The sequence below is a fragment of the Sarcophilus harrisii genome, chromosome 3, assembly GCF_902635505.1.
Source record: "Sarcophilus harrisii chromosome 3, mSarHar1.11, whole genome shotgun sequence".
In the NCBI taxonomy this organism is placed as follows: domain Eukaryota; kingdom Metazoa; phylum Chordata; class Mammalia; order Dasyuromorphia; family Dasyuridae; genus Sarcophilus; species Sarcophilus harrisii.
This window is the reverse complement of record NC_045428.1, coordinates 550,912,270-551,056,448: the sequence shown is the minus strand read 5'-3', so window position 1 is coordinate 551,056,448 and position 144,179 is coordinate 550,912,270. Positions and strand designations below refer to the sequence as shown.

Below are 144,179 nucleotides of genomic sequence, written 5' to 3'. Positions count from 1 at the left end.
TTTTTTCCTATCTTTTCTTTAAGTGTTTCATTTGATGCTCTTTTCTTTATTTTTTGTATCTCTGTCATTACCTTTTAACTCACACTCACATTCTCCCTACAATAGAAACCCTCCGTTGAAACAAATTTGTTGCTATTTAGTCACGTCCAAGCTCTTTGTGACTCCATTTGGGGTTTTCTTGACAAAGATATTAAAGTGGTTTGCCATTCCTTTCTCCAGCTCATTTTATAAATGAGAAACTGTGACAAATAAAATTAAGTGATTCTCCCAGACTCACAGAGCTATTAAGTGTCTGAGGTTGGATTTGAACTCAGGTTCTCCTGATTTGAAGCCCACTACTCTATTCACTGTGCTACCTGGCTACCCTGTAACAAATAGAACCAAGCAAAATAAATCAATATATTCATCTCTCTTATTTTACAGATGAGAAAACTGAGTGATAAATCGACTTGCCTAACTAAGGTTAAGATTACTCGCCATTCTTGTGATCTTGAACAAGTCCTTGGAACAAGTCTCTAAATATGAATAGCCCATAAACACAGAAAATACCAGTAATAAAGACCATCAGAGATACCTAGAGAAAGTGCTCTGACATGACAGGAAGACCATCTCCTTTCAGGAAGCAAGTCTAATCTGAATCAGAGATACCCAGGAGACCACCGGTGACCTAGTGACCCGACCTGTGTTTGTCATAAGCGTTCCCAAGCCCTAAATAATAGAGTTCTTCTTCTGTCTACCTCCATTCCTATCCACAGCCCTCTCTTAGGCAGTACAAAAGAGTGGGCCAGGTGCCAACATTCCTGCCTTGCCCTCTGCTCTGGAGGCTCCCATGTGGGCAGGAAAGGCCACACTGGCAGGGAAGGTATCTTGGAGAATGGGGACGCACGAGTGATACTTCCTGGGATGAACTCCCGGTGGATGTGAGCGTGACATTCCCAGTGAATCCCTCTCTCAGGTGAGGAACTCGTGATGCAGAAGGAAACGTACATCTCTGGCTGTGGCCAGTGTGAGAATTCATTTCGCTTGGATATGAACCCAAGACTTTTGCTTTTCTTTCCTTCTTTTAAACTGGGAGTTGGAGTAGAGTAGGAGGGAAAGAAAATAAATACTCATTAATTGGAAAAAAAGAAAAAAATGATTTTATTGCACTCATTCACAAATGTAACACCTCTATATAAATCTATGACACTAATAATATATACAATCACAAATATATGTATATGGCATTCAGATATAAACATATATACAATGCAACATACATATCAGACATGCACATGCTCACATATATAATATATAAGATCACAGATTTGGAGCCAGCGGACACTCAGAGGCCACCATATGTAATCCATTCATTTTACAGATGAGGAAACTGAGGCTCAGAGATTCATTGACCTGCCCAGGCTGGCACAAGTAGCAGGATATGAATCCTGGTTTTCTGAATTCAGATATATAGTGGGGAGGAGATGGCTCTTTCTTCTGGATAACATCTCTCTCCATACTTTTGGCAAAAAGTGCCCCATGCCCTTTCTAAAACACCCATAATACCCACAATGCCAACATTTACCAGCTTTTCTCTAGTTGGACCTTTGATTTCATTGGTGTAGAGAGCTTCTAATGAGCAATCTTCCTGTTCTTTAAAAGCCTGACCAGAACACTAAGAGCTCAGGATGTGTCAATCAAGGTCAATCTGACTTCACAGCTCTCTGCTACCATGGAAAGAGCTATGGATTTGAAGACAGAAGCACTGGGTTCAAGTCTCAATACTTCAATGGTCTCCATTTCCACTGATGTCTGTATCTCTTTCCCTCCATCCACATGTGCAAATGACAATTTCTTTTCCTAAAGTTACAAAAGCCTTAAACAATACATAGAACATAGACTTGGGATCTGAGCATGGGCCATGTTTTTGCCTTGCTTTTGCTCAGCATAGTGTCTGGCACACAGTACATACTTAATAAATGCTCATTGACTGACTAATTGATTAGGAAACCTGGATTTGAATTATACTTCCCACATATGCTAGAATGGCTTTCTGTGTGATCATCTTGCACAAATCACTTTATCTCTCTGAAGCTCAATTTCCTCATCTGTAAAGTAGAGTTAATAGCTTCAGCACCTCTCCTCTCTTCCTTCACCTGAGGCTCCAAGTTTAATTCTATAAAAGGGCTTTAGGAATCTTAATGTTCTAGTGTGAGCTATTATCAGTCATTGATGGTTCTTGAGCTGTGGCCAAAAAGTTCCATTACTAAGCCAGACTCTGGCTAGAGGCCTTTCCAGTTTCACCTGGCCTGTCAGAGTTTGTCTTCCACTGCCCCGGCCTTGGAGAGCTCAAGGGACCCACCATGTCCAAGGAGGGCTTTAGCAGGGGACATTCACACATAATACATATGTACACTTGTGTGGATATACAAATGTCCACACACATTTCTATTTTCTATCATGATCTTTGAAATCGCAACTGAGTTATTGCTCACAGGGAACGAGTGAAGGCAATTTTGTGGCTTTGGGCAGAAAGAATCAAAGTTAGGAAAAGTTTGATTCTCAAGGGATGAGAGTTTTTTGGCCTGCAAATCCAGGCTGGGGGCAGGTCTGGAAAGTGGAGGAGGGGAACAGAACGGTAGAACTCCAGAGTGATCACACCAGCAATCTCTGGGGCCTCAAGGTACCCAAGGGCTGTTATGGATGCTCAGAGGTCAGTAGGTGCTTAATTTGTGTTGAGTTAGATTGATTCTAAAGGTCCCTAGAGAAAGGAGATTACAGTGGGGAAGGAGGTATGAAAGAGTACCAGATTAGCTGAAAACTTTTAAGAGTCTTTTAGTCTAATCCTGATTTGGGGGAGGAGGGGTAAAGTATTATACCCTAGGGGAGACCCTCTATATGACCTATGGTCAGCTATGGCTCTGTAAGCATCCTTCCCTCCATCATCATCATCTTTGTGGATCACAGATTTGGCTTGGGCATTGCTCAGTACACCTGGATGGCAGCCTTTTCCTGGTACTTCCCATCCATCCCAGCTGTGTCTCTCAGTGTTCTTTCTCCCTTAAAGAACCAAGGTAGGGGTGGGGGAGACAGAGGCTGGCCCAAAGCCAGCTGGGGAATGCTTTACTCCCCGTAGGGCCAAGGAGCCAGGAAAGCATTAATTACCACATATGCATATTCATAAAATGCCCTGGGGAGGAGCCTGGCCCAGGGACTGTAAAGGGACCAGAATAGGAAGGGAGACCAAAGAGAAGAAAGGAGGGAGAGGAGAGTAGACCAGAAGGTAACAGCCAAAGGACATCCACACCATGGATGAAAGGATGGTAAGCAGGGGAGGAGGGTTGAACCATAGGAAGAACAGCTGCAGCTGGGATGGGGAGGCAAAAAAAGTCCTATCTATGCTGCTGTGACCAGAGGAAATCTTTCATGCTCACAGCTGCCCCACAGTGAAGGAGCATAAAAAGAACATTGAATTTGCACGTTGGTGAACCCTGGCTCAGTGTCTGCCTCTAGAAAAAGGTCCCTGGGGAAAGGGGGAAGGAAGTATGAGAGGATGCCAGATTAGTTGAAAACTTCTACGGGTCAGCTAGACATTGTGCTTCAGGGATTGCGTGAGATCAGTTAGTCAATAAGCATTTCTTAGGGTCCACTCTGCATCAGGCACTGGGCTAAGTACTTTACATAAATGACTCGTTTATGTGAAATATTTTATAAATGATAAAGTTCTAGATAAATGTTGATTATTTATATTTATGAGGTGAGTAGGGCTTGGATTACAATCAATAATCAACAATCTTGGGGTTATACGTGCGTGTATGTGTGTGTGTGTACGTTTACCTTTTCCTTAAAGACAAGGATTGCTTTATTTTTCATTTTCCCAAGCCTAGAAGAGTAGGGTTATAATAAATGCTTGTTAGTTGATTAATACAAAAGATAAAAAAAAATAAAAAGATTAAAAAAAGAACTTCCTTCTAGGAGTTTACATTCCACTGGGGAAGACAAGATGGACATATTTTTCCTCTCTCTCTCTCTGTCTCTGTCTCTCTCTGTTTCTGTCTCTGTCTCTCTCTGTGTGTTTTTCTCTCTCTGTCTCTCTGTCTCTCTCTCCCCCTCCCACTATCTCTCTCTGTTTCTTTCTCTCCTCCTCCTCCCTTCTTCCTTCCCCTCCTTTTCCTTCTCTTCTTCTTCCTCCTTCTTCTTTTTCTTCTTCTATGTCCTTTGTCTTTTCTCTTCTTTTCTCTGTCTTTTCTTTCCTTCTCTCTCTTCTTCCTCTCTCTATCTTTTCTCTTTCTTTCTCTCTTACATCTTTTTCTCTGTGTCTCTGTCTCTGTCTCTGTCTCTCTCTCTCTCTCACACACACACAATAAATAAATATATGTCTGTATAATGGTGGGGGAATCAGGAAAAATCTCATATTAGACCTGATACTTGACCTGTGCTCAAAATGTGACTGTAAAGAAACCCTCAACAAGAAAGGCATGGTCTATTTACTAGATTGTAAACTCTTGGAAGCAGAATTTCAGTCCCCAGCATCTGTGCTCTGCACACAGTAGATATTTAATAAGTATTAGTTGATAAGAATTATTGCTGTTTTTTTCCTCCAACAGAAAGAGACCCTGCTCTAAGTCAGGTGAGGATAAGTAGACAGACACCTTTCATCTCTTAGGTCCCAGCTGGATCAGAACTGACCTTTTTACATCTGGAGAGATGGATTTTTAACTAAGGGCACCAAGGCAAGCAAATCATAGAATCAACCACTTGGAGCTGTGGTCTCCATGTCTCTAGTCCTGCTACTGCTACATCTATCCTCTTTGGGCTGGGTTCCAGGATCAGAGAGGAAGATGCTCAGAACTGGACATTGTGCCTTAGTTAGGAGAGGGGCACTGGCTTTGAATACTGGGACAGGCTGAGGAAGGATTGGAGGGGAGGCACTAGGCTGAGACTTTGCACTCACAGGACGGGTGCACATTGAGGGTATGTGTACAACACCATGCAGATCTGGTAGTGGGGGGAGCTCAGAACTGCCAGCTGGGGACCAACGTAACTGTCTGCCCCTCTAACCTTTTAGGGAATATGTAAAACTTTTTATCCACTCTTTCCTATTCACTATTTCATTTCATTTTCTCAAGAGCTCAGGAAGGTAGGTGAGATATATATTATCCCATGAAGAAGCAGGAAAAAAAACCCAGTTAAAGTCATTTGCCCAGAATCAATGGCAGAGCAAGGACAGAATCCCAGATCTCCAGCTTTCTATTGCAGAATTTCTTTCCTTTAGGACTAACTAATACCTGAATTTTTTTTTTATTTTTATTTTCCAGAGGTACATGTTAAAAAAAAAAACTTTTTTTTGGTTGTACATATATGTTATTATTATTATTATTTTACATATTTTTATGAATCATGTTGGGAGAGAAAAATCAGAATGAAAGGAAAAAACTACAAGGGAAAAAAAAAGAGAAGGAAAAAAAAGTCAACATAGCATATGTTGATTTACATTCACTCTCCATAGTTCTCCCTTTAGATGCGGATGGTGTTTGCCATCCAAAGTTTATTGGGATTGCCTTGGATTGCTGAACCACTGGAGAAGAGATAAGGCTGTCATATTCGATCATTGTACAATGTTGCTGTTATAGTGTACAACGTATTCCTGGTTCTGCTTGTTTCGCTCAGTACGAGTTCATGTAAATCTTTCCTGGCCTTTCTAAAATCAGCTTGTTCCTTATTTTTTATAGAACAATAATATTCCATTACTTTCATATATCATAATTTATTCAGCCATTCCCCAATTGATGGATGTCTGCTCTAATACCTGAATCTTTACCCTTAGAACTTCATTCTTTTGGTTTACTTTTTTCTTGCCTAGATACAAATTTCTCTCAAAGGACTGAGGAATTAAGCCTGATTCATAGTAAACTAACTACTTGACAGAATTTTATTGTGGATATTAAGTGAGATAATGAATTTAAAGTCCTTTGTAGGTTTTAAAACACTTGTAAGAAATGTAAATTGTTATTTTCATAGTCTTCTTTCTCCTCTTTCTCACAAGTTGGGGGAATGGAATGATCCTTCTAATAAGGGATAGGTGGATTTAGAATGGAGCTATCTTTCTGAAACCAGAAAAGGCAGAAGGGAGCTCTGTTCCTACCCCAGGGAAGTGATGAATTTTCTAGGCTGTGTCCAGACTACATCTTTTCAATTCTGGATGCTGCATTTTAGGAAGAATGTTGACAAACTGGAAAAAAAAATATGATGAATTGGTAAAGTGAATGAGAAACGTGTCACATAGAGACTAGCTGAAGGGACTGGGGTTCATTCATGGAGAAAAGCTTTGTCTTTCCTACCTCACTTCTGATAAATTGGTTCATATTAAGCTATAAATTATTGTTAAGCTTTTATTTTTAAGTCCCTTTTAGAGATATTTTCATTGAGTAGCAGATAGTCTTGAACCAAAGGAAAGAAGCTCCAATGGTATACTTTCTAGCATTAGCCAACTCCTTCAGGAGCCATAGTGATTCAGCGAGAGCTGTGACAATTCTGGGGCCTAATATGGTAAGGTCCCCTGTTAGTCACAGCAGAATTGTCCCTCTCTTTCTTCTCTCCCACCCACCTGACTCCCAATCCTGGGCACTGATTCAATCATCTCTGACCCCCAAAGGTCTTTTTCTTTGTTCTCCATGACATGGTACCTGGCTTTCTAGTTTATCCTCAATCTTTGGGGTTCCTGCTTGGGGCTCTGCAATGCCTGGTGATTAGGGAAGTCCTCAAGTGTGAATAACTGTAATTACAAGGCAAAAGTGTGTGTGTGTGTGTGTATGTGTGTGTAAATATGTGTCTGCTGGGGATGTGGAGGTGACTACTGAGTTTGTTTTCCACATGAAAGTCTGTGCTCAGGAAAGAGGGAAAGGGACCACGGTTGTAGATCATTGGGGTCTTTTATTTTCTGTGACTATGGGTTATTGGAAGCTGGTAATTAGAATTGTAGCAGAGGTTTTCCAAATGGGATGTAGTCGAGTCATAGAGACCAGAGATAGAGATCACCAGTTTGATATGAGTCAGTTGATTAACAAACAGTTAGTAAGCACTTACCATGTGCCAAGCACTGTGCTAAGCTCTATAAATACAAAGAAAAGCAAAAACAGTTCCTGATCTCAAGGAACTTATAGTCTAAGGAATATATTAGAGATATAATAGATACACGCAAAGCAAATGAAAGATAATCTCAAAGGGGAAGACACTAACTAGCAGCTGGGAGTAATAGGAAAAAGGTATCATTTGAGTTATATGTTGAAGGAAGCTAAGGAATACTAAGAGGCAGAGAGCAGGAGGAACATAACAACAACAATAATAAATTTTATATAGCACTTACTATGTTCCAGGAACTCTTCTAAGTGCTTTATAAATATTGTGCTATTTGATTCTCACAGCAACTCTGAGAAGCAGGGGAAATTATTATCACCATTTACAGATGAGGAAACAGGTTAAGTGTCTTAGGGTCACACAACTTTTAAATGAGTGAACTCAGGTCTGCCTTTATCCAGGTCCAATGGTCTGTATACTCTGGTTCCATTTAGGGGCTAGAGCATTTCAGGTATGGAGTAAAGCTAGTACAGAAGAAATGGGATATAGACTATGGTATTTCAGTTTGGCGTGCAAAGCAATACACTAGCTAAGTTAAGGAAAAAGTACATTTATGGTTTTTAAAACTTTTTTTTTTTTTTTTTTTTTTTTTTTTTTTTGAGGCAATTGGGGTTAAGTGACTTGCCCGGGGTCACACAACTAGGCAGTGTTAGGTGTCTGAGGCCAGATTTGACTTCAGGGCTGGTGCTCCATCCATTGCCCCACCTAGCTGCTCTACTTTATGGCTTTTAAATCGATTTTCATTCAATAGCCCTGAGACATGTAGTTCAAGTGTGGCTACCCCAATGTGACATAAAATAGGAGTCCTTGCTGAATCAATTTAGGAGTCAGTCACAGAAGGATACCTCTGCCTTCGATAAAGAGATAATAGGATTCTGATATCTCGCTAATACATTAAAACTCCATCACCCGTGATGACTTGGGAGAAAAATGAGGTCAGAAAAGTGAAATGGTTTGCTCATAGTCACCCAAATGATTAAGTTGTGAGGCTGGGAATTGAACCCCTGGCCCTGATGACCTAAACCACTCTCCTCAGTTGGCATTTTAAGAGAGAAAAAAATTTAAGAAAAAAAAAAGTGATGGACCATAAGTTTGGAATGGGAAGAGATTTTAGAGTTCATTGATAAACATTTATTAAGTACCTACTATATACCAGACACCATGCTAAGTGCTAGGGATACAAAAAGAAGCAAAAAGCAGTAGCTCTACCCTCAAGAAGCTTACAGTCCAATGGGGGGGCTATACCCCTTTATTTTATAGAGGGGAAAATTGGGACCTAGGAAAGGAAAGTGATCTGAATAGCAAGGTCAATCAGGTAAGTGAAAAAACAATGTGTAACCCTTCTCCCCCCTTCTCTCTCCATTACACTAGATGGCCAGTAGGTTCTTAGGACTTTTCCATTTTCCTTCTTCCATGGAAAGCTGAGTGTCCGCAGACTTGCTAGGAACACTAAGAAATCATGCCCTTGTTTCTATGCCCCACCCCTAACCTATTTCCTGGCAACACTATCTTGGTCCCAAGCACCTATGAATAGTCCTCTTCCTCTCATCTGAAACACCTTGAGTTAGCCTCCTTTTGATCTCTTTTTAGGTGGCACTCAAGAGTCTAGTGTTTCCTTATGGGCATCTTTCAAAATTATAATTATTAATATTAGTAACAATAATGACAGGATGATAACTGGCATTTATATACACTGAACATATATTATCTCCTCACTAAAATCCTGAGTGAAGCATTCAGTTTTATTATTCCCTTTTACTTAGGAAGAAACAGACTCAGGGAGATTAAGTGATTCCCCAATGAACCACAGCTTTTAAGAAAAACTGGCATTTGAATTCAGATCTCTTCTAATTTCATCATTGCCTTTCTTTTACCACACAATTATCCTGATCTATATATGGTCACTGGACCCAGATGGCTCTGGAGGAGAAAGTGAGGCAGGTGACTTTGCACAGTTCTCCCTCACTTAAATCCAATTCACTTATAAGTCATAGCATCACCTGCTTGATGGTTCTCTTTGAAAAAGGACAGATATGGGGCAGCTAGGTGGCAAAGTGGACAGAGCACCAACCCTGAAGTCAGGAGGACCTGAGTTCAAATTTGATCTCAGACACTTAACATTTTCTAGCTGGGTGACTTGGGCAAGTCACTTAACCCCAATTGCTTCAGCAAAAAAAATAAAAGGACAGCCACCATCCCCACTACCACTTCCCAACGAACACCTCTTGAATTGATATCCGTGTTCATTTAGGGAACTCATGGAATAGCTCTAGATACAAGGTAGGGGTGGGTCACTGGAGAACCCTACCCTTTCTCCTTTCACTCATTTTCTTTTTTCTCTCAATTGATAACTTAGAAATTAAAATAATTCCCCAACATCCCTACAATTCTATTTATTGGCTCTTGTAACAATGTAAAACCTAAGTAAAAATGAGTCAGATATATATATATATATATATATATATATATATATATATATATATATATCTTGTTCCCACTTGTAGTACTCTATCCCATATATTTGTTAGTTGTGTCTGACTTCTCTGTGACTCCATTTTAGGTTTTCTTGTCAAAGATACTGGAATGGTTTGCTATTTACTTCTTCAGATCATTTTATAGATGAGGAAATTTTGAAGCAAGCAGGATGAAGTGACTTGCCCAGGATCATATATTAACTAAGTATCTGAGGCCAGATTTGAACTCAGGAAAATGAGTCTTCCTGACTCCAGTACCCTCACTGTAGTCCTTTATCTCTCTAATTAGAGGAGTAAAGTATATTTCCACCTCTTTTCTCTCCAACCAAGATGGGTTATTTGCAATAATCTGAGTTTGGCAGCATTTTTGTATTGTTTTTATTTATATTGTTGTATATAGTATATTATGTCCTCAATTCTGAGTTATTTCAAAACCTTCTATTTTTCTCTGAATTCTCTGAATACCTCATTTCTTAATGTCACATTAATATTCCATTATATTTATCTGCCACTGTTTGTTCAGCCATTCCCAATCAATTAGTACGCTCTGTTGCCAGTTTTTTTTTTTTTTGGCTACCATGAAGAGTACTGCTATGAATATTATATTACATATAAAATCCTTCTTTTTGTCAGCGATCTCTTTGATATAGCTGATCAGTAATGAGATGTCTGCATCAAAGGGGATGAATAATTAAGTGACTCACCCCCTCCAAAAAAAAAAAAATTTCAAATTATTATCTTAAATGGCTGGACAGCTTTGCCAATAATGCCTTAATGTGCTTGGCTTCTCACAGCCCCTCCAACATTGACTGTTTTCTATTTCTTATCAATCTTTGCCAGTTTAAGCTGGTATTTAAGAAAACTTTGAAGGGTCAAGCTTTATAAACTAATTCAATGCAAAGAAAGAAGAAAGGAAGGAATGAGGGAGGGAAGGAAGGAAGAAGGAAAGAAAAAAATTGAGATAGAATGACAATTATTTCCAAAAAAAATTATAAAAATATTTTGCATTAATTGATAACTGGTACTTACCTTTATTAGCCATTCTACAGACCAAATGAGATAATATGTATAAAGCGCTTTGAAAATCTTTGCAAAAATATAGGAATATTAATAGAAATCGTTTAATAGTTATAACTACTATTAGTATTATTATTCAAATAATGAAGCAGTTGATACTTTAATCCACACAGTTGATAAATATTTATCATGAACCTACTCTGTGCCGGATTGCTGAAGGGAGAAAGAGATGGATATGACCCAGTTCCTACTCTCAAGAAGTTCATAGTCTAGCACATTCCTGTCTTTACTGGGAAACTCTCAATACATTTATTTATAAGACACTAAATGGGAAATCACCTCCAGGAAAAAAGCTAAGAAGACCTGGAGTTTAGTCTTGCCTCTGATACTTTTCCCCCTCCGAGGAACATCACTTCCCCTCTCTGCTTCTGTTTTCTCTTCTACAAAATGAAAGGGTTAGATTGAAGGATCTCTGAAGTCCTTCCAGTTCTGGCGTTCTCGGAGTGATAATGACATCTTACCTTAATATAGCACTAGATGTTTAGCTGTACATTCATTATCTCATTTAATCCTTATAATAGCTCTGGAAGGCAAAGAGGAGTACATATTATTATCGCCATTTTACAGGGGAGGAAACCTGTAAACCTCAGAAAGGGGAAGTGACTTGCTTGTCCACGGTGGCTCATCTACTTAGGGACAGGTGGGAGATTGGAGCCAGGTTCCCCTGTTTATCTGGCAGGTGCCGCTTCCCACTTCCCTCCCCCCAGTTCTACCGGCTTCCTTTTCTGCCCGAAGCTGCTAAGTTAGACAATAGAAAGCATTTTTCTCCCTTTCGATCTGGGAGGCAAAGAGACATTCCCGCTCTTCCTCCGCTTTCTGATCCTGGAGGACCTCCAGGATCTGGGGCATATGGGGCTCAAATGTGCAAGTTTCCCTCCCCCACTCTTGCCCCTTTTCTCTGTCTCCGTCTCTCCCTCCTTCCCTCTCTTTCTGCCCCTTGTCTCTGTGTTTCTTTCTTTCTTTCTTTCTTTCTTCACCCCGCACCGGCACAAATATCAGAGTTGGATCAGACCCTAGATGTCAGTTTAATCCCAGCTCTGTCTCTCATTTTCCCGAAAGGAAAGCTAGGGCCCGAGAAAGGACAGAAATTTTGCTCAGGAGAACCTAGTTCGCCAGCGGCGGAGTCTGGACTCTCCGTCATTTAAAACGCACGTTCCTTAAACGCTCAGAGAGATTGGCCCCGATGACTCCATAGACCAAACAAAGGACTTGATGCGGGTCCTCAGGGAGCTCGCTTTCCTTTGCCGCCGCCTCGGCTCCCGGGGAGCAGAGGGGACCGAAATATAGATACAGGTAACTGCCTAAGTCCTGGGTAGGGAGTGATGGCTCAGAGGAGGTGAGCGCCCGGCTAAGGGCTCCCGGAATATTAGGGAGAGGATACCCGGGGGGGCGAGACTAGCTCCCGGACAGACGGAGCGCGGGCTCGGGCTGCCCACCTCCGCCCGGCCCCTCCCAAGGGGCTGGGCCCACCTGGCTCCAGGTGAGCTGCGGAGCGCACTGCTCTCGAGCGCCCCCGAGGCTTTGGCGGAAAGGACCGAGCGGGGGAGGGAGTCGGGGGCCGGACCTCGGGACCAGCCGAGGAGGAGCGGGGAGGCTCCGCAGGTAGGGCGGCCGGGAAGGGCGGGGTTCTGGCCGGAGGAGCCTTGCGCGCCCGGCGGGCGCAGAGAGAGCGCACGGCCCAGCGTCCGGCCGGGAAGCCGAGTTAGAAGCCGCCACCATGGGCGCCTGCCTGGGGGTCTGTTCCCTGCTCAGCTGCGTAAGTGACCTTCTTCTCTTCCTCCCCGGCCCTGGAAGCCCTTCTTCTCTGCTCAGCTCTTAATCTCCCAGCCTCTGGTCTGTCCGCGACCGTGGGTCCCTGCCCTTCCCCCGGTCCCCAGTCCCTCCTCGGAGCCCCCCAACACTGCTAGCCAGCGTCGGGCTCCCTCGCTCGGGCTGGGCTCCTTGTTTATCCCGAGCGAGCCGATGCCCCGAGCAGCTGGCAGCGGGTTCTCGGGTTACAGGGCGAGGACGGGGCGCTCTCCGCCCTGAGCCGGGGAGAGGCCCCGAATGACTCGGGGGGAGGGAGTCTTTCCCGCGCCCGACCCCCGCTGTATCCTGGAGTTTGGGCTGGGGGACGAGGGGCTGCCCAGGCCTGGGGGAGGGCTGGCTGGGAAGCTGATTCTCGGATTACCCAGGAGAGCGGCCGCCGCGGCGGTGGGGTTTGGCTGGAGGGGCTGCTCTGCTGGGGGTTCGGGAGGAGGAGGGTCCCGGAGTGGTCTGGGGGGAGAGGAAGGGGGGATCCGGGAGTGAGACTCAGGGTGGTCTGGGGGGAAGGGGGGGGTCCAAGGAGTAAGACTGGCGGTGGTCTGGGAGGAGGGTCGGTGAGCGGGAGGCGAGATTAATTTGTTATTCTTAGAAAGTCAGCGCTTTCAGAAAGTCTGGGAATACCGAGTCTGGAGGCCGTGCCTCCCTCCCTTATTTTACAGGGGGAGGGATTTCTAAGAGTGGTGTGTGTGTGGGGTTATCCTAGAAAAAGAGGGTTGGGACTAGAACGAGACTTTTAAATTCCCCATAGAATGTCGGAGCTGGGAGTACTTTAACGATCTCAAGAAGCAGGAAAAAGGGGTCTTTATTTCGTGGCCCAGGAGCTGGGTTCAAATTCACACTGACTGTTTGGGTTAAGCATGTCGACCTCTTCCCCGCCTCAGTTTTTACCTCTTTCAAATGAAGAGGTTGGATTGTGTGCTCTCCTAGTCCCTCCCGGCTCTGGCTCTTGGACGTGTTGGAGAATTATGGGAGTGGGGCTTTGGTGTGGGGAGGAGTGCAGACTGGAGCTCCCCCAGAAACAAGCCTCCAAATCTAATTAACTTCCATTCCCTATCATCCATGGGCCGCTCTTCCCCCATGGAGCCTTCCTCTCAAACTCTGGAGACCCTGAGCTAAGCGGAACCTGGACCCTGAGCTGTTCGTGGAGCATAAGAGCCAATCAGTCGGGTTAATGACAGTTTGACGGCCCCTTGGATTGAGCCTAGGTGCTCGGGACCAGGGTTGGGCTTGTAAGAACATGTGGCTTTTGTATTGGGGTCAGAACTTTCTGTAGGTGGGGGAGGGGAATGCTAGAACAACCTTGAGGCCCAATTTATTTTTTAAAGAAAGTCCCTCATCCCTAGAAATGGGGGTCTCCATTTGTGGAAGGGCAAGGAGACCGTTCATTCCCATCTAGCCGGGGTAGACTTTGGCTCCCAGCCAACCGTCTTGGAAAATGTGTCTGGGAAAAAACCAGCCCCTGCATCGGGCTTTTAGTTGAGTGAAATAAATCCCCTTCTTGTTAGCCCCAGGCCCAGAGGGCAAAGCTGTTCCTGAGTTTCTTCCCCTTCCCAGCCGGGTCTCATTAAGTCTTTCTGGAGATTATTCTTTCCAAGTCCAGCCCACCCTTTCCTCTCCACAAAGAAGAGGGCTCAGGGTGTTCTTCCTGTTGAATGGAAATGGAGGGGAGGGTTTTTCCCTCTTTCTTTCCCTGCTTTGCCTCATCCTCTCTGTCCCACAGTTGTGGGGGGAGGAGTCAGGCTTCCCAGCTACTTGGCTATTTTCTAGGGGTTGTGGGAAGCAGAGAATAGGCTGATCCCTGACTGGCCAGGGCTGTGAGACCTTTGTTTCCTGGGGTGGGAGAGACTACCAGGAAATAATGCACTCAGGGTGGTGGTGGTGGTAGTTGGGGGGTGGGGGGGTGGGAAGGGATTGTGTGCAAGTATGAGTGTCTGTGAAGAAATCTGGTGAATCACGGAGGGTTGGCCGGGAGAAGGTGGCCAGTGCCAGTTTGCACAGGAAAGTGGAAATGTTTGCTGTAGGAATGAGTCCTGTCAAATTGTGAGGCAATATTTTACCCTCTTTTTCACCTCTCCTTTTGGTGCCTCCCTTTTACCATCTGTCCAGCATCCTCATTCCGAAGATACAAATCTCTGATGGTGGAATCTCACATAACTCCCATCTCCCATGATACCTTTGTACAGGTGCCCCTCAAGCTTAGAATGCATTTCCTCTGTTAAAGTGAAAAATCTTCCTGATCCTTCCTCCCCATTTTCCTCTTTTTCCCCCTTTCCCTTCCCCCTTTCTCTCCCACCCTTTCTTTCCTTTCCTCATTCTCCCCTTCCCCCTCCCTCTTTCTCTCTCCCTTTCTTCCCCTTCCTCCCTTTTCCCCTTCTCTCTCCCTTTCTTCTTTTCCCTTTCCCCTTTTCTCCCTCTTTTTCTTTTCTTTTACCCTTCTCTCTCCCTTCTTTTCCTCCTCCCTAAATATATTCTTATTTATAGAGATTATCAGCTCTTTGAGGACAGGAACTGACACTTTTTTATTTATATCCCCCCAGAACCTAGCACAATACTTAGTATGTGTGAGGTATTTTATAAATGTGTTGTGGCTCATGTGTCTGACAAAAAGCTGGAAATTATAAGTTCGTTCTTCTTTAGCTAATGCACTCTTTGAGATCCTGCATAAGTTCGTTCTTTAGCTAATGCACTCTTTGAGATCCTGCTATTAGATCCATCACGAGGCAATCCTGACTGATCTGATCGGTTTCTTTGGGAGTCCAGCACCAATCTGGAGTCATACTTGGGACCCTGCCTTGGGACTCGGGGCTTTCAGTTTCCAAACTTTTCCTGCTCACTGATTCTATCTCTACCCTTCTGACCTTGTTCCAGAGCCTGCTTAGTTCCCAAAGCTCAGAAATCTGCCATGCCCCTTTTCTAATTACTCTGTCACCTACTTATAAATAAGCTAGATGTCCTATTTTTGAATGTTTCCTTTTTGTCCCACGGGCACATCCTCCAGATTGCTAGGTTGAATTTCCAAGTGTTTATTTTCAAAGCAAGACATAATATACAAATTCAAAAGGAGTACACCAGGGAAAGGTAATATGTGAATGAAGGAAAAATACCTAATCAATCACAAATATTTAATCATCGGGATGGCTCTGTAGACTGAGGCCTGGATTCAGAGTCAGTAAGACCTTAATTCAAATCCTCAGATGCTTGCTTTGGGACCTCAACTGACTTAACTACTGTTTTCCTCAGTTTCCTAATCTATAAAATGAAATAATAATAGTTCCTATATTGATTAGATAATATCTGCTAAGTAATTTCTTAGCCTTGGAGCATTATGTAAATGTTGCCGCTGCTGTTGTTTACTCTTTTCCTGGAATTGCTTTGAAATACTTAGGAATACAAAGACAAAAGTGAAAACCTCTGCCCTCTAGGGCTTACATTTTAAATTTGGAAGACTTGTTATTCCTTCCTGTCTGACTTTCCTTGACTCCTTTTGAGGTATTCTTGGTTTATGATCCTGGTTTTCCATTTCCTACTACTCATTTGACAGATGAGGAAACTGAGGCAGGCAGGGTGAAGTGATTTGTCTAGGGTCATAGAGCAAATAAGTGTCTGAGGCCAGATTTGAATTCAGGTAAATGAATTCCTAGTACCTTTGATTGCAGTCCTCTACTTCTCTAGTTAGAAGAGGGAGATGTTTCTTCTTTTTTTCTCCGACTCATTATCAGCAATCTGAGTTTGACAGTCTTTTTGTGTTGTTTGTATTATTGTAGTGTATAAAATAGTATTCACTGGGTCTGTGTCATTTCAAAATACCTTTCTTTGTTTTGCTGAATTCTACCTACACCTAATTTCTTTCTTTCTTTCTTTCTTTTTTTTTTATAACTTTTTATTGACAGAACCCATGCCAGGGTAATTTTTTATAACATTATCCCTTGCACTCACTTCTGTTCCGATTTTTCCCCTCTCTCCCTCTACCCCTTCCCCCAGATGGCAAGCAGTCCTATATATGTTAAATATGTCGCAGTATATCCTAGATACAATCTATGTGTGCAGAACCAAACAGTTCTCTTGTTGCACAGGGAGAATTGGATTCAGAAGTACACCTAATTTCTTTCTTTTTTTTTTTTTTTTTTTAATAGCCTTTTATTTACAGGATATATACATGGGTAACTTTACAGCATTAACAATTGCCAAACCTCTTGTTCCAATTTTTCACCTCTTACCCCCCTCCTAAATGGCAGGATGACCAGTAGATGTTAAATATATTAAAATATAACTTAGATACACAATAAGTATACATGACCAAAACATTATTTTGCTGTACAAAAAGAATCAGACTCTGAATTATTGTACAATTAGCTTGTGAAGGAAATCAAAAATGCATGTGTGCATAAATATAGGGATTAGAATTCAATGTAATGGTTTTAGTCATCTCCCAGAGTTCTTTTTCTGGGTATAGCTAGTTCAGTTCATTACTGCTCCATTAGAAATGATTTGGTTGATCTCGTTGCTGAGGATGGCCTGATCCATCAGAACTGGTCATCATCTAGTATTGTTGTTGAAGTATATAATGATCTCCTGGTCCTGCTCATTTCACTCAGCATCAGTTCGTGTAAGTCTCTCCAGGCCTTTCTGAAATCATCCTGTTGGTCATTTCTTACAGAACAGTAATATTCCATAACATTCATATACCACAATTTATTCAGCCATTCTCCAACTGATGGACATCCATTCAGTTTCCAGTTTCTAGCCACTACAAAAAGGGCTGCCACAAACATTCGTGCACATACAGGTCCCTTTCCCTTCTTTATAATCTCTTTGGGATATAATTCCAGTAGTAACACTGCTGGATCAAAGGGTATGCACAGTTTGATAACTTTTTGAGCATAGTTCTAAACTACTCTCCAAAATGGTTGGATTCGTTCACAACTCCACCAACAATGAATCAATGTCCCAGTTTTCCCACATCCCCTCCAACAATCATCATTATTTTTCCTGTCATCTTAGCCAATCTGACAGGTGTGTAGTGGTATCTTAGAGTTGTCTTAATTTGCATTTCTCTGATTAATAATGACTTGGAGCATCTTTTCATATGACTAGAAATAGTTTCAATTTCTTCATCTGAGAATTGTCTGTTCATATCCTTTGACCATTTTCAAATGGAGAATGGCTTGATTTTTATAAATTAGAGTTAATTCTCTATATATTTTGGAAATGAGGCCTTTATCAGAACCTTTGACTGTAAAAATATTTTCCCAGTTTATTGCTTCCCTTCTAATCTTGTCTGCATTAGTTTTGTTTGAGTACACCTAATTTCTTAATGGTACACAAATATTCCTGGTACTAGATACTAATGATACCTAGGTACTGGTACTATGTGGTACCAGGAAAGCCTTCCTATAGGAGATGGGGGCATTGCATTAGGTCAGGAGGGGGGAAGCTGGAGACAGGAGAACTGATGACCTGTGAAAAGTGTAGATGACGTCTAGATCTTCAAACTTCAACTCTCAGGACTGTGTCATAGCCTTTTGCCCTCCTGACTCGGGAGGGCAGGGTCTTCCTGGATTACTAGAGACAATGGTGACTTTGAAAGGGCTGTGGCTCTGGGAGAAAGTTTAAACCTCCTTGTTATCTTTTCTCCTTCACTTTCTTAAATCTAGGCAAACAACAAAATAATCCCTGATTTGCAGCATTTGCTGATTTCTGAGCTATAATTGTTGATAGTGAACATTGAATAGTTTGCTCACCAGTTGGGGTTGGTCTCAAACACAGCCTTGCTTCAGACACCCCCGAATACCTCACCCCAATTTGAAGGCTGAGAGTATAAAGTCAGACTCTTGGGTCTGTGCATTTTGAAACCAGTGCTTTCTTATAACTATTTCTAAAGACTTCTGATTAAATAGTGTCCTTAAGTGTTCTTTCCATAGTCCTGTGGAGATTCCTAATTACTCCTACCAAGGTAAAGCCAGGACAAAGTCATACAGACCAATGAACACACACAGCCTTCCTATAACTTCAAGCATAGAAAAATATGACATTACTCAGGAAAGACCAAAAGACAAACCTAGAATGAAGGATGTAGCTAATAATCTAATAAGACAAAATTTAATAGTGACAAATAAAAAGTCCTATGTTTAGCTTCAACAAAATTCCCCTTTACAAATACAAGATTGGGGGATTGGCTCTTTCCACTGCACGGCCTGGGCTTCAGCTGACTGACGGCTCTCTATGAGATCCCATATTTAGATCTGGGAGGAACCATAAAGGTCCGTTAGCCTAACACTACAAAGGAGAAAATTGAGACCTGGAGAGATTAAGCAAGGTTGCCCAGTTACTATAATGAGGAGAGCCTCATTAGTGATTTTATTGAACTTGAAGACGACTTTTAATAACCTAAAGTTGTTGAAATCTAGGAGACCAAGGCCACTTGGGCTGAAATTTGGGTCTCATCTTAGACTTGAATTGGAGTCTGATATTTTAAACAATAGTTTGGCTCTATTCAATGGACATTTAACACATAGTCTATACAAAGCCTTATTCTAGGAGCAGAGGATGCAAAGTTCAAAATGATGCAGTCCCTGCCTTCCCGGAGCTTACATTCCCCTTTGGGATACAAGATGTGCTATAAAACCTCAGAGTTGAAGAGGTCAGGTATGCTAACCTGTACTTTGCTGAGATTTCATCTTCTCAGTGGAAATATGTCTCGCATGACTTCATGTGGATAATGTGTAATATTTCTTGCTTTCCTAGTGGGAGGGGGTGGGGTGGAAGAAAGGGAGAGAATTTAGAACTGAAAATTAAAAAAATAAAATTTCCTAAAAGAGAACCCATCTTCTCTCTGATATATGCAAATGGTCATCTAGAGTTTTCTTGAGGAACTCTTGTGAAGGTCCTTCCTTAAGGTCCAACTTCTTGCGGCAGCCTGGGCCTCTTTGGGATCTTTCTGATGGAATGGGAAGTTTTTCCCATCATCAAGGCTAAATTTCAGTCTTCTAATTCATCCCTCTGGGGCCAAGCTGAACATGTCTAACACTTTTTCTATAAATGTAAAGACAGGTGTTAGACCCCCCTTCTGCTCTCTAGGCTAAATATATTCAATTATTCGAACTCAGTCTCACTATCTGAAAGGTCCAGTAGCTGAGGAGTAGCTGAAATCAGATAACATAAATATGCAGTAGTCCCAGCCTATTTGGCCGTGTTGCCTTCAGGAATGCTCTTTGGTCTCACTGTAATCTCAGTCTCTAGGCCCTCCTCCCTTTCTGGCTTTCCTTCACCCCAGTTTTGACTTTATAAATTAGCTAGTTCAGTGCCATACGGTTCCCTACTGTTCACTCACATGCGTGACTTTCCAGGTCTCTGTCCTGGGTTACCCCCACTTGCCTTCTCTACTCCTACTCCTGAGCTGTTGGATAGCATTGGAAGAAGTCTCCCAATGCATCAGCTGGGCCCACTGCATATTTATTGTCTAATCTCAGATGATGAATAGCTAGGTAGCCCGGCCTGGAATCCGGAGATCTCATCTTCCCGAGTTCAAATCCAGCCTCAGACACTTACTAGCTGCGTGACTTTGAGCAAGTCATTCCACCTTTTGCCTCAGTTTCCTCATCTGTAAAATGAGCTGGAGCAGGAAATGACAAAACTCTAGCATCTGTGCCAAGAAAAGCCCAAATGGGTTCATGAAAACGTGAACACAACTAAACAATAACAGTGGAACACATAATCTGTCTTTTGTTTATCCCTACATCTTATTCTCTGTTTTCTTTCTTGGCAGAGGATCTTACCTCCCATTTTATTTGGAATATTGAGTTTATCCATCACCAGTTCCCCCTTGTTTAAGCTCTTACTCTTCTACTAAAACCCTTCTGTGTGACTGGTCACCGTATCCTAAGTTCCAGCTGATGAAGAGTTGACCCTTCCCCTTTTCAAGGCCAGGCAAGCTACTTGAACCCTGCCTGGTCTCATTCACTCCTATCTGCCTGGTCAGAGAAGTAAACTGAAGGCCTGAGGAGGGGAAGAACACTGATGCTGGAGAGATTAGGGAAGGCTTTCATCTCAGGCATGGAGGATAGTTAATACAAATGAGTGGAAGTAGAATACAGAATGCCAGGTTGTAGGAACAACAGTTCGTGATCTTCCTTGGATGGAATTTAGGGAAAATAAAAAGTAATATCATGAGATAAGGCTAGAAAGGCACATTGGATCTAGATTGTAGAAGGTCTTAAATACCAGGCTGGAGAACTTATGTTTTATCTTAGAAGCAATGTTTTTGCTTGTTCTAGTCCCAACTTGCCTCCTAATTTGCTTTGCTCCATTCCCTGGGCCTCAGTTTCCCTATTTGTAAAATAAGTGTAAAAAGGCTTCCAGAGGACAAGGATCTGTTATCTTTCTCGATATCAAATACAGAGTCTCTGTTACAGTATTGGTTATTGTCCTTTATTTTACCAAAATGACAATACTGTGTCACTTTTGACCTCAGGTTAAGGTATAATGTGTCCAACTGTGGCTGATCAGACCGATATGAGCTCAGAATGTTCTGTCACAGATCAAGCATAAATAGTCCACATGAGCATTTGGGATGGAAATCTTTCTAGATTTGTGCATCTCATGTTTCTTTTAAGCTAGTGCAATTCTGCTTTGCCCATAGAGCCTTCTTTGCTGTGGGCACTCCATAATGGGTGGTCCTGTGCCGGGATTTCCCATGTCACACCACTGATTCCAACTATAGTGTGAATGAATGAGTGCAAGAATGAAGGAATAAATGAGTTAGAAAGTGAAAGAAACAGGATCTCCAAGGTCTCTTCCAGCTCTGACATTTTAGGAGATGACTCCTTCAGGATGAATAGGCACATTAATAAGTTTGTAATAGAACTTGTGAAAGAGAGTGTAAAGAACAGCCAGTCTTAGAGTCAGAAAAATCTAGGATCAAATCTTGCCTCTGATACAGTCACTAAGTGATCCTGGGCAAATCACTCTCTGCCAAGTCTTACTGTCTTAAGGCCAATTTGCCAGTGTCTGCAGTCTGTCTTGGTGGAGGGATTTTCTTCAAGGGGACTTTCCTACACCAGTGACATCAGAGCTCAGATAAAAATGGAAGCCATTAAACCATCAGAGCTGCTGGCTGTATATTGGCCTAGAAAACCACAAGTTCACATTGTCTATGTTCGATTGTATTTTTATTTATTTTGCTAAATATTTTATGATTATGTTGTAATTTGAAGGACGAGCCACTCTGAGCCAGCTGTTCCCTCTGCTCTATATTGATGACATCACAGGTCTAGTTTGAAAAATAAACACATTAAAGTTCAACCAAAACCTGACAAGCAGACACATGAAGAGAAGGGAAAGGGAAAGCGGATCCTTCTCAGGAGGAGAAAAAGTCATTGGCCTTTGTCCCACTTGTGCCTGGTCAGAGCCGACCTGCCAATCTCATGGAGAAGGCATTTCTGGGCCAGAGCTAACTAGGACTGGCTGGGGCTTCTTCCCAGACTCGCTGCCTAAGCCAGGCCCTTTCCTTTCTGGAGAGCCTTGTCTTGGTCTGCCGAGGAGCTGGTTTAATGCCTTTGGCTACATGTTGGGATGAAAGAAATACTGCATTCAGGAGACAGGAGACTGGATCTCTCTCTAGCTTCCCAGGTGACTGGTCATAGAATCTCAGTTGGAAGGAAACTCAGAGTTCCACCCTTTTCGTGATTTATTGAAGCCTCCTATTTTTAGATTATTAGTCATTTCTGGAAATAGTTTTTTGATCCTAAAGGAAGCTAAGTAGCACAGGGCATAGAATGGTAGACTTAGAATCAAGAAGAACTGAGTTAAAAATCTAGATTCAGATACTAAAACTTTTCCCACTCTGTTTCCTAATCTGAAAAATAGGTATAATCATAGTATCTGCTGTGAGGTTCAAGTACTTTGCTAATCTTAAAGTACTCTTTAAGTGCTCACTATCATCACTATTATCAATGATGATAATCCTTCCATTCTTTTTTCTTTTTTTTGGTGAGGCAGTTGAGGTTAAATGATTTGCCCAGAGTCACACAGCTAGGAAGTGTTAAATGTCTGAGACCACATTTGAACTCGGGTCCTCCTGACTTCATGGCTGATGCTCTATCCACTGCACCACCTAGCTGTTCCCCCTCCTTCGCTCCTTCCCCTGCTTCTTTTTAATCAAGAAAAACATCTAATATTGTGACTACCTCTGACAATGGATGCGTTGTCCTGCTTCATTAGTTCCCCTCTTTGCCAAGACAAGAAAGAGATATTTTATTCTGTTCTCTGGGATCACCCTTGTTTTTTCAGCTGCTCGGAGTTTTGCTTCATTTTCTCAAACTTTCCATTTATGGTATTATAGTCCTTGTATCTGTTTATACTATTCTGTACCAGTCATTTTCTACACCTGCACCAGTCATTTCTTACAACTCTTCCTTAAACATTTCTCTTTTCTTGGCTCCCAGTATATTACTTTCTACTGACTTTCCAGTCCGTCTTCCTGCTGCCCCTTGGGTCCTGCTGACTCTTTTCCCTCCTGTCCCCCTGGAACAGAGTAGCTCCTACTCACTCACACTCTGTCCTTGGTCCTGCTTTTCTTTTCTCTCCAGAGACAGCTGATCACCCAGTGGATATAGGACTGGGCATGAAGTCAGCTTGAGCTTATTATTTTCCCCATTTTATAGAGAAGGAAAACCGAGGTTCAAAGGAGCTAAGTAGCTTGACCAATTCACACAGATTGTAAGCATCTGAGATAGAATCTGTTTTCTTGATTCCACATCCAGTGCTCTTTTCATTGATCAAAAATTCTACAAGGAAAGTCAGCTCAAGGGAGAGTGAGTTTCAAGAATACAATTTTATTGTCCCAAAGACAAATGAAGAGCTTTATAGAGTCTCATGTGGAGGTACAGGAATCTCATGGACCAATTCAGATGTTAACGGTAGAAGAACTGGGCATGTCAGTTAACACAAAGATTATACTTTTACTTTGAAATAAAAACTTTCATCTTACTATCTCTATTTGTTTTGTGGATTTAAAAATACACTGTTTCAGTTGTCAGATCTTGATCATTTGAAATGTTCTTTAAATTTCAGTCTTTCTGGTGTGAAAAAGGCACGTGTATGAGATGGAAATAAGAACAAGTAATTATGGATGAATGTACAAGATTGTAAAGGACCCATTAGAATGGTCAGAGGATCTAAAGTCCAGAAAGCACTAAGGCTGCCAAGGAAGGCTAAGGACAATGCATCAGTCAGTAAACAAGCATTTATTGATTATCTACTACGTGCCAAGCACTGTGCTAAAGCGCAGGATACAAAGAAAGGCAAACAAAATTAAACAAACCCAACTCAACCCAACCCTGCCTCTCCAGGAGCTCACAGTGAAAGAGACTTGGCTGTGTTCAGGATAAGAACCCAAAACACTGTTTGGATCATTGGATGAGAATAATGGAAGACAGAAAGCAGAAATGCACAACTTTATTTTGCTGCTTTCTCTACTAAGGAAAGCCCTTCCCCATTCATTTCTTTTCCATAAAAAAGGAGGGGGGAAGGAGAATTCCAGTCTTCCTTGAGAAGATTTCCAAGAATCACTTGTACATTGGGAGGAGGCATGCAAGAGCTGGTGAACATGTGTCATAGAACAACAGATAAAATATCTGTTCCTCTCCTCAGTAGGAAGATGGGGAGGGATACAATGGATAAAATATGGTATTTGCAGCTGGGTAAAGTCAGAATATTGGTGTGTTGCTCTTGTTTCTCCTTGTTCCCGAGGAGGATTCAGTTGGGAGGTGATATACGGAGAAATAGCTGTAGTAGGAAAGCAAAAGCTATAAGCAAAGTTAAAATAAATGAACAATGAGTAACTGGGGTGTCCGTCTCCTTTCAGGCATCCTGTCTCTGTGGCTCAGCCCCCTGCATCTTGTGTGGCTGCTGCCCCTCCAGCCGCAATTCCACCATCAGCCGCCTTGCCTTCACCTTCTTATTGTTTCTTGGGGTCCTGGTGGCTGTCATTATGCTCAGTCCTGGAGTGGAGAGCCACCTATATAAGGTCAGTGGGGCAGTGGATGGAATGGGCCGGTTGGGAGGATGGTAGAGCCGGAGTGATCTTGGGCAGGTCAGCCAGGGAACTGGGAAGCTTCCCTTTGCAGTCCCCCTTTTGGAGCAAAAATAAGGAACCCTTATTTTTTCCCTTTTTGTGGTCCCTCACTAAAGGAGGAGTCTAAGGGATGGGGAGGGAGGAGAGGGTCAAGAGAAAGTGAAATCTGAGAGTGCTGGGTTCTGCTGAAATAGCATGGGACTGAGCTGAAGTTTGAGAGAGGGAGGAGGGGGGTTTGAAGGAATGTGTCAGGAAGGGTGCAGCTGTGAGCCCTGATCATGCAGTAATCTGTTTAGTGAAGGGGGGTGGGGAGACCACAGCTGTTCTGGGGCCATGAGGGGCTTGGGTGGGTACAAAAGGGTCAGACCTCTCCCAAGGATTTATGGATGGAAGGAGACCAGCTGGGAGAAGGATGATTGAGTTGGAGGGATCTTGAATAGGTCAGTCAGGGAGCTTGGGAGCCTCCCTTTGAAGTCCCCCTTTTGGAGCAAAATTAAGGATTCCTGTTTTTTACCTATTTTACCTGTTTGGAGACAATGAAGATGGGAAGCAAGTGGTAACCAACCCCCACCCTCACTCCTATCCCCACCAAGTCGAGGAAATAGGGCTGAGTTGGGTGAGAGGGGAGTCATCATTGCCTTGTCCCCACAGCTGCCCTGGGTGTGTGAGGGGACTCCCTCCACTTTGGGTATCGAAGGCCATGTGGACTGTGGATCCCTGCTAGGCCATCGAGCTGTCTACCGTGTGTGCTTTGCCCTGGCTGCTTTCTTCTTCCTCTTCACCCTGCTGATGATCTGCGTGAAGAACAGCAAGGACCCTCGGGCTGCCATCCAGAATGGGTGAGAGAGCAGCCTCCCCTTTGCCCACTCAATCAATAATAAATAACCAGTAGATACCTGCTCTGTGCTGGCCCTTGTGCTAAGCACAGGAAATGCAGAGACAGATAATGAAGGGAGCTTCTATCATGGAGAGACAGAATTATCTAAACAGAGATAACATTAACCCATGGTTGTTTCAGTGGGAGACATAGTAGCCAGAAGGGGAGGGCATTTGGAAAAGCCTGAACAGGAAGGTGGCCCTCGAGCTAAGCTTCAGAGGAAGCTAGAACTTTTAAGAGGCTAAGGGGAGGATGGAGAGTCCACCCAAAAGATGGGATGTCCCGTGCAAGAAATAACTAGAAGGGGGAGGCTAGGGAGACTCAGGAGAACCCAAGTTCAAATCCATCTCAAACTAGCTGTGTGACTCTAGGCAAGTCACTTAACCCCAATTTCCTCCAAAAAGAGAAAAAAGAACTGGAAGGGTGGGTAGTGTTATTAGGCTACAGAGTGTGTGAAGAGGAGTAATATGTATAATAAAGCCAGAAAGGAAGGTGGAGAGCTACTGAAGTTTGAGTAAACCTGTATTTTAGGAAAATCTCTTTGCCAATTGTGTGGAGGAAGGATTGGTGATGAGAGGCTGGAGCAGGGAGAGGAAATCAAAGCAGTGTGGTACAATTGGGGGGTGTATATAGAAGAAAGAACACCGACTCCAAAGTCACAGGACCAGGGTTCCAATCCCACCTCTGTGAGGGCCTTGGGCCTCCGTTTCTTTACCTGTGCAATTAATGGGGTGGAAGGTCCCTTTTATAGTTCAAGATTTATGATCCCATGCTGAGGCCCTGAGCTAAGACGGTCGCTGTGTGAGTGGAGGGGAGTTTTTCCTTCAAATCCTGAGCTTGGGAGTGATCGTAAGGACAAGATGTCCATGGCCATCAACCACCTCACCATTTCCCCTCTCCATTCTGATCATTAGTTTAGTTGGCAAATATTATCTGATCGCACATATATAACTGTATCAAACTGCTTACCATCTTAGGGAAGGAGGAGGAAAGGGAGGGAGGGAGAAAATTTGGAACTCAAAGTTCAAGAGAACTTAAAAAAAAATAAAATGTAGTGAGATGAAAAAAAATATTATTTGTGGCTCACTATGTACAAGGTTATGTGGTAGGGAGGCATTTTACCCACTTTGAGCTCACAGCTTAAACAATAAAAGAAAAGATAAGAGGCACATAATTGCAACAAAGATAAATGGCAAGTATCATATGATGGGGACCTTATTACCACATCCTGAGGCAGAAAATTCTCATTATTAGGAAGTTTTTCTTCATGGAGCCAAAATTAATTTCTACCATCTTCCAAAAGCAAACCCTTTACCTCATAGAATTGAAGCCTAAGATTGCACTCACTTTTTTGGTGAGCACATGACCACGTTGACACTGACTTCACCAGCCACATCCATTAAAACCTCTAGATCTTTTTCTCACTCTCCCTTCTTCTTTCTCTATTTATTCCTTACTCTCCTTTCATTTATTTCTTCCTTCTTTCCTCCTTTCATTCCTTCCTCTACTCTATCCCTTTCTTCTTTCTTTTCTTGTTCCCTTATTTCCTCCCTCCTTCCATTCCTTCCTCTCTTCCTTCTTTCCTCACCCCCCTTCACTCTATAGTATTGAATATTTTAAGTTTTGGAATAAAAATTGATTCAAATTGATATAAAAATAGGTTCCCCCCTCTACTTCCAAGCCCAGAATTCTGTGTTGTGAAAAAGCAGCACAGTGAAAAAGATGGAGTGATTCTCAAACTCAGGATGATGATCAGCAGAGGGCTTGCCTAGGATGCTGGTAGAGGAAGAGAAAAGAGGTGTACGGAAGGGAAGAAGCATTTATTAAGCACTTACTGAGTTCTTTACAAAGATCTTGTTCAATCAATGAAATCTCATTCAAAAGGAGACTACAGGGAAGAGGTAAAACTACATTAAACTTTGAGGCATCAGCCAGCCCTTCCTTTTCAAAGAAGGTGGCTGAGACACCAATAACCCCCATGATCGGCCTCCTCCAGGTCTTTTCCATTTATCCTGCTACCATGCCTACCAACCCACCCCTACCCACAGCTAATTTTTTTTTTATGTTTTTTTTTTTTTTAAATTTAATAGCCTTTTATTTACAGGATATATGCATGGGTAACTTTACAGCATTAACAATTGCTAAACCTCTTGTTCCAATTTTTCACCTCTCACCCCCCCCCCACCCCCTCCCCTAGATGGCAGGATGACCAGTAGATGTTAAATACATTAAAATATAAATTAGATACACAATAAGTATACCCGACCAAAACGTTGTTTTGCTGTACAAAAAGAATCAGACTCTGAAATATTGTACAATTAGCTTGTGAAGGAAATCAAAAATGCAGGTGTGCATAAATATAGGGATTGGGAATTCAATGTAATGGTTTTTAGTCATCTCCCAGAGTTCTTTCTCTGGGCGTAGCTGGTTCAGTTCATTACTGCTCCATTGGAAATGATTTGGTTGATCTCGTTGCTGAGGATGGCCTGGTCCATCAGAACTGGTCATCATATAGTATTGTTGAAGCATATAATGATCTCCTGGTCCTGCTCATTTCACTCAGCATCAGTTCGGGTAAGTCTCCCCAGGCCTTTCTGAAATCATCCTGTTGGTCATTTCTTACAGAACAATAATATTCCATAATATTCATATACCACAATTTATTCAGCCATTCTCCAACTGATGGACATCCATTCAGTTTCCAGTTTTTAGCCACTACAAAAAGGCCCACAGCTAATTTTTTAAAAATCCAAGCTGATTAGGAGACTTGCTTTTATTCTTATTCAGTTTCATCTTGGTACATTTGGCTCATTGCTTTAGCTTGTTGGTAGTTTGGGATCTTGATTCCTCTCCCGTGCTAGTCAATCATCTTTCTTTTTTTTTGTTGTTGTTTTTTGTTGTTTGTTTTATTTTGCTGAGACAATTGGGGTAAAGTGACTTGCCCAGAGTCACACAGCCAGGAAGTGTTAAGTGTCTGAGGGTAGATTTGAACTCAGGTCCTCCTGACTTCAGGGCTGGTGCTCTAACCACTGCACCACCCAGCTGCCCCTTGATTCTCTGTCTTAGTCTTGTTTTTGATAATTATTCCATTTTTGCCTTCACGTGATTTCTTAAAAAAAATCAAAGAGAAGGGGGCTGAGTACAGATCCTTTGGATCCTACACTAGAGACCTTTCCAGAACTCACCTTTGTCCATAAATTATCATCCCTTTGATCTAGACATTCAAACAATTCTGAATCCACTTAGTAGGATCATTCAACCCCTGTCTTTCTGTTTATGCATAAGGTTATCATGGGAGGCTGGATACTGGGTTTCTAACCACGGGTGAGACCCATTAAGATGACATCTTCTTTCTCTTCCCCAGGTTTTGGTTTTTTAAGTTCCTGGTTCTTCTAGGAATCATTGTGGGTGCCTTCTATATCCCAGATGGCTCCTTCACCAATGGTAGGTGGCAGGGGTTAGTAAGTCTAGTTCCGCTACTTGTGGTCACCTTCAGGCCATGTTTATTTATCTCCCCACTGCGCGGATGGTGAGCACCAAAGACGGGGCACCCCCTGAATGCCAGTTTGGGGACAGCGCTTCTGACCCTCCCTCACTGAGCCTGATCTGACCCAGGGCACTGATCTCTGAATACCCATATCTATGGCCCTCTCAGCTGCTGCTCTCTGGGCTAATGGTGATACTCAAGGCTCAAGGGTGTCCTGATTGTGGCACTAACTCTGAAATAATGAACCAGCCAACTCGGTTGGGGTGGAGACGCATTCATACCCACACATAGCATGCTGGGACTGTCTGAGACGTGTGTGTGTGTGTGTGCGTGTGTGTGTGAGAGAGAGAGAGGGAGGGAGGGGGAGAGAAGAGTGAGGGGGAAGAAGGAGAAAGAAAGAAAGAGGGAAGGAAAGAGAGAAGTGGGAGGGAGGGAGAGAGAGAGAGAGGGAGCTAGAGAAGCAAGGAGAGAGAGATGAATGTGTAAAGGAAGGTCAGCCTCCCTTGAGCTAAGGCTCTCCAACTTTCTTGAGGCACTAATGAGAACTCGTTGTCTCCTGGGGGTGGGGCTGGGTCAGGGCTTTGGCACAGGGTTGGGGGAGAGTTTGAGCCAGGAACACGGGCCCTCACTCTTCCTTCTCCCTTCCCCGACTTCTAGTCTGGTTCTACTTTGGTGTGGTTGGCTCCTTTCTCTTCATCCTAATCCAGCTCATCCTGCTGATCGACTTCGCACATTCTTGGAACCAGAGCTGGCTGTGGAAGGCCGAAGAGCGCGACTCCCGGTGCTGGTATGCAGGTCGGTGGTCCTCCCTGCCTCTCTCTCCATTTCCATTGGGACTCACAGACACAAAGGGTGCTCTCCATGCATGTGCAGTACACACATACTCACAATTGTCCCTTATGTAGGCAGGGCTGGTAGAACTTGATTCCACATCTCTTAATTTCAAGTCCATTAAGGGATTTTCAGAAGAATAGGAATAGTTTTTTGTGTCTCCTTCCTAATTCTCCTCTCCAAAGAATGAGAAGGAAGAAACCCTAGGAATCAGTGTTGGGGGATTGAGGGGAGAGGCAAATTGGGGTTAAATGACTTGCCTGAGTCACATAGCATTTCTTTAAGGTAAATGGTATTTTTCCCAATTACATGTGAAGATAGATTTCAACATTTATTTTTATCAGATTGTTGAGTTCCAAATTTTGCTCTCCCCAAGACAGCAAGCCATCTTATATAGATTATACGTGTGAAATCATGTTAAACCTATTTCCTTCCACATTAGTCATATTGTGAAAAGAAATGGAACAAAAGGAAAAAGTTATGAGAAAATGAAAATAGTTTGCTTTGATCTACTTTCAGACTTCATAGTTCTTTTTCTGGGTGTGGATAGCATTTTCTCCCTTTTTGGAATTGAGAGGGATCATTGAGAGAGCTAAGTCTCTCATAGTAGATCATTGTACAAAATTTTCATTACTGTATACATTGTTATCCTGGTTCTGATTACTTCACTCAGCATCATGTAAGTCTCCCAGGTTTTCCTAAAATCCACTTGTTCCTCATAGTACAATAGTATTCCATTGCTTTCATGTTCCTTAAATTATTCAGCCTTTCTCCAACTGAGGGGCATCCATTCAGTTTCTGGCCACTATAAAGAGGGCTGCCACAAACATTTTTGCCCATATCCCTTTCCCTCCTTTAAGATCTCCTTGGGTTACAAGCCCAGTAGAAACATTACTGGACCAAAGGGGATGTATGGTTTGATAGCCCTTTGGGCCTGGTTCCAAATTGTTCTCTAGAATGGTCACATATGGTTCACAATGGTCACAGATCAGAGATAAAATTTGAATTCATCTCTTCTATTCTTTCAGTCAATCATGTCCCATGCTGCCTCAATCAAAATTATAAATATGTTTTATTATATTTTTATTTTATTAAATATTACCCATTTGGGGGGGCGGGGGGGGAGATAACCAGTGTTAAAACACAGCTAGTAACTGACTGAGGTCAAATTTGAACTCAGGTTCTCCTAACTCCAGAGCTAGTCCTCTGTCCACTGCCCTACCCAGCTCCATCCTTTTTCATTTAAACTGATCAGTTCGCAGTTTGCCCCAATTAGCTGCCACCCCTTAACGTCTCACCACCTCCACCTGTAAAATGGAGATCGCAATAGTGTCTACCTCTATTGGGAGGATCAAATGAGATGGGGTTTGCAAAGTGCTTTGAAACCCTTAAAAATGTTAACTATTATTATTACAAATTAAAACAATGAATTAGAGAAACAGTTCTAGAATAGGAAAGTGAGATGCAGGTTTGGGCATTATCTCTCTCCCTCAAATAAAATAGAACTAGGAAATTTTAAAATAGCAGAGAGGAAATTAAGTCTGTGTTCATGCCAAGAGCTAGAAGCATTTTTCATGCATTTCTAATTTTGCATCTGATATTTCAGAGTAGAAAATGTCACAAATATTGAAATCCTCCCACAGAGGAAACTCCTCTTGGCATTTTGCAAAGCTGTACATAGGAAGGGTTCAGTGGCTTCCACACCCTGTTACAGATGAGGAAACTGAGACCCAGAAAGGGGAAGGGCTTTGATGAGACAGGGACAGAGCAGGGCCTTGGGCCTCGACTCCCAGCCCAAACTCCCTTTTGCTTTCCCCCTCTCCAGGCCTCTTCTTCTTTACCTTCCTCTTCTATGGAATCGCCCTTACTGCCATAGCACTCATGTACATCTACTATACCCATTCGGGGGCCTGCTATGAAGGCAAGGTCTTCATCAGCCTCAACCTGGTCTTCTGCATTTGTGTCTCCATTGTGGCTGTTCTACCCAAGGTCCAGGTGAGCCTGCTCGACCCCTCCTGTGGGCCTTAGAACAAAGCTGGGAGGGCCCTTAGAACTCGGGAGGTCAGAGCTGGGAGGGCCCTTAGAACCCAGGAAGTCAGAGCCGGGAGAGCCCTTAGAACTCGGGAGGTCAGAGCAGGGAGGGCCCTTAGAACCCAGGAAGTCAGAGCCGGGAGGGCCCTTAGAACCCAGGGTGTCAGAGCCGGGAGAGCCCTTAGAACCCAGGGTGTCAGAGCCGGGAGAGCCCTTAGAACCCAGGGTGTCAGAGCCGGGAGAGCCCTTAGAACCCAGGGTGTCAGAGCTGGGAGGGGCCCTTAGAACCCAGGGTGTCAGAGCCGGGAGAGCCCTTAGAACCCAGGGTGTCAGAGCCGGGAGAGCCCTTAGAACCCAGGGTGTCAGAGCCGGAGGGGCCCTTAGAACCCAGGGGTGTCAGAGCCGGGAGAGCCCTTAGAACCCAGGGTGTCAGAGCCGGGAGAGCCCTTAGAACCCGGGAGGTCAGAGCCGGGAGAGCCCTTAGAACCCGGGAGGTCAGAGCTGGGAGGGCCCTTAGAACCCGGGAGGTCAGAGCCGGGAGAGCCCTTAGAACCCGGGAGGTCAGAGCCGGGAGAGCCCTTAGAACCCAGGGTGTCAGAGCTGGGAGGGCCCCTTAGAACCCAGGATGTCAGAGCTGGGAGGGTAGGATATGCACTGGGAAAGCTAGATACGGGGCACAGTCGAGATCATCTGGGTATTAGGATTTGGGAAGTCTTCATGATGACTGAGAGTGGAGAGTCACCAGTGTGGTTATCAATTAACAGGAAGCCCAGCCAAACTCGGGCCTGCTACAAGCCTCCGTCATCACTGTCTACACCATGTTTATCACCTGGTTGGCTCTGACCAACATCCCTGGTGAGTGAAGAACCTCTCCCCTGCTTCCTTCCCCTCCTCCCCCATTCAGCCAGAGGCCACGGTGAGGTGGGATCCACTGGGTGAAAGCTCAGTCTAAGCTTCGTTGCCGCTGCTCCCTCCCAGTAACCAGACCTTCTTCTGTCCTCAGACCAGAAATGCAACCCCAACCTCCCAACAGTGGCCAACACAACCAGCACGGATCCTTCCAAGGGCTACACTACGCAGTGGTGGGATGCGCCCAGCATCGTGGGCTTGATCATCTTCATCCTCTGCACCATCTTCATCAGGTAGGGCTCAGGTCACTGCCCTCCCACACGGCGGGTCTGCACTGACGTGCTCCCTGCCCCTCGGAGCTCTCAGGCTGAGCATTGAGCTTTGCTGTCAGCCCCTTTCTGGGGGAACTTCTTTTGCCTTTTCTAATCCAGATTCTTCCAGCTGTTTTTGCAGCTCACTCTCTCATTCGGACATCAATGACAAACATTCCTGTCTTATGCCTCCCATTTCACACTGGATCCATTTCCTATGGATCAAATCCCTGCTTCTTTTTAAACATTTAGTATTTTTTAAAATGTATTTTTTTTTTGTTTTTTTTTTAACTTTTTAATAGCTTTTTAATTACAAGTTATATGCATGGGTAATTTTTCAGCATTGACAATTGCCAAACCTTTTGTTCCAATTTTTCCCTCCTTCCCCCCATCCCCTCCCCCAGATGGCAGGTTGACCAAATACGTGTTAAGTATGTTAAAGTATAAATTAAATTTATTCTTAATAGTATTTAATTTTTTCCAAATTCACATAAAATTAATTTTCATCATTCATTTCTGTAAGACTTTGTTTATTGAATTTTTTTTCCTTCCTTCCCTTATCTTCACACTTCCCCAAGACAGTAAGCAATTTGATGTGGATCAAATATATACAATCCTTTTAACCTATTTCTATACTTATCATGTTATAAAAGAAAAATTAGACCAAAAAAGACCACAAGAAAGTAAAAAACAAACAAAAAAGGTAAGAATACTGTGCTTGGATCCACATTCAGTCTCTATAGTTCTCTATTTAATATTATATTTTAACAAATAATTTCTATGTTGATCTAGAGTTAGAGGAAGCTACATTCAGGATAATTAGAAAATAATGAAAATAGGGAAAGCGTTGAAGTTAAGAGAAATTAGGGCAGGCTTTCTGTAGAAGGTGGGATTTTAGCTGGGACTTAAAGGAAGCCATTGTCAGGACATTGGAGGCCTGGGAAACAGCAGGGGAAGCTCCTGAGCTGAGAGATTGAGGGGCTTGTTTGTGGAAGACAAATTGAGTAAATGGCTGGAGGCCAGAGGCACTGGATGTGTACGGTGGGAAAAGATTGTAACGTTAGCAGTTTTGGTTGTGAAGGGCTTTGAGCACCAGGCTGAGGGTGTTGTGTTTCTCCTGGAGGTGATAGGAAACCATCATGGGAGTCTGTTGAGTTGGGGGAAGGGAAGAGGGAAAAGAGAAAGAGAGAGAGACAGATGGACAGACAGACATGACCAAACCTGTTCCTTAAGAAAATCACTTGGGGCAGCTAGATAGTGCAGTGAGTAGAGCACTGGCCTTGGAGGCAGGAGGACTTGAATTCAAATTCAGCCTTAGACACTTACCAGTCAGTAATTGTGTGATCCTAGGCAAGGCACTTAATCCCAATTGCTTTACAAAGGAAGGAAGGGAGGAAAGGAATAAAGAAAGACAAAAATCACTTAAGTGGCTGAATAGAGAATAGATTGTGATTTATTGTCTGGACAGTGGAAATTCTTTATCCACTTGGATTTTTCTATGAACATTTTAATGCAGCCTAAGCCTTATTAAGCTTGTTAATAAGTATGATTAATTAAACCATTAATTTTTTTAAACTGTAATAAGCTTAGCCCACACTAAGACGTTTGAGATGTTTTAACACTGATACATCATAATATTCATGTTGTTGTTGAGTAGTTTCAGCCCTGTTCGACTCTTCTTGACCCTATTTGGGGTTTTCTTGACAAAAATACCAAACTGGCATTTTTATATTTTTTCCAGCCCATTTTACAGATGAGGAAACTGAGGCAGGGTTAAACGAGTTGCTCAGGGTCACACAGCTAGTAATTGTCTAAAGCAAGACTTGAACTTGGGAATGTGAGCCAAGTGCTTATATGGTAGGGGAGTTAATATGAATGTCCTATGTGTAAGTATGTCTTGTAGCATAAATGTTATGTAATAAGCTTTTTTGCAAAAAAAAAAAAATTAATACTGAGATAGTATATAAATTGAATTTTGGAACAAAAAAAAAAAAAAGAATTTTTCAACGGTGCAGGAAGTAGTTTAAATTCTTTTCTTATTATATTCTGTATTCATCCCATGGGAAACCAAGTAGATGAAGTACAGCAGTACAAACTGTACCTGTGATTTTATTGGCCTGAGGAGCTCTCGGGGAAGAGACACCTTTTTCGGCACCTGTCTGCACCTTCTCCTCCCCTTTCAGGGCACTGAGAGGTTGCGTGTCCCAGGTTACCAGCCAGTACAGGGAAGATGTGGAGCTTGAAGCCAGGTGACCCAGCTCTTAAGAGCTGTGGGAATGCTATACAAGCATTTTTAAACAATTTTAACAATTCTCTAGCGGCTTCCAAAACATCCCTGACACTTTACAACCGAGGGACGTTTCACTTGTCTTTTTAGCTGTTCTCTTTGTAATTTGCAATAGCTGTTCTATTCCAGAGGAACACAATGAGCTCCTCCCCTTTTCAGTTATATCCTGAGAAGTCATTTCTCAGGATGTATTTATTAGAACCCCAAAGGGTATGATTGACTTTATGAAACTCTAACCGTATGCTTGTGAGACAGAACGTGCTTGTAAATTGTAGCCATTTACTTAACAAATACTTGTTTAGTGGAATTCACTTTGTAGAGAAGTGATTCCATTTGTCAGTACTACCAATAATGTATAAGTGGAACCTTTTCCCTCAAATTTTATCACTAATTTTTGAAACCAACTTGATGGGTGCAATGTGTGATACCTCAAGTGGTTTTAAATTTACATTTGTTTGATATTAGTGTAATTTCTTTTTTTTAAATGTATATTTACATCTTGCACCTTTGCTTCTGTGAATTGTCTGACCCCCTTTCTTTGACCACCCATAGTTACTATAATAAGTGCATCACAGTCCTTGGTTACCTTTGTTCTTGTCTTCCCCCTGCTCAGAAGTGCTCCCAAGATGGGAGGACCCTCAAGAGGAATTGGAAATTAGGGCCTGGCCTAGATTTCTCAGCCTCCTGATTACTGCCCAATTCAGGGTCCCATATCTCAACCCATTCCCCTCTGCCTCCTCTGCAGCATCCGCTCTTCTGACAACAAGCAGGTGAACAGCCTGATGCAGACGGAGGAGACCCCCCCAATGCTGGAGGACCAGCAGCAGGTGGTGGAGGGCCGGGCCTATGACAACGAGCAGGACACGGTCTCCTACAACTACTCCTTCTTCCACTTCTGCCTCTGCCTCGCCTCTCTGTACATCATGATGACACTCACCAACTGGTACAGGTGAGTGCTGGGGCCGTCCCAGCTCGGGATCCCCTCTGAGGTTGTAGAGAAGAAGAAGTTCGGGCCTTTGTCCGGCTCGGGGGCATCCTAGCCTGGACACGTGTTCGGGACCCTTGGGGTGAGGGTGTGGGATATGAGGGGTAGGGAGTTCAGATTTGTGCCTTTTTTCCAGGCCAGACGATGTCACCAGGAAGATGGTCAGCACCTGGACTGCAGTCTGGGTGAAGATCTGCGCCAGCTGGGCAGGGCTGTTCCTCTATCTCTGGACCCTGGTTGCCCCCCTCCTTCTGCCCAACCGAGACTTCAGCTGAGACTGGTCCAATCCCCAGTGCCATTCTTGCCTGACCAAAGATGCCTTGTTGCCAAGGGTCAGATGACTTCGGTCCCTCTTGTAGTCTGGCTCCCACAATCCCCCCTTGTCTCCCCTTCTCCAGACCTTCTGCCATAGAAGTACCCATCCTCCCTTTCTCTCCCCTCTTCCCTAAATCCAGTGTGGAAGGAGGGAGGTGGGGAAAGCGTCCTGAACCTTGGGGCCATTGAACAAGATGGCTTCTATGAACCCTTTCAACTGTAACCTTCCGTGAGTGAGCCTGTGAATAGCCCTGGATGTGGCTGAGTTGGAACTCGGCTTCTTTCTTCTTGGTGCCTTGGGGGGCTTGGATGGGACCTGGCAGGGCCGGGTGAGGGTTATGGGGGCACCCATTCTCCTCTTGTCCTGCTGTCCCCTTCTCCCCCTGCCCCCAATGCCTTGTTACATAACTTTCAGCTCTCCTCCAGAATGGGTGTCCTCCCTCAGAATGGGCAGGAAAGCTCGAGCCTTCCTCTCGGTTTCCTGGCCAGCAGGGAGGCCACTGGGCTGGGAGGAAAGATTCCCCAGGTTGGGGTGAGTTTGTTCTCCATCCCACATCCCCCCTTCTTCTCCTCCATTCCTGGGCTCTGTGTCTTTTAGGAACCTTTCCACTTTTTAATATTTAAAAACTCAATAATAAACATCCAGTGGGTTTGCCTTACTGAGCTGCCTGCCTCTGCCCATTTTCTTGGACTCTTGGGCTTGTGCCTTTTAGGCCCAGTGGGCCGGGTCTTGCGGGTCCCTCAGCTCTCTGCCGGCCTAAAGCCTCGGTTCTGGAACTGTCCTGCTTACAGTCCTAACAGACTCTTTTCCCCATAAAGGGAAGGCAGAAGCCCTCGGCTTCCTGAGCTACGGCTGAGCTGAGGATCCGCCCCGACCGGCACAGATTCCCGGGCCGGATCAGTCCTTTCCCACCAGCTTTGGCACCCAGGCAGCCTGCCCGACCTCGGGGGGCTAGTCTTGGAAAGGGGCACACTGCCCCCAAACTTCTCTGCTCGTCTTTCTAGGGCTATTAGGGTGGGCCGCGGAGGGATCCGACCAACCCTAGCTCCTGGTTCCCATTCTGGGTTAGACACTGTCCTTCTGCTACAGAAGAGACAATGAGAAAATAGCTGTCTGCCGGATGTAGAGTCAAGTGCTTCTAGGAAGATGGAGAAAGGAACACCCCCCATAGGAAGCCCTGGGAGTGATGGGGAAAGCAGGACCTGTTTAAAACAACTCGGAGGAGAATTCTTGGCTTCCCTGCTAACCCTACTAGTGTATCACCTCCACTGGTTCCTCAGTTTCATCTTTTGTAAGATGGACCAGCCAGCATCTACTCTTCTGGCCCAAGGAGAGATGTATCCAGAAATTTTATAATTGGCTCTGTCCAATTCCATTGTTACAATGGCCTTAAAAAAAGTTACTAAATTTCCATGTGACCCTGGGTAAGTATTTCTCCCTGGGCCTCAGTTCATTCCCCTATAAAATGGGGATGATAATAATAATAAATGTGTAGATGTAGACGTATATTTTTTTTTTGCTGAGGCATTTGGGGTTAAGTGACTTGCCCAGGGTCACACAGCTAGAAAGTGTTAAGTGTCTGAGGTTAAATTTGAACTCAGGTCCTCCTGACGGCAGGGCTGGTGCTCTATCATTGCATCACCTAGCTGCCCTGAGATATTTCACAGAACTGTTGTGATCCTCAAGTCTGATATAATGTATATGACGGTCCTCTGTAAACTAAAGTTCTGTATAAACAGGAATCATATATATATATAGAAATAATTCTTAACATAATGACTAAAGGCACCTCCCTTAGGCCAAAATGGTGTCCAAAATCGGCCCCTACGTGTTTTAAAGTCAAAGCTTACTGTATACTGTGTGTCCAACTAAACTTTTACTAATTACCTGTTAAGAAGCTTACATTCTGCTGGAGGAAAAATGTACAGTCTGTGTACAAAAAAGCCGATGTGTTTAATTTCATTTGAGATTGGGTTCTGACCACTGGGGAGACATGAAGCATCAGAAAGATCCTGGTGAAGGAGAAGCTCCTTCTGAGCCGAGCTTGGGAACATCCCGAGGAGCCTGGGGGGGAATGGAGGGAGGCGGACTCGTATTGGCAAGCACATAGATTCTGTAAACAGGTTTGAGCCTCGGCCCTCTACTTCCTGTGAGATCATACCGAGTCTCTCTTTGGACTTATTGACTCTCCATTGGTTCCTGTTGGCCCCTCTTTTGCCAGGGTTTTCAGAACCCTGCTTTCTCCTGGTCCTCACTGAGTTCCTTCAACACTAGGGGTTCCTCACCTGTAAAACGGGAGAGTTGTGGTCAATAGATGGCCATAAGAAGCAGGTAATTTTTCATTCATTCATTCATTCATTCATCCATAGATCCATTGAGGCTCTAAAAGCTATGATTCTATAAATCATCTCTACCCAATTAGCTGGTGCTTTCAGTATTCTATACCGTATCATCATCAGTAACCTTCCCCCCAGGGGTGGATTCAGTCCCCTTCTTTCTCTACTTTTCATCCACGAGTTCTAGGACAGGTCCTATCACTTGGCGTTTCCATCCTCCTTTCAGCTGCCAAAGTGATATCCCTAAAGCACTTGTAATTGTGACTATATCATTCCTCTGCTCAAGAACCCTCAAGTTCTCTTTCAGCCAGAACACAAACTTTTCTGTCCTTTTAAGCCCTCGGGGCTTCCAGGCTTAATACAGTCTACCTATCATACATCTGCTCCAGTCAAAACTGGTCTATTAGCTTTTCCTTAACCAGGAAGTTGCATTTACCATCTCTGTGCCTTTATAAAGGTCATCCTCCACAGCTGGAATCAATACCCTCCTCCTCTCTCCCTGTAGGACCCCGTGCTCCCTTCAGAGCTCACAAGAAGGCCTCCTCCTTCACAAGGGAGGCCTGCCCTCATCCTGACAATTACTTTAATTCCTCCAACTCCACCATTATTTTTTAATTTACTTCGTATTTTTTTGTATTTATGTATCTATTCATATTTTTCTTCCATAAGATTGTAAGCTCATCGAGGCAGGTACTGGTGGACTAATTTTTTTTTTTTTAACTTCAGAGCTTAGCACAGTACCTGGAATTAAATAAACACCAATAAATTCTTGTTGAATAAATAAATGCAAATTAATGAACTCCTCTGGCCCTCAGTTTCATCATGTGTAAAACTAGAGTGTTGAATTAGAGCTCTAAGATGCCTTTTATTTCTAAATCTTAGGAACTTGAGCCAGGCCTTGAAGAATGGCTGCAAGGTAGATAAGTAGAGGTGAGACTATATCTGTGCTCTGGAAAACAGATTTGTCCGAGGGAAGAGAAGTTCATGGAAGCAGAAAAACTGAAAAAATAGTTTGGAGTGAGATCATAAAGTGCCTTTATTGTCAGCCAGGAAGTTTGGACTAGTTCCTGGCCATAGAGTGAGTCTGGCGGAATGGGAATCATTGGAGTTTTCTCAGCAAAGAACTGACATATGGATCCAATTACTAAAAACTTTCTGATAGAAATTTGTATGGGTATGTGTTGGGGGGGAGGGAATAAAAATTGTTCTTTTAATAGAACAATAATAGTATATAACTTTTTTAGGTTGCAAAAACACTATATACTTTTAAAAATCTCATCCTTACACAACCTTGTGAGGCAGATGCTATTTTCTGTATTTTACAGGGGGAAAACTGAGGCTTAGAGAAAGCAAAAGACTTGCCCAGTGTCACATAACTAGGAAGTTTCAGGGATGGATTTTGAATCCAGGTCTTCCCTGTTCTGAGTTTACAGCTCTATCCATTACAAATGACTTTTATGTCTCCAGATTTATGTGGGGGCTTCCCTCAATCATCTGCTCTCTTAAGGCGAAGAACTGGGGAAAATAGGGGGAAAGTGGAGTTTTGGGGAAGATGCCCTAAGTTTGAGGCAGGGGGATTAGAGTGGGGTGTGGAGGATTCTGACACTTAGTTCACTAAGGCTGTTTCCTCATCTGAAAAAAAAAAAAGATTTGTATTAATAAGTTTAATAGACTTTTGAAGAAAAGCAATTTTTAAAAATTTCAAAGCACTCTATAAACCAATTTAAATCAAAATTAATCCAGCAAATGTTTATTAAGAGTCCTACTATATACTATGTATGCTTTTTACTACGCACTAGATTTGCAAAGAAAAAGGGACAGCTTCTACTCCAAGAGCTTGCAATCTGCTAAGTGAGCTGCAATATGTCTACAGAAAAGTATGATCAGGATGAAGATTATTGGGGTAAGAAAGAAATCTAGACAAAGAATATTTAAGGAAGCAGTTTCCTTTCAGCTGGGTAAATCAGGGAAGGAGGAGGGGGCAGACACCTGAACTCAGTCTTGAAGAAAAAGGTTTCTTGAAGGTGGAGATTAAGGAATGCATTCTAAGAAGATGGAACAGTTGCAAATACGTGGAGACGGGAGATCCATGGCGAGTCTACTTTAATTAGAACATAGAGTGAATCGTACTTAACTCTGACCCTAAGTATGAGTTTCTCTGTCTGTGTCTGTCTCTCTCTTTCCCTCTGTCTTTCTCTCCTCTCCTCTCCCTTTTTCTCTCCCTCCCTCCTCTCTGTCTCTTGACTTTGACCTTCTATCTCTCCAGTTTCACTGTTTCTCTCCCTCTCCTTCCTCTTCTTTCCCATTCTTTCTTATATCCCCCTTTTCTCTGTTTCTTTGGCTTCCTCTCTATGAGAATATAAATCTACGGAGCCATTTCTGCTTAGGGGACTGGCTCTGGATGGCATGGGAAGGTAGAATGCATCAAGTTGCTGCCACTTTGACCCAAATGTATTAGCTGGAGGAGCTTTAGGGACCCCTTAGAACCCGGAACATCAGTCAGAAGGAACACAGAATGTCTGACTTGGGAAGAGATTCCAACATAGAACTGGGAGGGATTTTAGAATAGTCAAGCTGGAGGGAATCTTGGAGACAGACCATTAAAATTTATAAAGGGGGAAACTGAGGCTCACAAAAAGACTTGCCCAATGTCACATAGCTAGGAAGTTTCAGGAATGGATTTTGAATCCAGGTCTTCCCTGTTCTGAGTCTACAGCTCTATCCATTACTAATGACTTGTATCTCAAGATTTATGTGGGGGCTTCCCTCAATCCTCTGCTCTCTTAAGGGCAGACAAGGCTAAAGCTTCTGGAAAGCTGGGGCCATAGAGGGTCCTCCCATAAGATCCTAGGGCTCCTCCTAGGAAGAGAGGCCCCCACATAGGTGGGGAGGCACAGGGCTCACAGAAGAGATGGGAAGGAGGGGGGAAAGGGCAGAAAGACCAGAACACAAAGGGGCAGCTAGATGGTATAGTGATAGAGCCCCAGCCCTGAAGTCTGAAGGATCTCAGACACTTAATTACATCCTACCCTGGGCAAGTCACTTAACCCTAATCGCCTCAGGAAAAACAAACAATGTGAGGAAAGAACATTTAGAAAGCCCTGATACAGAGGGCCCAGTTCTCTTAGGGAGGACTTCTAAGGGAGCTAAGATAATATTCAGAGGAACCTGAGGAACAGGGCCAGAATATAAAGGGGTGAAAAGGCTTCTCTCAGAGAAGCTGCAGGCTGGAAAGGTGAGAGAGGCCCTCAGGGCCAAGCTGTGGAGGGACTGAGCCTGCAGAGGAACACTCAAGTGAGGAGAAAGAGCACTCAGAGGTTCATAGATTTACAGCTAGAAGAGACATTAGTGGTCAGCCTTCTCTTTTTACAGTTGAGGAAACTGGCCCAGATAGGTTAGAGCGATTTGCCCAGAGCCACATAATTAAGTGCCCGAGGGGGAATTTGAACCAGGTCTGACGCCAAATCCAGCTCCTTATCGATCACCCACTTTGTAATCTGTCACTGGGGAGAGAGCAGAGCTCTCCTAAAGATCCTTGTCGTCAGGGAGGCTCCAAGGTCAAGGACAGAGATCTCAGGGGGCTTCTGGGGAGGAGGGAAGGATGGGGACTCAGGAAGTGATAACCGAGGTGGAGATGAAAAAAATCATGCATTTCAGGCATGGTTGCAGTGCAAAGGCATGGAGATGGCACCCAGAATAGCATGTGTAAGGAGCAAAAAAGGGAAGTTATATACGATGCAGCTAGAAAGAGAGGGGAGGTCATGTTATCAAGGGCTTTAAAAACCAAACAGAAAAGTATATATCTGATCCTGGAGCAATAGGGAGTCCCTGGAGTTTACTGGATAGGAGAGTGACGTGGTCAGCCCTGAGCTTTGGGAAAGTCATTCTGGCATCTGTGTAAGGGATAGACTGGTGAGGACGTTCAAGACTAAGCCATAGGATGATCATTCGGGAAAACTGGGGATATTTGGGCTGAGGACTGGATGGGGAACAGAGTGAAGGAAGAAATAATGGCTGTTTTCAAATATTGGAAGAGCTATCCCATACACTTAGCATGTCAGATAGGGATAAAGACTAGCTAAGGGACTTTTTGGATGGCATGGAGGAAACAACAGTCACATCTCTGCAACTGGTCTGATAAGAAAATGACTCTCTTTATTTTCCATAGCACTGATGCAGGGTTAGGTCTGAGGCATGCCGTGGCTTTCTCATTGTTGGCACAATAAAACAAACTCTACAATGAAAAAACAAATCTTCCTGTGCTTGGTTCCAGAGGGCAAAAGTAGGAGCCAGAGAGGAAACACTGAGAGACTCATTTTGGCTTGATGTAGAGGAAAGCTTCCTAACGTTTAGAGCTGTACTAAAGGAATACCATTATTTCCTTTTTAAAAATATTTTTTATTATTATATTTTTTATTTACAAAACATAAGCATGGGTAATTTTTCAGCATTGACTTTGCAAAACCTTCTGTTCCAACTTTTCCCCTCCTTCCCTCGATCCCATCCCCCAGATGGCAAGTAATCCCATACATGTTAAATATGTTAAATCCAATATATGTATACATATTTATACAGTTATCTTGCTGCACAAGAAACAATGGATCTAGAAAGAAAAAAAAAAACCTGAGAAGGAAAACAAAAATGCAAGCAAACAATAACAGAAAGAGTGAAAATGCTATGTTGGGAACACCATTATTTCAAGAATCACAATTGCAGGTGAGCAAAAGAGAAATGGACAGAGCAGGAATATACAGGCTATATTGCAAATTATTACTAATGATCTACACATATATCATGAGACTTGGTGGAATGAATTTCCTCTTAAGGATACAGTGTATTCAAGAAGAAGAGAATTGCCTGGGGAAAGGAGAAGGATAAAGTGCTATTATCCATTAAGAAAATAAACTTATATGAAGGAAGCCAGTAATGGGGGAGTTGGGGTAGCATGGTGGAGATATGTAGGTGAAAATCAATGGAGGGAAGATCAAGAGAAGCAGTATTATCATTTGAGTATATGACAGATCATCTCAACAGAAACAAGAAATAAAGAGTTTTGGAAAAATCATAATACTGGCTTAAAGGGATTATATAGTAGTGATGGGGGACTTTAAAAGTACCTGCTAAAGTTTTCCTTCTTACTGAAGCACATAATATTTATTAACTTGCTTAAGAATGATTCAGTCTTCAAAAAAATGAGGAACTAGACAAGGAAACGACTATTCTGGGGCTGATTGAGAGCTGTAAGGAACAGGTTCTAGTGCAGAAAAAATGAGAATCTTTGATGAGGGTTAGGATGACCAATCCATCCTAGAATTCCTAAGAGAAAAGAAGAAAGTTACAAATAGTCTGCCAAGCATAGAGGATTTACAAAGAATGGATTTCAAAGGGTTCCAAGAAAGATAAAATAGAATGTTGCCTAAAATTTTCTAGGGGAAGTTAGATTAAAAGAGAAAGGAAAGATTTAAGAATGAAATTGCAAAGGTGCAAAGGGACTTGTCTAAGGAGAAAGAATGCATGCATAAGGCATTCAGTAACCAACTCAGATTTAAAACAAGTATAAAAATGTATCTTCAGATTTTTTCCAATGTATTGATCAGTTGTACTGATTTTTTTGTCTTTGAAATATTACTTGTTATATGAGATGGCTTTCTAGAATGGAAGGAATACTGGGAGAAATTATGGTAATGTAACAAAAAAGGATAACTTTTTTTTTTTTTTTTCCTGAGGCAACTGGGGCTAAGGGACTTGTCCAGAGTCACACAGCCAGTGAGTATTAAATGTCTGAGGTCAGATTTGAACTCAGGTCTTTCTGACTTCAGGGCTGGTGCTCTAATCACTGCACCACCTGGTTCTCTTGAAAAAAAAAATAACATTTTAAAAATAAATATGTCCAAAAGAAGCAACGTGGCATGGAAGATAGAGAACCAGCTTTGAAGCTGGGAAGATCTAGGTTCAAATTTCACCCCTGATATTTTTTTGGCTGTGTTATCCTGGCAAGTCATTTGGAGCCCGTAATGAAAGCCAAATATGCAACTGGTGGGTTACATGTCCACAGTCCTCTGTAGTGTAACCTGAATCAGATTAAAATTGGGAAATATTTAACAAAATAAATAAAAATACAATAAACCATAGCCAATGCATACTTTTTAAGTCAATATGCAGTCCAGAAAAATCCTTATTTATTGTTGATAACTTCCATCTGAGTTGATCTCACTTATCTGGAAAACACTCCAAACCTCTCTATTACAGAAGAGAAGCCAAGGTGCATTGATAGAAGTAGTTTCTTTGTCAAGGAGTTCCCTATACCAATGATATCAAGAGGTCCGGTTCTCAGATCTACATATAGAGGATGGAATCAAAGAATAGATACCAAACGGTGGTAGACTTCTGTTTAAAAAAAAATTAACAATCACTAAACCTCAATATGAGCTCAATCTACTGATGAATATCAGGCCAATAAACAAAGGAGAAAGAGAAACATGGATTGCTGCTGGAGTTGATGGATTTATAATGCAATGATAAATGTGAACCAAGGGGGCTTTTATTTGCTTTTGGTTTTCTCTGCCAAAGGAGACTGGAAATAATAGAACACAATTATAAGAAATTTAAATCTAAGAAGAATGAGTGGATGGCAAGAAGGCACCCAATTTTTCTGAACGAGCTGTTGTTGTTGTTGATTCATGTCCTACTCTCCATGATTCCGTTTGGAGTTTTGTTTTTTTTTTTTTTTTGGCAGAGATATTGGAGTGGGTTCGCGTTTCCTTCTCCAGCCCATTTTACAGATGAGGAAACTGAGGCAAACAGAGATAAGTGATTTGCCCAGGATCACACAGCTATTAAGCATCTGAGGTCACATTTGAACTCAGGTCTACCTGACTCCGGGCCCAGCACTCTATTTACTATGGTGCCATCTAGCTGCTCAGTGCTGTCATTAGGTCCCCTGGGGAAACTACATCCCAAGATGCTAAAAATCCTAGAAAACCATTTCATATAACAAGACTTTCTATTTCAAAGACAAAAAAGAGGAAAAAATCAGTACATTGGGGAAAAGTCCGAAAATACATTTATACACTTGTTTTAAATCTGAGCTGGTTACTGAACTCCTTATGTTTGCATTCTTTCTCTTTAGACGGGTCCCACCTTTCCTTACCCTGGGAATTATTTCTCTGCACTTTTGCATTTTCATTCTTAAATCTTTTATTTCTCTTTTGATCTAACTTTTCCTAGAAAATTTTAGGCAATATTCTATTTTATCCTTTCTTGAAACCCTTTGAAATCCATTCTTCGTAAATCCATGACGTATGGGAGATAGAGCTGCTATCAGTGATCTTTGGAAAAAATCATAGAGAAGGAGACTGGAGATGGCGAAATGTCCCAATGCTCTCTAAAAGGAGAAAAATAAATCAATTTATGCAAACTCTAGTTTGGGGAGCTTGACTTTTATTCCTGCCAATATTGTACTCTCTGTTGGTGAGACAGGGCGTACGATGGAGTACTGGGTCTAGAATTTGGAAGATTCAAATTCAGATCTGGTCTCAGACCCTTCCTAAGCTGTGGGATCCTGGAAAAGTCTTTAATCTCTTTTTACCTCAGGTTTTCTTATCTGTCACATGGAAGGAAACAAGCACTTAAGTGCCAGGTACTGGGCGGAGTGCTTTTACAAATATTATATCATTTCTTCCTCATGATAATCCTGAGATAAGATATTATTATAATCCCCATCTTATATTCCCATTTTACATATGGGGATATTATTATCCATTATATGCTATTATTAGCACCTACTTCCCAAGATTGTTGTATGAGGATCAAATGAAATAATATTTATAAAAATGCTTAACCCAGTGTCTGACACATAGTAGATAGTTAAGAGCTTGTTTCCTTTCTTCTCACAGCACAGTCTAGACCTCTGGGATATTCAATACCCTCTCAAGAGGTCAATGAGGTCAGTATTATCTTCTTAATATCAAAATGTTATTTGCCTATCAAAGTACTCCTCCCTCTTCCAACTACATATCTATGAAAGCCAGATTTTCCTCATAGACCTCAACCAAAACATTGTATTGCAACAAGTTGAAATGAAGAAGCAGTAGGAGAATCCAGGTTTTTTTTTTTTTTTTCTATTAAATATGACATTAAAGAAATAGACAAAATTATTAAAACAAATCATTTTCACACTAAATTTTTATTTTGGAAAATATAGTTTCTTCCATGAAAATTTTATTTATGTTAATGTACAATAGGCATTATTTTTAAATGAAGTGATATTTTTAAAATTTACCAACTTTAATTTCTGATAAGTATCCATAGATATAATCCAGATAACCAAAAGTTCTTTGGGATTCTCAATAATTTTTTTAAGTGTGAAGAGGCCCCTGAAACTAAAAAGTTTGAGAAGTACAGTTTTAGAATGTATTATAAAAAGGATAGATTATGAGTATTTAGAAAGGAAAGCAGTGATCATAAAGAGCCAGCAAGGCTGGGCTTTATTAACTGCATCAATTAAGGCTGGAGAATGTGTTCATGTGATCATGTGAAAAAGATCTTGGGATTGTAGTTGATAGCAAGTTCTAAATAGGACCCAGTATCCATGATTTAGACATAAAGGGTGATACCATAAGCAAATTATGAAAGCAAGGAATAGAAGAACAGAAGAAATTATGACCAAATGAGATAGACAACATTATAAAATGCAAAATGGATAATTTTTATTACATTAAATAAAAATATTTTGCACAAAGTCAATGCAATCTAGATTAGAAGAAAAGCAGAAAGTTAGGAAACAATTTTTACAACCAGTATTTCTGACAAAGACCTCATTTCTAAAATATAGAGATAATTGAATCAAATTTATAAGAATGTAAGTCATTTCCCAATTGATAAATGGACAAAGGGTATGAAAAGGTAATTTACCGATGAAGAAATTAAAAATATTTGTAGTCATATGAAAAAATGCTCTAAATCACTATTCATCAGAGAAACTATTGTGCTGTAAGAAATATCCCTATTGATTAGAGAAATGCAAATTAAAACAACTCTGAAGTCCCATTTCATACCTATCAGATTGGCTAAGATGATAGGAAAAGATAATGATAAATGTTGTAAGGAAGGTATGTGGGAAAACTAGGATGCTAATGTATTGTAGGTGGAGTTGTTGTGAACTAATCCAACCATTCCGGACAACAATTTGGAACTATGCCCAAAGGGCTAGCAAACTGTGTATACCTTTTGTCTCTGCTGGTTGGTATTCCAAGGAAATCATAAAAAGAGGGGAAAGGACCCACATGTGCAAAAGTGTTTGTATCAATCTTTTTGTGATGTCAAAGAATTGGAAAATGAGGGGCTGCCATCAATTGGGTAATGGCTGAATAAGTTGTGGTATATGAATATAATGGAATATTATTGTTCTTTTAAAAATGATGAACAGGCTGATTTGGGAAAGCCTGGAAAGACCACTAGGTTCACCTGTTCAAAAAACTATTACAATCTCGAGGCTGTATTGAGAGACATAGTGATTACATCGAGGGACATATGTGATCATTCCACTGTATTCTACTTCAGTAGAGAATTGTATTCAATGTCTAGAAACCATGTTTTAGGAAGAATATTGGAAACCTGGAACTAATTCAGATGAGGATGACTGCATTATATATTGAGGAGCCTTCATTTATTTCAAAGGAATCAGGGAAGAAAAGACAGGAAAATTGACCTTTTTTTAAATTAAGATAAATACAGCAAAAATTTTAATAGTGAACAATGGGCTTTCAATGACCAGTATCTCCCTTCATATTTACAACTAACCTGCTCTGGCAAAACAAATATTTACATTTCATTTTGTAACATAACTTTTTCTCCCCAAATTAAAGTTCTTTTTGGAAAAGCTAATTCCAGTCTGAGAATTCATGATAATAGACCATTTTAGGATCATAAGTTCAGAGTGAGAATAGAGGTCATCTCTTCTTCATGAGGCTCAACTGAAATATAAATGTCCTTTATCATTAGTTTAGCTGTAGTTGCATTTCTAAATCAGAAAACTTTAATGTATGAAAAACATACTGAAACAAATTCTAATTAAGCTACTAGATTTACTTACCTTTCTATATTTTTCAGGACACTATTCTATCCTGGGTGTCCTCTTATCTAGTTGATTCCTCCTCTATCTCCCTCACCTGGTTCATCATCTATGTCACAGTATCTAAGCATGAGGCCTTTGCATCTCCCCACTCTCCCAAGCTTTGTTCTAAGCCCCCTTCTCTCTATATACTCATTTAATATCCTCACACTCTTCCCGAGGGTTTATCATCACTAGGCTGATGACTTCCAGATATGGTCTGCACCAATCAGCTTGCCTAGAGATAGCTAAAGAAGTTGTGGATGGAGTTCTGGGCCTGGTGTCTACAGATCTGAGTTCAAATTTAGCCTCAGACACTTACTAGCTGAATGACCCTGGACAAGTCATCTAAACCTATTTGCTTCAGTTCCTCATCTGTAAAATCATTTAGTCAAGAATGGCTATAGAGTCCTTAGTACAGTACCTAGCATATAATAGCTGCTAAATAATGTTTATTCTCTCCCTTCTAGTCTCTCCTGAGCTCTGTAGGCATCTCAAACTCAACATATCCAAAACAGAATTCATTATCTTTACATCCAAGTCTCTTCTTTCTTCTGAATTTCCCTATTTGAGAACTTCATCATCTTTCCAATTACCAGTCATCTTCAAACTAGATTCATCATACTTCCCACCAAATATCCACTACTACTACTTCTTTCTCCTCCTCCTCCTTTTCTTCTTCTTCTTCTTCTTCTTCTTCTTCTTCTTCTTCTTCTTCTTCTTCTTCTTCTTCTTTTTCTTCTTTCTTCTTCTTCTTCTTTCTTCTTCTTCTTTCTTCTTCTTCTTCTTTCTTCTTCTTCTTTCTTCTTCTTCTTCTTCTTCTTCTTCTTCTTCTTCTTCTTCTTCTTCTTCTTCTTCTTCTTCTTCTTCTTCTTCTTCTTCTTCTTCTTCTTCTTCTTCTTCTTCTTTCTTCTTCCTTCTTTCTTCTTCCTCCTCCTCCTCGTCCTCCTCCTCCTTTCTCTCAGACCCATTCCCTTCTCTCCATTCACATGGTCCCAACCCTAGTTTAGACTCTTCTCACCTCTCTGGACTATTGCAGTTGTCTCCGGATTGGTCTCCTTATCCCATCTCAAACGCTTCCACTTCCAACATTCCCAATTGTTTCCCCTAAAGCACAGTCCTGCTCACGTCACCCCCTTATTCCGTTAACTCCGATGGCTCCCTATCACTGCTTGGATAGAATATACAACTCTGTCTGCCACCCCAAGACGTTTGCAGCTATAGTTCATATTACTCCCTCCCCAGACTTCTCTCTCTCCCTTCTCTCTGTCTTTCCCACATAGTTGCCAATTTCCCCTCTCTGAGCCTTTGTACAAGCTGTCCCCCACGCCTGCAGTGCCCCCCCTTCTCATCTTTTCCTCTTGAATCGCCTGGTTTTCTCCAGGATTCAATTTAAGTGGCACCTTCTGCCCAAGATCATTCCTGATTCCTTGCGCTGTTGGTAGCAGTAGCCCCTCCTCTCCACAATGCCCTTGCCCCTTAGATTTATGCCTTAGTACCTCTTTAGCGTCTCTGTTAGAATGTAAGCTCCTTGAGGGTGGGGACTGTTCTAGCCTGGCTTTGTATCTCCGGTGTTACTCACCTGTATAACTCCATCACTGAATGCCTGGACCACTGCAATAGCCTGCTACCCTTCCCTAAAAGCCCCAGTGGCTCCCAGTCTCTTATAGGAACAAACAGAAAATGCTTTGTCTGGCATTCAAAGTCCTTCATAACCTAACCCCCTGCTATCTTTCCAATCTTCTTTCTCCATACATTTCCCTCATACATCCTCTCAGCTCCAGGACCAATCCCCTCCATGTCCCGACTCCTGTCTCTCATGCTTGGGCATCCCTTCAAGCTCCAGCTAAATCCCAGCTTCGGTAGGAAACCTTTTCCATCTCCCTACGTTTCCCTATATTGATTCTTTCCATCTCACCCTGTATTTAATTTGTCTGTACATAATTGTTACGTATTGTTTCCTTGAAAGCAGAAAATAGCTTGCACCTTTCTTTCAGCCCCAGCCTTAGGTCTGGCACACAGTAGGAGCTTAATAAATGCTTATTGACTGATTATTATTATAATCAATTATAAATTATTATTGACTGATAGTGCTCCACCCTGGATGTAGGCTGTATTCAGCCTCCTAATTCCAATCTATCCTGGCTGATTCTATTCTGATTTGGAGGGGGCCTGTGTTAGGGTGAAGGGTGTCAGAATGAAACTGGATGCGTGGAGATCTTCTATTGGGGAATGATTAAAGAAATTGTGGTACACAAAGGAATATACCTTGTGCGGTGAGAAATGATAAATATGTAAAAGAATAAAGAGGATAGCGGGAAAAAATAATCGAACTAATTAATGCAAAATTAAATTAGTAAAATCAGAAAAATAGTATACATGATGAGGATGATGTAAATGGAGGAATTGGAGGAGGTGGGAGTGGAAGGGAAATTTGATGCCCCCAAAAGTGAATGGGAAAACTCAGTATTAATTTGCTGAATTGGGAAACTATTATTGGGATTTTGCAGATATTCCCAGTTCTGGTAGATATTGGCCAGTTTTACTCAATTGCTTTTTTTCTTTCATTTTTGCTATTGCCTCTCTCACGAAATTGAATAAATTGGGAATTTATAGACGAGCAAACTGCGGCTCAGAGAAATTAGCTGATATGATCTTGCTTTTTTAGTTAGTGTATTTAGTAAAATATCGGAGGAGAGATTCGAACTCGCGTCTTTTCCTACTTCAGAGACTCCCTCATTGTCCTCTGATTGAAAGGCCAAGGGGAGGGGTTCTTTGTGATCTCTGTTCCCGCCACACCCAGTCTGGAAGCTGAGCACGCGAGACTGGAGTACGGGAGGGGGGAGGGGAGGAAAACAGCTCTTTGTGGCGTACGAAGAAAAACAGTAACGCTAAGCCAATGAGCATTGAAGTTTTGAAGGAGGCGCGGCTTTTTGTGGAATCAAAGCTCGACCATCGTGATTGACGCTGTACAGCGAGCCAATTAGCTCCCACCCCGCTGCCACTGCAAGCCAATGAGCATGCCGACATTCAGAATGGGGCGGGTCCTTTCGGATAAAGGCTGAATGGGGCGGCGGGCCTTGGCGTTGAGGTCTGTGGGTGTGGGGGAATATTGTGGTGTGTGTTTTGGCTCGGAGTTAAAGAAAGAAAAAAAAGAAGGGACAGTAAAAGGGAAGTGGGACAACGGGGGCGACAGAGTTCTCTAGAGCTTCCGTCCGCAGACAGGAAGAACGTCAGCGGAAATTGCGTATTCCTCACGCCACTTCCGGCCCTCTCGAAGATGGAGGCCGCGACGCCGGACGTTAGGTGACGTTCGCAGTTTTAGTGAGACTGGGCCTTGTGGCGTCTTTGGTTCGTTCTCAGCCAAAAGCACGTCCTTGGGAAAGCCTCCGACTTGTATTAGCCTACAATCACCCGAGAGAGGGGAGGGAGAAGGGTGCTCGCCTCACCTCTTCCTCGGCTCCACGCACCTGCGCAGTCTCGCATTTTCACCCGGCGTATCAAGTTTTTTCATCCGGCAAATGGGACTAATAACCGTCTAATAACCGTCTCTGCCCCGCTTTTCAAAAATCCATAAACATTTATTAAGTTCCCCCCTTTTTAAAAATAGTTTTTTTTAAATTTTCAAAATATGTACATGGATAATTTTCAACATCGACCCCCACAAAACTCGTGTTCCCATTTTTCCCTCCCCCCTCCCCCCGTCGGCAAGTGATCCAATACATGTAAACACGTGCAACTCCTCTATATGTATTTCCACAAATAACGCCGCGCGCACACGCGCGAATCAGATCAAAAAGAATAAAAAAATAAGCAGCAAAAAAAAAAAAAAAAAAAAGTGGAAATAGGGTGTCGTGGTGCATGCACATTCAGTTCCCACAGACTCGGGCTCTCTGCTGACCAATGGAACTGGCCTGAATCATCTCGTTGTTGAGGAGAGCCCGTCCTTCATGTTTCCCTGTATAATGGTCTGGCCCCGCCCATTTCCCTCAGCATCAGTTCAGGTAAGGCGCTCCAGGCCTTTCTGAAATGCTCCCGCGGGTCGTAACTTATTCAGCCTTTCTCCAGCTGAGGCAGTTTCCAGTTTCTCGCCACTACAAAAAAAACTGCCCCAAACATGTGCGCGCGTGTGGGTCCCTTTCCCTCCTAGAAGATCTCTGGGATACAAGGCCCGTAGAGACCTGTAGGCCCCTTTCAACCAGTGAGAGGTGACACGAGCTGGTCCTTAGCCCTCGGGTCTGAGTTCCGGCTTACTCGCCACCGGACCTTGGACAAGTCACTTAATCCGCCCTATCCCTGCCCACCTCACGTGATCCCGCAGGGGATAGATGGGAAGACCTACTTCCATTTCTACTTCCGACTGGGGCAAATCACGGTCTCAGCCCGCCCCAGATTCTTCTTTGTAGAAGGGCTACATTACCGGCGTCCACGTCCAAGCCTCACCTTCCTCCCCCAGCCTCCTAATAGCCGGGGAAAAACCTGGGCAGGAAATAAAAAATAGCAGTATCCTTGAATCCTCTCCGGCCTCCCTCCTCCCTCCCACTTTCCTTCTGTGTTTGAGAGGAGAAACCATGGTTTGCAAAGGGCCTTGCCAGCCTGGAAGCTGCTCCGCTTGCGCTAGGAGACCCGCCAGCAGGAGAACTTTAGGCACACACGTAGTTTATGCCGGAGGCTGGGAAACGAAAATGAAAAGGAACCGCTCTTCCAGAAAAGAGAGTCAGCCTGGTGCAGTTCAGATACAAATGCATTCAAAAGCTACCACTAGATGGTGAATTCTAATCAGATTCGCGCTTCAAATGAAGGAAATGGCCGAGAGAAAATTTGCTTGGCTGGACTACGTATTTATTAAAGGGATTCTGTTTGTCTCCCAGTGGGGTGGGGGAAGAGGTGAAAGGAAAAGGAAATAAACTTGAAAACTGAAAACATGAAAACTCTAAGTCGCTGCCGAGTGCCCCAACCGTTGTTAGCTGTCTTTGGACGTTGCACCCACTTGTATTTTTCTAAGTGACCAAGAAGGAGCGTTGATCTAGACATTCAGTTCTCAAGGACACTAATCCTTTGTTAAGGTCCTATTGTGTACGAGACACTGGGGGTGCCAACAAAAACATACATTCCTGTGCCACAAGGAATTTGCTCTTGACAGGGAGGGAAAGTTGGGGAGAAGGGAGAGTTTTGGGAAAAAGTTAAATTCTGTTTTGGTGGATGTCTTGGGGGAATGACTTTTAGGCCTTGGGGAGTCTGTAGAGACGGGAGAAAGCAAGGTGAGATTGGGGAACAGCTAACAGAGCAACTTAACTGGGACTTACAAATTTAAATACAGGACAGGGGGCACGAACAATAATTCTGAAAAAAGAGCCACGGCTGCAAGTCCTTAAATGCAAAGCCAGGGAATTTTAAAATATTTTATATTTAATATATTTTATATTATATTAAAATAAATATAATATAAAATATTAAGAATAACCTTGAAGTACTTTGACTAAGGCAGTGATACAGCCAGACTTGTGTATTGGAAAGAAAAAAAAAGTTGATGGCTTTGTGAAAAGTAAAGTGAAAAGGAAAAAATCAGGAGTAAATGATAATAGCATTCACATACTGCTTTAAGATTGCAGAACATTTTTAACTCGTCTTATTCGGTTTTCATAGCAACTCTGGGAGAGAAGTGCTATTATCAGGCTCATTTTTTTCAGAGAAGGAAACGGGCTAATAGGTTAAATGAATTAAGTATCTGAGGCATGTTTTGAACACATCTTGGCTTCTACTCTATTGCACTATGACAGGATTCCAGAAGAGATTATGAGAACTAGAAATAGGGTGATATAAATGGAAAGGGAGGAGGGAGGAGATGACGGGTCGATGTATGTATAAGGTAACTGATTAGATGAAGTGGGGGTGGTCAAAGGAGATAAGTTTAGAAGAGAAAATAATTATTCAGGTTTGCACATGTTGCGTTTGAGGTGCCAATGAGAAAGACACCCAAGTGGAGATGCTATGGATTTGGATTTCAAGAGAAAAAATAAGGATGGATATATAGATTTAGGCATTAGAAGCTTAAAGAGGATAGCCGAACCTTTGGTTATAATGAAGGTAAAGTCACCAGGTTTAGGTGGAATGGGGTAGTAGAAGAGATGGAAATTCTGATCAGATAGGCAAGGGACTGTATGTTTTGGTTTTTGTAGGGAAGAAGGAATATGCCTATAAAGTATAGGGGTATCTTTTAGGAAAGCAAAGATTGTAGAAATGATCTATTTATCTGGTTTTTATTGTTAAATCCCTGGTGGGTTAGATTCCAGTAGATCCCTAGCTAAGGTTCATGAGCTCAGTCCAGAGAACCCAAATTGTCCAAACTCAGAGCCACTTAGTGTAACACTGGGGAGATTTCTTGTATACTTACTGCTAGTTCTCTTATCTAGATGCACTATTTCTGGATTCGTATATATATTTTTAGTTAATAAACTTTATAAAAGGTACTCATGCTTTGGAATGTTCAGATATGGGTTGAAGGGAAGACCCTTTCTTAAGAATAACATTGTAATGAAACACGTGGTTCTGATAAAGAAGAAAAGGGAGAGGAGTTTAAAGAGTCTGAGGAAGTTGCACTAGAAATTTATTGATCAATTTAGATTTACAAATAAGACATATAGAAAATGAAAGGGAAGGACAATAACAGGTTGAAAACACAAGAGTGACACCTTCCTGTCAAAGTATCTGGGTGTGCAATTAGCTGAAGATGGTAATCAAAAGGGGCTCTATTGGAGACAAGAAAAGAACAAGGAAAGGACAGAACTTCCATGTGCCCTCATAGAATCTTTCTCAACTCTTTCAACCAGGAAGCACAGAATAAAAATGATCAAAGGAAATTGAAAACATTAAGATTTCAAGACCAGGGTACACCTTATGCTAAATCACACTGTCTCTCCTACATGACTGGCACTAAATTAATTTTTGCTAAGAAAATTAATGCACGTATGTAGCATCTTTCAGCTGTAAAATACATGTCCTTGACTCAAGACCCCCATCATTCTAGGGGAAAAAATGCAGAAAGGATAGAGAAGTATGTGTGTTGGATAGTAATAGAAAAGACTGGTTTAGCATCCTTTATTAACTCAGCAAACATTTGTTGAAAGCCTAATATATACATACACACACGCACACATATGTGTATGTGTCTATGGACTACCTTGCTCAATAAATATTTGTTGCTGTTTCCAATGTCTTGCCTTGCCTACCCCAAGCAGAAAATGATGGTGGCAGCAGCTGATTCTTCAGGATTGTCTCTGTACTTGCTGGTTCACATTTGGGCTGTTAGTCCCAGTGGAGGGGAGTGCTGCTGCTGTGGTCCCATGTTGCTGCCATGATGTAGTGATAGGCCCAAGCTGGACAAGAAGCAGGCAGGCGGTCCCAAGGGAGCACCAAGCTGTCATCTCAGGCACCTACAGCAAAGGGCAAGCAGGTAAAATTGTAAAGTGTTCAGTTCTGTACAGAACTCCTACAGCCACACTCCCTCCCTCCTTTCTCAGCAGCTTTAAGACTGCTCTCTTAGGTTCTTTGCTTAAATGGAGAGTCTTAACTCTTAGGCTGAGATCAAAGCATCCATTCTCTAAAGCTGGAACCAATTTTTTTTTTTTTTTAACCTTGTGGGCTATTGGATTTCTGGCTCAGCCAAATGCAGAGAAAGAAGGAAAGTGGGAGGGAGGAAGGAAGCCAGAGAGAATTCAAGAATACTGCTGAATACTGCTATTTTCTATTTCCTAACCAGGTTTTTCCCCAGTTTCTCTGCTATTAACTGATAATTTGGAAAATGTTCTTTCCAAGATCTTTTTTTTTTACTTAAGCAAAAACTTCTTTTATTTTCTCTTCCACCCAAGGGGACCATATGACAGGTAGCTTGTCATAATAGGGCACACATGAAAGGCTGAAAGTAGAAGAGGTGGGGCTGAGTGTGGAGGAGTGTTCTCAGTGGATAAACTGACCAGGGTTTTCCCAGTCAAAACTGTAGTGGAAAGAGCCTGAGTTTATGAGTCTGCAGATTTGGTTTCTACTTCCAGGTCTCTGTCTAAATGGGTCTTTGGCCTTAGTTAAGTCTCTTCTCCTCATGAGTCTTAATTTCCTTTTTTATAAAAAGAAAGGGTTGCATTTGATGGTATTTTAGGTCTTTTGAAATCCAAAATGCTATAATGATTATGATTTGAATACTCAAAAAATTCAAAAGTACTCAAAAAAAGTTAAAATATAAGAAGAGTCTTGAAGGAATAAAGATATCTCAAAATACTTTGTAGGGAAAGCCTAAATTAGAAAGCAGTATCCAGGCATTGGTGGGATTATTTGGGTTTATTGTATGCATAGAAACCAAGGCTCATTTATTTACTTATTTTTTAATGTAGCCTGAGTCCCACTGGTGGGAGACTCTCTCCTCATTGATGATCATCAGTGGTTATCCCCCACCCCCCATATGAGGGGCAGGTGGGAGGAAGAGAGGAATGGAGACATTAGCGTTCTTCTAGTTCCAGAGTCTCTTCAGTCTCTCTGGGTTTTGAGAGAAAAGATGGCACAGATCATCTCAATCTTTTCCTTCAGCAAAATGAAGTAGGATTGAGACATTGATTACCATTGACGAAGAAAGTCTCATACAGACGAGCTTTAGGAATTGGACTATATTCCATCATCAGCAAAGGAGTTACCTCTTTATCCAGCCAACTGGGCTACATTGTGGGTGTCTTTCAGGCTTGAAGTGGGGAGGGCCATCATTGCTCTATTTATATGTATGGTTTTGACTGGGATAGGATTAGAACAGGAAGAGATGGAAGAGTGGGACACTGGCAGAGCTGAGTGTCACTGAATGACTCTAGAAGGGCTGGTGTACCTCGGGAATGGAGGCAAATTTTGGAGACAAAATGTCATATTAGAGAAAGGTTGAAAAAATATTGAGATCCAGGAGAGAGCTGGAGGCCAGTCCTGACTTTGTCATTAAATAGCTGAGATTGGGAGATGATTAAATGAGAAAAAATAATAAAAGCATGTTATACTTCTTGTGTGTTTTACAGTTTGCAAAAGGTTTTTTTTTGTTTTTGTTTTGTTTTTTTTAAATCAAAACAGTTCAGTGAGGAGAGGCAATGAAGTACAGTATTTGAAAAAGACCCACAGTTTCATTTTCCTCCTTCAGCAAAAATTCGGATGACATTCACTGCCTCCAGTCTCTAGAGATGGCTTCATCATTTACTCTGGACATCTGGATGCCATGCTCCTAGTTAAGAGAATGTCCAGACTTAGCTCAGTTGAGGCTCAGGTGATAATTCATTTGAAGACTGTCCTTATGGCCTTCCTAACGTTGTAGGAACTTAAGGTAAACTGGCAGAGTTTCCCAGAATTCAAGTTATCTCTATGCCAAAATGATATGATACCTCCCCTTTTACAGATGAAAAAACTGAAGCTCCAGTAAAGCCATGTGGTTCAAGTGGTGGATCTAGAAATTAGACATAGGTCCTTTGATGCAAATTCCAGTGAATAGGGTTTTTTTTTTTTTTTTGTTTGTTTGTTTTTTTTAATACTACATCATGCTTCAGGTAAACCTTTCTCAGCCTCACTTTCCTCATCTATGAAGTGAGGAACTGGGAATAATTATCTCTGCCCTATTTACCTCAAAGGGTTATATGGATTATATGAGATAAAAGACATAAAATTGCTTTATTGTAAGCTTTATTATGTATTTTATTATACATGTGAGAGACTGGTGTGAGTTACCAATACTATTACTATTCTCTCCAGAGCGGGCCTGGGCTTACCTGTCACTGGGAGGGGGGGCACTCTCCAGTAGTCCTCCACCTCCGGCATGTCTTCCATACGATGCAGGCAACCACAAGCAGGGTGGAGGAGGACAGTAGCACTGGAATGATGATCACTGGGGCCTGCAGACTAACCACATCTGGAGACCACGGGAAGAGGGGAGAGGTCTATCAGAGACAGGCGGGATGGCCTCTCTAGGGAGAGAGAAGCCTTTTTCTGTCAATCAGCAAAGTGTTGTTGGTGTCCATTTGCAGGGCATCCAGTCCTGGGCCTGACTCCAAAAAAGAGGAGACACAGAAGAAACATACTTCCCGCCTCCTCCCAAATTGGAGAAGGGAGCCACATGGATGAAGTCACAGCAGCATCCAAACAGTGTTGATGTTAAGGGCAAAAGGAGTTAAAGGAAGGAGGGAAGGAGGGATTCTGTCCAAACTGGGATTTTCAGGACAATCTTCCCAGACCAGAGTGGACATGCGCCTGATCAGCCTTGGCAGTGACATAGGATTCAGGTAAAAAAATAAGAGGAAAACATCACAGGTGAAGGAACTAGGTATATGTTGGAAGGAGTTTGTTAAGCTGAAGAACAGAAAATGTCCTTGGAAAGACAAAAACTACAGAGATAGGATTGACTGCTAGCTGGGTTCTGGTTTGTGTCCATAGCTCAGGGTTAGATCAGCGGATTTTACCATAGTGACCAAGGCCAACTGTGCCAGGGACTATCAATACTTCTTACTTGGGTTACTAAGGCTCGCCATATAAACAGTAGCTAATGAGTATTTACTGAGGACTCCTCCAAAGTCAATATGGGTCTTGTTGCAAGGAAGGGAGGCCATACCTAACCTTCTGAAGCCTCAGCTTCCCTAGCCTGGGCTTGAATGGAGCAAATAGGAGCTCCCAGGAGCCTCGGTTTTGCTCCTTACCCTGCCCAAGATCTTGGCATCAGTTCAAGAAAAAATAACTGTGGCCTGCATGATCCCGTGGGGCCTTTTGTGGTTCCCCTGTTCCATGGCTCTCAGAATTCCTTTCCCTTCTTTTCTCTCAAGATGGGGAATAGTCCAGTAAAAAGAAGCCCAAGTAGGAATCAGGAGACCTGAGTACCCGCTTGGCTACTAATATGCTCTGCAAATTAAGGTAAGTCTCTTAATATAGCTCAGTCTCATTATCCTCTTCTATAAAATGCAGATAATACCTATACTTCTTTTTTGTGGAGGTAAACTTAGACAACGTAGGTAAAAGTACCTTGGGGGAAAAATGAACATTTATACAAACATGAGCTATAATGATTACTTTCTTAGAGAAGAGAATTTTGGAATCATTTGATGCCTGGGGGTGGGCATTAAGAAGAAAAAAGAAGAAAAACCTGGGTATCTCTCTTATAAAGAGCTTCAGAATCAGAAACTTAATTCTTCGCAGGATTTAGAACACACCATTGGTGCTTGCTGATTGACTGATGAAGCTAAGTGGATGAAGGGAGGGCAAGGAGTCCTATGCATGTTTTATAAAACGCAGAGTTGGTCAGGGTTATTAGACTTTTGCAGGGGCTATATACCATCTCCTGGATCTCTATTTCTACCAGTTGGGATCCTGGCATGAGAGTCCCAGGGTCCAGAGCCCTCATTTAGATTATTCCTGCCCCCAAATCCCTGGATGGAGTGATGACAGAGGAGGGGAGGTCCTAACCTCTTGCCAACTAGAACTGGTGTAGGCTGAGAACAGCTGGTGATGGGGACCAGAAATGGTCACTGACCCCTGGCCCCACAAGCATAGACTGAGGTAGAGTGAAAAACCCCCAGGAAACCTGAGCAAGGTGGGGATCCCTACTTACTGCATCGATAGTCGACACTGGAAAAGTTGCATGGATGATAGATGCTCATTAGTAGAGGTGCTCTTCAATAGAACTGTCAGGTACAAGATGAGGGTGAAGCCTGATGTTCTCAACTCCAAGCCTGTGAATGATCCATTAGCCAGAGGCATGAACCCAAGACTTCCCCAGCTCTGGCCTAACCTCACCCTTTTCCATAAAGGGCCCTTGCCATCAGAAGCTGGCCTTCCTCTCAATTCTTCCCAGCCCCTACTTAGAATCTGGCTTCCAGAGTCTGATCTCCTTCCTACTGGGCCTTATTTTCCAATCTAAGCATTGAGAGAGACCAGAGGGATTATCTATTTCAATCTCCCACGGCATTCAAGAATCCTCTTTACAGCATCCTGATGGTGGTTATCCAAGCTGTGTTACAACACACCCAGTGATGGGGAGCTCATTGCCTTATATGGCAGCTCATTCCCTTGCAGGACAGCCCTGTGGGAACGTTGATTCTCCAACTAAAGGCTATCAATGAATCTTGATTGACATTTTAAAGGCAAAACAAAGTACATTTTGTCTTTGTCACTGTATACAGTGGTGTGCTAGGAGAGGGGATTCATAAGTTTCTGGAAACAGAAATAGCTTCAAAAGAAGTTCAGCTAAATCATTTTGTGGTGAAGAATGATCCTTAATAGGAATTACACAATTTCCTGTCTTCTCAAGAGTGACATCAGGGAGGCAATCCTGGTTCCCCAATACTTTCTCCTTATGCTTGAATCCTGAGCTGTGGGGATGTTAGGGTTAACTCTAGGACACTGGTGATGTTTTAAGTGTTTTTCTTATCTAAAATTAAGGAGTTTGACAAGATTGTTGTTAAAGTCTCTTTGAGCCCTGACAGTGTCCTTTCCAGTTCTGACTTTATATATGATTCCCTTCATCCTTATACCTACGAGGTACAAGGTCAGTGAAGATTTTCATGTGTGTTTTCTTTACTAGGCTTTGAACTCCTTAAAAGGAGAGACTGTCTTACTTTGTTCTCTCTTCCCAACCATACCAAGCACAGGTTCCTACCCAGAAGGGACAGTGCTGTATAGTAAAAAAAAAATGCTACCTTGGAAGCCAGAAAGCTTACAAACTTCCTAATAACTAGTTATTCAAAAATGGAGTGGGCTGCTGTAGTAGGATTCCCCTCATTGGAGGTCTTTAGGCAAAGGCTATGTTGTAAAAGGTGGGTTTTTTTTGGGGGGGGTTATAGTTTGGACTTCTGAGGTCCTTTCCTATTTTGATATTCTGTGTCTTGGGTTCCATATTTAGTTTTATTAGTTATTAACCATGTGACTTTGTGCAAACCACCTTTTCTTTCTACAATTCCCTACATTGCAAAATGAGGTAGTTGAACTAGCCAGTCTCTCTCTAGTCTATTTTCTTATTCTAGCTCTTATGTTCTATAGGTTTATGATTTTATTCTATTCCCTTTTCAGAGAAAATTTATGAAAGTGGAAAGCCTGTGAATTTTGCAGAATCAGTTGCATTTTCTCTCTAGTCTGTGAGAGAAAGGGATCTATCTTTTTCATTCCCAAGCTTGGTCACACAGCAACCTGGATTTTTGGTGGTGTGGAAGAGGAGATAGCGCAAGAAGGAGATATAGTGGGGCTGGCTTTGAAAGCTCACCTGAGAATTAGAATTTGATGGTCAAAAAGCAAATGCCTCATGCAGGCTGGTCAAGGTCAGACTGAATGGGACAACAGGATACATTAGAAAAGCCGTCCCCTTTGGTCTCTCCCTGCCCAGCCTGTGTGAAACCTCTATTCTAACAACATTAACTACTTCTTTGGATTATGGCAAAACAGGTCCACATTACAGTGGCTATAAGGATGGGCTAAATCTCTACAGAGGGCCTTTGGAAGGGACCTTCAAGATGATCTGATCTAATCCCTTCATTTCCAGGGAGGATAGAACTTTTCCAAAGTAGCTGGGATTTGTACCCTGGTCTTCTGACTCCATAGAAGTTTCTTTGAGACCATTAATGAGATAAATTCTAATAAGGATAAATGTGAAGCTCTATGTTTTAGGTTCAAAAATCCACCAAACAAGAAGATTGAGGGGATGGGTCTGGGCAACAGTTCACATGAAAAGACCTAGGGGCTTTAGTGGCCTGCAAGCTTATTGAATAAATAGTGTTAATGTGGCATCTAGAAATGTTCATGTCAGCAGACTATGTTACTAAAAACAGTCCCCAGAATAAGAGAGGGGAAAGCCATACTATCATCTACTTTAGGCAGACCAACTCTTAGTATTATGGTCAGTTCTGGCTGCTACCTTCTAGGAAGGACATTGACAACTGGAGGGCATCCAGGGGAAGGTGAACAGGATGTTTAGGGACTCGCACAATGAAAGGAACTAGGGCTGTTTGGCTTGGACTTGGGGGGAACATGTTAGCTGACTTCAAATATTGAAAGGGCAACCACGTGGAACACAGATTAGGCTTGTTTTGTTTGGCCCTGTGTAGCAGAATTAGGAGCAAAGGGACCTATGTTGCTTGAGAAGCAGATTTGGGCAGAAAAAAAAAAAAAACCCTTGTAACAATTTGAGCTGTCAGAAAGCAAAAGCAAAATAGGAACTTTGGGAGGCAGCAACATTCCCCATCACCATTGGACAAGTCAAATGGAAGCTAGTTGAACACTTGTCTCCAACTGAGACACTGGATTAGTAAAGTGTGACTGGGGACATTGGGATGGGAGAGGATTACAGGCTAGCCAAGGAGGATAGATCCAGTTGGGGCGCTGTACTGGGGGTTCTGGGAAAACAGTGGGGATCTGAATGGAAAAGGGAGAAGGACATGGAAAAGAAAGTGGCCTTGAAGATTCTGGAAACCCTTAGGGACCAATGTCTAGTGCCTCTTTCCATAATCCTTCTGCTTAAAGGGCCAGCTGTTCTGCACTCTATCCCTGGTTAGAAAAGAGCGCCTTTGATCCCATAAGGGATAGGGTCTTAGGAGTCTCTGAAATTAGAGAAGGATCTATGCTGCTGGCTTTTTTGTTAGGGAAAAATCCCAGTTTCCAAATCAGTCTTCAGATCCCAGGGCTTATCTACTCCAGTACTATGGACACAAAAAGACTCCAGGGTCTAAATCCAGTACTTCTCTTCTATCACTCTAGCCGACCTTATCCCCAAGGTTTCCCAACACTCACCTGGGAATCCTTGAGGCTCCAATGAGAGGTTCAGGCTAGGCTTGGGATGAGAGTATAGTCCCCTTCTGTGGCCGCTGCCTCAAGTTTCTCCTTTTGCTCTGGCTCTAGGCTTGGTTACCGGTGTACCAGGTGTGGGCAGGTACTAATACTGTCCTTGGGAGGAGGGGAGGCGGGGAGGGGCCTCGGTAAGAGTCAGGTCTGCCCTCTGGAGGAGAACACTTGGAAGGACCTGGTGTAAGGACCAGCTCTTTAAAAAAAAGAAAAAAGAAAGAAAGAAATTTAAAAAAAAAAAAAAAAAAAAAAAAAACCCAAATGCAGCAGAGCAGGAAGGACTGGCTGGACCTCTGTGGTGGGGTCCCTCTTGGGAGCCTGGACCATGAGCCTCTTACCTCTTTATAGGTCTCCTATCTCAGGGCTCTTTCAAGATTTCCTTGGAGTGTGAAATGAGCCATAAGTGCTCCTAGAACTAGCTGTCAAATCACCTAATACTTTAGAGTCACTTCTTCCCACCCCCACGCCCACCTTTTTGCCTTTTCTCTGAAAACATCACTAGGAGAGGGAACATTGACAATTACTAACTAGGAATTTGGATAAATCACTTAAATTTATTAGAGAGGACCTTTATATGGTTACAAACAGCTTGGTTATATCTCCTTTGATCCTTTCTCCCAGCAATCTTGTAAGGTAGTTAAGGATAAAGAATATATCTCCATTATAGTTAGGGAATGCAACTGAGAGAGTCATCAAGCTAGATTGTCTCTTAACTGGATAGAACCAAAAATCAATCCTCTATTATAGCCCATACTGGGCAGGAATTTCCTCCGTAATGTTCAAGACAAGCAGTCATTTCACCTATGCTTAGAAATCCCCAATGATGGGAAACCCAGTATTTCTTGTTAGCAATATTAAGAACTTTTTTCTTATATCGATCTGAATTACTTCTTCAGCATTCTGCCCATGACAGAACAAGCTTAATCTCTCTTTCACAAAATAGCCCATACTCCCAGCATTTATACTTCTCTAAATATCTGCCTTGTTAAACATCCCTAATTCCTTTGGATGATTCTCAGATGACCTGGCTTTGAGTTACATTGTCTTCTTCACTCTTCTGAAGATGTGTTCTACTTTGCCAATGTCCTTTCTAAAACACTGTAGTCTGATTATGGAAGAATACAATGAGAGGCTATCTTATTCTTGATTAGAGTGAGGGTTCACTGGCATTCATGTGATATCAAAGACCTGGGAAAGGTCTGTGGCTTTTGTGGAAAATTTATGTGAGGACATTAACAAGTTTCAAGTTATGAAAAGGCTGCCATCTATACTCATTGGAGAGAGAACTTGCATCAATGAGATCACAAAAATGAAAACCATTGCAATATGGAAATATTCCACTACTCACAGAGGTATTATACTGACCTTTTGGGCTATTCATGCCATATTTGAGTCATAATGAATAAGCAATTTACTAAAACCCTTAGGTCTTTTTCTGTCATGAACAGTTAGCTATATGGTTTAGTATTTGTATGTCTATTTACCTAAGTATAAATTTTACATTTATAACTATGAAAGGTCATCTCATTGAAGGTTGGGTACTTTGCATAAAGTCATATTGAGCTGGAATTTGAACCTAGCATTATGGTCTAATATTCTTTCCATATAACACATCACTTCTTAATCTCATAGCCTGTCCTGAGAGCAGAGGCTCTTAGGCTCCTGAAGGAAATAAGGAAGAGTAAGAATGTACACCAGTGATTTATTATGATGGGAAGATCACTGGGATGAGAATGGATAGACCTGGGTCTGTGATTGAAGGTCCCTTTCCCAAGCCTATGACTTCTGTCTAACTGTAAAAAAAAAAAAAGAGGGTTGTGGTAGAGCTCTAAAATCTTTTTCAGTTCCAATATCCTAAGTGCTAATATCCAATGTACCAGTCTCTTCTGTCTCTAACTATATTCTAAGGCTTCTTCTAGCTTTGGCAATCTATGTTCAAAGTTCCTGTGACTTTTTGATATTCTATATTCTAACACACCTTCCAGCTCTGACATTATTCTAGGATCTGAAAGCCCTCCCAGTCTGATAAGTTCTATCCCAGTTTTGATATCCTATATGGGGACCCTTCCCAACTCTGACATTCTGTGGCTTAAGGGCCCTCCCAGCTCTGCCATTCTGTGGTCTAAGAGTTCTCCCAGTCTGACATTATGTTCTATGGTCCCTCCCAGTTCTGATATCTTATATTCTAAGGGTCCTCTCAGTTCTGATATCCCATGTTCTATGGTCCCTCTTAGCTCTGACATCTTATATTCTAAGGGTCTGACATCTTGTGATCTAAGGCCCCTCTTGGCTCTGACACTTTTCATTCTGAGGTCCTTTCTGGCCCTTTGGCTTCATGCTTTTGCCTCTCAGTCTCAACTATGCTTGGAATTGCAACCTCAATCCTGAGAGCAGCTTGGGGCAGGATCAGGAGGCAGAACACTATATTCACCTTTGCCCTGACTTCAGGGACAAGGCTGGAGAAGTTTTAGAAAGTCCTTTCCCTGCCCCCAATGAACCCCCAAACCGAGCTTCCTGATCCCAGGTTTATAACTCATAGAAGCAAGAGTGGGAAGTGGGGGAGGAGGACACAGAATTAGGGACTCTGGGACAGAGATGAGGGAATAGGGGAAGGGACCTTAGATCATGAGCAGTCAGTTCCAAGAGAATCGAGTTCTCCCCAGTGGGAAGTTTCTTAGTTAACAGCAGAGAGTTCTCTCCCTAGAGTCTGTTTTTGTTTTGCTAGGTGGTTTATATAAGTTGTTTTCTGCACTTGCAGAATCTCCAGAGAGAAAGTCTCAAAGTTCTCTGGCCCCATGCAGCTCTAAATCTATATGATCCTAGAATCCCAAAACTTTTGGCAAGATGTTAAAAATGATCCCATCTGCTTTGGACTCTTGATACGCAATCTGAGAAATGGAATCAGTAATGAAATGACGAACAAAGCTAGCCCCCTTCTTCTGGAGGAGGAGGATTGGATGAAACTGGTATAGATAGTTACTTCCCTGGTCCTGCTAAGCATGGGGGGCTGGGAGATAAAAAAGTTCCATTTCTGCCTGTTTGACAAAGTGGGCTCAAGCTTCTCCAAACCCCATCGGGTGGACTGGGGCAGGGGAAAAAGTGCTGGTGGTTTTCTTATACAGCCACCTCGCCTCCTTGGTTCAGTGGATGCCAAATAGAATTCCAGTGCTACCTAATCAATACCTACAGACAATTAAGGCCTTTCTGCCCTTTCTGATCGGTCCTCTCATCTGCCTACCTCATCACCGTGGCTCCACTCATCTTTCTGAGACAGGACCTCAAGCCAAGAACAAAGACATTCTTCCCTCTTGGATTTGTTTTTCTCATCATTTCCCCTCTCCCGGCCCCATCCCACCCCTACAAAGACCTAACTAGGAATTACAATAACTTACCTCTTTATCACTTATAAACATTAAAGATCTATATACTGTCTGAGCTGGAAGGGACCTTACCTTGAGATTATCTGGTCCAAGGTAACTCCCCAGGCTGATGATTAAAATCATATGAGGCTTTTGTACCTGAGACCAGCTCTACGCTCCGCTGGGCAGGAATTTTCTCCTTTGTGACTTTTTATGTTTTGAGGCCATCTTGGGTTTTTCTTGTAACCTATCACTTCGCCATGTTGGAGATACAATATAATTTGCCTCAGCTTTATTCCCTGCCTTTCGGAATGACCTCCCCCACTAATCTATATGTCCATTTGACCACGAGCTCCTCCAAAAAGCTTTCCCCCACTAACTTTCCTTTGATAGCCTTCTCCTTTGGATTCTTGTTAGATTGTAATAACACACGAACATAGCAAAAATCTGAGACTTACCAAGTATTTTCCTCTAAGTTAGATGGCATAAGGACCATAATCCTCATTTTATATATTTCAAGAAACAGAAGTGTAGAGAGATGGAAGAGTTTCTTCTAGTATTACAACTAGTAAATATTGGAACCAGCAACTGAATCCACTTATATCCCCTTGACTCCAAGACCAGTGGAACCAGAACCATTTTGGGTTTGGAAGCTAGAAAATCTGAGCTCACGTTTCAGCTCAGCCACTTGGGAGCTGTGTAACAGCCTAGGCAAGTCACCAGCTCTGAGCCTCCTCTGAAAAATGGAAATACAAATAGCATTCATATCTCAGGATCATTAGTAAGGATCAAAATCCTCAATCCACTTCATTGATATACTTTAAAATGCTCAACAAAAGTGACTACCCCAACTTGACATTTCAATATTCTTTGCTACTGAAAGCTTCATAATTGTTTTCAAATCATTTTGCTTAATTATGCTTCCCGAACTCCCCTCCCTGTGCCTAAAGTCAGATTCCTCCAATCCCTTTGGGTCTTGTTTCTTTATCATTCCTCACTCCCCATATTGCACTCCCACACAATAATGCTTGGGTCTAAGCTGCCTGCTGGTGGGCTTACTTCCCTACTTACCTTGGCAGCTGTGGAAACAGTAGTAGTCAGAACTCATGGTGAGAGGCAATGGGGAAAAGGGCTGGGCAGAGTAAATCATTCATTAATTGTCAGCTAATCTTACAGAATCTAGATTTCCTCATCTGTAAAATTGGGGAAAATCCTGCCCTGTCAGGTTCTCCCTGGGAAGAGGCCTTTTAATAAGCAACTATTGGGAAGGAAACTGTTCATTGAACAAAGCAACTACTGATCTGGGTCCATGTTCCCATGCTTCTCTGCTCATTATATGTCCTTTCACTTGACAATTTGTGTTCACACTGATCCCCTGTCTTCTACCCATGCAATTCCTACATTACTCTGCTCAAGACTCTTGGCCCCGTCCTTTCCCTGGATTCTCGTTACTTGGTGTTTCTGACCATTTTTTTTTTTTTTTTGCCTCATTCTGGGACAATTCCATCATTTGACATCTCTGGAGTTTTGTTTTGTTTTTAAACTCAAGCTTATTTATTCCTTTCCCAATCTGACCTCCATTACACTTCCTCCATTCTTTACTCCTCCTACCTCTGGGCCAGTAAGCTCCCAGGCTCTTTCTGCATGTGGGCATTCTGTGAGGAGTCCACTATTGTAAGATGTCATACAGATGTCCATTTCTTAGTGTGACACATATTGCTAGGTCCTTCTTCCTGGCTGGACCCTTCCTTTGCCTTCCTGGTGGTATCACCCCTTGCATTTCTGAGTTCTCGTGCCTTCTATGCTATTTTGAAATCTGCTTTCAGAAAAGGATTTGATAAAGTTCCATTATGCTAAGATGAGAGGAGGAGAAATGTTATGGGGCATCTTCCCAAACTCTTCAAATCCCACTCCAGTTTAATTCTAAAAGGCAAGCCAGGGTGCTCTAGGGTGATTCCTAAAGACCTAACAACCTTAGGTAGTGAAAAGTTGCCTTTTTGGGCAGCTGGGACTCCCAAGCTGGCTGATAACTCTAAAGACTTCCTGGTTATATTTTGGCAGACTGGTCACAGATGGTGAATTTCTGAATCTTAATTCATGGAGGTGAAATCCAATCTAGTCCAACAAGTTATTTATGAAAGTAACCCAGCTCCTAATAGGGTTAGACACAGAATAAGGTAAGGGGACTTAACTCCAGACAGAGAAAGGGAGGAGGGAGCTAATCTTAAAAGAAATTGGGCAAAGCAAGCAGGAGGTGGAGAAGATTAGGAGAATGAGCCCAACCAAGGCTTAGAGATTTTGCCTATCTATGAGCAGAGGACGCTGCTCATTGAAAAAAACAAACCATAATATCCCATAACTTTAATTTAATATTGTACAAATGCGCCGTTAACCACAAAATGGATACAGTAACCTTTTTTTTCTTTTTTCTTTATTTCCTTCTTTTTTAAAATTATAAATACTGCATTCTGGGGAGTGAAGATCAAAGAATGAGGGGAAGGAGAGAGAGGTTGTATAGGCATTGAGCCCAGTTTTCCCAACCATGTCCCTCCAGAGCAGCTCCTTCCATTGGGGAACCCCCTGAACATCCCCAATCTACTCCATTGTTTCATTGCTGCCTTGGGGTCCCGAGGAGACTAAGAGGAACTGCTGATTATTAGGCACACTGGGGTGAGGATATGGGGGCTCTGAGCCATGCCATAATTGTTGTTTTCCCATGAGCTAAGATGTTTCAACTCCTGGTCTCACTTTGTGAATACTGGTGATTTGAGAATGAATCTCAAATTTGCCTGAAAGGATCTGGCCCTGAAATGACTAACTGAGCAACCAGGGGCTATGCTCACAGCTAGAAACAGTTTCAGGAGTCAGGGAGAAGAAGAAAATCTCAGTTTTGACTTGGGGGGCAGTACAAGCCCCCTTTTCTCCCTGAGAATTCAGAGCTGCCGTGGGTAGGGTGATTTGAGCTAGGGGAACAAGAAAGGCTTGGGCCCAATTCCGATAGCAGCAGGGTTTCGAAATGGACAGTCCTTTCTTTCCTGAAATGAACCTCCTTGGAGTCCAGGCTGCTGGGCAGGCCTGCTATGGAAAGTCAGCTACTGAAGATCAGCTTCCAGAAGTCCTTTGGCCCATCCCTCCCATACAAAGCCCCAAACTCCGAGGTTTTGTAGAAGCATAGCCTAGACCAGACTACCAGTCAATGATTTCACCGGGCTGTACTGGAGGGCTTTCCCAAGGCTTTTTTTCTTCTTGTTACATCCTTAAGAGTCCTTGATTTGGGCACCAAGAGTTAACTATAAAGAGACCTGCTTCTCCAAAGCCTCCTTTCCTATATCCTCATCTTGAAGCTCCATTTGAAAAGCTAAGCTTAGGGTCAGGTTAAGTGATGAGTTAGTTTCTCACCAAAGAAGCAATCCTATACTCAGAGCTAATGTCCTTACTCCTCCAATCTTGTCCCATCCCACAATGGCATGCTGAGGTCCCTCTGATAGTCCCTGTGGCCCCACATCCTGCCCTTTGGTAATCCTCCTCCCCAAGCCCCACAGCTTTCTCTAAAATCTCTGAGGCTGGGATAGGAGGTCCATGTACTATCTCACCCACTAAGACTAAACCAATCCAGCATCTTCCTCCAAGGGACTGGCACTGAGAGGGGCTTTCACTCCCATGAGGTACTGTTATGGACCCTCATGTTTGAGAAAAATACTAGCACTGCTAGCACTGAGGGAACCTGCAGCCTGTGTGACCAAGAGAGGCTGCTGCTCTGAGGGGCTGTGTGAACTACAATGTGCATAGTTCATGGAGAAAGAAAAGGAAAAACATTGCTTGGGAATCTGGGGCAGGTGGGTGGTTTGAAGCTCCCAGGTCTGGAGAGTGAATAATGGCCATGAGCCAAATGGGGATCAGAGTAAGGAAACAACCCCTGTGGTTAAAGGGGGAATATCTGATCCCTGAACCGGTCATGGGCAAGCCTCAAACTGTCCAGGGAGAAGTGACTTCTCTATTTCCCTGAGGCTGCAGACCACTGGGGCAGCTGCCATCTGGCAAGGCCCCAGCGGCAGAGGATGCCAGCATGGTGGATAGCAAAGGGCGCGAGGTGACCCATCTTACAGATCAGGGGAGGAGGCACAATGGAGCCTCCTAAAGAAGGCAACGTTTTGTCTTTCTCCTTCCTGGCTCTGAGGTCTGCTGCCCAGTCTCCCAAGGCAGTGGTCACTAAATGCGCACCGTGTTAATGCGCAGAGGCTGCACATTCTTGCCATTAGCGTGGCTCTGACCGGGACTGAAATAGGAGCAGAGCTTCCCTGGAAACTTCTCCCGGAAGGTGTACAGCCACGACATGTCATCCGCATTGTAGAAAATGAGGAGTCCCTTGTCATAGTCCAAGAAGACCCCCACCTTCTCCAGTTTGTTCTTGACATTGAGCCGGGTCCAGGGCTCCGTACAAGCACTGTACTGGTTGCCATCATGCATGACGATGCAGTAAAAGCCCCGGCTGGGCTGAATTTGGATGCTGCCCTTGCGGCTGACAGCCTCGTGAGCCAGCCCAATCATCCACTGGGTCTTTTCGGAAACCACCACCTCCCAATAGTGGACGCCGCTGCCAAACGCCTCTGAGCCCAGCACGGACACCTCCACGTCGAAGCGCTTGGGCGAGTCCTGCAGGGGCTGGGGGTGGAGGTTCCCGTAGGCTACAATCGTGCAGTCATCCGACAGGATGAGCCGCTGATGGGCGGTGACGGGATCCAGGGTGAGAGCGGCTGGGACTGTGGGAGAAAGAAGAGAGGATGTGAGGGAGAGGATCCAGCTCTCCTGCCGGAGAGAGGGCCATCCCAGCAGATCTGTAACCACACAACCACCCTGGCAATCATCCTCAATGTCTACAGAACAGACTGGGCAACGTTGTAGCTAGGTTGGTAGTTTCCTTTCATCATCTTGCGGAAACATTAACCGTTATATACTCTTTTCATTATATGGAACCCGGAACCCAGCAAAGTTCCAATGCTGGGAAGAAAGGCCGTTTTCAAATCAAAACACTTAATTGTCTCTTTAAGACAGCAAGAGGAAATAAAAATAGTTTGGAATAAAAAGAATTCTAAGCTAGAGATCTTACTACTGAGCATATGTTGCAGGGAGGTCAAAGACAGAAAGCCAAAAAAGACATATATAGTAAAATATTAATTGTAACAATTTTTTTGTATTTATGGTAGCAAATCTTCCTTCATGCTAATGCCTTCCTCTGAAATTATCTGCAGTTTATCTTGTACATATCTCTTTATACATTCAAACACGTTTATACAACATGTTGTCTCCCTAATAAACTGCAAAATCCTTAATGAGGAAATTGCAAAAAAAGCCTTTCTTTGTATTCTTAGCACTTAGCTTAGTACCACAGATAGGTGCTTAATAAAGGCTTTTTGACTTGATTTGACAATGATGTAAATAATATAACATATGTTGTAATGTATATTATACATGATGCATATATATTATGTATATACATCCATACATAAGATGTGTAATAATGTAAAGAGAATGAAACTAAAATGAAGACAAATGGTCATTGTGATGACCCATCTTGATTTTGAAGAAGAGATAAAGATACATCTCCTCTCTTTTAGCAGAGAGGTGGCAGCTTATGGATGTGGAATATTGCAATACTGTTGTTGGTTTTGCTGAGTTGTTTTTCTTCATTACAAGAGGGATGAGATGCTAATAAAGAGAATATATCTATAAATTAACGTGGTATAAAAATGAAAAGCTCCAAAGAAACAACTTCAAACTAACGTCAAATTAATTTAAACAAATTAATTGTAAATTAATATCAAATGAGGCCATAGATCTGGAAATAGAGGAGAATGCAAAGGTCATCTAGCCTTGTTGTCTACAGTTGAAGGATGTGCGGTCCAGGTGACACGGGTTGTTAGCAAGCTTTGTTTGGACCAGAGTCTGACAGAGGTCTCAGAGGGTTTGCATTCCATTTTCCATATGCATGAGGAAAGAGCAGTGAGTGAGACGGGGGAGAAGGCTTTGATGGGAAAGCGGCAGGGCTGGCAACCAGATGCCCTGCTGCCAAGCAGTGGAGTGCTCCCTGGGGCACGATGGAATCTCACTCACTTGGGCTGGAGCCACAGCCCAGCTCTTAAAAAACAAACAAACAACAACAAAAAAACCTGCACTATGGTTTGTGATTCAGCTTCCATTTTAAAGGGGCCAGAATTAGAGGCTGTAGTGGATATCTGCATTGAGCCTAGAGTCAAGAAGCCTCCTTTTTCAGAATTCATATCTGGCCCTAGACACTTCCTAACTGTGTGACCCTGAGCAAGTCACTTAACTGCTGTCTGCCTCAGTTTACTCATCTGTAAAATAGGGATGATGATAATAACATCTACTACACAGGGTTATTGTGAAGATCAAATGGAATAACATGTAATAGACTTTGCAAACCTTAAAACTTTATATAAAGGCTGGCTATTATTATTATTACTACTACTACTACTACTACTACTAATGCTACTCTTCATAGCTGATTGCTGTCTCCTAAAATACTAGGTATGTGTCATGGTTAAGTACCAAATTATAACTAATATCCATTCCAATCCTTATTAGAGTTGGATCTCCATTTCCATGTCTCCTTACCACAGGTAACATTTGTTTAAATAAGTTTCTTCCTGGCACACAATAAATACTTAATGAATGCTTTCATTCATTCATTCATTCCTTGACCATGACCAATACTAAATTAAAGTGCTAATATTACAGAAGTAAATTTGATTTTCATGAGTTTTGCATTTTGCACCAAAAAGCAGCTTTGGGGAACACTCAACTCTTTCTTGGTCTGGAAACACTCATCAAAGGAGAAAGGCAGCATTAAAACAGTTAGTCTAATCAACAGAAATATAAACAGAAACATGATTCTCTAATCTGCTGTTTTATGTTCTCATGCTGTGGACATCTGCTGTAGGTCAGTGAAGGACAAAGTCCATCAGATGGACTTGTTTGAAATAATATCCTTCTTGATATACCATCCCTAGCACATCAGGAAAAGTGAAGCCCAATGAAAAAGACACAGTTCCCAATTTTCCTGGACCTCAGCTTTTTATTTTTAGAAGAATCCTTGCTTCAGCTTTTTTTTCCCCCCAAGTTGAAGTGATAATTCATGGGATAGAAGTTGAGATGTGTTTTTGTGTTTCTTGGAGACTGACTCTATACAAAGGTAAAATGGCAGTGTTATCACTGCCATTAGGAGTCACCCCTCCCTCCACTTAATAAGCGTGTCTGATTCTCTGTCAGGAGGTGACAGACCAGACCTGACAACTGTGCCCTCTGGCCCATATTTCCCCAAACCTATGCAGTCTCCCACAGTAGCTGGGTTGATGCTTAGATGCCTTCTACTGTTTACCAGGCGCCATACTAAAAACAACAACAACAACAACAAAAATCCCAACTGTCTCAGGAACATGTCTGTTCCTGAGACAACTATTAGTTCTAGAAAATGACAAGTCAATAGGCATTTATTAGGTGCCTACTATCTGCCTTTGTTATGGCAGCACTCCTCTGAATAGTCTTCAAGGGTTCTGGCTATGGTCTCTCCAGAGAACCAAAGGCTCAGAGATTGTTTGCAGAGTTGGAAACGCTTCCAGTCACCAGAAAATGCTTTCCAGGCTCCCCACATCCGGTGGGACAAAATCGGACTTCTCTGCAACATTCCAAGCTGCTGAGGAATTCTTGCCCAGAGCCGATGAAGGCCGGGCCCCCAGAGACGGTTCAGAAAGGGACTAAACGGTCTTTGTTCCAGGGCTTGCAGAGTCGGAGGCAGTATGGGAAACGGAAGCATCCCTTGAAGTGGATGGAACTTTGTCTGACCCTGAGATTCCTGGCAAGTCAGCATTTTAATGGGCAAAATGGGGCAGTAGAGAGGAATGGGGAGGAGGAAGAGGGAGAGAGTTAGGTTTGGAAATATAGGAGCTTGCTGGATGATACTATATCATCTACTACCTCCCACACGGCTGGCTTGGCAGGAGAGCTCAGGCAAGTAGACAAGCATTTATTAATCACTTACTCTCTGCCAGGTATTGTGCTAATTGATGGAGGTGCTAAGCCCAATGTACGTTTTCCTTCCCGGGACTACTTCCAAACCACTTTTATGTCACCAATCCACTCACACTGAGGGCAGAAGTGATACAAGGACACTCTCAAGGTCTCTCTTGTGAGACATGGGAGATACTAGCACAGGACCACCAAGCCCGATGTGCCCACAGGAAAGTAAACACTGCTCCATGAAGAAGCAAAATTGCAGTAGCTCAAAAGAAATGTGAGGTGCACAAATTTAGAGACATCTTCACCCCCAATGTTCATGTGGACTATTTATGTTTGACCTGTGGTAGAACCTTCTAGACCTGCATGGGTCTGATCAGCCACAGCTGGACACATAATACTTTGATCTCAACATAGGTAATTTTGGTCCTCTCTGAGTACAAAGGACAACAACCAAAGTCCCTAACAAGGTCTCTTTCAAGGTTCACACGAAGAACTTAAGTCATCCTTCTCCATTTTCATTTACCACCCTCTATGACCCTTCCACCATTCCTGATGGCTTTAGATCCTGGCTCATGTTTGCTCTCTACTCAGTTTCCTGCTGTCATCTTCAATAACCTCAACATCCATCCAACTTCCCAATAACCATCCAACTTCTCAAACATCCACCCAACTTCTTGGCACATCAGCCCAACTGTGGCTTATGTCAGACAATGTCTATAGTCCTTCCCAACCTTGAGACTCCAGGATTCTATAAACACCTCAATTCTGGATTCTTTCACATTGGCTGTAGGACTGTCAAAAGATCATTTCCAATTTGGGAGGGGAGGCTTCTGAGAAGGCATCAGGGGAAACACTATAATTAGCTGTCTCTATTGAGTGTCTGTTAGTCAGGCTCCAGAAGAAACACTATTTCTGTGGTTATGAGATCTGGTATTTGTTCCCAAGTAAATCCAAGGCATATAGTACAGACCCTGGTACCTCGTAAGTGCTATGGAAATGTTAGCTATTATTTGATCCCAGATCTCACCTGACTATGTGACATTTTCTTCTTTTTTTTCTATCCCTTCTGCCCTTTCATCAGTAATGAATTTCATTTTTGTCCTCTATACTAATGAAGGCAATGCAACATGGTGGATCGAGTGCTAGACTTGGAATTGAGAAGATCTGAGTTCTGACATTTAATAGCTGTGTGACCCTGAGTAAATCATTTATAATCTCTGTACCTCAGTTTCCTTATCTGTAAAATGAGGGGGAGTTAGACTAGATGGCCTCTAAAATCCCTTTCTGCTCTAAATCTATGGTTATGTGACTTGCATGTAAATCCTGGCTCTGCCACTTACAATCTATGTGCCCATTAGATAGTAAACTCCTTGAGGGGCAGGGACTATCTTTCACCTCATTTTATATCCCTAGCATTTAGCATAATCCTACAGGGGTTACAAAGAAAGGTAAAGGATAGTGAAAATAAAGATTTTTTTTTCACATCCATAGAACTGAAATCTATCCATGGACCCTCTGGGCATCTGGGGATTCCAGGTTATGAGACTCTGATTAACATCAACCTTGCCATTTTACAGATGAGGAGTGATTTCTTTATAGAAAAAAGTTACTTGTTCAAGAGCACACAGATAATGAAGTCAGTTAAATGAGGAATCAAACCCCAGCCTTTCTAAGGCTGTCTCTCACTCTTCAATCCTATAAAAACAGCAGCAGCAGCAGTAACTAATCAGTTGAAATACCCAAACTTGGTATGATGACTAACACTTTTGCACAACACTGGTGTGTAGAATGCTCTTCTTCATTACCTCCATCTCTTAGAATCTTAACCTTCCTTCAAAATTTGGCTTATGTGATGCTTCCTAAAGGAAGACTTTTCTGATCTCCTTAGTCACTGATGCTCTCTTCTGAAATTCACATCTATACTTATTTGCTTCTTTTCCCATTCTGTATTTTCTCCATCTGTATCTTTCCCTATGTACTCTTTCCCCCAATGTCCTAGTAGGATTGAAGTTCATTAATTGCAGAGAAAGCTTCATTTTTGTCTTTTTATTCCCCGTGGCTAGCACCATGCCTGGAGTACAAAATGCCAATACTTACTGGATTAGACTGGAGTCCAATAAATGTAAGTTTCAACAGCAAGACTACAGAGATTTAGGTTACTGGGTGACTACAATAAAGAAAGGAAACAAAAGGCTCAGAAAGGGCTCCAATGGGTTATAGGAGTCCCCAAGGGAGTCACTGGCTTATTTTATCAAATACATTAGGACCTCTTTTTCAGAGGTTCAGGAAAGGCAAGGAGAGGGAACCTTCCTGTAGAGCACCTCTGGCATCCAGGCTTCCTCTCCAGTCTCATTCTAGAAAGGAGGCTCATTCTTGGATTGCTAACATCCTACTTGGGGAAATGTCTCTCACACTTAAATAAACACTTGCAAAGCAAGATGCAAACAAAAGCCAATTAAAATAATTCAAGCAGTGTCAAGGGACTGGAGAGTAATTGAGGAATCAGTGTGAGATGGGGTTTATCAGGGAAGACTTCCTAGAATAGGTGAGTCTGAAAAAGGGAGGGAGGAACAAGAATTCACAGAAGGGAAAAGGAAGAACCTCCCTTGGGTCTTCCCTGAGGATGCCTGCAAGACATACCTGCAAGAAGGGTGACCAGCAGCTTAGGTTGGTCACAGCAGGAAGAAGTAAGAGAGCTGAGCTCAGTAAGTAAGGGGGAAAACCCAGAAGGGTGGGTAGAGGATTAGGGCGCCATCATTGTTTTTTGACCAAGAAGGTGAGAGGTAAGAGGAGTTGACTGGTATACATTAGGTATTTAATAAAGGCTTGCTTTCTGATGCGACATTTCTATAGAGCCTCAAAGTTTAAAAAGCCCTTTTTTTGTGTGCATCACCCACTGAAGCCTCATAATGACCCAGTGAGATAGCACAGGTATTACTGTCCTTATTTTACAGACAGGGAAACCGAGGAGCAGAGACAAGGAGCAACAACTTGTGGGTCACACAAAAGCAAGATTCAAACCCAGACTTTTCTTGACTCCTGAGCTGATAAGTGCCTTGAGCAAAGAGCCCGAAGCTGATTATTGCAGCTGACACATCTAAAATCATAAAATGATTGGAAGCTTGAGAGTGACTGGCAATCTTCTGGGGTACCACCGTGGTGGGCAAGGAGGGTCAAGGTCTGGAGAAAGCCAGCAACTGAAGAAAGATAAAGGAACATGGTGAATCCAGGAAGTCCAGGAAAGATTTCTGAGGTGAGCCATAGAAATCCTTAGCTCTCAGACTGCCCTTCTTCTGGGTGTATTTCCCAATAATATTCATCTCAGTCCATACTCACTAAGGATGGCAATTATGCCATCCTCCTCAGTGAATGTCTCTTAGATAAATGAACCTTAGTTTCTTTCTCTGGAAAACAAGGATTTGTAAAAAGTTTGTAAAGTTAGCTGTGTCATTCTGTGTTCTAAGGTCCCTACTATTTGTGACATTCTGTGTTCTAAGGTTCTCATCACATCTGACATATAGTGTTCTTAGGTCCCTTAGTTGTATTCTGAGGCCCCTAATGGCTCTGATATTTTATGTTCTAAACTCCTTCCTAGTGATGACATTCTATATTCTAAGGACCCTTCCAGTCTTGGCATTCTGGGTTCTAAGAGTGCTCTCAGATCTGACACTGAAAGTTCCAAGCGTGCTCCCAGATCTCATCCTATCTGGATTCTTCTGGGTTCTAAGAATCTGACACTGAAAGTTCCAAGGATGCTCCTTGATCTAAAATCTGGGTTCTAAGGCTTTTCCCAGAACTGACAGTCTGTGACTGGAGGTCTCTATTTCCCTCTAGGCCTAAGGGAAAAGCCTGCTCCTTGGAGAGTAATTTCACCACTAACAATGTCCTTCCTTCAGCCCAGGGCTCTAAGACCCTGGGAATCTCTCTCAGTGCAGGCTGGATAATGAGCCAGGATGAATAAAGCAGGCCTGACAATTGACCAGTGACTCCTGTGGCTTCAGTTTAGGGGCTAATCCTGGGAAGGGTTAGAGAAGGAGCCCTGGTTCTGAAGTCAATGGAAAGGGCTTGGATTCAGATCTCCACCTGTGTGATCTTAGACAAGTCCCAGCAATCACCTGACTGTGTGACTCCTAATGAATTTTGGGATTGTTGGGTCACAGATTCAGAGTGAAAGGAGCCTTAGGGACCTTTTGGAGGACCAATCCCCTCATTTTACAAATGGGGAAACTGAGGCACAGAAAAAGGTGGGGGGGGAAATGGCTTGTTCAAAGTCACAAAGATAAGGGGCAGAACTGAAATTTCAACCCAGCTTCCCTGATTCCAAATTCAACAACATCCATTGCTCTGTGATGCTTCTCTCTTAGCTTTAGCTTTAATTTCTTTACCTGAAAATGAAAATAATATCAACCCCACTTCCCTTACCCACAGAATTACTTCAGGGTTATGATAACAAACATCCCACAGCACAAGGAGTCAGGGTAAGGCTTAAACCCACTTTACAGATGAGAACGCCAAGGCTCAAGTAAAGGAAGTGTCTTGCCCAGAAAATAAGCAAAGAATTTTCTTTTCTGCAACCATAAAATTTAATGGCTAATAAAAAATCAGGAGCATGTCCTTCCCCAGTAATGCGGCACCTTTTCCCGATCATCCTTGCCAGAGTCAGTGGCCCAGCAAACATACCCCTCAGGGCTTTGGGGAATTGAGGAGGAACTTTGTCCGGGCCTTGGGACACAAATTCACTGGAGTGAGCTGGATGCTCTCATTGCTTTAATTTTTTTTTTGGTGGGTTTTAATTTTCATGAAGAAGAAAAAGGCATTTGTGCTTCTTCCCCTCTCCTCCATTACATTTTAACTGGTTTGTGAAATGCCCGTAAAGTATGACTGGATTACTGATTGTGTGTCAGACCAACCTGGGTGTAATCACAGGTAACTGGGAAGATGATTCCATGGTCCACGCCAGCTCTGAGGGCTTCACTCACATACTTCCTTCTACCTGAAATGGTCTTTCCAATTTCCTCTCCCCAGACCCTACCTCCCCAGGAAGCCTTCCCTAATTAAGAGCTTTTCTCTGTGCTGACCTCCCCTTTCTCAGAATGCTGCAGGCCTCAGAGTCAAAAGAATGCACACAGATAACCCACAGTCTACACTCAGGCTTTCCTGAGCATCTGCTGTGGCTCCCACCCTGAAGGGATCACACGGGTGTCCCACAGCACAGCACGATCCTGGGCCCTGGGCCCAAGAGTCGATAGCCTCCTGGTGGCCCCTGCTCCATCGTGCTTCCAGGGAGGACCTGGGGTGTGACTCTCTGCTTTTTGTCCCTTTCAGGAGGCAGCTGGGGGGGATGTCTGTGGGTAAGGGGCTCAGATTAGAGTTAGAAAGCTCTAAGTTCAAATCCCACCCCAGACATTAGCTGCGTGACCCTCCCTTAGCCTCAGCCTCAGTTTCTCTTGCTGCAAAATGAGGATAAGAATAACACCTACCTTCTGGAGTTGTTGTGATATAATATCTCTATCTATACATACAGATAGATAGATCTATATCTATATCAAGCAACTGGTAAACCTTCAAAGCATTTATGTAATAAAAACAACAATCATTACTATTATACTCTCCAAAGTGAAGATTTTTGCCATTTAGGTTCTATTTCAGTGAAGGTCTGTCTTCCCTGTTCTTGCACCTTCCTTTGGTGTAAAATGGCTTCATGGCCTTCTCCATCGCTTGCATTGGATGCTGCACCATTTCCACTTCTGGGTCCAAATTGTGCCCCAAAGCTCCCCTGCCCCATGCAGAGAGTCAGGAAACAATACCTCCCCTCCTTATGCCCCTAGATCCCCAAGGAGATCTGGACTGCACCTTACCAGGGTGGATGTCCTGAAAGAGAGACTTCCAGATGGTATATTGCAAGGGGCCCGTGTACTTGGACGTGGGAAAGTCTTCATAGGTCAGGTTTGTTTCATGAACCTTTCCCTTGAGCCTGGAAGGAGAGTGTTCTGGATTAGGGGCTAGCTTCCCATTTAATCCCAGGTATTTGCAGCACTGCCCCATCCAAGATGGCATGGATACAAAACAGAGAAGAAGAAGAAGAAGAAGAAAGAAGCTAAAATGATATGGGATTAAGCTAAACTTTCATGGGGCAACCTCCCTGCCCACATAGTCTACAGAGACAGCCCTCCAATTCTCCTTGGAGCGTGTGCCATGGTCTAGAGCTCTCTCTCCCTATCCCCATAAAAATCATTTATCTCTCATCCCATCCCTTTACATGACTGGATAACTAGAATGATTAATCGACATAGAGGTGTCAATGGCTCACACTGGTTTCTTGTATGCCTTCTTTTCCAAGGGTATTTTTCCTCTCCTGGGTGGAACGTAATAGAATAGTGTAACTTTGGGCACAGTAGCCCTTATCTTTATTCTTTCTATCAAGTTCCATCCTTACCTTGCTCTCTCTTTCCTGGGATACCTCCCCAGGTCCCCACCAAATGTACTGAACCTGCTGCTCAATTTTTAATCATGGAGGAGATAGCCTCTCTCCCTGCAGGTAGGTGCTAGTATCACCTCCATTTTATGGCTAAGGCTGAGATGTTCAGTCATGTACCCAAGGCTACACGGCCAGTATAGAGAAAAAACTCAGCTCTTCCTGCCTCTGGGGTCAGTATTTTCTAGCTGCTTCATGGTATGTGATGCTCAGTGCATTCTTCGGTTTCACTGACAGCTCTTTTTCTTTTTAATTCTTTGAGTAGGGGAGGAGAAGAGAAGTGAAGGGGATGGAAAAATAAAAAGACTATACAAACTTTAAAAAGAAATGACTCCTTTTGTGCTTTACATCTGTACAGAGCTTTATGATGCACTTTTTTCTAAGTGAAAATCATAGGTAATTTCCCTTAGCATTCACTGAGAGGAGCAATCTCTTGTGGGCTTTTAGTTTAGGGTCAGCATTAGCTCCTGGCAGTCATTGGAGGGAAGAGAGAAGAAGAAGCTAGCCAAGGTGGATGGACGGAGGAATGGTCCCCTCTTCTCCCCCACTACGTACCGCTCAGACAGTGAGGCGACCCCAGCCAGGAAGGCGTGCCTGTCCGCCTCAGCCAGCCGTTCCTGAAGGATCTGGCTGCCCTCCTGGACCCTGCGCAGCTGCTGACTGTAGCGCTGTATCTTCTGCTCAATGTCGGTCAGCGTGCGGGCCGTGTCCGCCTCCAGCTCTTCTAACATGGCCTTTTGGCGCTCACGTAGCAACCGGTGCAAACGCTCAAAGGCCTCCCCAATGGTGGCACGCAGGTTCTTGGTGGATGACTGCAAAGAACACATACAGTGTGAGGCAGGGCATAGGGCACAAGGTGGGGCCTTGGGGTATCAGGGGACAAAAATGTAGGGGCAGGAACCAGGGGACCTGGATGCTGCCCTGGCTCTCTCACCGACCAGCTCTGTGAATTTGGGCGATCATCTTCTACTCTCTAAGTCCTTATTTCTGTAAAATGGGGATGATACTATTTCCCTTGACCAATCTCACAAAGGACCAGGGGGAAAAGAGATTTTAAAATATTTGTAAAGTTTAATGTGTTATATAAGCGCAAAGGATAATTCAATTCAACTTAGTGCAAACCCTTCTTGAGTACCTACCACGAGCATAACACTATGTTAGGTATGAGGGATACAATAAAAGAAGGCCAGTCCCTAACTTTAAGAATTTACACCTTCCTGGAAACTCCACATGCCAGGATTGAGAACTAGAAGGTTGGGAATGATGGGAAAAGAGAAAGAACAGACAAAGGGATACATAAAGAGGGGGAGAACATTATCAGCAGATGGGGTGAGAGAGGACATCATGGAAACTTCATGGCCCCTGAGCTGAACTGTGAAGGAGGAGAAGAAATCTGAAATGCTAAGAGGAAGGAGTTCAATTAAGGTAGGAGAGATGGCAAGTGCAAATATACAGGGGTGGATGATGGCATGTTGAGTCTGAGAAACAAGAAGTAGTCTTTTGCCAGAATGTAGACATCTAGAGGACACAGAGGATAGAGGACTAGGCCCGGCATTCAAATCCAGCTTCTGCACTTGCTAGCTGTGTGTTTCTGTGTTTCTTAACCCTTTTGCCTCAGTTTTCTCATCTGTAAGATGAGCTGGAGAAGGAAATGACAAACCACTTTAGCATCTTTATCAAGAAAACCCTGAAAGGGATCACAAACACCTGAAACAACCAAACAACAATAATAAAAGATTATTTAAAAGGGGGTAATGTGAAATAAAACCCAGGAAGGTAGATTGGAGTCAAAATAAAGAAGGCCAAACTGAGGGATATGTATTTGTACTGGTGGTGGGAGCCATTAAAGATCTCTAAATAGGAGAAGGATATGGTTAGACCTGAGCTAATTTAAGAAGACTATTTTGGCAAGTAAATGGATTGGATGGGGAAGGAAGCAGGATGGAACACAGAGACAGAGAAACCAATTAATAGGCCATTACAATATTCCAGTAAGGGACAATGAAGACCAAAATAGGGTAGTGGTGGTGGCTGCCATGTTAGCAATGAGAAGGGGATGTCTCTGAGAAATATTATGGAGGTAAAATTCACAGGATTTGGCAACTGACAGACAGTGAGGTGGGGTGAGGGACTGGGTATAATCCAAGAGAAGTCTGAGGTTTCCAGCCTGGGTGGCCATTTGGACATCTTACAGCAATGGGACATTGAAGGAGGCAGCAGATGAGTTGGGATCCTCTTCCATTAGGACTGCTCCTTCTGCCTGACTCCCTGGCCCCTGGCAGCTCAAGACCAGCTAGAATCTCCCTCAGGTAATGTAAGATTTTTCTTCCCTAAAGAGTCAACACTAGAGGGTAGTGTCATCCCAAACTTTGGAAAGTCTATTTACTTGGAGGGGGCAGGGAGGGGGCAATGCTTTTCATTTTCCCTTGGGTATCTGCTGAGGTGGATAAGTTCATGATAAATAATAATAATATTAAATGCTTTAAGTTTCAGCTCTTTGCACCCTTTATCTCATCTGGGAACTTGGTATATAGGTATCATCATGCCATCATCCCCATTTCATAGACACAAACACACACAAAGACTTGCCCAGAGTCACACAGCTAGGAAATGTTAAGTGTCTGAAGTCAAATTTGAAGTCAGCTCCTCCTGACTTCAGGGCTGGTGCTCTATCCACTGTGCTACCTAGCTGACCCTCCCTATAATTCTTTGTTTGTTTGTTTTGCTGAGGCAATTGGGGTTAAGTGACTTGCCCAGGGTCACACAGCTAGGAAGTGTTAAGTGTCTGAGACCAAATTTGAACTCAGGTCCTCCTGACTTCAGGGCTGGTGCTCTCTCCACTGTGCCATCTCACTGCCCTGACATATTCAATTTTAATCTAGCCAATCTGGGACCAAAGGCCCAGGAAGTTTATATGGTATTTCAACATCTGTTCTTGACATCCCCATTTACCCAGTTTTCCATCTTTAAACTCTGGGTTTAATCTTTGATTCTTTTTCCTTCTTGATCTCTGACATCCAATCAGTTTCCAAACCTCGTGCCCAGTTCTGCTCTTTCTTCTCTCTCTAATCCACCCTGCGAAGACTGAGGTGGAAAGGGTGTGCCTTCACAAGGGGCATCCTGTGCAGCCACAGAAGTAGGAGTCAGAATGTCCTGAATGGGAAATGGCAAGAGGAGAAATCTGGCTGGAATGGAGAATGACATGAAATAAGTGTGGGAAGGTAGGTGGGAGCCAGATTATGGAGGGCTTTAAATGTCAGGCTGACTCTAGTTTATCCTGGCAGTAACAGCCCAGTTCCAAGGCCACCTGTTCCAGTAAGTCTTCTCTGATCCCCTGTGGTTGGTGACAGGAGGCAGCATGGTATCCATCTTGGAATCAAAACCCGGGGTGGATCCGAGTTTGGCCACTTGCTCTCAGTGGGCCTTTAAAAATCACTTATATTCTCTATGACTCGGTTTCCTCTGATATAAGATTAGGGAAGACGAAAACTGACACTCTACAAAGCAAGTAAACTAACTTTGTAAACACTGAAGTCCCATGTACATGGGAGCCATTATTAATCACATTATTCACAATAAATAAGGAGAAAAGGCCACAATCCAGGAATTAGGAACTCACCAGTGACCTTGGAGAAAGCATTTCCTATAAACGGCGGGGATGAGAGCTAGATTATTAGAACTTGAGGGGTGAGCGGGTTCAGAGGAAGTAGAGGTAGAGAGGATGTATGGCAAGTTTCTAGAAACTTGGCAGCAAAGGGAAAAAGAGAATGAATGATAGTTTAAAGGGGTAGCAGAGTAAAGGGGAAATTCCATGCCATTTGAAGGCTAGAGAGAAAGGAAAAGAATACAGATGGAAGGAGATGATTGGAGACGATTGGACAGATTGAAGTCACATATATCACTGAAGTGATTCAGTGGCTATAGTTTTGGATGTAGGAATCTGAAAGATCTAAAGCTGAATTTTGCTTGAGCCACTTAACACAACGCAACCCAGGGTAAGTCATTTAATTACAATTAACCTCAGTTTTCTCTTCTGTAAAAAAATGAACCTAATTCACAGGATTATTGTGAGGCTCAACTCAGGCTTTACCTTTAAGCATTATCTAAATGCTTTTAATTATTTTTCAGTCATGTCTGTCCCTTCATGACCCCATTTGGGGTTTTTTAGGCAAAGATATTGGAGTAGTTTCCTTTTCCCATTTACCCAATTTCCCATCTTTAAACTCTGAGTTTTTCCTTTTCCAGCACATGATATAGATGGGGAAACTGAAACAAATAGGATTAAGTGATTTGCCCAGGGTCACACAGCTAGTAAATGTCTGAGATTGGATGAACTCAGGGAGATGAGTATTCCTGATTCCAGCCTGACACTCTGCACTCTCTGCCACCTGGCTGCCTTACATAAATGCTAGCCATTATTGTTAACAGCGTCATTATCTATTTTGAAGGATCCAAATGGAGGGTCTTGAAGAATCCTTAGGCCAGCCCCTCCATTCCTCAGGGCCTCAGATCATAAACTGATGAATCCTAAGGGGAACAGTCTTGCCTAGGTACTGAGTTTTTGAAGAACTCTAAATGCGTTCTGATTTCAGAAGCTGTGACCTCACTCTCTGAGCTCTCTGTTCCCTGAACCGACTCCCCCCACTCCTTGAGCCCTCCCTGAGCCCGTGCCCCTTGCCCCAGTCTTCCTATCTGGATGGCCTCATCTGAGTATCTGTTCATTCTCCTCCATTTCCCACTCTCTCTCATGCCCTTTCAAGACACTGAGTTTGCCACTTCCAGAATCTGGTAAAGGAGTCAGTGCAGAAATACAAGTAGAGAGTGAACAGATAATCTACCCAGAAGTATGTGAGAAATCAATCCAGCGTGAACTAGCCAGCTTCCAAGCTTACTCACCTGCTCTATCAAGTACCTGCCAAACCTGCCTGTGGTTAAGTTCTTGGATCATGTTGTAGGTGGATCAGACACCATGCTTGCTCCCTCCTAGCCTCTCGCCAGCCCGAGTCTTAGGGATCCCCTCTGTCCAAGGACTGGCTCCACTCAGCTCTACCAGTCTCCTCTGCCTGTCTCACTGATAGCTTTATAACCTATGCCCCGTTCTCACTCAGGACTCATTACCTTCAAGAGCTATGGGGCTTAGCCACCACTCACAGACCCATGAGAAATGGCACAATAATGGACTGGAAATTAAAAGAACCTGGCTTTGAATCTGGATTTTTGCTCCTATTGACCATTGGACAAGTCAGTGAACCTCTGGATCTCAGTTTCCTTATCTGTAAAAATAAGCAAAAGGGCAGCCTAAATGATGTCTAAGATTCCTTTTAGCTCTAAATCCATGATCTTTGTTGAGGACCATAGTCTCCTTCATGCAAGGGGGAAAAGGCAAGAGGAGTCTGACTAAGGGTCCTGAGGGATTAAATACAGGCTCAGAAAAGAAGACATCTTCAAAGCCAGAGAAATCCCTTCTATTCGTTAAAGGGAATTTAGACTTAGTAAAGAAGGCCATGTCATTCTCTGAGATCGGGGAGAGGATGAAAGACCAAGTGAAGATATTGGACTTGGGTCCTTGGTAGGGGGCTGTAATAATAGTTAACATTTATATAACAAAATTTTTTCTTACATTGTCTCATTTAACCCATCTTTGGATGGAAGAGGGGGATAAGTACTGAAGAATTATCATTCCCATTTTATAGGTGAAGAAACTGAGGCACTAGTTGGTGCTTTGGTGACTTGGCCCATGGAGTCTGACTAGGTAGGAAAACATACTTAGCTTTCCTGCCTCTGGTTTCAGGGTTTATCCTACTGTGGTCTAGGCCATTTCATGGCCTTAGTCTTCTCAAGAAAGTAGGAGATAAACTCATTTGGTGGGAGTTGGAGTAGGTGGGAGTGGACTGGGGAATGAGGGAAGGGAGGAGTTCAGGACCTTGAGGAAAAAGAAGATATGGAACATCTGCTATGAGGAATATGACAGGGAGTCCAGAAGAGATGAATGGAAACTGCTATTAATTGTCTCATTAAAGTGCCAAGAAGATAATGAGCTGAGCGAACCTGGAGCTCAGGTCTGCTATTCTTGTCTCCTTGACACTGGGCACAGAGTAGGGGTTTAAAAAATAACCAACCCTTGCTCTGCTCCCAGCCCACAATGCTTATGCCCTATCCCTAAGGGTCCTTCACAGTTCTGCTGTTGTCCTGGGCTGCATCCTGCTCCAATCTCCTGACTAGCTTATGATCTAATGAGGTTTTAGTCTCCTGGGGCCAGGGTCAAAGCTGTTTATCTCTAAGAGAAATATTTTAGGACCTGGAACATGGGAACTTTGCCAGCCTGGATCCCAGGCTTTCTTGGGAAGCCCTTTTCAGTGGAATAGAATGAAAAAAAATTATTAAACAGTACAAGAACTGGCTGAATATAGGGGATTCAAATTGAAAAGTCAATCTCTGGTCTCTGCTTTCAAAGAGCTAATATTCCAACTGGGGTAGTCAATACTAACAGTGTTCTTATGTATGGCAGGCAGGCCCTAAGTCCCTTGGGTGACCCATTAGGAAGGGAAGATTCTAGCGGGATCTGGCCAGGCAGGGATCAAGTTGGAGCTGTTGAGAAGTAGAAAGGTCATACACATCAGATGGGCTCCATCCTCTGACACCCCTGGGCAAGCAAGGTTCTGGCATGCAGTCCCTGGGGAACAAGGTGGAATAAGTGGGTTGAGAGGAAATGGAGTTCAAGAGTGTATGTGTCCATTTCTAAAAGTGTGTCAGAAAATGGGAAAAGAGATGCCATAACAAGGAACTGGAAATTGGGTAGATGCCCATCATATGGGGGGTGACTGAATAAATGATGGTATATGAGTGTAATGGAATATTTTGTTCTGTAAAAAACGATCAGTAGATGATTTCAGAAAGGCCTGAAGATATTTACATGAACTGATGCTTAGTGAAGTGATTAGAAGCAAGAGAACACTGTACATAGGAACAACAAGATTATGTGATGATTAACTATGATGGACTTGGCTCTTTTCAACAATGGGGTGATTCAAAACAATTCTAATAGACTTACGAAATTTCTAGCCACATCCAGAGAAAGAACTTCAGAAACTGAATGGGGATCAAAGCATAGTATTTTCACTTTTTTGATGTTGTTTGTTTGTTTTTTCCCTTTTTTGTGTTTTTTTTCCTTTTTGATTTGATTTTTTTTGTGCAGCATGACAAATATGGAAATATATTTAAAAGGCCTGCACATATTTAACCTATATCAGATTGATTGCTATCTTGGGGAGGGGGAAGTGAGGAGATGGAGAAAAATTTGGAACAAAGGTTTTGCAAAGATGAATGTTGAAAACTATCTTTGCATATATTTGGAAAAAATAAAATACTATTTAAAAAAAGAAATGCCATAGAACCTTATATACAGTAAGTACTAAATACATGTTAGTCAAATTCAATTCAATACAATTACTAAGGACTTACTATATACAGAGCATTGTCCTAAGCTTTGAAGAAATTCAAAATTTAGTAAGACAATCTTTGTATTCATAGAACTCAGATATAACATATATATATCTTTACTGTAAAATGACACCATACAGAGCAAATAAAACGTGTGAGGTCTGAGGATGCAGAGGGAGGTCATGATTGGAATGAGGAGTTCAGTTTTGGACATGATTAAGTTGTAAGCACTGGAAGGTCGTGCAGATGGAGAAGTCTAGCAGGCAAATGGCAATAGAAGACTGGAGCCCTAGGTTGGAGACAGAGATCTGAGAGCCACCCATTAGAGATGGTTACTGAAGCTTTGGAAGCATGTGAAATCAGTAAGGAAGAAAATAAAGAGAAGGGAGAAGTGGATTAAGGACGAAATACCCATGTTTAGGGGACAGAAAGATGAAACCTTTGGTGGGGACCCAAGAGGGCTGCCCTATAGAAGGGGAATTAGGTTCTGTTCTGATTGGTAGAACTAGCAACCATATAAAGCTGCAAGGAGATAATTATATATTCAAAATAGGGGAAAACTTCCTAATGATCTGAACTGTCCAAAAGTGAAGTGGGCCACTTCATGGAACACTGAGGTCTCCTCACTGATTTGTTGTAGTGGTTGTTGTTCACTTGTATTCAATTCTCTATGACTCCATTTGGTATTTTCTTGGCAAACAAATTGAAGTGATTTGCCATTTTCTTCTCCATATTTTACAGATGAGGAAAATGAGGCTAATAGAGTTAAGTGACTTTATCCAAGGTCACATGGTTAGCAAGTATCTGAGAATTTGAACTCAGGAAAATGAGTTTTCCTGATTCCAGACTCAGTGCTCTAACCACTGCACCACCTACCTGCTCCTTATCCTCCCTGGAGGAGCAAAATCTGGATGACTACTCATTGGGGAGTTAGTCCAGAGGATTCTTATTTGAGAATGGGGTGGACTACATGGCCTCTAAAGTTCTTTCTAATTCTGTGATGCTGAAAAACAACAATAACAAAAAGACAAAGAAGGAGCAGTCAGGGAGATAGGAGGATAACTGAGAGAACATCCTGAAACTGAGGGAGAATGTGTATGAAGGGTGTCAGAAGATAAGGATGATATGGAATTGACTGTGGGGAAGACTGAAGCACACAGCTCACAAAGCATTCTTCCTAATATAGAGCTGCTAAGAAGGGGTTAATTAGAGGAGTGGGGGGGGGAGATATAATATTTCAGTTTGCCATGAATTAGCAGAACAGGTAATATATTAAAAATATTCATAGCAACTCTTTTTGTCGAGGCAATGAAGTGGAAACGGAGGGGGTATCCATCAACTAGGAATGACTGAACAAAATATTACATATGAATATAATAGAATAATATTATGCTATAATAATAGTTTCTGGCTAGCATTTATAAAGTATTTTAAGGTTTGCAAAGTGCTGTATAGGTTTAATCCTCACCACAACCCAACAGGTGAGTGCTGTTATTTTCCCCATTTTATTGATGAGAAAACCGAGGCTAAGAAGTTAAAGGATTTGCTCAGGGTCATACAGCTAATAAATAACTGGGACAGAATTGGCACTCAGGTCTCCCGGCCCTATGTCCAGTATTCTTGCGCACTGCATCACCTATGTAAGAAATGATGAAAGTTTTGGTTTCAGAGAAACCTGGGAAAATGTATATGAACTGATGCTGAGTAAAATGAGCAGAACCAAGAAAACAATTTATATAAGGACTATGTAAAGAAAAACAACTCTGAAAGACTTGATGACTCAGATCCAGTCAACAAAAATCCACATTAAAAAGGACCATGAGGATGATGAACAAATGGATAGGAAGATGCATTTATTGCATACTTGATAAACTGTGTATACCCTTTGATCCAGCAGTGTTACTACTGGGCTTATATCCCAAAGAGATCATAAAGAAGGGAAAGGGACCTGTATGTGCACGAATGTTTGTGGCAGCCCTCTTTGTAGTGGCTAGAAACTGGAAACTGAGTGGATGCCCATCAGTTGGAGAATGGCTAAATAAATTGTGGTATATGAATGTTATGGAATATTATTGTTCTGTAAGAAATGACCAGCAGGATGATTTCAGAAAGGCCCAGAGAGACTTACATGAACTGATGCTGAGTGAAACGAGCAGGATGAGGAGATCATTATATACTTCAACAACAATGCTATGTGATGACCAGTTCTGATGGACCTGGCTATCCTCAGCAATGAGATCAACCAAATCATTTCCAATGGAGCAGTAATGAACTGAACCAGCTACACCCAGAGAAAGAACTCTGGGAGATGACTAAAAACCATTACAATGAATTCCCAATCCCTATTATTTATGCCCACCTGCATTTTTGATTTCCTTCACAAGCTAATTGTACAATATTTCAGAGTCTGATTCTTTTTGTACAGCAAAATAATGGTTTGGTCATATATACTTATTGTGTATCTAATTTATTTTAATATAATTTAACATCTACTGGTCATCTTGCCATCTGGGGGAGGGGGTGGGGGGTAAGAGGTGAAAAATTGGAACAAGAGGTTTGGCAATTGTTAATGCTGTAAAGTTACCCATACATATAACCTGTAAATAAAAGACTATTAAAAAAAACATACTTGATAGATGCTAATCCTGTGAAAAGCTCAGAGAATACAATTTTGTTATTGTTGTGTCGTTTCAGTCACGTCCAATGTCTTGTAACCTCATATGGGGTTTTCTTGGCAGAGATATTGGAGTGGTTTGCCATTTCCTTCTCTAACTCATTTTACAGATGAGGAAACTGAGGGAAATAGGGTTAAGTGACTTGTCCAGGATCACACAACCAGTAAAGGCATGAGGCCAGATATGAACTCAGGAAGATGAGCCTTTCTGGTTCAAGGTCACCCAGAGGATACAAATCAGGAGTAAAGGTAGACTCTGCCCTCGAAGAGCTTATCCTCTGAGGGTGCCCCAGTGTCTTGGCCTTGGGTCCCCTCTACTTTGTGGAGGTGGCAGGGGCCACAGGGAATGTGCACAGGGCTGGTGTTAACCTGACTTGTACTCCATGTTGCTTTTGGGTCTACTTTTACGCAGTGTAGGGTGCAGCAATAATGGTGACGAATATCGATTTTGTGTTTTAGAGCTTTCAGAGAATTTACAAACATTGTGTCCGTGGCCCTAAAAGATAAGTCTTATCTCCATTATCCCAATTTTACAGAGGAGGAAATCAAGGTTCAGAGAAGTTCTAAATGACTTGTCCAAGGTCATATCAATCAACTAGCATTTATAAAAGGCTTACTAAGTGCCAGGCATTATTCTAGATACTGGGAATACAAATAAGCAATTAGTATTTATTAAGCACCTACTGCATGCCAGGCATTGTGCTAAGCATTGGCACATAAAAAACTAAGAGATGGAGCCAAACAATGTTAAGAAGAAGAATTTGAATTTAAGATTTTCTGACTTCCACTCTGGAACTTTGTCTCCTAGGCCACGGAGCTGCTAAGTTATACAATTATAATACAATCACAATAGAAAGCCTGGTCCTCTGGCTCCAAGTGTGGTTCCCTTTGCACTCTACCAAGTTCCCTTTTCCAATTGCCCCCAAATTTAATGTCTAAAATGGAATTCCTTCTTTGTCCTGAAAAACTGCCTTTCCTCCTGCACATTCTACTGGAGGTACTACCATCCTTCCAGCCTCCAAGCTTCAAATTTCCAAGTTAATTCCTCCTCCTTTTCCTCCTCCAATTTGCTGCCAAGTTGGCGTAATATGGGCAGAAATAGCTCTTGCTTTGGAGCCAAGGGGCTCTTATCCTGACTATTCTTACTTGCTGTGTGACTTTGAGTAAGTGACACTCTTTCTGAACTTCTGACCACTCCTGGATAAAAGAAGAGGGCTGGACTAGAAAGAAAAAAGTCCTTCTTGTTCCTAAGCCTTTTAAGTTCCATTGATTTTGTTTCCACAGACTCTCACAGAGGCCCCCTTCTTTCTACTTTTCCTGCCCTGGAGGAGATTATCAGAACCCAGGCAGTGGAGAGCAATGCCCTATCTTCTTCCTAAGGACCTGGGGTGACGTAGGGGTCCCATTGCAAGCCAGGAAGGGCTCTCTTTCTCTCTGTTCCTTCTGAAGCCTGCCTCAACCTCCAGCCTTGGAGCCCTTAGCCCTGCTTGCCAGTCCCCTTGGAGGGGGCTGGGTGAAGTGAGAGTCATCCTCCAAGCGGTGGGATGCCCAAGACTCAGCAGTGTTCTCCCCTCCAGTTGTGTGTACCCTGGGCCGGGAGCTCCTCTGGGCAGAGACTGCCTCGCTCAGTGCTGACATCCCACCGGCAGAGCTGGAGGGGGGGTTGGGGGAAACCTACTGTATGCTGAACAAAGGCTCAATTAAGGCCTATTCCAGGCCCGACACGGCTGCCTGTAAAGAACTGACAGGCTGAATCGAAGCTCTTTTCAAAGACCTCTCTCAAAAGAGCACTGGGGCGTGAGCACTAAGCAGCCCCGCTAAGCTCTGCCAGTGTGCGTTACTGAAGGGACTGGAGAAGAAACTCCCTGCTCCCTGAAGGCTGGCAAGTCAGGAGAGACAGACAGTAATTAGCGGCTCTTTGGCATCGGTGGCCCATCCAGCCTGACTCTGCCTGGGTGGCGTGGGCCCAGCGGTCGCAGCCCCAGCCAGACCATAGACATTACCCAGAACCTCCAGACAAAAGGGGGATCGGACTCGGGAGGTGTCTGGATGTTGTCTGTGTCAACATCCCACTCTGTGCATCCAAGGCTCTGGGGACAGGGGGACCACCCCGGGCTCCCCAACACTCCAAACCAGCACAAAAGGCTTCTTCACTTCTTCCCATCTCATCATTTATCTGAGCTTCAATCACTTTTGGCTGGGATGGGGTCCAGGTCTAGGGTCTCCCTTCACTCAGGCAGACTGTTGACTCATTAGCAACAGAAACTCAGAACATTAGTTGCCTGGGGACCCTGAGAGATTAACTCGCCTGAGAAATGTCACAAAGCAGCAGCTTAGGTAGAATTTGAACTCAGCTCTTCCCAATCGCAAGGCTGGCTCTTGAGCTAATCTGCCCTGCTGCCTCTCCAGGGGGAGATGCTAGATATTATTATTCCCATTCTCATGAAGAAGAAATTGAGACTCAGACAGAATGACTTGCCCACATTGCCAGAACTGGGATTCAAAACCAGGCCCCTCCTAACTCCTTTGTCTTCTTTCATGAATTTAATAATCATGAACATTTCAATCTATAAAGAACAGAAAAAGTGGCTTGTGTACAAAGTCGCTGAGCCCTCTTGTTCCTGACCCTCGGTCACCACTCTTCTAGGTCTCATTCAATGGAAACAGTCTAGTTTGTCCAACTTTTACGATTTTTTTTTTGGTTTTGTCTCAGAGACTCCAACCTCCTTGAGAAGAGGAGCAGAGTTTAGCCTGGACCTATTGGGTAAAAACTGGAAAAAGTTATTTTCCTGGTGGGATGAGGAGGAATTAACTTGGGAGACTTAAGTTAACCTTTTACTGATAAGTATCGCCCAATCACCCAGGTTGGTCTCTAGGCAAGGGACCCCCAGAATACCAACCCCCCTCACTCCTTGCCCTTCTGGCCTATTAACTACTCCAGAATTGGGGCTCCACTGACAAAGCCTATGCGAGATTGGGGTCAGCCTAACACCACCATGAGCGGCTGCAGAGTGACTATGGAAAGATTATTCTAGTGAGGAAGTGTGTGTGTGTGTGTGTGTGTGTGTGTGTGTGTGTGTGCACGCACATGTGTGTGTGTGAGTGTGTGTATGTGCGCAAATGCCACAGGAATGCACAGTTGGCTACTAAGTGAAATATGACCTCCAAAGTGTCTGCAGGAAAAAAAGAGGCATTTCTTATATAAACACCAAGGCTGAGGCAGGAAATAGGGCTGGGGGAATGGTAAGGGGCTCTGAGACCCCATGGGCCTACAAGAAGGCCTGGCAGATGGACAAAAAAGTGGGGGGAAGGGAGGAGGAGGTGGGGGAACAGGAAGCTGGGCCAGGATAAAAGGAACACATGGGGAGAGAGAATGGGAGGGGAGAGAAAAGGGGCTGGGGAAAGGGGAGAACGGGGCTTTTTATTTCCCAACCCTACTAGGTGGTCTCAAGGTCCAGGTCAGTCAGGAACAAAGGCTCCAGGTTCCAAGAGTCATCTTATGGGCTTGGAGCCTGACTTTGCTGCCATAGAACACCTCAGATACAGGAGCTCATGGGAATGGGGGGGATGCTGACAAGGCAGTCCCACAGAAAGACACTGAACTCCACTTTCCCCGCCCCTACTTTGATCTCAAGGGATAGGGGAGAGAAGCAGCTGGTGGATGTGGCTATTGTCTCTGGTCCAATCCCTTTGTGTCTGCTCCAGACACACAGTGGTACAGATGGATCTGGCTTCAGCACACTGAGGGGACACCTGCCCTCTCCAAGGCCTCCCAGTGCTGCCGAAGGCCTCAGGTGTGCAGGGGGCTTCCGGGCTCTCCTGCCCCCGCTACCAGATGGAAGAGCTGGGGCTCCAGTGAAGTTGTCACCCTGGCCCCAGGGCTGCCTGCACTTCTCGGGCTGAGGGGGTGAAGGGCACCGAGGTACCATTCCCCCCCCCTCCTCCAGACCCCAGGCTCACCTTTGTCTCGGCCAGCTGGCGCTTGAGAAGCTGCAGGGCCTCTGTGTGTTCCCGTTCGCTGTCTTGCAAGGCCTGAAGTTGCTCCTTTAATTCTCGCTAAAACAGAGAAGAACACAGGAGTGAAGCCTCAGACAGAAAGGACCAGGTTCCAGGCTGGGGGGCTTCAGCTGTCAACCAGCAGCTGGGAAGGCAACTCTCCTCCCCGGGAAAAGCTCAGCCTCCACCAACTCGCCAAAAGTTAATGTTTCAGAGCTGGAAGGGGCCCCAGAAACTAGTTGAACATCAGGAGACTCTGTAAAGTATCCCTGACAAACGGTCATCAGGACTTTGGCTAGAAGACCCCATCGAGGAGAAAACTGCTGTCCCTTAAAGCTACTGTCTACTGCAGGTCAGCTCCCATGGTCAGGAAGCTGAAATCTGCTTTTGGGTCCCTTCCACCTTCCACCCCCTGCCCCTCATTCTGTCCTCTGGGGCTGAGTAAAATCAGGGCAACCTTCCATGGGGAAGCCCTTCAAATACTTGAAAACAGCTATATGCTTCCTATACTTTTTCTTTTCTCCTGAATAAATGGATCCAAATTTGGCATTATTCTTGGTCCTTTTTTCATTGTGATCTCCCACTCCCATTGAAAATGCTCAAATTTATCCCCAACTTACTAAAGTGATAGAATCAAACATGGTAATACAGATAAAGTCTGACCAGGAAGAATGGTAATAAGGTTAACATTTCCCCACCTATAAGTAGTGGGGAGCCACAGAATATTACACACATCTCATGGAGTGAAGTCAATAAGCATTTAAGTTCCTACTATATTATGTAGTGCGGTAGCACAGTGGATAGAGGGCAGGACTTTGAGTCAGGAAGATTGAGCTCCCTGATTTCACATCCAGGCTCAAATATTTCCTAGCTGTGTGACAATAAGCCAATCAGACATTTTCATAAGGATTGCCTCAGTTTCCTTATCTAAAAAATGAGCTGGAGAAGGAAATGGCCAACCACCAGTATCTTTGCCAAGAACACTCCAAATGGGATTATGAGTGAAGGAAATGAATTAAGTGTCTGGTATTGTGCTAAGTGTTGGGGATACAAAGAAAGGTAAAAGACAGTCCTTGCCCATTCTAGTGGGGGAGAGAACATGCAAACAATTATGAACAAATCAGGTATACATAAGATAAATAGAGAATATCTCAGAAGGGGGATTAGCAAGGGCTTCCTTGAGAAGGCTGGATTTTGGCTGAGCTTCGAAAGAAGTCAGGGAAAGCAAAGATGAGGAAAAAGTATGTTCAGCTATGGGACACAGCCAGAGAAAATGCCTGGAGTTAGGAAATGGGGTGTCTTATGCAAGGAAGAGCAAGTGAATCAGTATCAGTGAATTATAGAGTAAAGAGAGAGAGATAAAGTATAAGAAGATTGGAAAGATAGGAAGTAGGCAGGTTATGACATGCTCCTCCAGGAATATGCTGGTAGATAGCAAACAAGTGGTTCTCTAGAAAAAAAAGGCCCTCCCCCTCAAAATGATATACTTTTAAGTTTAATCTGCATTATTAAACTTTCTCCATCACTTTACACCTAGACAATCAACAAAACATTTGTAGCATTTGCCCATTTCCAGTATAAATGTTCATCTTGAAAATTTAATAATTTAACAATCAGGTCTGATTGAAAAATAAGCTCTTCTACTTCCTTTACTCTCTTCCTTAGAGAATTGGTAACAATATATAGTAATATTCAGGCAAAATAGTACGATGAAAAAAACTTTGGAGTCAGAGGACTTCCTCTGGTATTCTACCTCTGGTAATCTTGGACAAATCATTGAACTCTTGACCTCAATTTCCTCATCTGCAAAATGAGAGGTTGTGCTGAATGGTTTCTTGAGTTTCCTTCCAGCTTTAGCTACAGGAGGACCATGACCCTCTTCAATTCAACGAGCATTATAGAATGGAGCCTAAAAGGATCTAGTCTGGGATATTTCTTTCTTCCTTCCTTCCTTCCTTCCTTCCTTCCTTCCTTCCTTCCTTCCTTCCTTCCTTCCTTCCTTCCTTCCCTCAATTTATTCACTATTTACTATATATGCCTAGGTGGAGTCCTGCCATAGGTATTGGTGAAAATATAAAAACATATCTCAGAACTAATAATCTAGTAGTGGGTATAACATATGCAATATGCAGTACTATGCCCCTTTTTCATGTTCTGGCTACACCTTCGGTCATTCTCCTCAGCTTATTGGTTGAAACAAAGGAGTTGAAATACTTGCTTCCCATCTTTCTCACCTCTCTTTCTGTTCTCTTTCTCTTTGTGTCTGTCTCTCCGCTCTCTCTCTCTCTCTCTCTCTCGCTCTCGCTCTCGCTCTCTCGCTCTATATCTCCTTGTCTCAGTCTCTCCCTCCCCCTCTCTGTCTCCCTCTTTCCCTCTCCCTTTCACTTCTTCTCTCTGTTTCTTTCTCTATCTGTCTCATCTCTCTGTCTGCCTCTCTCAGTCTCTCTCTCTCATCTCTCTCTCTCTCTCTCTCTCTCTCTCTCTCTCTCTCTCTCACACACACACACACACACACACACACACACACACACACACCCTCCCTACTCAATAAACCTCAGTGGCTCCCTATCACTTCCTCTGTTATTCAAAGTCCTTCATAATCTAGGCCTTGTCCTATCTTTTTGGTCTTTCTATACTTTACTCCCTGACAAGTACAATTCAATAACACTGACATCCTCACTTTTCTACAAACAAGACACACTTCTTAGCTCTGGCCATTTTTTCTGGCTGTTCCCCCATGCCTGAACTACTCTTCCTCCTCTTCATTTCTGCCTCCTGGCTTCCCAGGCTTCCTCTAAGTCTCAAATAAAATCTCATCTCCAGGAAGCTTTACCAACCTCTTTTAATTCTAGTGTATTTCCTCTCTTAATTATTACCTTTTTATCCTATAAATAGATTTGTTGTATATATCTACTTGCTTGTTGTCTCTCCCATTAGCTTGTGATCTCTGTGAAGGCAGAAACCCTTTTGAGGCTTTTTGTCTTCCTAACACTTAACACAACTCCTGGCACACTGTAGATACTTAATAAATGCTTATTGACTGACAGACAGTAATGTAAAGCAAAGACAGAAAGGAATGGAATAAAAATGGCTCATATTTATAGAGATGGCACCAAAAAGCTTACAGTGTACTTCACTTATATCATTTCTGGGAAATAGGTATTATTATTATCCCCATTTTACAAGTGAGGAAACTGAGGCGAATAGTGATTGACTTGCCTAGGGTCATACAGCCAGTAAGTGTCCAAGTTAGGATTCAAACTGAGGTCTCTCTGATTCCAAGTCTAAAGCTTTCTCCACTGTTAGAAATAGTGGTGTTTTGTTTATTTTTTTTAACATGGGATCCATGAACTCATTAAAAATCATTTTGATCACTATATCTCAGAACAACTGGTGACTTTTATAATCCTATGAATTTTACTTAGGGTATTTAAAAGCTGAATGATAAGCTGGGTTTTACTAGACTGCTCAAGGTGTGTGTGTATGGGATGGAGAAGAGATCATACTTATTAAGCTTCTAGTATATGCACTTTAAATATTATCTCATTAGATTCAGGGAGTCCAGGATATACAAAAATGGTTAAGAATTGCTGATCTGGAAGAATGCAAAGAGACAAAGTTCTTTAGAAGATCAGAAGAAAGAAATACCATTTTTAACTGGGATTAATGGGGGGGTGATGTGGTGAGGCGTCCTGAAGAGATGATACCCGAGCTGGGCCTTGAACTCTGGGTAGAATTTCAAAAGCAGAGCTAGACAAGGCCTTCCGGGTATCTGGAATGGCACAGCGGATAGATGCTGGATGCCCAGCGGGGACCTTGATGCTTGGTGGGAGCAGGGGGGTAGGGGTCATGGGGCAAGGGTAAGAGGTTAGGGGGAAGGTCACAATGACAAAGGTTGAACAGATTTGTTGGCCACCCTGAATTGGTAGGCCAGTAAATAAATTGGGATTTAGGTAAAAGCAATGGGAGGCTAATGATAATGATATAATAATAAAATTTGACTTCAAAAAAGCACTTATTTTAACTACTTGTGCAAGACACTGTAAAATATTTTTTAAAAATTATAGCAAACACCCAATGAAAGAACTCTGGGAAATGAGTATGAACCACTACATAGAATTCCCAATCCCTCTATTTTTGTCCACCTGCATTTTTTATTTCCTTCACAGGCTAATTGTACACTATTTCAAAGTCTGATTCTTTTTGTACAGCAAAATAACTGTTAGGACATGTATGCTTTAACAGACTTAACATGTATTGGTCAACCTGCCATCTGGGGGAGGAGGTGGGGGGAGAGAGGGGAAAAATTGTAACAAAAGGTTTTGCGATTGTCAATGTTGAAAAATTACCCATGCATATAACTTGTAAAAAGCTATAATAAAAAAATTATAGTGAGATGGTGATTTGTCCCAGAAGCAGTTCTAACTGAATTCAACTGCACAAGATATGAATGATTTTTTATTCTCTAACAAAATGATTGTTTACAAAATGCTTCAAATACTTTACATATAATCTTTTATTTAAGATAGACACTCTATTTTATTGTAAATACCCTTCACAGGTAAGGAAACTGAGGCTCAGAGAGGGAATATATATTACTCAGGATCACATAGCTAGTAAAGACAGAGGCAAGATTAAAATCCATGTCCTCTTGACCCCAAGTTCAGCACTCTTTTGATTTTGATTTCGCTGCCCGTGATCTGAGTGATAGAGGATGTAGAGCTGGTTGTTGTTGTTTGGTCATCTTTGTGACCCCATTTGGGGTTTTCTTGGCAAAGATGCAGAAGTGGTTTAACATTTCCTTCTCCAGCTCATTTTAAGATAAGAAAACTGAGACAAACAGGGTTAAGTGATTTGCTGGGGTCACACAAGCTAGTAAGTATCTGAGGCTAGAACTCAGGTCTTCCTAATTCTAGGCTCTATGCTCTATCCACTATTACCACCTTGCTGCTCTGCTGTAGAGCTAAAAGGGGCCCCCAAAGTCATCTGGCTCAAGCCCTGTATTTTACTGTTATATGTGCAAAGTATGGGTAAACTAAAGACCTTAATGCAGGAAGGTCAAAACTACCCCAAGTTGAAAGGAATGGACTGATATCAAGAAAGTTCACTTTATTAAAAAAAAATAGAATATATAAATATATATATATATATATGTATATATATATTTAAGGGCCATGTAATTTAACTATATATAAGAAGCTAAAGGGCCAAGGACAAGCCCTGAGACTTTCTCATTAGAGGGAACCTCAAGCTCAGGAAAGTCCCTTCTCTGGCTTCTAGATAGTGCTTCTCTTACAGCAATATAATTCTTTTTATTAAAATTTTTAATAATAGATTTTTATTTTCAAAATATATGCAAAAATTGTTTTTAACATTCACCCTTGCAAAGCCTTGTGCTCTAAATTTTTATCCCTCCCTTTCCCCTCTCCTTCCCCCAGACAGCAAGTAATCCAATATATGTTAAATATGTACAATTCTTCTATACATATTTCCACAATTATCATGCCATACAAGAAAAATCAGATCAAAAAGGGAAAAAATGAGAAAGAAAACAAAACGCAAGCAAGCACACAACATCAAAAAAGGTGAAACTGCCATGTTGTAATCCATATTCAGCCCCTATAGTCTGCATTCTGGATGCAGATGGCTCTCTCCATCAAAAATCTATTGGAAATGGCCTGGATCACCTCATTGTTGAAAAGAGCCACGTCCACCAGAGCTGATCAATACAATTCTTTATTATAAGAGATGGCTCTCTGGGAGGATGGAGAAAGGATATCATGGCAAGTGAAGGTGATGCCTGAACAAAGGATAGCAAGAGAAATTTTAAACAAAAGCTGAGACTGTTAGATGGTACAATGGATAGAGCCAGGAATCGGGAGAACCTGAGTTCAAATCTAGCCTCAGATACTGCTAATCTATGTCATTTTGGGCAATTCATTTAACCCCAATTGCCCTCCCCCCAAAAAAAACACACAGAGAGAGACTGTTTTTAATATAGCTTCTTATATATAGTGAAACTCAGCTATTCTTTTTAACATCTATTATATTTTGTTGAATAAGGCATGAATGTGTGTATACACACACACACACACACACACACACACACACATATATATATATATATATGTATATTGTCTTGCTCAAAAGACTTTTGGGAAATGACATATAATCATGTGGAGAAATCAGGAACTGGTGGGGAGAAGCATGATTGAAAGCAGTTTAGAAAATATCAATTGCAAGGTGTGATGGCACAGCCCTATAATCCCAGTTGCCAGGGTGCCTGAGGCTAGTGGATCACTTAAAGTCAGGAGCTTTGAGTTTAAATTGGTGTGATGACCCCGTATTTTAAAATCAGCCGGAGTCAGGATTCAGGTTAAGGGGAAAATCCTTGATCTTTATTCTTTGCAGAGGTGAAGGGGGATGGCAATAGGAAGTGAGAGCAGTTGCAATACTCTCTCTGCCTCTCTCTCTCCACCCACCAAAATCATCTCTACGTCATTTCCTATACAACACATCAAAACTTGCACAGAGAGTGGGAGGGGCCATTCTTTCTCCAAGCATATATATTAATAGAGTATCATCCAATTGCTATTTAGCCTCACGTGCTTGGGACCTCAGTGCATCAACTCCAGCTTCAGCCCATTACAAGTTGGGCTAAATCCAAGATCCTGGGAGAGAGAGAGATCCAAGGACAGATAAAATGGCCCAAGTAGGAAGTGAGTGGGTCAAAGCTTTTCTTTCAGAGTAGAGCAGCCCTGCATATCCCTTACACTTAGGAAAAATAAGGAGACCGTGCCTTCAAAAAGAAAAGAAAAAGAGGTTATCAATGAAGGGAATAGAGAAATGATATTATGATGGAGGTATGATATCAAGTTCCTAACTGAAGGAAGGAAGTACATGTGAATTTCAGGACACAGTTCATAAACCCAGCAAAGAGACATGGTATCACGGTAATGGGGACTTCAACTCTTCATACATCTGCTGAAGTCAAAAGCTGAGTAAAGAATAAATTCTTAACTTGCCTTAATGATCATTTCTAGTTTTAAAAAGGGGGAGATGATGAGGGTAACTTAATTCTTCAAGAGAGTCTGAAGCAATAAAGAGAAGCTAGTTTTCACATTATAATCTGATGCACACCCTGGATTTACGGAGGATGGGTTATACAGAAATCAGAAAGAAGATATTGGTCTAAAATATTACAGGGAATGTCAGCCCAAGAAAGAGGGGGTATTATCATACATGAAACTCAGAAATCTTATGTAGGTTTTTCAGTGAAAAAGAGAAAGGGGGAGATATGAAAAGAAACTGACATGGATATATAGAAAACTTACCAACCAACAAATTTTTTTAAAGGCATGGATAGAAGATGAAGGAAAAATGTGAATATGTGAAGAATACAAGGAACACATTGGTCATTTAAAGAGTGTCAGAAAAGCTAATAAGTGCAAGGATCAATGAAAAGTATTTTAAAAAAATCTACTTGGGATGAATGGGGGTAGATGAAGAATAACATTAAAATATATGTATATGTTTTATATATATATATATATATATATATACAAAGCTAGAAGAAAATAATGACAATGACTATGGGAAGAAAGAACTATTCACCTCTTATTTTTCTTCCCTTTTCTTTAATTTTTTGTTTTTATATCACCTTCATTTCCAAATATATCCTTCATTTCTGCCCTGTTAGAAAGTCATTCCTTGTAACAAAGAATTAAAAAGAACAAAATAAAAAAAAAACCAGTTCAACAAAGCTAACACATCAACTGAGTCTGATAATATATGCAGTTCAACTTTTGGTTCACTTTTGCATTCTTTAACAAGGAAAACTATCTTTAGACTGAGAAGGATAGAACAGAAATAATTTCAACTCCTAGTAGAGTGAGATGCTAGGAAGAAAGCACCTAGATACCAGTAATCTGTTCGGGTCACCAAGTAACAATGAACTGCATTTCTCAGTACAAATTTTAAAATGGCAAATGTCATTGTTAGTCAGTCAATAAACATTTACCAGTACTTACTATGGACATACACCATGGTAAGCTCCCCAAAATACATAGAAAGACAAAAACAATCTCTGCCCTCAAGGAGCTTCCATTTTAATGGGGAGACAGACATGTAAATTCTTAGGCACACATAAGCTTGCCAACTATCAGCCAGTGATCTTTGATAATCATGGAGAATGGAAGAGATGTCCTGAGTTTTGAAAAAAAAATGTTCCAATTTTCAAAACAAGAACAAGTCTAAGTAGAGGCAGGGAATTTGACTTTGATTCCTGGCAAAGTCTGAGATACATGATTCAAGAGCTAGGTTGCCAGCATTTAGGAAGGGATGTGGTGGTCACTGAGCCAATATGGCTTCATCAAGAACAGATCATGCCAGACAAATCTCATTTTCTTTTCTGACAGGATTAGTGTAACGATTGGCAGTGAGTAGGTCAGGGGAATGATACCAGCAGAATTTCCCTGGATTTTAACTAAATATCTGACCAAGTCTATTATGCTATCCTTGAGAACAAGATGGAGTAATGTGCAGGGGAGATGCTACAATTTGGTAGATTTGTAGTTGAATTACCAGACCTAAGGAATAGTCAACAATAGGATGATGTCAATTTGGAGGGATGTTTCTAGTGGAACGCCCTAGGAATCTGTCCACAGCCCCATTCTATTCAACAATTTTATCAATCACTTGGATGAAAAGATGGATAGTGTGCTTGTCAGACTTCCAGATGACACAAAGCTGAGAGTTAAATAATACATTGGATAGCAGCAATAGGATCTCCTGATACTCAAAGGCTAGGAGAACAGAATAAATATATGGTAAAGTTTAATACAAATTCATGTAAAGACCGTATTATACTTAGGTTTTAAAAAGTAATTGTATTAGTACAAGGATATATTAATCTTGAATTTATTTGAACAGTTTAAATAAAAAAGACCTATGACTGTAATGGACCACAAATTTAATGAATTAACAGTATAATGTGGCAATAAAAAATAAACAACAAATAAAAACATTCTAACCTGAATTTAATCAACATTAACAGACATTAGTCAACATTAATAGTATCCAACATAAGGAAGGTGATAGTCCTATTATCTTCTGTTCTGGTCAAATCATATCATTAGTGTGCCTTCAGTTGAGGGTCCCATATTTTAGTTAGGAGATGGACAAACTTTAAGAGATGTAGAGGAAAGATAACTAGGAAAGCAGGAGCTAAGAGATAGTGTCATTCAAGAGTTAATGGAAGGAATTGGGGTGGTACACATGGGGAAGAAAAGACTTGGAGAGGGGGAGCTGAGGAACTTGATAGCTCTTCAAATTTTGGAATAGTCATCATGAGAAACAATGAGTAGAGGATGCAGAGAGGCAAATTTGGAGTCAGTGTAAAGAAAAATCTAATGACAAAAAACATTAGAGTAGAAAGTCTTAGAGGGAAGACAGATCCATATTGCTAGAGGTTTTCAACTAGAAACAGGATGAATATTTGCCAAGCATACTGAAGGGAGGATTGCCATTCAGGTATGGGCTGGTTGGTCCTTAATAATGCTAAGATTCTAAAACCTTGGGATCCAGTGTGAACACAGCTCAGCTTGTTGGTATAAACTGGCCACAAATAACTTTTAGTATCGCTCAGTGTATAGGACTTTCCCCAGGGATACGCTGGTAACACAGAGGAAAGCCAATCATGTCACAGTGGAAAAGCCAGAGCAGCAGACACCAGAGCAATCATAGTTTACCACAATGAGGCTCACTGCATTCTCCCAACTTTTTTTCCCTTTCAACATGTAAAGCTTTACATTTGTAATTTTGGGGCCAGTTTAGGGGCCACCAGCCCAGAAGTTCTATCTCTGTTCTTTGGTTTGTTTGTTTTTGCTTTTGTTTTGTTTTGTTGTTTGTTTGTTTTTGAGCTGGCAGTCTTAAAACTAGAGAGAAAAATGGCATCTTCCCTAGTTCCTGGCAGTAGCTACTACCTACCTGCTCTTAACAGCTCATTATTCTGTCTTCTTAACTGTGGTAACAAAATAACACTTGGCTTGCTCCTCTCCTATACATTGGCATATTACTTTGTATTATATTTATCTGGGTAAATCTCACAGTCCCTTCATCAATCAACACCCATTATTAAGTAATAACAATGTGGCAGGAATAGTGTTAGATTTTTTTGTTTGATAGGAAGAAAAAAACAAAACAGTTTTTGCCTTTAAGAAGCTTGCATTCTACTGGGGAAAACAATACAAGTATGCATCAAATCAATATGTCATTTTGGGAGGAGGAGAGAGAGGAAGTAGGAGGTAGGGATTATCAGGAAAAGTCTCATGTAAGAGGTGACATCTGAATTTAACTTTGAAAGAAAAACTAGCCAGCCTAAGAAGCAGAGAGGAAGAGAGAATACACCACAAACACAACAGATAGTCCATGGAAAAGCAGGAGATAAGCGATGCAATGGTGTTAGAAACAGCAATAAGGACAATTTGTCTGGATTGGAGAGTTTGTAAAGGGGGGGAGGGGAAGAATGTGCCATAAAGCTGAGAATGTAGTTTGGAGCTGGCTTATAAAGGACTTTACACGCCAAAAGAAGTTTGTATTTGATTGTAATGAGAAATGAGCATTTCAATGAGCAGGAGTCATTTGGTCCGAAATAGCACTTTGGCAGCTTCATAAAGGGCAAATTAGAGGAGAGCTGTAAGGTAGGAAGACCAATTAAGAAGCTATATTTGGAATATTTATAGTGTGCAGCTATAAGTGGCACGGTGGATAAAGCACTGGCTCTGGATTCAGGGGAACCTTGAGTTCAAATCCAGCCTCATTGACTTATTAGCTATGTGAACTTGGGCAAGTCACTTAACCTTGATTGCCTCAATAATAAAAAAAAGAGGCTATTTTTCAGTTTGGCTAAGACAGGAAAACTGGAGCATGTTTGTAGGAAACGGGGAAGGAATCAGTAGAAAGGAACGACTGAAAATTAGACAAAATGGTGGCATAGTGGAGAGGCAGAGGATATGGAGTCAGGAAGTGTTCAAATCCTGCCTCAAACATTTCCTAGCTGTGTGATCCTAAGCAAATAACTTGACTTCTATCCATTTCATTTTCCTTATCTGTAAAACAGAGAAAGAATAGTACTCACCTCTTAAAGTTATTGTGTCAAATGAGATAACATGTAAACTTTAAAGTGATATAAATAATAAATAAGTTATTCAGCTTTTTTTTGTGTGGGGATAGCAAAGAATTGAACATTGAGGAGATGCCCATCAATTAGGAATTGGGTGAATAATTTGTGGTAATTATTTGTAATGGAATAGTATTGCAGCATATGGCAAGATAATTTCAGAATGACTTGGAAAAACATATGTGAACAGATATAGAGTGAAGTGAGCAAAACCAGGAGAACAGAGTACACAGAAACATTGTACAATGAACCACTATGAATGACAGCTATTTTCAGCAATGCAATGATCCAAGACAATTCTGAAGGACTAATAATGAAAAATGCTGTCCACCTCCAAAGAAAGAACTGATGGAATCTGAATGCAAATTGAAGCATACTATTTTTACTTTCCTTATTTTTCTTGGGGTATTTTTTTGGGTCTGTTTTCTTTCACAACATGACTAATATGGAAATATATTTTGCATGACCACACACGTATAACCTACATAAAATTGCTTGCTTTTTCAGTGAGAGGAATGGGAAAGAGGAGAACCCAATTTTTTTAAAACAAATGTTAAAAATCATTTTTACATGTAACTGGAAAAACATAAAATGTTAAAAAAAATAAATGTTAGCTATTTTTATAATATAAGTGAGAGTATATTGATGGAGGAGATGGAAAAATGGAACAAAGGAAACACGTAGAGGTGTTTGCTTTGGCAAAAAGAAGGCTCTTCTATTTCTCAAAGCCTGGAGTAAAGGAGGAGAAAATGGGAATGTTGTTAAGGATTTTTGAGATGAAGACAAGGGGCAAAAAGAAAGATCATGGTGAATGGCCTTTGTGGTCCTGAAAGGGTAGGGTCAGGGAGCCATGCAGTAAGCTTGAGAATGAAAGAAAAGGTTTAGAGTACCCATTGGAGGTAGTGTGACAGAATCAATGAGGAAGGTTCCCTGAAATTCAAGTAGAGCCCAGTTAAGAGTAGATATTCTTCATATACACAGTCACCACTTGTGTGACTTCCTTTAATCTTGTTCAGTATCACATGAGTGGGAGTGAAGGATGCATATGGTGGGAGGAATCCAGCCTTATGGTTTGGCCAGGCATGAGAGCAGTGGTAGGACAAGGGGATTTAAGAAATAAAGAAGAATATAACATTGAACTGACTAATTACAGAATCAAGTCTGGTAAGGGAAGAGAGCAAAATTAGAATGGGGTGATAGCCTGAAGAAACACAGAGCATGGAGGGACCAGAGGTCATGTGAAGATGAAAACAATAGGTTTATGAGGAATAAGTCAAAGGGAGATATGGGAAGGTAGAAGATTACAGATTAATAAAGACATTTCAGAATTCTTGATGATGAAAATGGAACATTTCTTGATAATGGTAATACTCCTTGGTTACAAGGATGTTACCCCCGTGTATGCTTGTGGTGGAATGAAGGTAAAAGTACCAGGAATTGAAGATATTGAAAAGAGGAACTGGGAGGCCAGGGTGTTTTAAGGGAACCTTACTGACATTTGGGCAGGTGTTCGGCAGTGTTGGGGGGTGGGGGGAAGGAAGATTGTAAATCAGGAATAGATATTCGGGTTTTTTTTCATATTTTATTTTTCCCAATTTCATGTAAAAAGTCACTGATATTCTTTTTCAATAGTATTTTATTTTTTTTCCAAATACATGTAAAGATAGTTTTCAACATTCATTTAAAAATTTTTTTTTTTACTGATCAGAGAAATGCAAATTAAGACAACTCTGAGATACCACTACACACCTGTCAGATTGGCTAGAATGACAGGGAATGATAACACGGAATGTTGGAGGGGATGTGGGAAAACAGGGACACTGATACATTGTTGGTGGAATTGTGAATACATCCAGCCATTCTGGAGAGCAATTTGGAACTATGCCTAAAAGTTATCAAACTGTGCATACCCTTTGATCCAGCAGTGTCCCTACTGGGCTATACCCCAAAGAGATACTAAAAAAGGGAAAGGGACCTGTATGTGCCAAAATGTTTGTGGCAGCCCTGTTTGTAGTGGCCAGAAGCTGGAAAATGAATGGATGCCCATCAGTTGGAGAATGGTTAGGTAAATTGTGGTATATGAATGTTATGGAATATTATTGTTCTGTAAGAAATGACCAGCAGGACAAATACAGAGAGGATTGGCGAGACTTACGTGAACTGATGCTGAGCAAAATGAGCAGAACCAGGAAATCATTATATACCTCAACAATGATACTGTATGAGGATGTTTTCTGAAGGAAGTGGATTTCTTTGACAAAGAGAAGATCTAACTTAGTTTCAATTGATCAAGGATGGACAGAAGCAGCTACACCCAAAGAAAGAACACTAGGAAATGAATGTAAACTGCTTGCATTTTTGTTCTTCTTCCCAGGTTATTTATACCTTCTACAATCCATTCCCTGAGTTAACAAGAAAATTAGCCTGGTTCCTGCAAATGTATTGTATCCAGATCTACTGAACCTCTTTAACATGATAGGACTGCTGCCATCTGGGGAGAGGGTGAGGGAGGGAGGAAATCGAAACAGAAGTGAGTGCAGGATAATGTTGTAAAAAATTACCCCAGGCATGGGTTCTATCAATAAAAAGTTTTAATTATTTAAAAAATTATTTTATTTTATTTTATTTATTTATTTTTTTATTAAATAACTTTTATTGACAGAACCCATGCCAGGGTAATTTTTTACAACATAATCCCTTGCACTCACTTCTGTTCCGATTTTTCCCTCCCTCCCTCCACCCTCCCCCAGATGGCAAGCAGTCCTATACATGTTAAATATGTCACAGTATATCCTGGATACAATATATGTGTGCAGAACTGAACAGTTCTCTTTCTACATTCATTTTTGTAAAATTCTGTGTTTAAAAAAAAAAAGGAACACACCTTCTCAAAACAGCAAGTAATCTGATATAGATTAAATTTAAGTCACTGATATTCTTAAGAAAGGAGGGAAAACCAGACTGTAAACAGCAGAGACAGAAGTAATCTCAAATCTGTGGTCTCTGTGCTACGACAAAATTCAGTGTCTTGCACACAGTAGGCATATTAAATTTCTATTGCATTGGATTGCCAAGTGGACAGAACTTGGGCCTAGAATGGTTAGTTAAGAGGGAATTATCAGAGACCTCCTAGAGAGCTCAGACTGTGAAGGGTAAAGATTCCTCAAAATTTAGAAGCATTTTGGATCCCTTGGTTCTCCAGACATCACCCCCACCAGTCATTTAGCTATGGGGACAAGCAATCCCTGATTGGAATGCTGCCTTATCCTCAGAGAATGGTAAATCACAGCCTTCTTTTAAGAAGATAAGATGGAAGATATTCTCATAAGATGGTCAGGCTACCTAGTCAGAGATACCCAGAACTGAAGGGGACTGCTAAGACCAGCCGCTGTGTGGTACAGGAATCCCCCACCCCAGCCCAAAATATTCTCAATGAGTAGCCACAAGATTTCCAGTGACAACAAACTCATCTCCCCAGAGGCAGTGGGTTTCATTTTTTAACAGCTTTGACCATTGGGAAATATTTTCTTCTATAGAGCCCAAACCTGCCTCTTAGTTAACTTCCACCCTCTAGCCTTCCTTCTGCCATTTGGGGCCAAGCAAAACAATCCTAATCCCTCTTCCCCATGACAGCTTTTCAGATATTCAGAGATAATTCTTGTGCCTCCCCCAAGCCTTCTCTAAACTGCAGGCACATACCTGTGTCTGAGACAATGTGGAAAGTGGAGATACTCTTATTTACAGACCCTCAAGAGAAAACAAACACTGCAGAGACATGGAGGAAGAAAATCACATTACAAAGAAATCCAATTCAACAGAGCATCCAGTTTGGACTCCAAGGGGAAGTAGCCAGCTATGCCTGAGTGAAGGGCTATTTAATGATCTGAAAACTGAACTGAGGAAACCCAGTATATCTGATTGGTCCAGATCAGAAACAGGAATCAGTTTAGATAAATTTTTGGGTGACAGATCTACTGAATAAAGATAGAACATTGGGATAAATCTCTCCTTAGAATCTGATAAAGAAAATAACCAATACCTTTCTTAGATCCTTTGAATCTCCATCAGAAACAAGGCTGGACTAGATATAAGAATGGTCGGAGAGCAAAAAGTTTAAAAGGAAGAAGTAATGAAAAAAGGATACAGAGAGGGGAAGGGAAGGCAGTTCTGATACCCAGAGAGACATCAGGCCTAGTATCTGTGGAAGCACACAATTCAATTCATTTCTTAGACTTATCCACATTATATAATAATTTCAGTATATTCTCTCTCCAACTGAACCTTGTGTAGTTTGCTTTATATCTATTTCTTTGCATTTTGTTTCCCCATTCAATTATAAGTTCCTTGAAGACTGTCTTTTGCCTCTTTTAATATCCCCAGTGCTTAGCACACAGTAGGTACTTAATACATGTTTGAATGTTTTCCTTTTTATCTTTTTTATAGCTTGCTTTATACAGATCTGTCCATCCTTCCATCCAGCCATTTGATTTGTTTGATTGTTGTCTCTTCTATTTGATTCTAAGTTCCTTGAGGGCAGAGACTGTTTTTTGTCTCTTTTTGTATCTCCAGCACTTAGCACAGTGCCGGCATTTAGTAGGTCCTTAATGAATTGATTGGTTTGGAGTGTGAGAACCTGGGTTCAAGTCCTAGCTCTGCCACTTGCTGCGGAAGAGACATGACCTTTCTAAGCCTCAGTTTCATCAGCTATTAAATAATGAGATTATACTTTGAGGTCCCTTCCAGATTGCAATTAATGGTCAAAATCTGAGTAAGTACTCACTATGTGCTAAGTATTGGAGAGAGAAAGACAAAAATGAGACAATCCTGTTTATATATGACAACATATACAAAAATAAGCAAATAGAAAATAAAAAATTATTTGGGTGTTAGGTGATGAAAGCACTTCCAGTGGCGGGGGTGGAGGGAGACAGAAGAAAAGGGTTCCTATAACAGATGGTGCCAGAGCTGAGTCCTAAAATGAACTGGGGGGTCCAGGAAGGGGAAATGAGAGGACCATCAATACAGAGAGGGCAGGCTAAAAAGGCAGTCCTCTCTATTATGCTTTTTTGCTGCTCTGGTAGGGCTGTGGCCCTGCCCAGGGAAACCAGTCCTAATTCCTAAACTCAATAGTTTTCTCCTAGTCATGGCTCCTGATCCAAAGGTCATCTATGCTGCAGCTGTACTGATGTGTGTGTGTGTGTGTGTGTGTGAATGACCTCAGGAGAGACATTACCTATAGCAGGGAGTCAGGGGATGAAGCCTCTTGAAAGAGCTTCCTCCCTGGGTTCCTGTAACATCATCCTCTCCTGTCTGCCTGCTCAACAGTCCTCTCTGGCCCAGGGACATCTGAAACCCAGCACTTTGAAGATCTGTGATTTCATTGGCGCCAGGGCCCTCCCCATTATGGTCACTAACTTGTCGTACCTCAGGAAATGGATGCTGTTTATGAGTTGCTGTTTGGGATTTTGGAATTTTTGAGGCTCTGGACAATGTTTTTAGGGAACTCCTTGAAAAGAAACTCTCTGCATCATCACATGTGGCAACTCAAAGTCTTAGACTTCTAGAGTTGCCCAACTTTAGAATACAGGTAGATAATAGATAAGAAATATAGCTCTAGAGAATAGGATATGGCTGTGTGTACATACTAGGCAGTTATTTCTCCTGCTAGCAAACTATATTATTCACTACCTGTTTATTCCCAGTTATTTGTCCAGTACTTCACATCATAAAAGTTGCATGAAATGTTTTGTAGAATGCCGTTTTAAAATGACAACTTGGACAGCTGTGTAAGCTATCTTTGTAGTTAGAAATTTGATCCAATAAAGCAATCTATTATATATATATATATATAAAGAAAAAAAAATAAATCTCTAATCATTGGGAAGTTTGGCCTTACACTGAGTCCAAGATCAGATCGCTAATTACAAAGCCTCTCACTGTCTCTAGGATGAGCTATAGCTGAAATAAAATCATCTCATGACCCACCGTCTGGTAATGAAAATCTGAAGCTTAAGAAAGGGAGGCAAAGATCAAGGGTTCAACTCCTGCCTCTCTTCTGGATACACAAGTCCCTGAGTAAGTCAGAAATTCTGTCTAAATCTCTTCAGATGTAAAAGGAGGGGATGGGACTAGATGACCTCTAGTTTCTTGCAACTACAATCCAGGTCCAAAACTGAACTAATTTCCTTTTCCTCCTCTCCTTTCTTCAAATCAGCTCTTTTTCTCAGATCCTATCCTTACTGTGTGTAATACCACCATCTGTCTATCCCCAGGGCTCACAATCTCTGCCAGTCTTCTCCTGATCCTGTGCTTGCCATCTCCAGGTAGTCAACAATTCTACTTCCAACTTTTAGCTTCACCTCTCCCGGTCAAAAATAATGGGATGAAAAGGAACCTTGGAGAATCAAATTTTAACCCTCATTTGACAGAGGAGAGAAAGAAAGAGTCATATAAGGAGAAACCGGAGCAGAGAACCCACGTCTCTTGACTCCTGGACCAGGACTCTTCACACTATAGTGCAGCTCCCTCATGATCACTTATATTGGAAACGCCTGCCTCACCTCCTGTTTCTCTCTTACTTGGTTCTATTTTGCACACACAACAATTAGAAAAATCTCTCTCAAACACTCCTACTACTTGCCAACATGCTGTGATTTCCCATCACCTACCAGAGCCAATTTAATGCTTCAGCCAGATATTTAAAGTCTTTCATTCAGTAGGTTCCTTGTGTTTTCTAAACTCATCTCTTTCAGACTGGGTTCAACAATTAGTTCTTGCTTCTTCCATGCTGGGTGATGTTGGGTAAGCCACTGATCTTCCCTGAGGGTCAATTTTCTTAAATGTTAAAAAGAGGACAATAATTCTTGTTCTACATGCTTCACAGGACTGCTGTGAGGCCCAAATAAAAAGATGTGTATGAGACATTAAGGAGCCATAAAATTACATGTACTGAGTGTAATGGAACACAAGTAGGTCTGGAATCAAAGGGCCTGGGATTGCATATAACCCTTGCGCAAACCATTTCTCCTCTCTGCCTTAGTTTCCTCATGTGTTAATAATGCTAGTATTTACTTTGAGATTTGCAAAGTTTTACAAATATCCAATTTGAAACTTACAACAATCCCTGGGAGGTAGGTACTACTATCATCTCTTTTTTACAGATGAAGGAACTGAGGCAAACTGAGGTTAAGTGACTTGCCCAGAGCCCCACAGTTAGTGTTTGAGACAGGACTTGAATTCATCTTCCTGCCTGAAATGTCACCTTGATGTTGCTCAGTTGTTTTCAGTCATGTCTGATATTTTGTGATCCTATGTGGGGTTTTCTTGGCAATGATACTGGAGCAGCTTGCTATTTCCTTCACTAAATCATTTTACAGATGGGGAAACTGAGGTAAACAGGGTTAAGTGACTTGCTCAGGGTCACTTCCTCTAGTAAGTTTCTAAGGTTGGATTTGAATTCAGGTCTTCTCCACTCCAGGCCTAACACTCTATCCACTATCCCACCCAGCTTCCCACCTCAATGTTCCTGGAATGAACCCTGGGAAATTGGCCTAGCTGAGCTGAGCAGTCTCTTAGTTCTAAATCTAGGAATCCTAAAATCTTGGCTTCCATATTCTGGATTTATTCAGCCTCTCCTGATCTTCCTTAATGCTAATGTCTTCTCTCTATTATTTATCTCTAATTTATCTAGCTTGTCTGGACTTTAGTATGAGAGAGACTAGTTTTTTTTCTTTTTATTTGCCTTTCTTTGTAACCCTGGTACTTAACACACTGCCTGGCACATAGTGACTATCTCCACCCAAGATTCATTGTGCCTGAATCCTGAGAAGGCCTAGGTCATTTCACTTGGTTATTATCTCTCCTATCTTGCCCCTTCTTTTTAACCTGGTTATTATCTTTCCTACCTTGCCCTTCTTTTTACTTCTAACAGAGTCTGGGGGAGGGGAGATCACTAAAGAGCAGCTGGCCCATCCCACAATTCCCTGCCCAATCCACCAGGCAAGTGGCCATCCACCCTGCCCATGAGGGCCTCTAGCAAGGGGGACCCCCTTCCACTAAGAATGGCTCCAAACCTCCGTGACTTTTCCTCCAAGGAGCCTCAATCTGCCTCAGACATTTTCACTCACTGCTTCTGTTCTGCTCCTTGGGGCCAATCAGAACAAATCAACCCCCACCCCCATTCAGAACTTGGAGGCTTCTGGCCTGGATTAGTCCAACAATCTCGTGACTGTCCTTGTGGCCTCTTAACTCCCTTTACCTACCCAGCCTTCCGACATCCTAAGAGCCAAAATAATTTAAGTTTGGAGTATTTAACCCTTTTGAGTCCTGCACTTGGCAGAGTTCAAGGAGGCCTTCTCAGAATAAGGCATAAAATGCATAAATATATGCATTTAAATGCATAAAATAAAACCACATAAGTTAAAAGGAAAATTAGATTGAAATACAGTTCTCAAAATACTTAAAAAAAACCAAATTCATGGGTCCCCTGAGGTTTCTCCACAGCATCTTTTGGGAGTTTGTAAACCACAGGTTAATTTCTGACTTAAGATATAGACTTAACATGGCTCTGCTATGCTCACAAACCTTCAGTGACTCCCTATTTCTTTGTGAATAAAATGCAATTCTCTTGGCTTGGCTCTCCATTTTGCCAGCCTTGGTTCACACTGTTCTCTTTTACACACACTTATTCTAGCCAAATTAGGCTACCCACATCTCTTATCTTTGTGCTTTTGTATCCATCATTCTCCTGGGGCTGGAACATACTCTCTCCTTGTCTGTCCCTCTCAAAATCCTTCTTGTTCCTCAACATTCAGCTCAGTCACCATCTTTTCCCTGAAACCATTCCTGATTGTCCTGCCCATCCTTCCTGTCACTCCCAAAATGATCTTTTCCTCCTCAAATTTTACTAGAGGTTCTATTCAAAATATTCCTTTCTGACCCCAATATTTATGCTCATACTTCAAGCTTCTTGAGGGCAGAGACAAAGGGAAAGTCTGGAACACAGTAGGCACATAGTAGGCACTTAAAAATATACCTTCCCTTCTCCCATTGCCAAGCATATGGCCCGGCACATAGCAGGCACTGATGTTTTGTTGTCGTTTTCCAGTAGTCTTGGAAAACTACTCCCAAAAAAACCACATATCTGAGTCAATTCAGCAAACACTGATTAAATGTCTACTGTATATACTAGACATTGGGCTCTGTGCTAGGGAAGTAAAGACAAAAAAAACTATCCTCTGCTTTCCAGGAGCCACCACAGCTTTAAGTCCTGGAGATACAGATACCACACCATGATTAGCATTTATTAAGAGTTGACAAATCAGGACTACTGGGGAGGGGGGCCATATTACAAAAAGCCTGGAGGCAGAAAACTTCATTTTCCTGAGTTCAAATCTAGCCTCAAACACTTGCTAGCTGGGTGATCCTGGGCAAGTCACTTCACCCTGTTTGGTTCCATTTCCCCATCTGTAAAATGAACTGGAGGAGATGGCAAAGCAGTCCAGTATCTTTGCCAAGATAACCTCAAATGGGCTCATGCAGAGTTGGATACAACAAATTCACTAGGCTTAGAGCTATGGATACAGACACAAAATGAAAAAACAGTTCCTGCCCTCAAAGAGCTTACATTTTACTACAGAGAATTAACATATAAATTGAGAAATATTTAATCTGAGGAGGCAAGGAAGACCACAAGCAATTAAGAGGAATAGGAAAGGCTTCCCACATGAGCTCAGCTTTGAAGGAAGCAGAAGCTGAATCAGGTGGAAATAAGGAGAGAGTATATTCTAGGCACGGCAGACATCCCGTGCAAAGGCTGGCGACGAAATGCTGAGTCTGGAGAACACACGGATTGTACGAAGGGGAATAATATACAGAAAGCCTGGAAAGCAGGTTGGAGCCAGATTGTGAATGGTTTTAAAATGTCTATTTGAAGAGTTCATATTTCATTTAAGCAGCAACCACCACTGAGTGTTTGGGAGTTGGGGAGTGGCGCGATCACTTATGGGTGAGAGAGATCATTTTGGCAGCTATGCGGAGGACTGGGTGGAAAGGGGAGAGACTGGCACCTGGGTGTCCAAGGAGGAAACTGTTGTAATAGTTCAGGTGACCTAGGGTGGTGGCCATCTGAGTGGAGAACAGAAAGAACAACAGTCTGTCATCTGCCAATTAGGTCTCTGGCTTTCCTAGCAGCCAGCTTCCTTTCCCACCTCCATGTCCTCCTACTCTCCATATGGGAGTGTTAGCACAGGAACCCTGCCTCCATTCCTCCCTGTCTCCAGCAAAGGCACATCGGAAGCACCTGGCATGAAATCTGCCGTCAGTCTCTGTCTGTCTCCTCGACAAGTCAGGCACTGCCCAACAGGATCTGGGGGTGTGTTTGGGGACTCCCTCAAGCTTCTGACACTCTGTCTTCAGGCAGGAGGCAAAGTGGCAGCTTTGGTCTCATGAGAGCAGGAGTGGGTGGTAAATACCCATTACTATCCACCACTCCTAAGCTAGAGATCAAGGCCCCACTGGGTATATAAACCTCTGTCTGGCCACCATGACCTCAGGCAACCCACCAGCCTTTTCTCTCTGTCACAAAGGGGAAAACCAAATAACACAGGATTTAACAACCAAAGGCAACCTCAGAATGTCTCTAGTCCCAAATGTCCAAATCCTCTGTTCCAGACGTCTCACTGCTAGGAGTACAACTCTAAGAGACCAGTGATGAAAAGAATGGCTCTGTTCAAAACCAAATATTTATAGCAGCCCTTTTTGTAGGAGAAAAGAATGGGAAACAAGGCTAATTCTTATCAAATGGGCACTGGTGAGTCAAACATTACTGTGTCATAAGAAACAATGAATGTGAGGAGTCCAGAAAAACATCTGGTCTTATAAGACCTGATGCATAGTAAAGTTAACAGAATACACACATGTGCACACATGCGTGAGATAACTATAACCACGTAAATGGGAAGAAGAAGAAAAACAAAACAACTGAATGCTGCAAAATCGTAGTAATCAATTTTGGTTCCAAAGAAGGAATGTGAGAAGATACCTCTCCCTGCTCCTTTGCAGAAGCAAGAGCCTATGGAGAGAAAATATCGTATATGATGGTAAATTCTGTTGTTGTGTTACTTCCAGTTTTGAACTCCCCCCCCCCTTCTCTTTTTTAGTCTGTATTATAAGGGAAGGTCTCCGAAAGGGAAGAGAACCAGTGATGTACAAACAAAAGAAACCAATACATTTTTAATAAAAAGAAAACATTTAGTCCAACGCCTTCATTTTGCAAATGAACAAACTAAGGTCCAGAGAAAAATCATGATTCAAATTTGTAGAATAACTGGTATGAAACTCAAGTGTTGTTACTCTCAAGCCTGATCTCTTGATATAATACATTATGCTGTCACTCACTCTACTCTGTCTTTCTCTATCACCGCCCCTAGATTCATGGTAATGATGGTGATGATGATAATGGTGATAATAAGTGATGCTGAGGATGACAGTGATGATGGTGACTTTGATGACAGAGGTGATAATGATGGTGATCATATTAACAACTAGCATTTATATAATGCCTTTGGGTTTGTAAAGGACTTTCACAAATATTTCATTTTATTCTCACTACAACTCTAAGAAATATGTGTTATTATTTCCACTTCATAGATGAGGAAACTGAGGCAGATGGGAATTACCTGACTTCCCCAGGATCACAGAGCTAGAAAGTATCTGAAGTTATATTTGAATTCAGGTCTTCCTGACAGTGGGCCCTCTGCTCTAACCACAGTACCACCTAGCTGCCCTGGATTATTCCAAGGGTCTGAAGTTCTGATCTCAGAGATTCTACCAGGCTGGGAACAAAAGAACCGGACTCCAGGACACAGTCCTGATCGCTAGCTCAGAATTTCCACACTCAGAAATTCTGTGTTAAATGTAGTCACTATAGTTGGAGAAGTAATCAGTTTATTTTTAATTCTTTTAAAATAATAGCTTTTTATTTTCAAAATAGATGCAAAGATAGCTTTCAACATTCACCTTTGCAAAACCTTGTGTTCCAATTTTTTCTCCCTCTGTTCTCTCCACTGCCTCTCCTAGACTGCAAGTAATCCAAATATATGTTAAACATGTGCAGTTCTTTAATACATATTTCCACATTTATTATGCTGCACAAGAAAAATCAGATTAAAAGGAAAAAAATAAGAAAAACAAAAAGCAAGCAAACAACAACAAAAAAGGTGAAAATACTATCCACATTCAGTCCCCATAATCTTCTCTCTGGGTGTAGATGACTCTCTCCATCACAAGTTTATTGGAATTGGCCTGAACCACCACATTGCTGAAAAGAGTCACGTCCATCACTGTTAATCATCACATAATCTTGTTGCTATGTATTGTGTTCTCTTGGTTCTACTCGCTTCGCTTAGCATCAGTTCATGTTAAGTCTCTCCAGGCCTTTCTGAAATCATCCTGCTGATTGTTTCTTATAAAACAATAATATACCATAACTTAGTAATTACTGTCATTCTCCAACTGATGGGCATCCATTCAGTTTCCAGTTTCTTGCCACTAGAAAAAGAACTGCTATAAACATTTTTGTACATGTGGGTCCTTTTCCCTTTTTTATGATCTCTTTGGGATACAAACCCATAGATCAAAGGGTATATGCACAATTTGATAGCCCTTTGGGCACAGTTCCAAACTCTGAGCTGATCAGTTTAAAGGAAAAAGGGTGGAGCTGGGTAATTATTTTTTGAGATCAAGTTAAAATTAAATAGATCACAACTGCATGAAGAATGGGCAGAAACACAGGAGCCAATAAAGAGTGAAAAAAGCAGAAGGAAAACCACATCCACAATGGCTGTGACAATTATAAATGGAAATAAACTACAAACCTGCAAAACTAAATAATGTGTCATTATAATGACTAAGAAGATGGAGGAAGGGAGTACACACTTACTCCCCAATTCCAAAGGCTTTCAGAATTGGAAGGGATCTTAAAAGTCAACTATGCAATCTCCGCTGCGGTGTTGGATCTTCTCTATAGCATCTCTGAAAGATGGCCACATAGACTTTGCTTGAATACCTTCCACGATGGGGACCTCACCACCTCATGCGGCCACCGCTCCACTGTAAGACATCTATGATTATTAGCAAATCTGCCTCGTCTGCCACCGTGTACCACCACAATGGGAACAGAGAATAATTCCAATCCCTCTTCTACATCACAGCTCTTCAGCTATTTGAAGCTAACAATTAGGTCCCTTTCACACTCCTCCCTCCCTCACAAGCCTTCTCTCCACCCTCAGTCCCTTTAATGCTTGTTTGTGTGATGTGGAGTCCAGATCCCTCATCATCCTTATTGTTAATATTCTTCCTAAAATATGGTAGCCTTAGTTGAGAGGCAGCATTGGAGTACATAGCTGAGTTTGAAGTCAGGATGGGTTCCAATCCTGCCTCAGATACTTAGTAGCTGTATGACTCACTTAAACTCTCTCTGCCTTAGTTTCCTCCTGTGTAAAATGAGAGAGTTGGACTTGATAGCCTCTAAGGACCTCTCCAGCTCTCAATCAATCATCCTATCACCACAACATGGTAAACTGGAAGCTTCTTCAGGTCAAGGGCGTGTTTTTCCTGTGTGGGTATGTTTGTAACCGCACTCTTTGAGAGGCAATTTGGAGACAGCTAGCCTTGGAGAGGAGAACCTGGCTTCAAATTCTACCTCTGATGCATAATGGCCAAGGGGTTCTAGGTAAATCATTCAACCTTTCAAACTGCAATCTCCTTATGAGTGACTGCTTCATTTCTGTCCTTCTATCTTCCCCAGCTCCTTCCATCACATCATTTTCACATTATAAGCTCTTAATAAATGTTTTTTGATCACCTCCAGGTAATTCTCTAAAATACTGGTTACAGATAAGTCTCTGATCTGTATCTTCAGAGGGAATTTTCAGATTGGAAGTTCTTTACATAGATGATTCAATTTCTAGCACAGAACACAATGCCTTCAGCATTCTCCAACTGTGGCCTGTTTGGGCAGTGGGATAAAGAAGGGAAAGGATAACATTTTGGGGTACATCTGAACCTCTGAGATTGACGTCAAGGAAATCAATCATGTTCTCATTTGAGTGTAACCCAACTGCTCTAGGGAGCCCATGGAGCTCCTCCAATGGGAGCATATCAGATGTTCTGTAACATGAATAGGAAGATGTCCTCCCTCCCCATGCACTGACAGTTACCCTGATCCACCAAGAAAACCAAACTGATATCACGCCACAGCCTTTCGTGTTAGGGTACACTTCCCCAATTGGCTGCACATCATTGCTGAATTCCCTGGTAAGTTGATCTGAAGTAGCTGTTCCAACAGACAGGCCAGTGGTAAGGCAACTCCTTGCTCCTCGTCCTCACCAGGTAGCAGGACTTAGAATCTGGGTTAAGACAGTTCACATCTTCCTTTAAGGTCTATGAGGCACTTTCCTTACTGCCAGCCTGGGACATGGGTATCCCCTATTCCCAAACTTCATCACACCTCAGATTCACAGGTATAGGAGTCCCTCCAACAACACAGATCAAAGTTTTTCAAGCCTGATCATTCAGTGTGTCTTGTCAAGGCCCTTCCATAAGTGCACCTCAAGGGGTCCATTCACCTTGCTGGGGGACTTCTTTTCATTCTCTCTACATTCCATATCCCAATGTACACGCAGGCTATCGACTGATAATCCCTCATTCTCCTCATGTGACTGGATCATCTCTTCTGATCTGATATTGGCAGTACAAGTATTATGATTCCCATATTAAACTGAGACTCGGAAAGGGTAAGGTAACCGTCTAGAGTTGCACTGGGAGTGTTTTGAACGAGTCTAGGTTTTCTGATTCCCAGTTCTGTATAACCTGGGTCTCAGTTTCCCCTTATGTAAACCAAAGGGATTGGACTAAGGTAGTTCTTCACTCTTTTTTGTGTCACGACTTCTCCCTCTCCCATCCACACACACACAATTGTCAATCTGGTGAAATCCACGGACCCCATCTTAAAATGAAGTTTTCAAACGCATAAAATAAAATATATAGGATTAAAATAAAGGTCAATTATGTTGAAAGAGCTAACAAAATATTTAAAAACAATAAGTTCAGTACCCTCAGGTTGAGAACCCTGGCACTGCACGGTCTCTGAGGGCACTGCCAGCTCTAAATCTGTGATCCTGCGGCTTCCCTCCCTCATCCCATGCCTGGCTTGGGGCTTCTGCTAGCTATTATACAGATCATTTCCCAGACACCTCTAAAGGGGAGTCTAGAAGAGCAGCTGCTGGCTGGGGAGGAGGGAGAGAGGGAGGGAGGAAAGGAGGGAAGAGAAGGAGGAGCTAGTGGGAGTCAGGCCCAACTCCTGCCTCCCGCCTCCTGCCCAGGCAAGGGATCAGTTTTACTTCCTAACAATAAACCAGTTCTTCTCATAAATAGCTAATGAGTGCAGGATGTGGCTTTTTGGTCTCCACCCCAGTCAGGAACAAGTGGCAGGTGAGGGAGATGTGCTGACGCCTCACACCCATCACACTTTTATCAGCCTTGGGCGAAGGAGATGTTTCTCCCACCACCTCTTGGCCAAGCCAGGTGCTTTGGAGGCGCCAGGCGAGAGAGGCAGAGCAGGACAGCTTTATCTGGAGAAGAAAGGTCTAATTGGGGTGTCAGTCAGGCTGGAAGACCAAGCACCCAAGAGGCTCCGGACAGCTTCAATTCTCTCCCAAATCTCAAGGAAGTCCCATTAAAAACATCCATGGGGATGTGCTGATGCCATTTTGCTAACATTTCCCTCACCCCAACCTCCCCCCCCCCCCAATCACAGAAGGGGTTAGAGATCACTTTATACCAGTATTTCCTCCAATGCATTTAGCCACATGAGACTCTGAGGGTCCTATCGTTGGTCCCTGGTTGGAACATAGGGTATGGAATATCCTTGGGATGAAGGAGGAAGAGATCATAGAAATTGGGTGCATCCATCAACAAGTATTTAGGAAAGGGATGGAATTTGGTACTGAAAACAATCAAACTGAATTTTAAAAAAATGCTTATTGTCAGGCACTGTGCAATGAAGGGAAATGACTATATATTCATATTTTTGATGCATAATTATTTATCTAATATTTTGTGAGAATCAGCATGATATATATATATATCCTTGGACTTAAAGTTGAGATGGTCTGGATTCAAATCCCACCAATGACACTTTCAGTGGTATGAACACAGACAAGTCTGAATTTTCCTGGGCCTTAGGAAAGCCAGAGGATTTACCTCAAGTTCAAACGAGAAAATGGGATGTAAAGTCTTTTGGAGACTTTAAAATAACCAGGACAATAATTGTTAACACCATATTTATAGAGTTCTTTAACGTTTGCAAAATACTTTACACCCATTATTACATAGTAAATACACTAAGTAAAACACTATCCACTGCACCATACTGCTTCTCTAAGTGTTAACTGTTGACCCTTTTTGAATGAACAATCTTGTCAGTATGGATGTATTGATTTTAGATAACTCATATTTCCAGGAAAGGGAGAGAAATAAGGTTCCATTTCCTCTGAAAGCAGGACTTGGCCCAGGGTCACTCAGCTGGAAATTCAACATTGAGTGGGACAGTATCGAGTTCATGGGGTGGAAACCAGGAGAGCCAGGTTCTAGTCCTGGTGCTACCACTAAGTTGCTGTGTGATTTTCGGCAGGCCCTTTTATTGCTCCAGACAGCAGTTTCTTTATCAGTAAAATGGGTAGGTTCGAATGGAAGAACTCTCTATCCCTTTCAGTGCTAGTATTCTGTGAGTGCAGGTCTGGTGCCCCACTGAACACAGATGGGCTTTATTCTCTCTTGTTACAGGACTCTGCAATTGGTAAGGATGGAACACTACCTCCTGACACTGGGAGCATGGGTTGACGGGGACCAAAGGCATGAGCTCCAAAGATGGCATCGTGTAATCAGGCTACTGTCCCTCTCCCTGATCACTCATCCCTTTGGTGGAAAGGCAGCCTGGTGACATCCTGTGACAGCTTTGGCTCAGAGTCCCTTCAGGCAGAAGAAAGGAATGGAGGAAAGGGGCTCATGTCACACAGGCCTGGACCACTGCCATGCCCCTGGGTAAGGAACTGCAGTCTGCACAGCTCAGTAGGGTAGGAAGGTTAGCTCCTGCCCCGGGGCTCTTGCCACCCTTGGGGCTAAGGTGCAGGTGCCAGATGGGGGGAAGGGCAGGAGACTCAGATGGGAGACAGTCTGGTGTTAAGTGCAAAGGGCCCTGGGGTCAGAGTCAGAGGAGAGCTTGAAAGGCTGCCAGATGGGGGTGGAGGGGGAAGGAGGGGTAAAAGGCCCGTCTCAGAAAGAAAGCAGTCTGGTGCAAATGGAAAGGACCCTGAGTTTGGGGCTCACAAAATCTGGTCTTGAATCTCCGGCTGTTCTGCTCCTCACAAACCTCAAGTGATCTTGACCAAGCAGACCAACTCACTTCTCTCTGGGCCTCAGTCTTTCTAGCTATATAAAGGGGGAAATGTTCTGGAAGGGGGCGTGTACTGGCCTAAATGGCAAAATCCCTTCTAGCTCTAAATCCTCTGATCTCAACTGTAGCCCCAAGGTCCTTGTCCACCGTCACTCACATGCCCGCCGCACCTCAGTTCGGGGCTAACCACACTTAGGCAACCCCCTTCCCCATTTTGGGCCTCAGTTTCCCTCTCTGTAAAGTGAGCGGGTTGGCCTATTTGCCCGCCAAGGTCCCTGTCTGCTCTCAATCCTCGGACCCGGCGCCTCCTCATCCCCCCCTGCCCCGGTGACCTTGGGTCAGACTGCCCGCTGAGCCTCAGTTTCCCCATGTGTAAAAGGAAGGGGCCAGCCTTCCCATCCCCCCCGGCCCCCGGCAGGTTTCCCGTAGGCGCACCTGCAGCTCTTCGAAGGCGTCGTCGATGCCCGTGACCTGGTGCTGCTCGTGCAGGGCAGGCTCGTCGCAGAAGAAGCAGACGAGCGCGCGGTCCGTGAGGCAGAAGAGCTTCACCTTCTCGTGGGCCTGGCAGGGCAGCGCGGCGCGCCGGGCGCTCAGGATGGCGTCCAGCGGGAAGGCGCTGTAGCGCTCCACGATGTTGGCCAGCTTGAGGCTGGGCGCCAGCGCCGGCTCGGCGAACGTGCGCCGGCACTCGGGGCAGTCGCGGGCGCCCTGGGCCTCCTGCCGCACCCAGTGCTCGGTGATGCAGCGGCGGCAGAAGTAGTGCTCGCAGCCCAGGCTCACCGGGTCCTGGTAGATGCTCAGGCAGATGGAGCACAGCAGCTCGTCCTTCAGGCTGCACGCCATGGCTGCAGTGCGCCCGGGATGCCGGCCGCCCCCCGCTCCGGCAGGACCGGCCACGGGCACCCCCCGGCTCGGGGAGCGCGGAGGAGGGACGCGGGAGGACGGGGCGCGCCCAGGCGCAGCTGCAGCCACCGGCCCCGGGCTCCTTGCCAGCGGCTGCCTCCGCGGCCCCGGCCCCGGCTGCCTCCGCGGCCCCGGCCCCGGCTCCCTCCGGCTGCGCTCAGGACCCAGGGGGGCAGCCCAACCCGGAACAGGAGGCGCTGGGGGAGCGGAGACGGCGGCGGCCGGCTGGTCCGTGCCGGGCGGAGCCTGGAGAACCGAGCTCCGCCCCGACGGGGGAGGGACGATTAGAGGCAGCTGCTCCAAGCGCTGGCCAGCCCAACGCCGGCTTCTTCCATTCAGAGGCTCCGCGTAGCCTCCAAGGGACCCTTAAGGAGCGTTTGACAGCAGGTTCAGCTAAGGGAGGAACTCGTCCAGAGCCCCAGCTTACGTTAGTCGTAGAAGCGGGATTCGAACCCGGGACTCCCGATTCGCTACCCTTCCCGCCAGCCTCTTCGCCGAGCTGACTCAAATGACAGTCAGACGTTGGGGTCTTCTGAGGGAGCTCTGTTTGGCCACTTGCCCCCTACCCAGATGTTCTTAGCACAGAGCGCCCCCTGTTCCAAAAGGCTGCAGGACCTGGTGTGATGATGAGGGATGCAGTCCAAGACCCCATTCCCCCATTTTACAGTGGAGGAACCTGAGGCCCTGAAAGGTCACACATAGTAAGGAGTAGAAGCAGGATCTGAAAGTGGGTCTTTTGACTCTACGTCCAGTGCTCCGATTGCGTAGCCCGCAACTTGACCAGCCCCAGTAAAGAAGCAGCATCCCAGGATCAAGCCCAGCTGGAGATTAAGCTCTTGATTCTTCCTTTTTTCATCTGTGATCTCAAAGCACCTTATATAGGCTTTGACTTAGGGAAAGAGGAACATGGTAACTCACTTCTGTGTGTTTATGGGGTATGTCAGGAGTATATAAACTGAATTTCCGAAGCCTATCATGGGTCCTTCTTTTGGGGAGCGGAAGAAATAGTCATAGTTATTTCAGTAATCTAGTTTCCCCTGACCTGTTCATTCATCAAATATTTATTATAATTAATGCTCAGAGGGATTGGTGATCTTATCTTCATCAATTTTCCTTCTAATGATAGGCACAACTATCCAATCAATTCTCACTGGACCTGAACCACGTCTTCCTTTGAGTTTGTGACAGGGGGTCCATCCAATGTCCTGGCAGCCTTCCTCCCTTTCTTCTGACCTCAGATACCTATGGCACCCAATGTTGTCCTCTGGATGGTTATCTCTTACTCTGGAAAGCCTTTCTGATTCTACCTTTCTCTGACAGCAAACTTTGCTTCTTTTCTGGAGCTTTTTACTCATTAGGTATTACAGCTGTTCACTTCAACCATATTCTTCCTCATCACCCTTTGAATGTTGCTCATTTTGACTTTTTCAGACTGTTGTGTTCCATGATTTGCAGCCAGACAACACTGGTAGCATATTGCTATGAAAAAGATAGACTTTTGCTTTTGTGGAAAGTTGGGAGTCACTAAACGACCTTTAGTTTCCCAGTGACTTTCTAGTCCAATTTAAATTCCCTGTTAAATTCTCATCTCATTCCTATAGATTGTCTGTCGGTCTATCTGTCTAACCATCTATTTAAATATCCATCTATCCTCCCACTCATCTATCTATTCATCCATACATCCATCTACTGATAGACAAACTCTAGACATAGATAGATAGACAAGCCCATCTAACTGTAATTCTGGACAAAAGGCATTCTTTTTCACTTAGTCTTCCTTGAATGGAATGTAGAGGTGAAAACGAGTGGTTAAATAGTTCATCCAGAACATTCTGTAATTATTTTGAGTATAATGCAAACTGGCAGATGTCATTTGCCAATAAAACATCTAGAGGAACACATGTTTTTATAGTGTTTTTTATTTTTAAAGCTTTTTATTTTCAAAACATATGTATGGATAATTTTTCAACATCGATCCTTGTATAGCCTTGTGCTTCAGATTTTTCCTTCCTTTCCCCCCCTCCCCTATATAGCAAGCAATCTAATATATGTTATACATGTTAAAATATATGTTAACTCCAATATGTGTAAGCATATTTATACAATTCTCTTACTGCACAAGAAAAATCTGATCAAAAAGGAAAGAAAATGAGTAAGAAAACAAAATGCAAGCGAACAACAACAAAAAGAGTGAGAATGTTATGTTGTGATCCACATTCAGTTCCCTCAGTCCTCTCTCTGGGTGTAGATGGGTCTTTTGAGGAGCACATATTCTATAGGAATTCCTTTTTTAAGTTGGACTCCGGTGCTGTCTCCCCCATCATAATGGTAAACCCTGCTGATTATTCCTTGATGTAAATCCTGGGGAAGATCATTAAGCAAGGTTATTTCTATTATATCTTTCAAGGAATCTCAAGCAATTTTGATGTTAGTGTAGAAAACCTCTTGTGGGAAGAGAACCTTTATCGAATGAAATGCTTTTTAAAGAAATCAAACAATAACAAATAACAATAACAAAACAATGTTGAAATCTTGTATCTTCTATGTCTTTCAGTTAGTGGTATGATGGTAAAGTAAAGTTAATGATAAATTGTTGGTTATGAATGCCTACTTGGTCCATAATTCCCTCAATGCATGTGTATAGTAAAAATTGTATGTAAATAAGAAAGCAGGTATACAGATTGATAACTCATGTTCTTTTGGTAGTTTTTATTTTATTAGACTATGAGCTCTTTGGTGACAGAAATTAGTCTTTTGCTTCTCATTGTATCCCCAGTAAATACAGCAGTGCCTTATGCATAGTGGGTGCTTAATGAATGCTTGTTAATTGATCAACTGATTTTTTTTCAGTATTCATAGGATCCTAGATTTTTTCCCCATGACTTTGGAATCTTCTCAATGGCTTCATAATAATGTCATGGATCTCCTCTCTGTATTTTTGATTGAATCCAGCTACTTTTACCTGTCTTTGTTTTCCTTAGTGCCTTTTCTAGCTCTACTATAAGAAAGTCTAAAATAGTGAAGCTGGAGGTGAAGTGTGAGGAATCTACTGTCCTTGATGGGGAAAAAGTTCATTGTTGTAGTACCCCGCTCCAGTTTATCCCCTATTAGCATGTACAAGTTGAGTTCTTTGAGAGATGACTATTTCAGATTCAATACTACATTCCTGAAACTAGTTCATGAGCCCCTACTAGTGCATTTGATTTGAATTCCTGACAATTTTAATTTCTTAAAAAAGGAAAGGATGTTTACTTGTGAGCCATCATGGATTAATAAAAAAATAGGCATTTCAGAAAAGTCTTATTTCAATTTAAACAGAATAGGCTTAAAACAGCATTTTTTCTCAACAACATTTTATTTTTCCAAATACATATATAATTTCCAACATTCATTTTTGTAAGATTTTGTGTTCCAAATTTTTCTTCCTTTCTCTTTTACCTTCCCTCACCCAAGACAGCAAGAAATCTGATATAGATTAAATACATGCAATCCTTTTAAATATATTTGTGATGATGTACATGAAAAATTGGATGAGACATTTTGTAGAAGACAGCGTGCTTGCCATGAAGTTAGAAACATCTGGTTTTAGATCCTGTTCTTTGCCTATTACTAACTGCTTGACTCTAGATAAGTCATTTAATTTCTATTAAAGTCATAGATGGGTCAAGATCTGCATTACTGGAGGGAGTTCCCATTTGGAGGGTTCCATATATATATATATATATATATATATATATATATATCCTTTGAATATACCAGATTAACAGATTGGGGCTTTCTGTTAATCCTTCCATTTGACAAGTGTCTCATATCTTTATAAACATAATGGAGAAAGAATGATTGAATGATAATATTGGTCAAATGTACAAACCTCTAAGAGTAGTAAAAAAAAAAATGGACCAGTGTTAACCTGGGGGGTGGAAGAAGATAGTTTGTCTATAATGGAATTTCATAAAAGTCTATCCTTGCTCCTGATCTGTTTAATATCCTAAAGGCAAAGATTGCAGTAAACACACAAGGTGACACAGTTGGAAGAAAGGTAGAACTCTTTAGATGTTAGAATAAGAATCCCAAAAGATAAAGTTGAATTGATTCCAGTCAGCTTTACAAATACAGACAAGGAGAAGCAAAAAAGATCTGGGAGTCAGAGTGAATTTCAAGCTCAATATGAACCATCAGTAATGACTTGGTTTCCCAGAACCTGATACAATCATTCAGCTTTAATAAAATCGTGGCATCCAGAACAAGAGAATGGAGTGTTTTACTGTGTTTTGTCTTGGTTAAGTCATATCTGGAAATTTATGGTCAATTTTAGGTACCCTATTTTTAAAAGTGCTTTGATAACCCAGAGAAAGATGATCAGATTGGCAGAAGGAACTGGATATTTTTAATCTGGGTAAGGGAAGATTTGGTGGAGTCATAATGGCTATGTCAAAGGATTTGAAGGGCTGTGATAAAGAAGAGGGTTTCAATTTTTGCTTGGCCCCAGAGGATAAAATAAGGAGCAATGGATGCTTATTGAACTAAGAGAGGCAGATTTCTACACAATATATGGTAATACTTCTCAATTTTAAGGATGGAGCACAAGGGATATGTGCTGTCTCAAGAGATATCACTTTTTCTGACACTGGAGATCTTTTTTAGGGAGTGGGGGTGGATGAGGAAGAACAAGGATTTATTAAGCATCTATTTTGTTCCAAGTGCTGTGTCAAGTGTTGTACAAATATTATCTCATTTGGTCCTCATAATAACCCTGGGAGATATATGTTCTCCAGTTATTGTTCTCCAGGATATTATAGATGAAATTAAGGTTGGGGAAAAGATGGATTACTAAAATTCCTCTGAGGTCCCCTTCAAATCTGAAATTTTAGAGACTATTGAAATAATCCAGTTATAAGATAAGGGATCTTGATTTTTCTTGTGCGGCATGACAAATATAGAAATTTGTTTAGAAGAACTACACATGTTTAATGTATATTAGATTGCTTGCTGTCTTGGGGATGGAGCGGGAGGGAGGGAGGGAGAAAAATTTGGAACACAAGATTTTGCAAGAGCGAATATGAAAAACTATCTTTGTATATGTTTGGGAAAACAGAATGCTAAATTTTAAAAATAAAAAAATCAAGTCGATGGCCAAATGACAAAAAGGATAAGGGAATCTGATCTAGGTAAATGAAAAAAAAAAGTATAGTGGAAAGGATCCTTGGAAGAAAGAATTGGCAGGACCTAATGACTGTGGGTTATCAGAATAACCAAGAAGAAATGAAAATGTTCTACTTCCTTTTATAAGCTGCCGCAAAGGAGAGTTTAGAACCTTTTCATCCCAGATAACAGACTGTTAGAATTCAAAGGGAGCACAGAGACCATCTGATCTAGCCCATGCCTGGACAAGGATCCCTTCTACATCATACCCAATAAGTGGTCCATCCAGTCTTTGCTGAAAGACCTCCAGTGACAATGCATGTCTAAGGAGGCCTAGACCACTTTTGGATCACTCTAATTATGAAGAAGTTTTTCCTGATTTTTCAACCCAAATTGACATTTTTGCAAATTGTGCTTGTTGTTTTTAGTTCTGCTTCTTGCATCCAAGTAGAGAGAGTTTAATAGTTTTTCTACAAGAGAGCTCTTATGTCCCCCACTACCCCAGCCCCACCAAGTCTTCTCTTCTCCACAAGAAACATCCTCAGATCCATCAATCAATCCCCATTTGCCCTTTGCCCCCCTGATCATCCTGCTCTGGATACTTCTTGGTTTGTCACCAACCTTCCCAGATTGATAATTTCTTTCATCTAAACCATATTTCTTTCTAGCTTATGATCATTCCTATCCTGTCAGGTTAGCCCCTCATCCTCACTGAATCCTTTCATACAGAATTCCCAATTTCCAGACTTTTCATGATTTTGCTTAATGACATAATCTTCTTTATCTAGGATATAAATATTGTTTGTACATAGCCACTTGCATATTGTCTTTCCCATTAGCTCCTTGAGAGTTAGGACTGTGTTTTTGCCTTTCTTTGCAGTTCCAGCCTCAATGGCACATAATAGGTACTTAATAAATGTTGACTGACTCTTTGATAGAAGATTAGGGACTGAATAATACTAGTTGAATGACCAGACTACTAGAAAAAATGAATAATAGACTTTCTTTTTAAAAAAATTTATTAAAGCTTTTTATTCACAAAATATATGCAAGGGTAATTTTTCAACATTGACCTTTGCAAAGCCTTCTGTTTCAAATTATTCCCTCCTTTCCCCTACTCCCTCCCCTAGATGGCAGGTAGTCCAATGCCTGTTAAATATGTTAAATCCAATATACGTATACATATTTATATAGTTATCTTGCTGCACAAGAAAAATCGGATCAAGAAAGGAATAAAACCTGAGAAGAAAACAAAATGCAAACAAACAACAACAGAGAGAGTGAAGATACTATGTTTATGTTCCACACGCAGTTCCCACAGTCCTCTCTCTGGGTGTAGATGGCTCTCTTCATCACTGAACAATTGGAATTGGTGTGAATCATCTTGTTGTTGAATGGACTTGCTTTCTATGAATGTTCTCTGTCTCCTTTAAGCTATAGTATTCCTAACCAGACAGAAATAGGGAGTAGAGCTCCTGATTCTGCTGTTAACTGTACTTTTCAAAAAACAAACAAACCTTTTTGACATTATAGATATTCTGAGCTAATGACTTGGGATCTCTCCCTATCCCACCTTGTCCCCTCATTCTGAGTTTTCAAACTTTTGGAAATTATAGAATCTTTGCACTAAAAGAAGGTGAAGAAGGAGATTTGGGGAATCACGATCACTCAAAAGCACTGTCAAAAAAAAGAAGAAAAGAAGGTTATTTTTTAATGTAGAGAAAATAGATGGAATTTCAGAAGGAAACACTGAAAATGGAACAGCTTTAAAAATAACAAACTGAATTTATTATATAATTTAATGGAAGATTGGCCAATAGGAGACTCATCCTCAGAGCATGTGCATCAAGCTGTCTTTTTCCTACCAGTGTAGGATGTTTTGGATAGCTGCTTCTGGAATTATGTGATGATGAATCATGGAGGCCCTACCCTCCTCTAAGAGAGCATTTGCAGGTTTGACACTTTCTAATCCATTAACCAAGTAGTAAAGAAATGTGCTTTTGTTTGGCTGCTAAGGGAGAGGACATACAAAAGGCTCCCAAGGAGGCAATTTGGCTCTCTTTTTGCTTTCCTGGAGTCCAGAAAGGAGGACAAATTATTATGGGAATGCAGAAGGAAGTGGGAAAGAAATAGAAAAGAAAGAGCCTTGGGTTCTCTCTTTCCTCTAGAACCAGCATGAAGCCACATCTAATGACCTAAAATCCCCAACTGGGACATCATGAAATCATCAGTATATGACCTTGTTAGGGTTTCCATTCCTATATGGTCTATTTAGTCCTGCCTTAGGTGAAAAAGTATTGTAGATAGAATGAATTAGGCTATAACCTTGTAAGCTTTGCGATATTGGCAGATAAGTAAGCCGCTAGAAGTTCATGACAGGGCTTTCAAGCACCCAAGCCTGATGAGGATCAAAACCTCAAGTGACTTATTTGACCCAGTTCTGTCAATGGAAGACAAGCTAGAGCAATGGAAATTCAAGAGTGAACTTAGTAAGAATGAATATTTTGTAATAATATCTCTAAATGGTCAAAGGATATGAATAGACAATTTTCAGATGAAAAAATTAAAATCATTTCTGGTCATATGAAAAAATGCTCTAAATCACTATTAATTAGAGAAATGCAAGTTAAGATAACTCTTGAGTTGTCTTCACACCTCTCAGATTGGATAAGATGACAGGAAAAGATAATGATAAATGTTGGAGGGGATGCTGGAAAACCGGAGATAGCAATACATTGTTGATGAAATTGTGAACTGATACAACCATTCTGGAGAGCAATTTGGAACATGCCCAAAGGGCTTTCAAACTGTGCATACTTTTTGATCCATCAATGTCTGTACTGGATCTGTATCCCAAAGGAATCATAAAAAAGGAAAAAGGACCCACATGTGCAAAAATGTTTGCAGCGATCCTTTTTGTAGTGGCAAAGAACTGGAAACTGCATAGACGCTCATCAGTTGGGGAATGATGGAATAAGTGATGATGTATTACTTGGGGGACCCAACTCCTTTGGAATAAAGACTCCCTGGGGCTTATTATGGGTTCCCCTATTACTTTCTAAAGTAAACAGTTCAACAGAGATTTAGGATTTTACATATAATCCTCTTTTTACTCTGTCTACTTTTTTATATGGCAAGTTATTTGGTTTTTGAAAGTTCATTAAATCCAGAATTTTAAAAATTTAATTAAAACCTTCTCCCCTCAAAAGCAGTTTTTCACTTAAATCTCAGAGTCGGGGATACAAAAGGGGAAAATATATGATACCAAAGCAAAAAACGATGTGCTTATTTAGTCCCAGAAAGACTTGGGGGAGGGAGAAAGAGACCATAGGCTCACCATCCTCAAATGTCAGGCTAAAAGGGGATTAGATTTGTTTTCCTTGGCCCCAGGAGACAGAACTAGCTAAGACCAATGGGCAGACAATATAGAGTCAAGTTTCAGTTCAATCTGTGCAAAAATTTCCTAGTGATTGCAGTTGTCCCAGGATGCTCTGGGGCTGCTCCATGAGTTTGTGAGTTCTCTGTCACTGGAACTGTTTGAGCAGAAGCTGGTCTTATATTGGTGGGTGAGAAGCCTTTTAAGGGATCAATTCTTCACAAGCTGCAGGTTGAATTTATTGTATGTTTAAAAAAAAAAGCAGGCTGTACATAAAAGAAACCTATAGTATCATATACAAGCCTCTTTTTTCCTCTTCTATTATGCTCATGCAAATGTCCCTTCTCTTTGGTGTTTATTAATTTTAACAACATTAATTATTTTTAGAAAGGATTCCTCCTGATTGTAAAGTCTTTGATTCTATTGGTTCAGATAGAAGCTTAATGATAAATGCAAATGGTGATAGGGATTTGCCACATAACAATAATAATAATATTAACTGACATTTACATTAGGCTTTAAAGTTTGCAAAATGTTTTACATGTTTTAAGTCAGTGGATTTACACAATCTCCCAGTGAGGTAGGTGCTATGATTATTCTCATTTTACAGACAAGGAAACTGAAATTGAGAGAGATCAAATGACTTCCTCAGTTGCTAGCAAAGTCTGAGAAAGTATTTGAACTCAGGTCTTCTTGATTCAAGTCCAGCACTCTTTCCACTATCCCATGTTAGTATTTCAAGTACTCCTAAGGATATAAATCCATTTCAGGGTAGTAAGATTGGGGATCAGTCAGCTGTAAATCAACAATTATTTATTAAAGTGCTTATTATGTGTCAGGTACTGAGTTAGGTGCTGGGGTTACAAACAGAAAAAATGAAACTATCCCTGCCATTAAGAATCTGACATTTATTTGGGTGATGAAGGGTATAATAACATTTCTTCCGCCCCTCCTTATATTATTCTGGATCTAGGTGACAGTATAATAAATTCTCCACACTTGTATTATCCAGTTTCTGATTTAGCCACTTGTACCTAAGAATAAATGTACCATTAGGGACCAAACATAGGAGACTAATTTAAGGACAAAGGAAAAGAATGGAACTAGATTAATAAATTGTATCCTCACACAAATTTACACCATGGTCACATCTATTTTCACTCCATTTCTCTACAAAATGCCAGATTCTCCACACAGCTTAAGGAAACTGTAACTTTAAGGCTCTTCCCACATTTGAGCCTGGGTTTCCTCAATTATTAATTCACCAGGATTGAGTATCCTGTAATATTAACATTTTTGGATACTATAATTAAAAATTTCTGAATTTTGAGGATTCTTAGGGTTCTGGAATGCAGAGTGACTATCCAGAGCAGGACTTCTTAAGGTTTTTCTACTTGTGACTCCTTTTTGCCTGATATATAAATATACAAAATGGATAAACAAATCAAATATTTACTTATAATAAATCATAATTTTGTGACCATCACATTCAGTAATGAGACCCCTTATGTGCTCATGTCCTAAAATTTAAGAATGTGTATGTGTGTCTGGTCTAGAGGATACAGGAATGGCCCAAGGAGAAATAAAGCAGATAAAGAGACTATAGATCAATTTCACTAATGAATACTGAGGCAAAAAATTTCAACCAAAATTCTTGTAAGAGGACTAGAGAAGTATAATAAAAAATAACTCACTCTAGCAAAGTTGAATTCATACTAGAAAAAATTAATTCCAAGTAAAAGAAGACAATTAACATAATCAATCACATATACAACAAAGAAACAAAAATCATATGATTATTTCAAATGACACATAAAAGACTTTCCCAAAAATAAAACACTTAAAATATATTATCAACTATAAAGCATAGGAATGGAAGACCTTTTTCTTCTACTGATCTTTTTGTATCATGCTTCTAGTCTTCTTACCATCTTGGTCATCCTCTTCTGGAAGGTGCTCAATTTGCTTACATTCTCATAGGCAATGAGAATCTCAGGCTCAGCCTGTACAGAATTCTCCAGATATGATCTGACCTATATCAACATCTACTCCGCTTATCTGTATCTTGTGTGCAAAAATAGCAAAGAAACCTTTGTCTAGGTAGGCTGTATCTACTTCATTCCTCAACCTACCTGTTTAGCATTCCTTTCAAAAATGGAAAATGAGGCTAGTCTGGCACAACTTGTTTTTGATGAATGCAGGAACTCTTAGTAATCAACATTTCTCTTTCTAAATGTTCACAAACCATCACAAAACAAGCTAACCATGACTCTGGGATCATTTAGTATTTCTTATGCTCAGTGTTTTCATGTTCAATATTTCTGAAGTTCAAAGTCAGATCCATAGATGATGAGCCTCTATTTGGTGGTCATTCTAGCCATACTCAAGGCACATAAATCCAATAAAATGTTTAATCAAAACAGAAAACCTCAAGCAAGGTAAATAACAAAGGAAATGAATCACATAATTAGTATTCTCAGACAGTTGCTGCTTCCCAGTACTCCCCAAGGTAGCCAATGAGTCAGAATCCCATCAATTCCCAAGCATCCTAATCCCTTGGCAGAAGGAAATTGTTCAGCTCAATTCATGGATGGGTGTTAGTTAGCTAGAGAGTAATGTCCACAAACAGTCTCTTCTTAATCATCTGCCTCTCAATCTCAAAGCAGCATCTAGCCTTGGGTACCAAGGCTCCAAACATAAAAGTTCAATTTTCCTGTCTTTCTCTGTCTCTCTCATCCACTGGTTCTCTTCAAGGTAGATTTCCTTCTCACATTACCAGCTTTCTAGCTTCCCTTCTTGCACCCCAAGAATCTTTTCAGGAGAGTGGCTATTCTATTGTGTCTTGAAAATCCAAGAAGATTTCTGTAAGTTTCTTCTAGCCCTATACATTAATTCCTATGATTCCTTTAAATTGGGTTTAAGCTGCTGACTCACATGCAAACTTATGGAAGATGTAGTCCTTCAAAGTAAACTTGAAAGCTCTCTCTTCAACTAACATTTCCTTGCATAGCTCTTTAAAAGTATACTCTCTAGGGGCAGCTAGGTGGTAGAGCATTGATCCTGGAGTCAGGAGAACCTGAGTTCAAATCTGGTCTCAGATACTTACTAGTTATGTGACCCTGGACAAGTCACTTAAATCTGATTGCTTTCAGAGACATGCATATGTATGTGTATACACACATACCTATATACATATATATATATATATATATATATATATATATTTATGAGAAGGTCTAATTTTGCCAGGAATTAAAGCCAAGACCTCTTTTTTTGAAAATCTGGACATGTCCTTCTTTAGTTCTTTAACACCTTTTCTCCTTCTCTTTGAGTTTTCCTTGATAAAAAATTTAAATGTTTTATTAGAAGCAACATTAAATATAAATACATACAAATATATTTGCTTAGTAATTATTTTCATTTAAATTTATTAATTTCAATACATAAAGGACTATAACAGTTTAAAAACTTTTTTCTGTAAGTGCTCATCAAGGTTTGTTATCCATTCATTCTCATTTACTTTTCCTCATATGATCATAGTTACTATGTATTCCATCTTTGTGGTTTTTGTTTTTCAGTTTTGTATTATTTCATAAAGGTCTTTCTGGATTGCTTTGTATTACTCATAATTATCCATATTAATTGAATTATTCTATTCTAATTATAATACCCCATCGTGTGAATTACCACAATTCATTTAGCCATTCCTCCTTTGGTAGACATTTAGGTTATTTCCAGTTGTTTACAATTATATATAATGCTGCTGTGAACATTTTTGAACAGATAATTCTGTTTTTGTGTAGGTTGGGTGACACTGTCAGGGTATATTTCCCACAGTGGAATGTTTGGTTCCAGGGGGAGATTTTTTGGGGTAGCTTTTATTGTTTGCTCTTGACAGATTGCTCTTCAGAAAGATTTTACAAGTTTATGAGTCCATAAGTAATCAATTGTTTTACCTGCTTCTTCACAATCTCACCAACATTGTTTCCTTGCTTGTACTTAATTTTTTGGTAGCATGAAAGCAGCAAAATGATATATCAAAGTTATTTTAATTTGTATTTCTTTGATTATTTGTGAATATTTTTCCTAAGTTATTTTTAACCATTTATTTCTCACTTTAAAACTGTTTATCCACAAGCTAGGATGCAGTCCTTCTACCTCTTAGAATCACCAGTGTCCTTGTAAGTTCAGTTTAGATGCCACATCTATAAAACATTTCCTAATCCCCTAGATGCTAGTACTTTCTCCAAAAAATTACCCTTTAAGAAGAGAGAGCATTCTGGTGAAGAGAGAGAAAATGAAGAAAATGAAAAGTCATGGAGTTAAGAGATAGGGTGTGAGGACTAGTAAATAAATCAGTATAGCTGAGTTATAGTGAATGGAAAAGAGAAGAAAATGTGAGAAGAAAATGTAGGAAAAGTAGAAAGGTGCCAGGATCTGAAGAGTTTTAAGGGTAAGAGGGAGAAGTTTATATTGAAACTTGAGGCTATGTAGAACCACTACAATTTTTCAAGTAAAAGCGTAACCTGCTCATACTTGAACTTTAGTAATATTACTTTGGCAGAGAAGAGACTTGAAGAAGTGAGAGCAATTAAGAGACTATTAGAGGGTTAGGGATAAGGGCCTGGATTAGGATAGTGGTTGGGTGATGGAGAGAAAGAGATGTATATGAGAGATGTTGTGGAGGTAGAAATGCCAAGATTTGTTAATAGTTTGGATATGTGGGGTGAGTGAGGCAACCAGAATTACACTAAGCTCTCAAGGGTAGTTGACTGGGAGGATGGTGTTATCTTCAACAGTAAGTAGAAAGTTTGCAGGAAAGGAGGGCTTGGAGAGGAAGATAATGGGTTGTGTTTGAGTTATGTTGAGTTAGATGTACCTGTAGACATCTAGTTGGAGGCATCCAAAAAGCCAATGATGATATGGGACTAGAGCAAAGCAGAGACACTAGCGCTGGGTATTTACAACTGAGAATTGTAATTTAGAGATCATACTTTAACTTATGATAAAAAGAAAAAAGACTCTTCTTTTTTAAGTTTAAGCAGACACTTGGGGGAGACCTACTTTTAGCAGAAGTGATAAGGATGAGGACCTAGCAAAGGAGACTGAAGAGTGATCAGATAACATAGGAGGAGAGCCAGGAGAAGATGGTATCATGGAAGCTTTAGAGAGGAGAGAGAAACTGGTTGACAGTGTCAAAGGCTGCAGAGATCAAGATGGATGAAGACTGATAAAAAAAAAGTCATTAAACTTGAAGATTAAGAGGCTGTTGGTAACTGTGGAGAAAGCACTTTCAGTTGAAGCCAGAGATTGGGGAGCCAGACTGCAGAGAATTAAATGAGTGAAAAGAGAGAAAGTGGAGCCTCCAGTTTTAGAAGACCTTTCCAAGAAGTTCAGCTACAAAAAGTGAGAAAAGATATAGGATGACTGCAGGTGGAGTTCCACAGATCTAGTAAGGATCTTTTTTCTTTAAGGAGGAGGGATACATAAGATTGTTGTGTCAGACAAACTGAGACCTGGAAAAGACCTTAATTTACAAAGATCAAGGTCATTCACTGCATCCCAAGTCATCGACAGTCATTTTTACTTTTATTTTGCCACTGGACTTCTCTGGAAGAGAGAGTAAGACTGACGATTTTATGTAGCTCTGCCTGACTTTTAAAAAACTTTGTTTAATTTATGGAATAAAACAAGAATTTCCATAATATAATATAATAAAAAAGATGATTGCACAGGAAATTGTAAATCTACTGTGTACAACTTGCTTTTCCTTTCAAATATGCAGCAAGGTTAACATGTTTCTTTTTTCTTCCCGCTCTCCAATACACCCTAAAGTTGGACACCATTAGATACAAATAGATATAAGTATGTGTATGTGTGTATGAAAAATTATTCTATACACATCTATTTTCAGTTCTTTCTATGAATGTATCTTTTTTCTCATATACTATTTTATAGTTAATTTGAATATAATAATCAAAATAACTTATTCACTCAAAGCCACTCTTAAAACAAAATTGCTATTACTGTATACAATGTTCTCTTGGTTCTCGCTCATTTTGCTCTTCACTATTTTGTGTAAATCTTTCCATGTTTTTCTAAAATCATTGAATTCATTTTTTATTATAACACTGTAATATTCCATCATATCCACAACTTGTTCAACCATTTCCCAATCGATGGACATCCCTGAAATTTCTTGTTCTTTGCCACCACCAAGAGAGCTTCTATAAACCTTTTAGAACATATAGGTAGGTTCTTTTGCCTATTCCCTGATAATCTTTGGAAATGGACCTAGTAGTGATTTTTCTGGGACAAAAAGCAGTTTAGTAACTCTTTGGGCATAATTTCAGATTACTTTCCAAAATGGTTGGATCAGTTCACAATTCCAGCAACAATGAATTAATATTCCAGTTTTTCCTTATCCCCTCCAACATTAAATCTAGTTTCCATGCAAGTCAAGACAAGACCCTTATGATAACATTGGCCTTCTTCAAGAATGAAAGATGAACAAGAAAGATGGAAGGAGTCAATAGACAGGGAGACATTGACCATAAGAGAATAGGGTGGATAGTGGGGTATAAGCTACTTGAAAAGACAAGAAGACATGGGAAACATTCATGTGACTTCCTAGGCTTTGGCATGGAGAAGAACTACTTTTTAATTTGAGATGGGGGTGAAAAAGGACATTCGAGTGATATGAGATGAGTAAGGGAGAATAAGGAGCTCTCAAAGAATGGCCTCTGAGAATAGAATGGAATGGAATAAGCTTTTATGTAGGGTAGACAGTTCAGTGAAGAGGGATGAAAGGGTTTGGAATATTCTTAGCAAATGCATTAGAGAGGTATAAGAGATATCACTTCTGGCTTACTCTCAGTTCTGCTCTACCACCACACTGTTTTGCCCCATCATGGGTATTTTTTGTCCTCCTCTCTCCTTCCAGCTCCCCTTTTATATGCTTTCTTCCCCAGTAGAATATAAGCCTTCAATTTTATGGTTTTTATGTCTCCAGCTCTTAGCAAAATATGGCACACAATAAGCACTGAAAAATACTTTATCAATTGGTGTCAAAATCTAGCATAATAGCTAGCATTTGTATAAGAATGTTCTAAAGTTTGCAAATGTGTATGTGTGTATGTATGTATATAATCTCATTTGATTCTTACAACTTTAGGAGGAAGCTGCTATTGTTATCCCCATTTTATAGTTGAGGAAACTAACACAGTCAGAGGCTAAGCAACCTTCCTAGAATCATGGAGCTAATAAAGGGCTGAGCTTGAATTTTAACTTAGGCTGCCATGATTCCAGGTTTAGTGCTTTATTCACTGTGCCAATGAACTGTTACTTCTCTCTCTCATTCTCTCTTGATTCTCTCTCTCTCTCTCTTTCCCTTCCCCCTGTCTCTGTCTCTGTCTCTATGTCTGGCTCTGGCCTCCTCTCCTTCTCTCCTTCCCTCCCTCTCTTTTTTTCCCCTCTTTTTCTCTTTTTTTCTCTCTCTCTCTTTCTCTTTCTCTCTCTCTCTCTCTCTCTCTCTCATATATAAATTATGATCAGATAAAGGAATTTTGGAGACCTAGCAATTTTTTAAAATCTCAAATTAAACTACAAAGTAGCAATAATCACACTTAGTATTGTCTAAAAAAAGTAACACAGAGAGAAGCTGACCAGTAGAATAGATTAATTATAAAACATACAGAAGTAAACAAACCTAGGAGTCTAGTATTCAATAAGTCCAAAGACTCAAGCTACTGGCCCAAAACTATCAAACTACCAAAACTGCTTGGAAAACTGGAAAGCAGCTAAGCAGAAATTAGACACAGACAAGTAACTCATACACATATCAAAAGAAGCTCGAAATAGATATTATGACTTGGATATAAAAGGTCATTTAATAAAGAACTTAGAGGAACTTTCAGATCTGTGAATAGGGGAAGAGTTCACACTAAAGAAAGGATAAAGAGAATCAAAGAAACTGAAACAAATAATTTTGGTTATATAAATTTTTAAAAAGTTATACTACTTTGCAAATGTAGAATGAACGAAGTTAACCGGGAAAACATCTTCACAGCAGGTTTCACTGATAAGGGTCTAATTTCCAAAACATATGAGACTAATTTATAAAAAAATAAATAAATAAAAGCCCATTCCCCAATTAAGAAATGGTCAGGCTGTGAACAATTTTTAATGGAAGACATGCAAGTTATAGTCAGCCATATGAAAAGACATTCTGTATAACTATTATAGAAATCAAAGTAAAAGTAAGTATGAGTTTCTACCCCACACCCATCATGGTGATAAAGATGGAAAAAAAGGGAAATAACAAATGTTGGAGGGACTATGGGAAAACAGAAGCACTAATGCGCTATTGGTGGATTTGTGAATTGGTAAAGTCATTCTAGAAAGCAATTTGGAACTATATTCAAAAAGTCATTAGACTATTTATATCCTTTGACCTAGCAATAACACTACTAAGCTCATACCCTAAAGAGATCAAAGATAAAGAGAAAAGATCCATATGTATTAAAATATTTATAGCATCTGTTTTCTAGTGGTAAAGATTTGGAAATCATCCACCCATTAGGAAGTAGCTGAGCAAATCATGGTATATGAATATAATGGAATATTATTTCACTATAAGAAATGAACAAAGATATTTTTGAAGAAACCTGGGAAGATATATATGATCCAATGCGAAATAAAATGGGCAGAGACAGGAAAATATAAGATAGCAATGATAACATAAAGGCAATCAATTTGGAAAAACAGAACTTTGATCAAGTATTATTCAAGACCAGTGAAAGTGTGCTACCCACCTTCTAATAAAGATGATGGACTTGAGATGCCATATGAAACAGATTTTTTTCAAACATGGCCAAAGAGGAAATTTCTTTTGCTTGACTATGCATATTTGTTAAGAGGGTTGTGTTTTCCTATTTTTTCCTTTTCAGTGGGCAATGGGTAGTGGAGTGTAAAAAAAGGATAAAGGGAGGAGCCTCTGGAAAGGTTTGCCAAACAACAACAAAAGAATAAGAAGAGCACAGAAAAACAGCCAAAAGGAATCACATACAAGCAGGACAGCTTTGAAAGTTATGCTCTGAATTCATTATATACTGAAAAAGAAAATCAAGATCAACATAATAGGAATTCACAAGTTCATGTATAATTATTTTCTTCTGTTCCACAACACATAAGAAAATGTTCATTTCGTTTAGTGTTTGTTAACTTCAGAATAAAAAAATAAAGTAATTTAGGAGTTCTTGAACATGAAAACAGATCATTTGTGGATGATGGATGACAAGATCAGAAGGATAACCCTTTTTCTTTGTGTCTGAAGTTCAGTAGAAGTATTAGTAGTTGGAGAGAATTGAGTCAGTTGAAGAGCTAGGAAGTTAGGAGAGCATCAATATCAAAGCCCCCTAGTATGAGGGCAGGAGATGTATTTACAATGACTTTTTCTAATTCTATTAAAAAGTCTCTTGGTCTTTTGATTGGAATTATGTTAAATATGTAAATCAATTTGGGGAATAATATTATTTTTACTCTGTGATTCTGATCTGTTTATAAACATTGAATGTTACTCCAGTTGTTTGAGTTCTCTTTTATTTTGGTAATTATAGTTTTATGTCTTTCCATATACATGTCTTGGGCTTTCCTAGGCAGACTAATTGCCAAATATTAGATGATTTTTATTCTTATAAATGAAATGGAGCTTCTTTTTTATTATGTTTTCTTCATCTTTATTCCTAATAAGAATGCAAATTTCTATGGGTTAATCTCGTATTCCAAGATGTTGATGAACTAATTTATTGCCTTCATTAACTTTTGTTTTGGTGGAAGTGGTTGGATTTTCTAGATATGCCATCATGTCATCTGCAAGTAATCATATATTTAACTCTTTACTTCCAATACTAATCTTGCTAATATTTTTCATTTTTTATTATAATTGCTAGAATTTCTAATACTGTGACAAATAGTATTGAAATATTGGAACTTGGGACAGCTAGATGGTGTAGTGGATAGGGCACCCGTCCTGGAGTCAAGAGGACCTGAAATATTGAAATTTAAACAATTTGAAAAGCAGCATGGCATAATGGATAGGGCTTTGGCCTTGGGATTATGAAGGTCTCAGTTCCAGTTCCCTCTCCCACACTTAGTAAATGTGAGACACTTGATAAGAAACTTAAATTTTCCATGTCTCAGTTTCCTCATCTGTAAAATCAAGGAGTTGGACTCCACAGTCCCTCACATCTTTAAATCCATGATCCTGTAAATAAAAATGTCAATAGTTCCATGAGTTTTCAAAGAACACTGAGAATGGCTTAGCTATTATATTTGCAAGTCATTTAAACTCCT

At 41.8% G+C, this 144,179-nt stretch overlaps 2 protein-coding genes and 1 long non-coding RNA gene across 4 annotated transcripts; 1 reads left to right on the top strand and 2 right to left on the bottom strand.

Moving 5' to 3' along the window:
* The first annotated feature begins 11,640 nt into the window (after positions 1-11,640).
* SERINC2 (serine incorporator 2) lies at positions 11,641-37,182 on the top strand. Of its 2 annotated transcripts, none has more exons than XM_031962378.1 (10): positions 11,641-11,960; positions 24,337-24,498; positions 25,198-25,385; positions 28,788-28,867; positions 29,568-29,705; positions 31,567-31,736; positions 32,537-32,627; positions 32,776-32,914; positions 35,965-36,168; positions 36,341-37,182. In XM_031962378.1, exons 2-10 carry the CDS (start codon positions 24,463-24,465, stop codon positions 36,477-36,479), a joined length of 1,185 nt encoding a protein of 394 aa, XP_031818238.1. In that variant the 5' UTR covers positions 11,641-11,960; positions 24,337-24,462; the 3' UTR covers positions 36,480-37,182. The 2 variants fall into 2 exon arrangements, with proteins under 2 accessions (XP_031818238.1, XP_031818237.1); XM_031962377.1 differs by lacking the exon at positions 11,641-11,960 and adding an exon at positions 12,210-12,423.
* An 18,535-nt stretch (positions 37,183-55,717) lies between these two features.
* Positions 55,718-64,004, bottom strand: LOC105749978. The gene is made up of 4 exons (XR_001120821.3): positions 63,743-64,004; positions 60,576-60,696; positions 58,750-58,889; positions 55,718-56,400 (listed from the first exon to the last, which is right to left on the bottom strand). It is a non-coding gene; the product is annotated as an uncharacterized LOC105749978 (long non-coding RNA).
* Positions 64,005-69,340: 5,336 nt separating this feature from the next.
* TRIM62 (tripartite motif containing 62) lies at positions 69,341-125,578 on the bottom strand. Its single transcript, XM_003765499.4, has 5 exons — positions 124,841-125,578; positions 95,736-95,831; positions 82,217-82,473; positions 81,045-81,160; positions 69,341-71,912 (listed from the first exon to the last, which is right to left on the bottom strand). The coding sequence occupies exons 1-5, from the start codon at positions 125,246-125,248 to the stop codon at positions 71,362-71,364; spliced, it is 1,428 nt and encodes a 475-aa protein (XP_003765547.2). The 5' UTR covers positions 125,249-125,578; the 3' UTR covers positions 69,341-71,361.
* Positions 125,579-144,179: the final 18,601 nt, after the last annotated feature.

Excerpts from the sequence above, each read along its gene's own strand:
- SERINC2 (XM_031962377.1), top strand. The coding sequence starts at position 12,385 with ATGGGCGCCTGCCTGGGGGTCTGTTCCCTGCTCAGCTGC. Across the intron at positions 25,386-28,787 it reads CGGGCTGCCATCCAGAATGG|GTTTTGGTTTTTTAAGTTCC; the intron begins GTGAGAGAGCAG and ends TCTCTTCCCCAG. Across the intron at positions 32,628-32,775 it reads GGCTCTGACCAACATCCCTG|ACCAGAAATGCAACCCCAAC; the intron begins GTGAGTGAAGAA and ends TTCTGTCCTCAG.
- TRIM62 (XM_003765499.4), bottom strand. The coding sequence starts at position 125,248 with ATGGCGTGCAGCCTGAAGGACGAGCTGCTGTGCTCCATCTGCCTGAGC. Across the intron at positions 82,474-95,735 it reads GCCAGCTGGCCGAGACAAAG|TCATCCACCAAGAACCTGCG; the intron begins GTGAGCCTGGGG and ends TGTTCTTTGCAG. Across the intron at positions 71,913-81,044 it reads CTTTCAGGACATCCACCCTG|TCCCAGCCGCTCTCACCCTG; the intron begins GTAAGGTGCAGT and ends TTTCTCCCACAG.